The following is a 140,438-nucleotide window of genomic DNA, read 5'->3' on the forward strand; positions in this document are numbered from 1 at the left end:
ATTCCAGGCACTGAACAAGTTGCAGATGCTTCACCAAACAAGTATTTTCTGCAGTGTTTGACAAGTTTTTGAACAAACTCAGGTTGGCAATAAAGCCACAATGAGTTTGAGAGGGATGTTAGGAGAATCAAAATCAATTAGAAAAGTTTTTCTTAATAGAAGTAAGTTACAAGTTTGTTAGATGAATATTCATTCAGTTAGGGTTGGTGTTAAACTCTGCAGCACCAATATATATACTTGTATTTTTGTTACCAAAAATAATAACACAGAATTGATACATTTTCTCATTCTCTATTCTCTACATTCTACTTCTTTCTTTCAACTTCTCTCTATCATCTTCAATTCTCCAACACTGGTATCGAGAGCTCAACTGATCTATGGGTGACCATAATTCATCAAGCTCTTCATGTTCTGCTAGTATCATACTAGAAGATTCTCCTAACACTTAATCCCTATGGTTGTCAATCACTCACCTTTTTACTATTTCTTATTTGGGATGAGATTGATTTTTTTTAATTGATTTTATAAAAATATTGAATTTAGTTTGGATTTGGGTTTCATTATTTCTGGGTTAGTTTGAAGATAGTGGTGGTTTTTGATAATTCTAAAAGAAGAGTGAGAAAAGTAGAAGTGATAGTAATGGTACTCAAATGATGAGAGTAAAATTGATATTTCAGTATAGCAATGAATGATGTGTATGTCTTGTCTAATTTACTAAATAAAATATAAAATTAGTGTCTTTTTGTGTCTATGTATTCTTATATATTTATGTCTATGCCTCTCTTATTTTGAGACAAGCCAATTCCACAAAGAAAATGTGGCCATCGCCAGCAGTTTTATATTCAGGGCATGTGAGTTGATTAAAAGGATACTTGACACCGAAACAACTCTACCTTTATATGAGTTGATTGACGAAACAAAATAATATTGATAACATTTTTTTTTTTGAAAAAAAAAAGAGGATCCATGAATAACTTCTATGACACCTATTTCTTTACGAGTGAAAACTTAGGTACAGTTAACTTAATGTGAAACTGATAACTGAGAGTCGTTAAATGATTTGACAGATTTAACTAAATTTTCATCTAACGACTCTCAGCTATCAACTTCATATAAATTAACGACACTTGAGTTTTCACGTTCTTAACGTCAAAAGATCTTTTTGCTCTTACTAAACCAAACATTCCAAACTATATTTATTAATGTATTAAATATAGAAGATTTTTATTAAAAATTTAAATTTTCTAGTGTTTTTTAGAAAAAAGTTATCATTTTTACCCACAAAATTTTAGAATGCTAACAAGACTACTCATAAAAAAACGAAACTAATTTTATAGTTTATATTCATTAAAAATAAATTTCGTATGACAAAAGTATCTAAATGTTAAATTTTGGTTAACTTTATTAAAAAATTATCTAAATTTTCAAAATTACTTTCATCATCTCTCTCCATCACATCCTATTCCTAATCCATACCCACTCCAAACCCCAACTCCCACCAACCACTAGGTAATTTTCAACCATTGTCACCACCCTCTTACTATGTCACCACTCACCGCCATTGAATCTTGTTTTGCTTGCCCCACTCTCACCGTTACTCTCACTCTAAATCACCACAGCCAACTAAAAAAAAAATAGAAACAGGTTTAATAACAATAACAATCATTACAACATGTTTTGCCTAAAATAACCATTATTCAAAACGACGTTTAACAAAAGTTATCTTAGATAGATAAAGATAACATTTTTGTTTGGTTACCTTTAAATAGGGCAAAGATATAAAATCTTTTGTAACCCATAAAAATAGTTATCTTTGATATCTAAAAATATATTTACAAAATATTGCAATATAAAAAATTTAAGACAACCTTTTTAAATAAAAAATACAACATTTTACAAGAGTTGCTAAAAAATTTTAACAAATAACACTTATAAAATGTTACCTAAAATTATTCATAGCTAAAAATTTTAAAAGAAAATTTGTGATCATGTTCCCACTCATTTTATTTTTTTACCTCCAAATAACTTAAGAAAAAAAAAGACAAAAGAGTTTGAAATAGGTTTCTGGAACCAAAACCCATTGAAATCCCTAAGTCTATTCAAAATTTTAAAATTCCAAAACTCCAACCCCTTTGTCTAGTAAAGCGAGCAGCTCAAAGACGATGGTCTTCCACGACGCTGCGCTTCTCAACGACGCTGGTCCTCCACGGTGCTGAGCTTCTCGACGACGCTGTTCCACCTCCACCTCCACAGCAGTTGACAAGCTCCACCTCCACAGCAACTGACAAGGCCTGAGAAGTTGCCACCTTAGAGAAAAATAACACCAAGGATGGACCCAATGCAAGGAGCAAGTTCTGGGACAGCTGTTCGCTTGGTAGAGTTTATGAAATTCATTCCCACCCAGGCTTCAAACAACCAAGGAAAAAATAGTTTATAACTTAGGGTGTTATTTGAAATATGTTGTGTTTCTAATATTTTGTACAAAACCTTTTCAAACTATGTTATTTTGAGACTATGTTATGAGGTGCTGTGTCTTGGTTTGGAGAAACTTAATTATTATTGATGATACTCTAGACATCACTTTTGATATATTATAGCAGTTAATGCTGTTGCTGTTTGAATACTATAATTAACTATTATGACTTTTAGTTAATATGTTTAAAGTTTGTTTCAGTTTAATTAATTTGGTATATTACAACAGTTAATCTATTGCAATGATTAATATGTATAGCCAATGAGTTAACATATTTTGTAATATGCATATTTCATTTTCTATTTTAGAAACACAGCTTCCACAATAGACATGGTTCATCGTTTCATTGCAAATAAATATATTTCACTTTACATGTTATCTCATACTTTAATCAATACTTTCTCTTCCATAGACCATAACCTACAGATACAAACCCAAACAGAACAACAATAATAGACAGAACAATCTTTCACATTCTTAAAGTTCTAATTTCAGCTTCAATCCCAGATTGATCTTCTAATGCTCTTCGTTGATTTGAGTTTCATTTTTTTTCAATCATGCCATCATCTTTACTTACATCTTTCCATACAAATAAACTACACCATCTCTTCCCAATGGTTTGAAGCACAAAAAATAAAAAAAATCAAAAAAAAATTGAGAGGAAGAACAATAAAAAATTAAAGGAAGAACAATAAAAATTAAGAATGGACATTCAACCAACTCACATTATAATTAGGACATCCATAAAATAGTATTTCTGAGTTTGCGTTTGTACCAGACCAACAAAGAATGGGTTGCATCCCATAACCACACCAATGCGGAACCTTCCCTCCTCTGTCATGATGTGCGTTCCTCACCCAGCTGCCATGTGAACGAGATCTACTAGTGCTTTGGAAAGCTTCGTTGCTGCTCCTCAACATTCTCCTTAACTCACCAAAAACGGGTTCAATTTGGGGCACTTCTAGGTTTTAAAGTTCAAATCCGAAATTTCTAGAGGGCTAAATTGATGCCTATAAGAATTTTGCCACATCATATAATAGTTAAAAGTGCCAGGTGTCAATTAAACATGACACATCAGCGCTTCGGTGCCGGAGATTGACAAAATGATCAACTTGAGCCCCGCGTTAAAATTTCAGGGTGTAATTTGTGTCAATTAAAAATTTGATGACTAAATTGTATCGAGAGTCTAATTTCAGAGACCATTTTAAGTATTAACCGTACTTTTATCACATAAAACTCATTTTTTTATGGGTATAAGTTAATTTCGTTCTTTTATAGATAATTTTGTCAATTTTCTAAATTTTTGTAGATAAAAATGGTAAGATTTTTCAAATAGTGCATTTATTAAAAAAATTTAAAAAATATTTATTCTAATTGAATAAATAAATAATTTTTGAGTAAACAATTATTTTTCATCATGAATGTTCAGAATGCTAATAAATTTATAAAAGAAATTGACTTTTTATACTCACTAAAAAATAACTTCGGTTGATAAAATTATTCAAATTCTAAAAGATTATACAAAACTTTTAAATTATCCCTCTTAACTTTTGCATCCCCAATTTTCAAACCCCTACCACCACCTCAACCCTCAACCTTTTACTATCATCCAAATCTGTCTTCTTCTAACTCCCGTTCCCAACCACCGTCACCACCATCTTCACTACTGTTGCCTCCTTCTCTTTACTACTGCCACCATCACACTCTCCTGCATTATTTGGGCCACATCCAGGTGCAGCGCTGCTAGTGAATTATATTTCTCTATAGCTCACTGTTTATTGAATTGCCTTCTAGGTAATTGTAAGCAATTGTGAATAAATTAATGAAAATAGAGCTTCCTGTATTTTGTATTTTCCTCTTGTCCTATTGTAATTTGTATATAACGTACGTTTCCACATCTCTTCCTCCAGGGAAATAAATATTGCTATTTTTCTGGCTGAGATACCTGCCCCAAGCTATTACTCTTCCACTCCATTAGGCAAGCACTCACCAACTGTTGGTGGAGGCTCATCGCAATGCCAACGTTCATAATCTGAGAAGAGAGGATCAGAGAGGATTTTGGAGTATGATGGTGGTGGTGACGGTAGCAATGATGGCGACGGTGGTGGTGGTGATAGATGGGGATGAAAGTTGGATGATAAACAATTTGGGTAATGGTGGCAAAAGGTCGGACATTGTAGTGAAGAGTTGAGAATTAGAAATGTGATAAGTTAGATGAGGAAGAATAGTTTAGAAATTTTGAATAATCTTTTAAGATTTAGATAACTTTGTTGACCAAAATCTATTTTAGGGTTATAAAGTTAATTTTGTTTTTTGTTTTTTTAAAGTAGATTTATAAGTATATTTGTCAATATTCTGAATATTTGTGAATAAAAATAGTTGTTTTTTTATAAAATTGGATAAATGGGGCTGATTTTTTTTAGTATGAAAAAAATATTGGTGTTTTTGTTAAAAATGGGATTATTTGGTGTAATTACAGGTAGGTGGATTTTGCATAGGAAGTCAACACCTGGGGGCATGTTGCAACACGTAGAGGGCGTGTTGGACAGGTGGCAACATCTTGACCAACACGTGGAAGGTGTGTTGGACATGTGGCAACATCTTGACCAATACGTGGGGACCGTGTTGAATGACTTCCACAATACTGTAATACACTTCAAATATCAATATTTAACCAAAACACCATCTCTATTTCCATATCAAAAATAATTAAGTGAATACCCCATCCGGCCCCTAACAATTATCTCGAAAGGACAACGAGATCCCCAAGAAAAAAAAAACACCCAATCCGGTCCCTGATCTTTTATTTTTGGGACTGATTAGCCCCTGTGCCAAAAAAAACAACATTGACTTTTTTTTGGCACAGAAGCCTCGTTGTCCTTTCGAGGTAATTGTCAGGAGTCGAATTAGGATTTTTTTGTCAAGGGCCTCGTTGTCTTTTAAGGTAATTGTCAGAGCTGTTTTGGATTTTTCTCAAAATAATTTCCGGATAAATGGATAACGTGATTCATGAGTAGATTTTTTTAATTTTGGTAACCATCGTTGACTACTAGTCGCTACCTAATTTTTTTCCCCTCCCTGTTTTGGGGTCATGTCCTTACCTCTAAATTCAATAAATACCGAGTCACAATTAACACAAAACTAACAATATCAATAAATTCATGCAGGTCCAAAAATCAATTACGCTAACTAACCTTGCACTCCTAGGATAGGGACATTTTTCTCCCAACAACCATCATCAACACTCCTTTTCTTTTTCTTGACCCAGAAAGGGTTTAAAAAAAAGACCACTATTTTCACGAGATTATTACATAAGTATTGTTTCTAAATGCCAGTAGTCTCACCGCAGATGGCATATGAACACCTAATTTATTAGACTCCTATTCCCTATAGTTAATAAAAAAGTATCAAATTGCTGCAGAAATGTTAAACAAGAAACATTCAAAAGGATTAAAAAGATCAATAGTATGTATACCTGAAACCTTGTTGGCTCTGTACCGGAATCACTGGCATGGCATGAAGTGAAGACAACAGGCCAATTTATAAGTGCAGACTACAGACAATTAATAATATAGAGAGATAGAGATGAAGAGACGACACCCTCAAGGCCTCAACAGATAATCCAATTGTAATCCGTAACTAAGCACGGTTAAAAGGTATTACTACTTAGTATTTACCAGCTAGATGGCAGTTACACAGACATAACTGCTATCCAATCTCAACTTTAGCTGTTAAGTTTCTTTTCCTTAGTTTTCTACTTGCCAAAATATGACCTCAGTTTTTAACATAGAGATAGAATTAGTGGAATTTGTTGGAATTATATTCAAAGATGAAACTGCATTACAATTACAACTAACTGGGCAGGGTTTAATCATCAGACTAAGCAGGCAATACAAGGGTACTGCCACCCAAAATATGCAAGTAAAAAGCAAGGAACAATGTAAACATAACTGATGACTTAGCTCCAACATATCTAACAACTTCAGACCCTTTGTGCACAGCTTCATCATGGACGTTCTTGAGACTTCTGTTCAATGCATCTGATATTCTCCATAAGAACAACGCCACAAATGATCTCAATGCTTCCATTGTCACCTTCCCCGTCACATCAAGAACAAATCTCCGGTTGGCCGGAACCGCCATCGTCGATTTGATCTGGCCAAGCAATCCTGCATCCTGAACACCACCACCAACCAAGCCTCCAACTTTGAAATGCTGAACAACTTCTCCAATTGGCTCAACGCACCCATTTCCAGTTACAATTGAACCACTAAGAACAAGAGAATTCACATTTGAACCTGAACTCGAGCTCGCACTCAAATTTGATTTTTGAGTTCTCGAATTCGTCAAGACTTGGTGAGATGTTCTAACCAAAGTTTCCACGGCACCATTGCACACAGAAACCAGAATCCCCTTAACTTGTTCCTGGTGTTTTGGATTGGTCATTCCAGCAAACATCTCATCGAAGTTATTAACATCCATTGTTTTGTCGAGAAAAACTGCAACGGCGGTGCTCACAAACACTTGTACAACGTCCCCTATAACCTTCCCACACCTCTCATCACTAATCACATTCAACCAAGCAGGCGAATCCGAAGACGCAACACCAAATTCAGCACTCTGAAGACCCAAAACCAAATTCCTCGCAAAGCTTCCAACTACCACCGAGGCAAAACCGGTTCCAGCCTTCGAGAAAAGCTTCTCCAACACCCTATCGGTGGCGCTATTAGGGTTTGTGATGAATTCGGGACTCTTATCGTTGCTCTGTTGGGTTTTAAGACCTAGCAAAAGTCCAATCGTTACGGCCTCGGAAACCTTATTGACCGAGGCGGAGCATTCCTTGGATGTGACAATTTTGGATAACTGCTTCAAGCTGTTGGGGATCTCGTCGGAATCAGAATTCAGGAATCGGTTGAGGTCCTTGGACACGGTGGCAATGGTTTCTGAGGATTCCGCAACCAATTCGGAAAGGGAAACGAAGGCTTTCACGAGCTTCATAAGGCGCTCTCTCTTGCGAGCCACGGAGGGAGAGTGGTAAGCCTTGTATGCGCCATAGCCAGAAGCTCCGAAGAGAGCAACGAGGAGAAGCCACTTCTTGTTCCTTCGAGAGAAATCCAAACCCTTCTTGATAAGTTGACCTTCCATAGGTAAGATCAACAAACCCTAGAGTTTACCAATCAGGAACCCTAGGAGCGCGAAATTGAAAATCTAGGGTTTCAGAATTTGGCAATATGGTTGGATGGTTAATTGAAACGGGGAGGGGAAATGAATGCAGAGGATTGAATTTGAAGACGAAGAGAGACGAATTGGGGGGAAATAAATGCAGTTAGGTGAATTTGTTGTTGGAGGGAAATAGATTGAATACGTCTTTTGTTGTAATTGGGAAATTAAGAGAGAGGAAAAGAAGGTAGTTGTTCGTTCCTCTCTATTTTCCAAGGTACGAATTTTCCAAGATGGTGATGGTTTTAACGAACTTTGTGTGAAGTGGATTTTGGAGGCAGTGAATTAAGGAGAGTGAATGGCAATGTTGAAGAAAAAACCAGCAAGTTTCGGTCAAGACCAAAGGCCAGAGTACCCGCCAAATAAGGGCTTCTTTGCTTTGTTTTGCTAAGTGTCAAGTTATCAACTATGCAAGTCTGGTCAATCCCCGCACCACAAGGAAACAATCATACAAAGCAGAGCACAACATAATAACACAGAGAACATGACTTTTTAGTCTTAAATGGTTATAAATATATGAGTAAAGTATTAAATTAGTTTTTAATGTTTGGGCGTAATTCTATTTAGGTCTTTCAGGTGTAAAATGTTTTATTTGAATCCAAAAAAATTTTATTTAGCTTCAATTTAGTCCTACCGTAAGGTCAAAGATAAATAATTAACGAAATATCATACAGTATAAGAACAAGGTCAATAATTTGGAGAATAAGTACAAGTTCTAGCGGCATAAAATCAACCGTGGATGCATCAATATATGTATTTAACATTTTTTTAGTTTTATAGAAAATATTTCATTTTAATTATAAGAAAAATAATAAATAAATGTATTGATTTATCCACGTTGATTTTATGCCTTTGGAACTTGTACTTATTCTTTAGATTATCGACCTTATTCTTATACTGCTGTCATATAGGAAATTTCGCTAATTATTTATCTTTGACCTCCGGTGGGACTAAATTGAAGTTAAATGAAACTTTTTTGGATTCAAATAGGACACCTTAAACCTTAAGGACCAAAATAGAAATACGCCCAAATGTAGGGGACCAATTTAGTACTTTGCCCTAAATATATTTGTTATTAGGAGTGTTCGTGGTGCGGTTTGGTTCGATTTTTTAATGAAAAATTATCCGATTCAATGTTATATTAATAGTGTGATTCGATTTAGTTCGATTTTTTTTTTATTAAGCCTATCCGAATCAAACCGAATTTAACCAAACTAATTAAATTCGGTTTGATTCGGTTCAGTTTGTTCATTTTTTAAATTGTTTTGAAAACCTTTCCTATTCTAATCATCAAATCATATTTAGGGTACTAAAATAATTAACAATTTCGCAAAATCAGGAGATGCAGATGGAACAATGATCAACTTATAAATCACTAACAAATTAGCAGAAGCACAACAAATTAAAATCATTAACAATTTTGTTACAAAAACAGCAGAAACAGATAGAACAATAATCAACCTGCACTGAATCAAGAAAATCAAGAAATATAACCAAATTAATTCCAAAAATTTTGCAAAAATGGTGCACCAATTCCAAACTAAATCAAGAAATAGAACCAAACTAAGTAAAAAATACAACCACACTAATTTCAAAAATGTTCATGTGGTGCACCAATTTCACAAATTCTTCCTCTTTCACCTTCCCTTTTTTTTTTGAAGTAAAGGAACTCAACACAACAAGGTGGAGCAACAAAAGAGCTAAGAACTAAATAATAATAATAAATAATCCATAGTCATCTCCGGCATTGCCATCAACAACCATTTGGATCAACTCTACTCTAATCCTTACAACTCGTAAGCGACCTATTAATAATTTCCGCAATTCCTACTTCTTGACTCCTGAAGATTCTGTCGTTCCTTTCCATCCATATATGCCAAACAATAGCAAAAAATCCAATTAGCCACCTATTACGTTCCTCCTTCCTTACAGTCACTCCCGTCCATCTTTCAAAATGCTGCTTAATTGTCCCTGGAACAACCCACAATCTGCCATAGTCAAACAACCATGCACACCACACCTGCCAAGTAAACTGACAACGAAGAAACAAGTGGTAGAAGTCCTCAACATCCTTTCTGCATAAAACACACATGCTATCCAACTGATCAATAACGCCTAGCCTTCGTAATCTTTCCTTAGTATTGACTCTACCAACTAGCACAAACCAGGTGAATAACTCAATACGTAGAGGTACTAAACCTCTCCAAATGGAACTAGTGAAACTATAGGTCGTAATTTCTTCCGGAAGTGTTTCCGCCTGTAGAGTTAGTAGTATAAACGCCAGATTTATCAAATTTCCACACCAGTTGGTCCTTTCTCTCAGTTGTTAACTTGACTGATCGTAGAATTTCATGAAGTTGGTTAACTAGTTTCAACTCCCATTGGAATAGTTCCCGTCTCCACTGAAAGTTCCATATCCATTCTAACCCATCCCAAAAATCACAATCCCCTACAACAGATCCGTTCTGATTTGAAACCGAGAAAAGTCTTGGAAAAGTGTTCTTTAACATACCAGTCGGCAACCAACTGTCCTCCCAAAAACGCACTTGTCTACCATTATCTACTTCCAGAAATAAAAAAAAAAGTTCAGAATCAACCCTAAATCAGAATTTTCCTAAATCAAAATAGAACAAAAATTTCAAAATTTAAAAAACTAAATCAGAATCAACAACTCAACCATAGAATCAAGAATAAGTCAACCAAGTGTTCATTACGAATTAAAATCAATAAGAAGACTAAACCAGAATTGATAAAAATAGAATCAGAACAAAAAAACAACCAAAGACTTAGGCATCATGTATTATAAGGTGATGACTCATCAAGATTTAATTATAAAATATAATTCTGGAGATAATTTACTAAAATTAGATACATTAGATTACAATACTAAAGGATAAGCATGAGTTTTACTAGTATAAATGATATTAGTAACATGATAATAATGAGAATAGAATATATATGATGAGACATTAGCATTGTTAAAATTATCCGGGAGTGCTAATGTTAACCTGCACCAATAGACTGTGAGTCCGGTTTAACTTATCTCTTATTTTTAACTAAAGCAGATCAAATAATATTATATTACTTAAGCAGCTCTAATATTAATATAATAATAATATTATATTATTATTTCTCTTTTCTCGCGAATTGAGTTTGCCTTGTCAAACTGAGACTAACTACGAAAACTAGAATATAAAACTCTCAACCGATGCAGCTCAAAAGCTAGGTTCTTCGCGACTGTGTCATCAAGCTTAACTCAGTAGAAGTGCTGGCTTAGTGATGACATAATGATGATATAGATTGAGGTGTTTGATAATGCAGCAAAAATACTTCTTTTATTGAACTTCCGAAAATTTTCTTATCTTTAGAAAAAGTCTCGTATATTCGAAAACTAGGTTGTTACAACCAAAGTTCTTTTTATAGTTGGTTTTATATTTATTTTTATTTATGCCAATACAAAACGTCATCGATATTTTCATTTTTTTATAAGCGTCACTGTCGTTTTGACCAACTTTAACTTTTAAATTCGTATAATAAGCAAAACATCGCTGTCGTTTTCTATTTTTTAGTTTTAAAAACAAACACGAATCACAAAACGGCATTGTCGTTTTCTAATTATAAAATGTTAATATAATTGTTTTATTACAAAACAGTACTGGGCTTATTTTTTTAGTTATGGAAGTTTAAAATGTGTTATGCTTAATTATGGAAAAATGATGTATTTTTTATGGATATGGAGATTAGTTTTTTTTAAATTGAAATTCACAAATCAGAGGCTCAGTTTTGTTTTAGAAACAAAACTTAGGGTCCGATTTGGGATAATAGAGAAATCCGAGCCTCAGATTTGTGTGGGCTAAAGATTTTTTTTAATGGATAAGCAAATCGGTGGGTCAGTTTTGTGAAAAAAAATTATATTATGGTATCAACAAAAAAAAATTAAACACCACAAATCTGACCCTCGGATTTGTGATATCCATACAAATAAAAAACGCACCAATTTTCCACTTTATTAAAAAAACGCCACCATCAACCCCCATATTAAAAATACAAAGCGAACAGTGCTGCCGTTTTTATATTACATAATTAAAAATATTTAACACACACAAAAAGGCGCTTTGTATTTTTAATATGGGAGTAAAAGATGGTGTTTTTAAATAAGGTGAAAAGTTGGTGTATTTTTTATTTATATGGATACTACTGGTGTTTTAATTTTTTTTTTTTTTTTGTTGATAACCACAAATTTGAGGGTCAAATTTGTGGTTTTAATTTTTTTTAAAAAAAATACAAATCTGAGGGTCAGATTTGAGTTTTTTTATTTTAAATTTTTTTGAATATATAAATCTGACCCTCAGATTTGTAATCCTATAAAATCTGACCTTTAGATTTCTCTACTTCCCCAAATTTGAGGGTCTAATTTGTTACTTAACATTAAAAAAAATTAATCGATATCTAAGAAAAACACATCAATTATCTATGATAATAAATTACACACAATTTTTTTTCATATAAAAAAAAAATTAGCCACAAAAAGGCGTTGACATTTTGGGTGTTCTGACGGATAATTTTTTTTTCTATAAAACTGTTAAACTCACCTATAAAAAAATAACCAAGAAAATCACCCATCTCCCTGCCATAATAAAAAAACTCGGCCGATGAAGATATGCTTAGCCTTTTTCCCTATTATTTTCATTTTAAGGTATTGGTATTATAACTCTAAAAATTCCTTTCTACAAACAATAATGGCACAAGGTAAAGCAGAAATTAGACACTTTTATTTTTGATATTGAAATGGTGATGGTGTTTTTTTGAAATGTGGACAGTTGGAGTTTTATTCTCAAATGTGGAACTGTTTAATTAGAGAAATAGAAATCGGATCGTCCGATTTGTATAGGTACAGAAAGCGGGCTGTTCAGATTTGTGAGAAGTACACAAATCGGACTGTACGATTTGTGTTAAAAAAATTAAAAAATTAAGGTATAGAAATCAGACGGTCCGATTTGTGTGCCCCAAATTTTTTTTAATTTTTTTAACACAAATCGGACGATCCGATTTATGTAAAAAATACCAAAAATTACCATGTTAAGGTATATCACTCATACCACTTCCATATCTAAATCTTTTAGCCGAAACTAGAGACACGTCAACTTTATTTCTTCTATCATATTTATATCACAAATTTATTCATCAAAAGTTTCTTTTCTCGTTACATAGTAGGTTAAACGATTACTGAAAGAACACAAATGTAATTATTCTGCCATTTTTGAAATCAAGTTTCTTAAGTTCTATTATTTTCCAGTTTTCAACTATCCAAGAAAAAGGATGTAATATAATGAACTAACAAATAACAGAATGGAAAAAACGTCCATCGTCTATTACAGAGATAATTGTTAGTTAGATTGAAGGAGGAGATTGAGGCAAAACAGAAGTCTTACTATTTCTGATTCAATAGAATGAGAGATCTCAAAAAGCTGTATTTACAATTGATGATATACATAGCTAGCTAATTAACTTAGTGAACTAATAAGTAACTAACCACTGAACGAATCTCTAACTAACTATGTCAGATGGCAGTAGATTATTCACCATCTTTAACTAACAGTGCCAACTGCCAACTTGCCACAGATATCTAGCAACCAACTGCACTAATACTCAATAACAATAACCAAATAAAATAATTTGCAAATCCGTTTAAATGTAAAACAAACCTTCATGAATTAAAAATGTCGGTCATTATAGAGTATTTCTTTCAAGATTTAAAATGACAAGTGATAAATCTACTTTTATTATTAAAATTCTAAATTGAAACCGTTGCGGCTAGAAGAAAATCATGAGGCGCCATGTCAGAAGACAAATATCATATCATTTGATCACTTAAGTAATCACATTATTGGTTTCCTTTCCAACACAGTTGACAGCAAGGCAATGACGGGGAGGCCAACACAAACAAAAAATAACAAGACTGAACACCCCAATCAGTCAATCACCACTAAAACCGCCATAAAATAATTAAAAAGTATATAAAAGAAATCAACTAAACTATATTTAACAACAAACAAGACGAGTCATGTACACTTCTTGTGCCTATATGATGTATACCTTCTGAAACAGCTCTCCCTCGAATTGGTGCGTATATTCATCCCCATTCTCAGTTTGGACCTCTATAAAACAGAGATCAAACATCAACCGAGCACGCACTTGGTTCCAGTCTTTCCATTTTCATTTGAGTTGTATCCCGAACACCACATTTAGCCTTGCGGCAAACAAATGCATAGTAATAGATGTTACAAGTTCGATTCAAAACCTCAAATAATATCAAGTAACATATCTTGACACTTCCAAACCTTGTTGACCATTCAACTATGTACAAAAGAAGCTCAAGAAAGACACAGGTAGTCAAGTTTTTCTGAACATCAGCCACCTGTCCTTCATGCTCTTACTTCTAAGTGAGGATCAAGTAGCCCTGAATGACCACAATCATGTTCTCTGGCTTGAAGCTTTATGCCACCTTTGAACCTGTATTACAAGTAATAGGCTTAATGCCATAATCGTCATCTTCAAGATCACTAAAAGATATGTCTTCTTCATTCACGATGGAAATAATTGGTTCTCCTAAATCAGAATCTTCCTCTGGCCAATCAATATCATCATCATCATTAACATAGTCCTGAGTAATAATTTGAGTGGAATGGCCACATTTTAGATCCTTGTTCTCATTTTTAATGATTGTATTTTCCTGAATTACAGACTTGTCAATGAAATGTGTTTCAGAACTTTCAACTGCAATCGTGTGCTTCTCTATCTCTTTATCTGCTAGCATGGATAAAGATGTTGTTTCATATCCATATGTTTGATGAGAAAGGTCATCAGAATAGGCATCATCTACTAAGCTGCAGGCAAAATCATCATGCCGAACAGGGCCTTTTGAGTACATAGTTCTTATTCTGGAAAACTCAAATTCAGGCTTTGTTTGTTTGTGCAGCTCCTGCATCCACATTGCCCTGGCTTCCATCACCTGAAAATATCAAAACCCACCTCAACTGACTATTACAGAGAACCAAAGCCTTGTCCCACTAGGTTGGTTCAGCTACATGGATCAAATGAAAGTTGAGCACATGAAAGGCATACATGGATGCATCACAATATTGGTAAAAGTTGAGCACACAAGAAACTGACATGTGCTTATTGAAATCCAAAGACAGAAAAGAAAGAAAAAGACGGACTGCTGAATAAGAACTTCAACTAAAAGCCCAAATAAATCTTCTAATTAACATCAAAATTTAACATTCACTTAAATAACCATTGACAAAATCAAAATCTTAAAGAAACTCAAGTGAACTCATCTCATAAAAGTTACAGTCCAGCTTCCTCCTAGAAGCCAAAAAGACAAACAGCCTAAAGTTACAGAATTTTGAAATTCTATAAACAGAATCATAGAGAACAATATTGAAACTCTAGAATGAATTCCAAAGTACAAGCCTGAGTACTAAGTAACATAAACTAAAAAAATTCGACCTCAACACAACAGTAAGGTAACATTCACACCTCCATATCAGTCTTCCAGTTTTATTGTTTACACTGATTATGCAAAGATGAAGTTAAAAAACCACTTCCATCAAAGTTTGAGCCAACTCTTATGAAAAAATAAAGGGACAATTCTATGATGAAGAGGATTTTGTATAGAGAGAATGTAAGAGGAGTGTATAATCTACTTTAAAAAATTAATAAAAATAAAATAACACATTAACCTAGATAAGTATCTAACTATCTATCAAAGAGAATCTTCATCACTTCACCATTTTCCCTCTTAACCATAGTTATATAAGTAATTGTGGTAAGGAATTATAAAAATCATCGATATCTTTCAAGACAGGAGACTGCAATCTATGGTCCTCGGAAGAGAGACACCAAAGCAAAAGTCCCAGTTACTGACCTGCGGTGTAGACAAAATGGAAGCATCTTCTTTATTAAGCCTTGAATGCAAAAGCACAAAATAGACTTTCCAGAAGTAACTTTCACTCATATGGCAAGGACACAGTTCAATTCTGAGTGCATTCAATCTAGGAATAAGTCTCTCAATTGCCACCGCATGCTCTTGTTGTGCATCGGACATGTCAAAATCTACAGGTACAATGAGCCAAGAGATGCAATCAGAAATCCCAAAATTCACCATTATAAAACACTGAAGCTTGTATGATGACCAGCAGAATTGAATTTAATTAAAATGAATTGAATTGAAACACTTATCACCTAAGATTAAGATTCACAACAAAAATGACTATAAGCAAGAACAAAATTGAAAAACGAAATGATGAACCAGCGATCTAATGCATTTCTTCGTTTTTTTTTTTTATTTAATTTCAAAAAGGAGGTTACCTTGAGGATCGTCTTCCTCATCAATAGGAAAATCGAGCCAGGTCTCGGGATGCATAGCGATATTGAAGGCGAAGGACAAAACCTCGTCGGTGATCCCAACGGCGCGTTCAGGAGCGTATTCCTCCAATTCAGGTTGGTGGTTCCCTCCGAAATCGGATCCGATGGGTTCAGGATCAGGTTGGTCGACGTCGGAATAATCGGGCCGAGAATGATCGGGAATAGAGTCTTGGTAGAGGTCGTGAGAAGGGGGAGATGAAGGGTTGGAATTGGAAGGTGGAGGAGGAGCGAGGAAACTAGCCATTCCCCAGAATTGACGAGTTAGGGTTTGTTTGATTTCATCAAGATCCTCTTTGACTCCACGGCCTTGGCCTTGATCCTCTTCGTCTTCGTCGTCTTCTGGTTCCGATCCATGCGCATTATCATGATGTTCATGTGGTTGGCTTGTGGGAGAAACAGCTGGAGGGTCCGCTACGACGTCGTTGTCATCGATTCGGAGGGAGTTTGTTAGGGACCGAGCTAGCCACGATGACATGCTGCTGCTTCTTATTGTAATTTGAATTTTGTGATTGTGATTGTGAGTTTGCTTTCGGTTTGATGCGTAAAACAGAATGTGAGTGAAAAGGTTTGGGGGAGAGAGGGGAATATTATGGTGGTTTTATTCACTAACGTCTAAGATGGTCGTCTCTACTTTTAGACGCATCTGACATCGCTGATTGGCTGTAAATGTTTATTTATTCTCTCACTTGGCACCACTTACCTCGCTAAACGGGAGAATCAAACTTACACAAACATTAAATCCATGCACAGTAACTGGTCTTCCCGTTTTGTCGCTTTTGCTCTTGGACCCCAATAAGGACAAAATAATTATGCTCCAACCACACGTGAATCTTCCCATTGGGCTATGCTTTCAAACCGGACTGAAATTAATTGGATTTGGGCTTTTTGAGTTATACTGTAAAGCTTTAGACAAAAAAGATAAATAAACTGACTAACTGAGAGAACTTGGTAAATCCTCCGTCAGATGGGGGAAAAACCCACATTTTTACTTAGAAAAATATTAATTCCTGAATTATATAGATGGATTCATATTTGTGCAAAATTCATACCTATAATCAGTTCTACATGTATAAACTAAATTATTCTTTTACTATGTGTTACCAGTTCGATATGGTGGTTGATGTTGAGAAAAAATTCAGAAATAAGAATAACTTGGACGTGCTCGAGAGGTGGTTGTCAGGGTATGTGGGCGAAAGCTAGTGCACTCTAGGCAAAGTAGGGAGTGCAGCACTCTTTAAAAGTTAACCTGCTATCAAAAGTAATTAGGTAAATTAAATTTATTTATTATTATTTTTTTTTTGTCATGGGCTGAACAAACAAACCGGCACTAACAAAAAAAACTAAGTCGCTCGTTTAACACAGGACTATCTTTACACCAGAAGAGTACTCAGAAAAATTTGATCAATTTCCTCCGTTATTCTGTTATTGTTGATGTGATGTCTTCAAGCATCTTCACGGTTTTGTTTGCTAGCAGGTGCTTCCACTATTGTTCTGTCTAGCCACATATTTTGACGCTCTTAAATCCACCCCATTCCACATCTACCATAAATGGACCTTCAAAGCCCGAAAAATTGCTGCCATAGAAAAGGAAGACGCTGTCTGTCGCCGCTGCTGGTTGGCTAACTCCAAACGTAAAACTAATTCTGTAGAAGAACCGGTCTCCATGAAGGCGCCATAATTCTCAGATGACAACGCAATCAAAGCACAAAATACATGACAGTTACAACAAGTCCATTATCTTTTATTTCAAATTATCCTCAACTAGAATGAAAAATTAAAATACAATTATATTTAAACAATTATTTGTATTATTTTTATTAATTTATTCAAAAAATAATTAAATTTTGAAGCTAATTGGTATAAAATATTACATATATAAAACTAAGAAAAATTTTTATTTGTATAAGAATGAGCCTAATAAATAATTATTTTATTTAATATATAATTAAGAGTATTTCTTTCTTTGCCAACGAGTTATAGTTCAAATGACATAGTCTCTATATTCACCTAAGAGTTGGTAAAAAAAAAAAGAATACTTTTTTTATTAACTTTTTTAAATATTAATTATTTATTTTACATACAATATAGAAATAAATGAATATAATATTTATTGAGTAGACGCAGTTACGTAAAAAAAATTTATTGTCATAGTATTTAAACCAAAGAAAAAAAAATATTATTTTAAGAAAAACTAATAATATATTTTTAATAATATTCTTAATACAAAATAATAAATTTTAAATATTTTTTAAATAATATATATTAACTAAAATAATATAATTATCCCAAATAATATATTATAAATATAGTAAAATGACACATTTCAATAAAAAAATGGTTAATAAAAACTTATATGAATTTTTGTTTCGCACAAAATAAAATTATTATATGTTTGTTTGCTTTTTACGTTGTATATATATTTTTTTAATTAAATTAGTATAATACAAAATCTTTTATCATTCTGTTCATATTTAATGTTTTAATTTTGTTTCTTACAAAATAAAATTATATATATATAACACAAAATTTTTTATCATTGTGTTATATATATATATATAGGGCAAAAAACCCTAATAAGCCAACGTTGGAAATGTGTAACGTAAATACGCCAAACTGAAAATCGTTTCAGCAATAAGCCAGAAGCTATTTTTATGTAATTCGAACCAGGTTGGTTCGAACTACAAACCTTAGTAATTCAAACCAGGGTGGTTCGAATTAGGAGGAGAGTAGCTTTGAATGGAATTCGAACCAATGTGGTTCGAACTCCCACCAAAATTTTCTTCATAAATCGAACCAGGTTGGTTCGAACCTTGGCTGCACATAGTTCGAACCAGGGAGGTTCGAATTATAGAGAGAGATCCGGCATGAGTAATTCGAACCGTGCTGGTTCGAATTACACAAACCATAATTTGAACCGGGCCGGTTCGAATTAGTGGGAGATAGACCTCTATATAACCGTGCTAAGCGTGAGTTGGTCTCATTAGACCAGTAAGATGGCTAGTGAGGAGAGTTTTGTTGTTCTGGTTCACCACAGAGGATCCATTAAGAGGAAAACTCGTTCCGGAGTGAAGTTCACAGATAAGGATCCTCTCTGTATTGTCGTGAATCCAACGACAAGCTATGATGACCTTGTTAGATCTGTGCTGATGAAACTTGGCCTGGAAGGTGCGAAGCGGGTTAAGAAGTTTTTCTATCGCATTCCAGTCACGATCCTGCACGATACGGTGAAGTATGATTGTCTCACGATTGGTAGTGATGAGGACCTGCAAGTCATGTTTCTTTGTCGGAGGCAGTTTCCGGAGGTGAGGACAGCAGAGTTGCTCGCAAAGCTGATTGATGTGGTATCCAGCTCAGGGGGTTCCAACCGGAATACCACCAATGTAGCCACGGCAGCTGGCTCCAGTTCCAGGGCTGCCGTGGCTTCTTCCTCCGTCCCAGTGTACGAGCCAACGGTCCAACTTGTCGCCTCCCCGTCTTTTGCTGTTGATCTGAATGACGGCGTAGGCGACGATGCAGGATCCTTTGATATTATGCCGAACGCTTTAGAGGGCGTTCCACCGGTTGGCGTCGAAGACGGAGTCTTGGGTGATGCAGATGAGGACGACGTCGAGCCGGATACGATTGAGGATGACAGCGGTGACGAGGTTGGAGCGACTGGTCCTGCATTGGCGGGCGGTGGTTCTAGTTCTAGCACACAGCAGTATCCACCACATTTTTCCTCATCGGACTTGGACGCCATGAGGCATGAGGGGGTTTTAGGGCACGCTATTGGATTCGGAGCTAGAGATGCGAAAGGGACTGCTGGTCTGACAGAGTTCCAGGTTGGTCAGCAATTCCAGGATAAAGACGAGGCCCTGCTAAGTGTGAAGAGTTACAGCATCCGGCGAGGGGTACAGTACAAGGTGCTGGAGTCCGATCACCGCAGGCATGTGGGCAAGTGTTCCGAGTTTGGGAATGGGTGCACATGGTTGATTCGACTGAGTCTCCGGAAGCGCAAGGGTCTTTGGGAGGTCAAACGGTACAACGGACCTCACACTTGCCTGGCCACATCCATCTCTAGCGACCACAGGAGTTTGGATTATCATGTGATTTCGGCGTTCATTATGCCAATGGTTAGGGCTGACGCATCCGTGAGTATAAAGGTGCTCCTAAACGCCACGGCAGCGCACTTTGGTTTTAGGCCGACTTACAGGAGGGTATGGATGGCAAAGCAGAAGGCTATTGCCCTCATCTACGGTGACTAGGATGAGTCATACAACGACATCCCTAGGTGGGTGTTGGGTGTCCAGCTGACGATGCCTGGAAGTGTTGCGGTCCTCAGAACGAGCCCGGTTCGAGTTGGAGGACAGGTGGACGAGTCTCAAGCGTATTTCCACAGACTTTTCTGGACTTTCCCTCCGTGCATCGAGGCATTCCGTCATTACAAGCCGCTAGTCAGCATTGACGGCACACATCTGTATGGGAAGTATGGGGGAACGTTGCTCATCGCGATTGCACAGGACGGGAACTCCAACATTCTACCAGTCGCATTCGCCCTGGTGGAGGGTGAGAATGCAGAGTCCTGGACATTCTTTCTCTCGCACCTTCGAGAGCACGTGACCCCGCAGCCCGGTCTGCTGATTATATCGGACAGGCACAACGGTATCAAGGCTGCGCTTGAGGCCCCTGACGGAGGTTGGTTACCGCCATCTGCGTACCGTGCATTCTGCGTACGACACGTAGCGGCTAATTTTGCCCTTACCTTCAAGGGCAAAGATGCTAGGAGGCTACTAGTCAATGCGGCGTATGCGAAGACCGAGGTTGAATTTGATTACTGGTTTGATATTCTTCGGTCTGAAGACCCGGCGATGTGTGACTGGGCGAACCGGATTGACTACTCCTTGTGGACTCAGCATCGTGATGAGGGTCGGAGATTTGGTCACATGACGACGAACATCTCCGAGTGTGTGAATTCAATCCTCAAGGGGGTCAGAAATCTCCCTGTAGCATCCCTGGTGAAGGCAACATATTGTAGGCTTGCGGAACTCTTTGTTCGCAAGGGGAGGGAGGCTGAGGCGCAGATGGGAACCGGACAACAATTCAGTCAGCATTTGGTGAAGTGTATTGAGGCCAACTTGAAGACGGCCAGGTGCTTCACGGTGACGTTGTATGACCGGGATAACTCCGAGTTCACCGTAGCAGAGACCACTCCGACTGGTTCTTTCTCCTTGGGTACCTACAGAGTATCGCTTGCATCGCGGACATGTGACTGCGGGTACTTCCAGGCGCTTCATTTCCCGTGTCAGCACGCACTTGCATGCTGTGCCTACTCACGGCTCACCTGGACCTCTTACGTTCACAGCGTCTATCAGATTAGCTCGGTGTTCAGTGTGTATCGGATGGGATTCACACCTCCGATCTCGGAGGGCTTCTGGCCACCTTACGACGGGCCCACGGTGATTCCGGACCCTGACAGGAGGCGTGCGAGAGAGGGTCGTCCTAGATCCACAAGGATACGGATGAATATGGACGAGGCAGATCCGAATCGGCCAAAGAGGTGCGGCCTATGTCGCCAACCCGGACACACACGACGTTGTTGCCCACAGGTTGGAGGATCGTCTCAGGCAGGACGCCATTAGTGGGAATGTAGTTAGTGTTAGTATTATTTACATTTTAGTTTTCCTGTTAGATGCAATGTCTTAGCACGTATGTAACTGTTTGATCTTTATACATTGTACTTTGATTGTTGTGAGTAGTAATGAATATATTGTCTTTCATTATGAATACTGCTACAAGTTCCGTCGATACAAATTTTAATATGCAAAGGTAAACACTAAACTGTTTCATGATTCGATGATTATAAATAGTCAATGTCCCACAACACAAATAACAAATAACATAGGTAAATAGACTACAACATAACAAGGAAAGTACATATCGTTATCATACACGATTGAACCATAGGAAAAAAATACATGAAACGTGCATCATCTAAACAGATGCGATCCAGTACCACAGCGACGGGCTACCCGTGCCCTCTGACCTCGGCGGATAAACGGCTCCTCATCCTCGATGTCATCCCCATCCTCCTGCGGGGCAGGCTGTGCAGGTGGCGCAACATGCAGGGGTGCCGCAGCCACCCCTGCGACAGACTGTGATGCAGCGGTGAAGGCGGATGGAGGGGTACCTCCGAGACAGAACTGCTGACCACCGGATGACGATGGAGGCTCATTCAGATCAACATCTAACGGGGCCTGTGTGCCTGAGCTCTGACCACCACTGCGGGGAGTGACGTCCCCCTGCATGATGGCGCTGATATCCTCTAGGAAGCGTGGACTCCCGAAGTCCCCAACAAGCGTCTCGAACCCAATAAAGTCTGACCATTGTGATCCCGGGATAACCCAAGGTGTACCCCCCTGCTCAGGCTGGTCATCGGCTGGCACACCAACGAAGTAATGTCCAAGAGGGCCCGATCCAAGTCCAGCGTCACCCGTGTCAGCCCCGTCACCCATCCCTGTACCATACCACTCACCCCCATGACCGCCATCGTGTGTACTAGTACCCGCAGCTGCAACAGCCCCTGAACCACCCCCGCCAACGGGCCCATGCTGATGATCGTCGTCGTCCCCACGGTCAGCATGCCCCCTCGCCCAACCTCCCTGGGCTCGTCGTCCGCCTCTAACTGGACCGGCGTCGTGATCATCGTCCATACCATGATCAGGCCACCTAAACTCACGCTGGCTCCGCCGTGTCCCCACACCCATCCTCCTCTCAACCCTACGCCTGTCCAGCACGTCCTCAGGACGATCCATGTCAGGAACTCGCCCCGGACCTCGCTGTGACGCCTCAACTGGAACCGGAACTGCTCTAGGATCCCCCAGCTGCGTGTCCGGAGACAAGAACCTCTTCCCATGCTGACTCCACCAATCAAGGAACTCATGCGATGGTCCGGGGTCGGCAACAACGTCGAACCTCAGCACACTCTCCTGACGAGAGTCCCAGTAGAGATGCCACTTCTCCAAATAACACGGGAACCACCGATCGCCACCTCTACCGTCCTTGGACATCAGAAAGTCGATGTTCAGGGCGGAAAGCGGAGGGGGCTGAACCCCTCCAAACTGCGGAAGAACACGATCTATCTGATGCCACTCTATGACAGCAAAGTAGATCAGCGCGGTCACAGAGCGCCACAACGCCATATGCCGAGGCTCCAAAACCTCCGGATGCAAAACCTGAAGTACGTCGGGGCTACTGTACGGCATCCATATGAACTGCACAACACAAGGAAGCCATTCTTGTTAGGGCAACTGTTGGAACCAAATAGAAAAGCTTGCTTATAATACGACACTTGTTAACTTGCATACTCACCTCCCTGTCCTGTAACCGGTCTATCCTGAGCCTCCACATCGCCACTCTAGGACCCTTTTCGCTCCCGGAAGGGTTGTAACCTGACCATCTGCAACATACACATGTGTTACATCAACTGAAATATGTGTTTAGAGTATGCAATAGACTATTAATGAAATGCAGTGATGTGTGTAAAATTGAAACAGATAAGGCCGTTTCGAGTACCTCGAGGCCAACGGCCAGCTGAACGTCTCATATCCTGCAGGCCTAAACCGAGGAAAGCGCCAAAAGATCCAAGACTGAAGTAGCTGAAGCGGGCCGGCTAACTTGACGACATGTCTGTTCGCCACTCGGCACATGCAACGGTACAACCAAGCCAGTGCTGCAGAACCCCAGCTGTAGGTACCCAGCTCCTCCAGCCTCGCTATGTACGGAAGCCATCTGATGTGAATCCGGTTCCCGGACTTGTCCGCAAACAGCTGCGTGCCCAACAACATCATGATGTACGCACGGGCATATCGGCGCACAGTCTCCTCATCTGCATCCTCCGGGCACTCGCCAAAAGTCTCCTGAAACCAGCTGCAGTTCACGGCGTACTTCTGAACCTGACTAGGAGGAGGTATAACTCCGAGCAACTCCTGGAACCAGACCCAGGCTGGACGGCCACCCTCGATGTATATATGGAACTCTGACAGGCACCCGCTCACGTAACGGCCGTCCACTGGCAAACCTAGCTGGTATGCCACGTCCTGGAGTGTGATAGTGCACTCTCCGAACGGCATATGAAACGTGTGCGTCTCGGGACGCCATCGCTCCACGAATGCACTGACAAGGGCCTCGTCTAGGCGGAACCATCGGTTGTTCAACCTTGCAAGATGGTATAGACCTGCCATCTGCAAGTACGGAACGTATCTATCATCAAGTCGCATGCCCTGCTGCCGCCGCATGCTCCTAATGCATCGCTGGGGCTGCGAGTAGTAATGAACCGCATAGTTAAAACCAGCTTAAAAACCAACCACAACCGTAAGCAACGCGATAAATCATCAACAAACCATTCTGCTAAATAAAACCGCATAACATTACATGAAAGATAAGCAACTGGAAAACAAACCCATATACCGCACAACTAAGCCGTTAACATAAACCGGCTTAACGAGATCCACTAACAAGAAAAACCTTAACTAAACCGGTTTACATAAAATATCTAGCGTAAAACAACTACAATCAAACAAGTCAAACAAATCACCAACATAAAACCACTAACGAAAACCACCTACCCTAAACCACTCAAATAAACCGCTTGCATAAACCACTCACAAAAACCGGTAACATAAACCACCAAAATAAACCACTAACAAAAACCACTAACTTAAACCACTAACTTAAACCACAAACATAAACCACTACCCTAAACCACCAACCTAAACCACTAACATAAACCACTAACTTAAACCGCTAACTTAAACCACTAACATAAACCACCTACATAAACCACTAACATATACCACCATCTAACCCACATGCAAAACTACTAAGTCACAAATACCGCTATAATCAAAAATATTTCCGTACTAACCTCGTCGTTGATGACCCCGGCTATATGAGCGACTCCGTCCAAGCGATATAACCGTGCCGGATCGTCCCCCATCAGCAGAGTATTCCGTTCAGGTCTTCCTCGGAGAGAATCTGGGTCGTTTTCTCTGAGATTTGGTGGGGTAGGGGGAAGGAATAATAGTTCGAATGAGGGTGATTCGAACTCCTTATATAGCCGAATCACTCCTAATTCGAACCAGCCTGGTTCGAATTACATACGTTGCACAATTGGCTATAGTTCGAACTAGAGGAGTTCGAATTACTTGGGTTAGTAGTTCGAACCACATTGGTTCGAATTACACACAAAGCTCCTCTTCACCTAATTCGAACCACCCTGGTTCGAATTACATAAAATTCACGTTTGGCTTATTGCTGAAACGATTTTCACTTTGGCGTATTTATGTTACACATTTCTTGCCTTGGCTTATTCTAGTTTTTTGCCCCATATATATATATACAAATTTTTTAGCATTGTGTTTATATTTAATATTATAATTTTATTTCACACAAAACAAAATTATATATATATATATATATACAAATTTTTTAGCATTGTGTTTATATTTAATATTATAATTTTATTTCACACAAAACAAAATTTATTTAAATTTTAATATTATATACATAATATATATTTAATATTATTTTTTTATGTATTATTTATTTTAATTCTAAAATTCAATAATTTTTTTTACAGGCATGTTATTTTTAATATTTATATACTATTTTTTTATTTTGAACTTCAGCCCAATACCTGAGACTTACAAAAAAAAATCTAAAACTTATCAAAAATGATTAACCTGATTAACAGGTTACCTTTTTAAATCCAGACCATTCAAATAAAATATAATAAATGAAGAGTTCAGATTTACGAATTTACAAGGTGTGCAGCACTCCATACTTAGCAAGGAGCGTTTAAGGATGAGCCGGGTATGTGCGTCGAAATGTCCAAGAGTACTTAATCGAAAGGCATGCAATATGAGAAAAGATTAGGCGCGAATAGTTATATTTTGATAACTGTTCGAATGACAACGTGTTATCAAACAATTGATCCTGTTGGTTTATAAATTAAGGAAAAATTTATTTTAAAAAAGGTGAAAATTAGGTGTAGTCGACTTTAGGTGAAGTTGATAGTTGAGAGTCTTTAAATAAAAATTTAATCAAATAAATCAAATTATCTAATGGCTCTCAGTTATTAACTTTACGTGAAATCAACTGCACCTGAGTTTTCACTTTTAAAAAGACACTCACACAAATCTTACATCTCCAACTACTTTTCGAGATTTAGTTTTGAATTAGTTTTTTGTAAATTTTTTTCTATTTTATTTTATTGTTCTTTATAATTCTGTACTTTATATTTATACAATTTTTATTCGTTTCAGTTTCATTTGTTTTATTTATACAATTTCTTTTATTGTTAAAATTTATTTGTTCAGACTCGAATCTTCGAACTTTTAGTAAAGTTAAAAGATAAATCACAATACCTAAGCATTTGATTCAATTAAAAATTATCTTACAAATAGATGCTTTTGTTATGGCAACGTTTCAACCATTAGAACATCTGAAATTATATATTGCAGCTTCAACAACTACAATCAGGTACATGCTACCACAAGATGATGAAGCAGATAATGAACAATCGATATATTATTTAAGTAGGGTTTTATTTGATATCGAATTTTGATATTCACCTGTCGAAAAATTGTATGTCGTTTTATTTTGCTTGCACTAAATTTATGTGCTATATAGTTGCCAACATTGTTAAAGTCATTTCAAAAACAGACCTTGTGAAATATATACTGTCTTATCAAATTATGCGTGGTCGAATTGGTAAATAAATACTTGCTTTGACTGAATATGGTTTGCATTTGCAATATGTCCTTGCCAAAGATGTTAAAAGGCAAGTGATGGTAGATTTTTTGGTCAATCAAGTAGATAACCTAAATAACCATGAGGCAAATATATTTAGGTTAAGTTATGAAAGTTATATTTTGATGGGTCAAAATATAAGTATTAAACTACTCTTCCATCTTATCTCATGACAACAATAAAGAAGTCTCGTAGTTTACAAATTCAGCCCAACAGAATACATAAATTCAATTACAATTTTAGTCTTTATTATCTTATCTTATCTTTTCTTTATCTTATCTTTAGTTGTTTTTATCTTATTTTTATTTGCTTTTATCTTTCATAGGACAATGCTCTATATATATTTAGTTTTACCCTCATGGTTTACTATATACAATTCAATTCAAATTCAATCAATCAAAAAATATAAAGTATAATATTCTTCCTCTCTTCTTTTCCTATTCTTTCACAATTTTATCAATAAGGATGGTGATGGTGTGAGTGTTTTGATTATATCACCAAATGATATCCCATCGAGATTTTTATTCTTATTAAAGTACACTTGTTCTAATAATGTGGCTGAATATGAATTTCATATTAGATTTAGAAATACTAATTAACAAGGAAATACAAGATGTCAAAATATTGGAAGACTCCCAATTGGTACCGAAGCAATTGTCAAAGGAATTTAAATGTGCTAGTGAAGTATTGCAAAAGTATTTATGACAGCATGGAAGTATTGGTATCATTTCAACATGTGTCTTTAATTCATATACTAAGGATTTTAAATGAAGAGACAAATGAGTTAGACCAAATTATTTCAAAATATAAATTTCTCCTTATACCGTAAAAAAATTGGCAAAGATACAACAAATCCTACTGCTAATTGGGAAAAGAAAAGTGATGATTATAGATGATTGGGATGATAATGATTGGAGAAAACCAATTACTTCATATTTAAAGAACCCTGATACACAAATTGATCAAAGGTTAAAGTTGCAGTCGATGAATTTTGTGATGTTGGGAGATGATTTACATAAGAGTATTGATGGGAATATTATGAGATGCCAAAGTAAATTCGAGGCTATGATTGCCCATGGTGAGGTTCATGAGGGGATATATAGAGCACATCAATTTGGAGAGAGAGAATGAAATGAGTCCTTTACGTGATCAAGTGTTTTGACCAATTATGGTGAAAGATTGCATTGAATATGTCAAAACTTGTTTGGAATTTCAAAAACGTAGGATAATACAGCATGTGCCAACGTTAGACTTGTATTCGACTATCAAGCCATGGCCATTTTAATGATGGGCTTTTGACTTAATTGATTTGATCCATCCATCATCGTCAAAAAGTCAAAGATACATTTTGGTACCAATTGGTTATTTTACCAAATGGGTGGAGGCCATTGCTTTAGTCGATGTGACACAAAGTGTTGTTATCAACTTTATTGGCGAAAATATAATTTATCGATTTGGTATTTCTCAAACGATAAGTATTGATCAAGGAATTATGTTTGTTGGTCAACAGATAACTAATTTTGCAGCTTCTAGGGATATAAAATTGGTTATGATGACACCTTATTATGCACAAGTAAATGGTCAAGTAGAGGCAGCAAATAAAATCATAATAAATTTTTAAAAAAGCATGTTGGTTGCAAATATCGTAATTGGCATGAAACTTTAAGTCAAGTATTGTGAGTTTATCAAAATTTGCCGCGGGGGTAATACATTCTCTTGCGAGTTAGTTTATGGTCACGATGTTGTATTACCATTAGAAATTAACTTAAATACTATAAGGATGATGAAACAAGAGGATTTACCTGTCGAAGAGAATTTACGCAATGTTTGATGAATTAAATGAATTAGACAATGAGCGTTTAATTGCATTACATAATATTATTTGATAGAAAGAAAGTATATCTAATAGTTATAATAGACGCGTGAAGAATAAGGTTTTCCAAATTGGTGAATTGGTAATAAAGGTTGTTTTACCTTTTGAAAAGAAATCGAAGACGTTTGGTAAATGGTCATCAAGTTGGGAAGGTCTTTACCAAATAGTCAAAGATGCTGATACAGGAAAAGAGATGAAGTCGATTAATGGCAAGTATTTAAAGTGTTTTAAAACATTAGAACAAAACATTTAATGAAAATGAAAGTACTAAAAATAACTAGAATATAAAAGAGGACCAAATTACAAAGGTTTACTTGGCATTCCAAGCCTCAGCTAAATTTAGATCTTCAAAGCTTTCTTACTTACCTCAGCTAAATTGAAGTTGTGGATGATGCTTTTGACACTTTAATTCTTTTCTTGGAAGGTTTAGAAGTATCTGCTTTGCACTTTGAAGTTGCTTTGATAGCAGGCTTCTCAATCATCTCAGAGGAGACTTTCATTATTCCTCGCAAAATTTGTTCTAGATTTTGATCATATCGTGAGTAATATTTTTGCCACCAAATGAGGAAAGATTTGGTCATATAATAGCTTGAGACAAAGTCGACAGGATCATAGTCAGCTCATGGAATGGTAAATCTGTCTGCCAAGTTAACTAGATTTTTTTACCCAAAGAGAGCTGTTAAAGCCTGAGAAAATCCTATTTTTCGAGAAACCAAGTGAGGTTCATGGAGAATTACTCGATATTCATCTTTCTTATATACTGGAAAGTCAGTAACAAGTACTTGAATATCCACATAATTAACCCAAGTGTTATTGACATGTCGCTGAATTCTATCATTTGTAAATCTAGAGATCCTCGAAGCTGAAACCAAGTCGGGCCACATTTATGCTCAATAAAAGGAATAAAATGGATATCCTCATTTTGAAAATATTTGGAATTGTGAAATTTAGTGAAAACTTTCCAAAACAAATCTCTTATAGTAGTACCAGAGAATTTGGTTTAAGTATCGACAACCTATTGCCCTCAATCCTCTGTTTTGTGGCAAGGGGTACTCCTTCGACAATCATGAACTTTTCAAAGACAATATTTAATCATAGTTGAAAAAACTCAAAGAGGACCTCCTGAGTGGAGCTCGATTACGTGGCCTCTTGACCATTTGGCCTAATTCATTATATAAGTCTCCTAAGAGAAGTTTGGCCAGGCAATAGCTTGATGCGTTTTCATAAATAAGCGTAGCCAAAGGTTGGTAAAGTTTTTGCATAGTCACACTGCATGAACAAAAACTACACTGTTTAACCAAAAACATAGGAAAGCTACATGTTCTTCATTAGTGACAGGTTCATCATCTTGTTCCATATTGTTTTTAACGAGCTCCCCACGAGATGGTTTCTTCCAATTAATTTCATATTCCTTCTGTGGCTTCAACCCAAAGGTAATATTGGTCCTAATCAGAGAGAATCCAGAATAGCAGCTACATTAAATAATGTCAGACAAACCATTCCATAGGGAAGATGCAAATTGTTAGTGGTTTGATTCTAGAAATAGAGTGTCTCACCAATCAATGATGGGTAGTAAGGTGATATTGGGACAATGGAAGGAGGTCATATATTCCCTTAAGAGACTAGAAATCTTTTTTGTATGATTCAATCCGGTTAAATCATTTGAGGAAACTTGCATTTTTTGAAAGACATCTTGGGATTATCTAGAAACTAATGGGTGTCATCATCAAATGGGGACATATATATGTTATCTTTGATAAAAAGATCCTAATCTGGCAAAGATGGGAAAAGGGCAGGACTTTATCGATCGAGCGGGAGGTTATAAAGGACCAAGAAAGTAGTGTATCTGATCTTCGATAGCAAAAGGAATTAGGACTTTATCCTTATTAGTGAGGTTGACAGGTTCTTCGATGATGGTATCCAAATACCTCGACAAAACTCTAAGATTAGTACTAGGAGTATCTCCAAGTATTTCTTTTTCTTTCTTGGATGCTTAAGTTCCTGTTTTATATGCATGTCTATATAAAAGAAAATAGTTGAAGTTGTTTACTTGAGGAGTTGATCTAAAAGTAAAAGAGAAGCAAAGATTCTTGAATATCATACTAGCTAGTTTGAAATTAAATTTTTTATTTTTAGATAATGATTAGGGCAGTAGAGAAGATACATTGTCAACAAGTGAATCTTTTAATTCGATTTTTGAACAGTAGAATACAAATATGAATACATTGGACTTCGAAATAAAATGAATGTAAACAAATATGAATACAGTAATGTTGCTTTACTGTTTAAATGGTGGTGGCGGTTCTCAAAGGAGGAATGTCCTCTATGGAAGAAGATTGTGTGCTCCTGTAACAACTTGAATCCAAATCACCTTCTGTTATCGTAGAAATTGCCAAAAAGAGGTGGTCCATGGAGAGACATATGTCAACTACAAATAGGGGAGCAACATGTAAGTAAAAAGATGATTGATGGCCTTGCTATCCAAGTAGGGGATGGTAGATCCACCAGATTTTGGGAGGATACATGGCTCCAAGTGGGAAAGCTGAAAGACTCCTTTCCGAGACTCTTCTTGATTTCAAACAAAAAAGGATCAGTAATTGGGGACTGTGGGTTCTGGAATGGGTTAGAGTGGGTGTGGCACTTCCAATGGAGAAGAGGATTACGCCAATGGGAAACAGAGACACTAGACCAGATGCTTCAAGTATTGCAATCTATTAGATTGATAGCAGAAGTGCAAGATAGAGTGGTGTGGAAATTTGACAAGGAAGGCGTTTTTACTAACTCATTTGTGCAGACTTTGCAGGGGGAGTCTTTGGACGAGGAGCTACTGAGATATAGGTTCACTAAGAAAATTTGGAAAGACCTAGTTCCGCCACAAGTGGAATTTTTCTCTTGGTTCGTTTTGGTAGGCAGAGTCAATACTAAAGATCGGCTGAATAGATTGGGGATCCTACAGCAGAATGACACTATGTGCATGTTATGTAAGAAAGATACTGAAAATATACAACATCTGTTTATTACCTGTGAGTACTCTTGGCAGGTGTGGTGTGCTTGGGCCTCGGCGTTTGGACAGGAGTGGATTATCCCCAGAATTGTGAAAGAGCAATTTGAGAGTTGGAGATCTGTGTTAATGAGGAAAGAGGTACGCAAGTATTGGCTAGTTGGTTTTTTCTCAGTGATATGGACTATATGGTTACGCAGAAATGATGTCATTTTTCACAACAAGACAACAGGAATTAGAGACTGCGTGGAACAATCCTTTTCATATGCCACAGAATGGTGTTATAAATAACTCGTGTTGTTGATGGTAATGCCGGAGATGACATAGGAGTTGTACGACTGTTATGTTTGTTTGTCTGTAATGTTCCACATGTGTGTTGAGCTCTTTCTTTAAAAAAAAAATGAAATATGAGATTTTATGAGTTACTTGGGTTTTCATAAAGAGAAGCGGTAGCTTGAAAGCTACAGTAATAGCATCCGTGTTACAGTGCTGGAAAAGTTTGGGTTTTGAGAAGATTAGTTTTTGCAATTTAAAGTGAAAAGGAAAAAGGGATATGCGGATGCAGGGGTTAGAGAAAAGAATCTAAAGAATTTGTGCAATAAGTTGAATGTAGGAAATGCAAGTCAAAAGAGTATTTATAGACAGTAAAAGTGAAAGTTGAAACATTTGAAGAGAGAAAAAAGCACAAAGAGAAGGGAGAACGAGAATAATATGACACGCATTCAATGGACATGATCAAGATATGCAAGTTCATTACTTGATTAAACTAAACTATTGATTCAAGGGGGAATTTTGTTACCAGATCAAATATGGTTGTTGATGTCGAAAAAAATAAAAAATAAGAATAACTTGGACGTGATCGAGAGGTGGTTGTCAAGGAATGTACGTCGAAGAATATTTAATCGAAAGGCATGCAATATGAGAAAAGATTAGGCGCAAACAGTTATATTTTGATAACCATTCGAGTGATGATGTGTTGTCAAACAATTGGCCTTGTTGGTCTAAATTAAGGTTTCACGAAGAGAAAAAGGTTAAAAATTTATTTCAAAAATATACTCACACAAATCTCACATTTTCAGCGATTTTCTGAAACTCAGTTTTCTATAAATTTCCTTCTATTTCCTTTTGCTGTTCTTTACAATTCTATACTTTACATTTATGCAATTTTTATTCATTCAATTTCATTTATTGTAACTTGCATTTTGTCAAACTTTGTTTTTAGTTATTCCCAAATTTTTCAAAATTCTGTGAAAGGTTTTTTTTGTATGTCTAGACATTTTGAAATTCTGTAAAATATTCTTTATATTAAAATTTATTCAAGTAAAATTAGTTTATTTTTTTATTTTATTTCTACAAAATTCTTTTTTTATTATTGACAAAATAGAGATTTTGATGCACATAAAACTTGTACTTACAAGAGGAGTAAATTTGGCCGCCAAATACTAACCTTTGCAAATGTTCAAAGTTCATCTTTGCGTTAATTATTAAATAATCTGCATAACACTATGTTATAACCGTAAGGCTGCAAGCAGATCGATAATTATAGCTAAAGATTCAGCATTAGCGCCATAATCTCTATTGTATATTTGTATTCCTTTTCTATTCGGTTTTCCAAAACCAATCAAGAGCGCGAGACTTTTTGGATTGTTGAATGAGCCCGCCCATAGCATGTAAAGACAAATGTTGAATAAATATGCTATCAATTATGTCTGCATGACTACAGTACCTTTTAAAATTTAAATATGGACACACTATATTCTAAACTATAGCCTTATAGTCTTCAGATCTTGACCAACATTAAACCCACCCAATTCTTTCTCGTTGACCAAACCAAAAACACATAGCTTTAACAAAACAAAATAAAAATACTGAAAGGACAAACTACACAATTATATTATCACTTTCTGTGATCTCCAAACTTCACAACGTTATCTAGCTTTAGTGGGTTGGCCAGCTTCCACACTAGCATCAAATCAAAGACAGCAAAGATCTGATTTGAAAGGCCAACCAGTAATCCACCCTAACTTATTACCGTTTTTTAATTTTCATATGGCGCTGTTGGTGGAATAGGCCACACGTATGGGATGCATGTAAGTTTTATTGGAGTGTGATGTTAGGTCAACTGAAATCGAATGGTGCGATAAGAGAAGGGAAAACGGACAGTTCGATTTGTAGTTTTCCACCGACTAATATTAGCCAAATTAAAAAACAAGCAATTCGGACCCTCCAAATTCATTTTCAAAAAAAAAAAAAATACTAATCGGACCTTCCAATTGGTTTTTAACAAAGGAATCGGACGATTCGATTTTTTCCTGTCATTGTTTAGAAACTTCTATCTCACACATGTGTCTAACACCATTGTATCCCATAATCAAGCACAACTCACACTCTGGTGGCATATAGAAAAAAATGAGCCACTTATTACCACTTAATTTCTTTCTTTCTTTCTTTTTTTAATTAAAAAATAAAAAGTAATTTATACAAAGCCATGAACAGATTTTGTAGGAAAAATTCATTGTATTGTTGTGGTAAGCATACACTTAGAGATGAAGATACTAGCAGAGTAATTCAAACTGCACAATTTCAAGAACTCAGCAGACATGTGCTTCAAAACAGGGTTGCAACCGCTCTGAATCACCAGAAGCAGCTTCGCCGCCAACCCAGCCTCCACGGCCTCGGAGGCACATTGTTCCGGCGCAAGCTTGTAAATAGCCCACAATATCGAAAGCGCAAATAGCTTGCACCTCTCAGAGACTCTCATCAACAACTTCACCACATTAAGCACAGCATTGGGACAATCTTTCAACGCCATTCTTCCTTCTGGAATCGTCGACACCACCTCGAGAATAAACAGCGCTATTTCCAAGCACTCATCGTTTAGTGTTGGCAATAGATCCACCAGTTGCGGCACCGCTCCGATTCTCACAATGGAAGTTCTAACTGATTCTTGGGAACTGCACATCATCTTGATCAGTATGAGGCCGTTCAAGACCACCCCAGTTGGGTGTTTCTTGTCTCTAACTAACCTCAACAAACCAACCAACAGACTCAGGCTTGACACGTGTCCTTCTAACAACAATATCTCAATCAACTTTGCACAGTTCATCTTTGTTTCAATGGTTCCCTCGTTCATGATATCCACCAATAACGATACTTTTGATGGATGCATCAGATTCTTCTTAACCTCTGAACTCAAGTCCAGCTTCACGAGTATCCCAACGGCTTCTGACCCAACAGCATGGGAAGTGAAAGGACCTAACAAGGAAGAAACCAAGGCAAGTCCGTTGTGTTCCACAACTGTCTTCCTTATTGAAGCGTGAGAATCAAGGAGGTGGCGAAGTTCCTTGAGGGATTTAACTCTTGCTTGACCCTTAACCTTGTTGAGTGATTCCAAGAGGTGAAAGGCTGTGCCTTGAACGTCTTGGAGGCTTTTGTTGATGGAGAAATAGTTGTGAGAGAACCATGTGAGGATGAAGCGGTGGAGGGTGGTGTTGGGGGTGAGGGAAAGGTCCCAAAGGTCTTGCATGGTGGTAGGACAAGTGTTGTGGCCGAGGGACAACCATTTGAGGATGTTGGACCTGTCGTAGGTTTGGCCGGTGCAGAGTGTGACTGGGTCTCTCATTGGCTCCAGCGAGATGGGACAGATGAAAACCGAAGGAACATCTTCCATTGATGACTCCATCTCTTCAATCAGCACCTTCAGAGGAGGAGGAGTAGGCATTGTTTCTTGCATGGTCATAAATTTCTTCAAGAATATTAGATGCTGAAATGAATAAGCTTCGGCTTGGAAAAGATAAGAAGCAAGCGTGTGGGAGAGGATTTATAGAAATAGAAAGAAAAGAATAAGGAGAAGAAGCAATAAGCCAATAATAGAGAAAAGAGAGAGAGAGAAGGACTACTTTATTTGGGTTTTCTTTTTCCTCTTTAAGCAAATTTGCTTTGTCTCATTTTTTATTTTTTATTTTATTTTCTTGTGCATCTGTAACTGTGATATGTCTTTTTGTGGTCAAAAAGTAAAGGCAATGCCTATACATCATGACCAACATGATTGAGTCTTAATTTTCCATCACTAATACCGATGCTCTCTTCCTCTTTCAAACCCAATCCACTTAGGTGTGTTTGACAAACTCATTTGAGAGGATAAAAGTGGGTTGAAGTTCTTTGAACGCTGTTTTTTAATGTTTGGCAATCTTTTTTTCTAAATGCAGAAATAATTTTGCAACTTAAAAGTGTGTTTACTGAAAGCAAAAAATTGTTGCTTCTGCGTTCACTTCAACGTGAGTTCATCTTTGATGATCATTATTGGTTTTTTACAAAAGAATTTTCATATTTCCAAACATAAATCATGTTGGTACAAACTCACTTCTATCCAAAATCAATTTTACAAAATCACTTTCATTCAAACTTCACTTTAACCAACTCTAATCCAAACACACTATATATTAGTTAATTACTGCACCTTCACCTCACCTCACCAAAATAGAAATGTTAAAAAATACAACTACTTGCATATTTTTAAAAGTAAAATAGTTTATATTTCAGATATTTTTTCAGAAAAACAAATGTTTAATTTGCACTAACTCATTCACATAGTGATTGGGTTTTGGGCTTTTGGCGACAATTCACCACACGTGTAGTCAGTCATGCATATAGTTCAAAGTTCACTCTTTCGAGTCAGTAGCAGTGTAATAACTAATAACTAATACGGTCATGTTTGCTTTTCTTCTTTAATGTGGTAAAAATTTAAAGTTTGATTCTCTTTGCGTGAGTTGTGGACCTGGGAGGGGACACCAATCTTAAAACTAAAGAGAGGCTGCGACACATAGTCAAAAAGGTTAAATAGATGCCACCAATCGAATCATAATATCCACATATTCTTCTCCATTGGTCCCAATAAGTTCAAACTCTGCCAAACTTTCACAATGTAATGGTTAAACGTATAGTATTTGGGTCAATAAAAAAATGTATTCACTATTTCGCATGGTCATAGAGTAGTCACTCTGTTTAAGAACAGGCACGATATCTTAGGTAGTAGGAGAGGCAATAGTTCAAACATTCAATATCGTAATGCACATAAAAAAAAAAACAAAAAAGATAATGTTCATGTTCAATACCATTTATGAACCCAAAAAATATTGCTTATTTATTTGAGCTATAAGTTTTCTCACATTGCTTATATGTATTGTAAGGCTCACATGATTCCTTGTTCTCGGTTGGTCTATCTAATCCACAGCACAAAATCAGAGGAGGACCATGACCAATTGACCATAGACATAGATACAAATAAAATACAGGGTTGAGAAGAAGTATTGAGCACTCACCCACAAAAAAGGCAAGTGCACGAGGGGTTGTTCCGCTTTCTTTTACTTAACTTCAAAAAGTAGTCAAAAGTCAAATGCTTCCATGAAAGCATTAGTTCCTATGCCAAAGGAAAGTGAATCTAGTCAAAAACTCAAGAGTGCCTTGTCTGAAGCCTTTGGAATTTGTACCCTCCACTTCCCTTCCCCCTACCGTTATGATGGAGTTCTCTTCAACCATTACTCAAATACATAATCTATTACTAATATTGCACATATGATCAATTATTCAATTACTCAAATACTATAAACTCCATAGGAGGCATTAATTTTTGCATACAAAAACATATATGACCATCATCTATCTACCTACAAAAATGTTGCCAAAACCAGTATGTGAGTGATGAGAATTAATTCTACTAATCTCACCAATTATTTGTTCAAGTGCAACTTCATCTTTTAGTATTGAAACATGAGACACACCATCAATCTTAATCACTTTGATGCTTTGGTTTTTATTGTCTTCTCCCACTAATGACTGAAGCGCCAGCAAGCTCACCATGTTCACCGTTCCATCACCATCCCCATACAAAATTTCTGGCCCTTCATCAAAATCACCATTCCTGTAAAACAAAATCTCCGGGGTTCTGACCCCACTCCCTATAACACAAGTAATAGGAACTTGTTCCGGTGCTTTAAGGTTCTCTATTAACGGCAAAATGCGTGTTTTATAAGGATAAACCCCTTCCAGAAAACCAATATCTATGAGAAAATCAGGCATGTCATGTGCTGAATAGCTTCTATTTTCAGTGATGAGCAACTTTTGATGATGACCATATACTTTGGGATTAGGCAAAAGCCATAAGTTACTCTCGGAGCTTCTCTGCTGAGGTCTAACTATCAATGGATCCACCAAGGGAACACCAAGAGTGTTGCCAGATGCAAAAGTGAGCATTTCGTCCATTGCACCACCCCATGGTGCAGAAAGTGCCACCAAGTGTTTGATGAATTTCCTGCTCCATGAAGGGTCGTTTCGGTTAAGGAGTTCCAAGGCGAATAGACCCCCTAAGCTGTGGGACACAAGAATCACTTCCTTCCCACCGTTTGAAGCGCTTGCTTCTTCTATCAAGTTCTTGAGATCTTCAAGGAACTTTGATCCCACTTCACATGGGTGCCCTTCGCCTGCAAGACCATAACGAAAATCATAGGGTGCTCCGAACAGTGTTTCACCTTCAATGTAACCAAGCTTTTCTAATGAATTTACCAGGGAAGCCATATATTCCGTCACATACCTGTAAAAAACTAAAGAGGTTAATGTTCAATGCTAAATAACCAAACTAAATCCCCAAAGTGGTTGTGAGATTCCACATTTAACATGCACACTGTAGGTACAAAGTAGGATTCGAACTTCTAACACTTATGTAAGCTGATTAGTAAACCAACCACTAGACGAACGCAATTTAGTTTGTATGCACACACGAGTTAAATCTCAATTTGATCCCTGAAATTTAGTCTGATGTTCAGAATGACCCCCACAATTTCGTTGGCCTCAATTAGAACCCCAAATTTGTAATTGTGGCTTCGACTTGCCCCTGCGATCATCTCCGTCACCAGAATGCTGATCTGATGCAATTGCATGACATGGCGGACACTACTTAAACGACAGCGCATTGGTTTCGCCTCCAAATCCTTTGGAAACCACGTCGTTTTAGTTTTTTGTAAGTTAAAATTCTCTTTCTTTCCACTACGACGATCATAAATTGCAAAACATCAAGAAAACCCTTACACTACGTGGTTTTCAAAGGGTTTGGGTACAAAATTAATGCGTCGTTGTTGAAATAGTGTCCACCATGTCATACAGTTGTGCTAGATCAGCATTTCGGTGACGGAGATGATCGCAGGGACAAGTTAGAGCCGCAATTGTAAATTTGAGGGTTCTAATTGAGACCAACGAAATTGTAGAGATCATTCTGAGTATCATGCCAAATTTCAGGGACCAAATTGATATTTAACTCATGCACACACACTTTAATTAAGTGTTTCTATTTTGATTGATCGAGGAGCACTGTGGTACCCAATGCTCCATTTTGGAATGACAATAGTGTAATTAAAACTTCAAAGATAAAATTAGTGTGCATGTGAGAGACCCATATGCGTAAAGAAGAATGAGCACTTACTTAAGACGAGGATTGAGATAAAGAAGGGAGGAGGTGGAACCAAAGTGAGGGACACGGGTGAGAACTCCAGGGGTATTAAAGTAATCATCTCGGTCTTGATTATAGTGAAGCATCATGCGGTCAGCGAAGCATTTGGTGAAAGGAGAAAGGAGGACAGAGGAATCGAACCAGAGTCTGAACCAACCATTCTTTTTCTTGAAAAGAGGGTACCAGGAGTTGCAAACGAAGCTAGAGGCTTTGTAGTCTTGGGTCAACTTAGCTTCTAGTTGGTTCCCTCCGGCGCCAGGTATTAGGATCAACGGGTGAAGATTGCTGTTACCGTTAGCGCTGGGGGTTAGTGTTATTGCTCCACATGTGCACAGCAACGATAACATCGCAACTGCCACTGTAACCGTGGCATCATCACTTCCAATGTTTAGGACATGCTGCTTCATCACAAGAATCAATCAATGAATGATCACCAATGGATATGTGGATATGAGTGTAGTAGTAGTAGTAAGATATCTGAATTCTGAAGCATGTGATTTTTAACTAGATTAGGTGACACGTGTAATTTATGCTACGGTGGATATTACTTGGCCACGGCGATGCCCCGTTATCACTCAACAAGACTCTAGCTGCGGGTTACAATAAAATACACAACTATTATATAACTTCATGATAATTTAAAATAAAATTGACTTTTATGTAAAAAAAATATTACATTATCAATTAATAATTTTTTTTAGTAATTAAGGATCTTTTATATTTAGTGAGAAATTTTCGATTCCATATTCATTTAAAACATATTTTTATATGAATATATAACATATACATATATAGGGTGCGGGTTGGTGGGGGTAGGATTCGGGTTGACCACAACCCTACCCGACCCGCACGAGAATACAACTCGTACCTTACGTTACTCGTTGCGGATCGGGTTGACAACCCTACCCGATCAGGTGGGGTCAGATTGGGTACCCACAGCCCGCGGGTAGAATTCATGTTGCCACCTCAATGAGATATGAGATTTCCGGCACATAAATTTAAAATTTTTATAAGATACGAAGAGACAATATATATAAAATATAAAATAATTTTAAGATAAATTATAATGATAGTTTGATCTTTTATATTAAAATATAAATTTATTTTTAATGTATTTTTTAAAATATTTTTATTTTAGTAAATAGTGTTGTTATTTCTAAATTTATTTTAGGGTAAAGTACTAAATTGGTCCCCTATGTTTAGGAGTAATCCTGTTTTGGTTCTTAAAGTTTAGAGTGTCCTATTTGAATTTAAGAAACTTTCATTTAGCTTCAATATAGTCCCACCTAGAGGTCAAAGTTAAATAATTAATGAAATATCCTACATGATAGCAGTACAAAAACAAGGTCGATAATCTGGAGAATAAGTACAAGCTCTAGAGGCACAAAATCAACCGTAGATACATCAATACAGTTATTTATCATTTTTCTTACAATTTAAATGAAATATTTTCTATAAAACTAAGAAGAATGATAAATAAATATATTGATGCATCCACGTTGATTTTGTGCCTCCAGAGCTTGTACTTATTCTCCAGATTATCGACCTTGTTCTTATATTGCTGTCATGTAGCACATTTCGTTAATTATTTAACTTTGATCTCACGGTGGAACTACATTGAAGTTCTTAAGGACCAAAACAGGATTATACCTAAACGTAAGGGATCAATTTAGTACTTTATCCTTTATTTTAATAATATATTTTTTTTAAATAATAGTAATATTTTATTTAATAAAAAAATAAATACAATATCTAAAAGTTAGGATAAGAAAAATAAAAAAAATTTTAAATATTAACGAACAAGTGAAATTGTAAGAAGAAAAATAACAAAAAAGTAGATAGGAAAAAAAATCTTAGGACACTGTACATAAGGCAAAATAGATAGCTCCTAGTTTAACTTAAGCGATATTGTTAGTATTTTTTTTGGAGGCTCCTGGACATGTTCGAATATTCGCGACACATCTCCTTCCAAATATTCCAAGAGCTCTTTGAGGGCTTGTTCCTTGAAATCCAGTTTGTAACACAGAATCTCTTCACCAATTGAAGAACAAGGAACATCTATGGTCTAGAATAAGCTAAGCCAAAGAACTCTTCTTCCCCACTAGATTATTAGCGTCTCCACAGAAAAATAGACAGTGCATGAGTGATTCTGGAGCTGACTTGTAGATTGGACAAGTTGTCGGAGTGGATAGAAACTGCTGATGGATGAAAAGCAGAACAGGAAGTTTACCATGGAGGATTTTTCACGCAAAGGATAAAATCTTGTTAGGGATTCTCAGCTTTCATAAATGGCTCCAAACTGGCCTCTGTTGCATGAAGTTCGAACAAAATTCAATAAAGGTATGGTAAAATTGGTAAGCAATCCTGTATGCTTATGTAATATCATATGTTTTTGCTCTGTTCATTACCCATTGAATTGTGTTTTCACCTTCTCATGGGGTTATGGAAAAGATTCGCTGAGAAATTTTTGGAGGAAAAATATTTGAGATTAATACTTGATTCCACTGTTTATTTGACAAAAAGTAGGTCTTTCACCCATAACAGATGGTAACTATCTGATAGTAGTGTTGCAGATGGTGGAACAGTGAAGGGGTAAGAAGGAGGAAGCCATGGTTCACTGAAGATTCGAATATCACCAGAACTTACTTTTCAACTAATGTCTTTCTCTACAATTCGCCTCTCTTCAAGAATATTTTGCCAACCCAAAAAGGCAAGGTTCTCACTTCTATTGTAAAGATAGAATTAAATTTGAAGTATTTACCTTCAAGTATTTTAGAAAGAAGAGAGTTAGGTTGAGTCACGATTTTCCAGCACTGTTTACTCAAAAGAGCCAGATTTTGAGCCCTGAGATATTTAAAACCAAGTCCGCCTTCTTTCTTAGGCCTAGTTATCTTATCCCAATTAATCCACACTATTCACTTTTCAGAATCTTGCTGTTCCCATCAGAACTAGGTTAGAATATTATGAATTTCATTTAGCAAACTGTTTGGAAGTTTAAAACATTACAATGTGTATATTGGTATGCTTTACCAACTGTTCGGAGTAATATCTGTTTTTTTTTTTTCATTAGATAACAAGCATATTTTTCATCCTTGTATCCTTTTGAGAACCTTATCTTTGATTGAGTTGAAGGTAGCTTTCTTAGAGCGATTGACAAAAAAAAATAAACTCAAATATTTATTCTATGCACTTATATGATAAATATTTAGCTGGCTGCTAAGGAGGTTCTAATAATCTCTGGAGTGTTATTATTAAAGAACATGGCTAATTTATTAATAAGATTAACTCTTTGTCTATTGAAACTCTCGTAAAATTCCAATAATTCTATAATAGAGGCACAACTATTTTTTGAGATTTTACTGAATAGAATAGAATCATCCGCAAATAGTAAGTGATTAGCATGTTAATATGTGTTAAGAATAATATCAAGCCACGTCAGTGCGTTGTTAATAGAAAACGAATTAAAAATTAATATGATACAATTTTTTTAATATCAGAAATATAATTAATGTAATTAAAATTTTAAAAATAATTATAGTGTACAGCAATAATATCAAAAACTATTTTAGAGATTTAGTCTCTGTTTTTGACATGACATTATAACTTACAAAATCATAAGTAATTTTCTTTTCTCTTAGTCAATATTCCAATTAAGATCCTTTTAAAAAATTAAGATTCATACTTGCAATCCTTCTTATTGTATGTAATTATGTATTCTTCGTAGGGCGAAATACTTGCCCTCTGGCGGTGTTAAAATAAGGACTATAATTACATAAGTGAGATGAGGACCATCTTTACTAGCTTATTATCAATAATACCATATCAAAAGTATTAATGTTGAATTTGAAGCGTCTTATGATTATTTTTCTTTGGTACAAGTCTCTTATTATGATTTAGTTAATAATAATGGGCATGTCTAACAACACTCATGAGCCTTTTCAACATTTCATGGAAGGAGAAGTTTGGATATATCATTAGAAATTGACATTATGGATTGTTGATTTTTTCCCTATTCAAACAAGTATTGATTCTTAAAATCAGATAAGGTTTTTTTATTTTTAAATATAAATCTTCGTCCGTGTTAGACCACAAAAGTGACGTAATTTACGTTTTATGCTCAATAATAATGTAATAATAATAACAATAACACATACAACTTGATCAACACAAGGAACTATATGAATAGATAAAAGCATACTCGTAAAAATGAATATAAATTTTAATCAATGGATTTAACTAAAGAATTTTCTAAAAATATTGGTTAAGACTTAAAGAGAATAAAACTACCGTAAAATTTTTTAGTTCTTTCAATATATTTTTTATATAAAAATATTTAAAAACTTTCATTTAATTTATAATTTCTATTTAAATTTTTGTGATTGCATTGTCTTTAAAATGTGCATGAATTGCACTTATTAGCAAAAATTTAATTAAGTAATAGCAAAAATTTACATACAACAGGTTGTTTTTATTTGAAGTTGATAGTTAAGAATTTTTAGATGACAATTTATTCAAATATATCAAATCATCTAATGATTCTCAGTTATAAATTTCACATAAAAATAAATACACATGAATTTTCACTTTAAGCAATTCTACACTACTCATTCATCTCCTTAAAGTTAAAAGAAGGGTAAATGAAAAAAAATTTTAATTAATAAAAAATATTATCTATATCTCCAAATTAATCATTAAAATCAATCATTATGTATTTTTGTACAAATATATATAGTTTAATTTATTTTTAATATATATTTTATATTTTAGTGTATATTTTATACTAGTGATTGAAGCTCTTATATATTTACTTATTTAGTATGATTGTTAATTAATAATATCTAAATACAACAATATTATTTATACACTAAAATTAATTTATTTTTAATGAATATTTTATATTTTAATATATATTTTATATTAGTGACTGATTTTAATGTATAATTTTAGTGTATATCTAATATAGTTCGTTGAGCTAAATATTATTAGTATAATTGAACAAAAATATTTTAAATATTAGAAAATGCAAATTTTGAAACTGATGATAGAATAGTTACTTATGTTTTGTACTTATTTATTCCATAGTTACTGATACAGTAATTTGAAATTTTATTTGGGTACTCATTATTATTGATGAAAAAGTTTAGGGACTAACAACTTTTTCAAATTCTGGCCAGTATGTAACGAATAAAAAAAAGTGAGCCATTTGATGAAATCTCACACCAATCTCATACTATTAAAATTATCATTGATAACTATTTGATGACTACAAATCACAAAAATTACTGTCCCCTAGCACTCCTCATTATTGATTAGGGACAGCTGCAATTATTGACATGTGCTCATTCTTGATTTCGGTTGTTGGTTGGAAAGTGGTGGTGACAAATCAAACATACATTTGTTGGTTAACAAAATAGTCCATCTTCTTATCTTAGTTGCCAAAATGAGAATGCGTTTAAATTCTACCATTTACTTGATGAGTCAAGCCTCCCGTTTACAGTTTTCAAATGCCACACTTTAATTTTCAATCATAGAGGCGTGCTCTAATTCTTCCTCTCACATTCTTTCGTTAATTGCCATGTTAGTTAAGTAAGACTTAAGCAAGACATATATGATATATATCAAAATTCAAGATCTTCATTATTATTACACACAAACGTCTTTGCAACTTTATCCATATCAGATCCCTGCTTACGCTAATTTTCTTCTTTTAATTAACTTGTTCATCACCTGACAATAAAGCTATCTCGATCAATAACTCCATAGAAAAAAAAAAAAAAAAACAAATAAACGAAAAGCTAGAACCAGAGAAGGAACTGTTCTTCAATTGAGAACACGTTTATTAATATTAAAAAAAAGAGCCACTCATAAGATTTTAAAAACGTCTTTTTTTAAATGTTTTTTAATAATTAAAATTTAACATGTATAATCAATTAAATCGTGTTAATTTTTGTCAAAATTAGACCAGACAAATTAATTTGACTAAAAAAAATGGTAAATTAAATTTTGAATTAGTCTAAATTAATATTATTTTTTATAAAAAATGACTATAATACTCCTATTATAAAAAATAATTAAAATACTCTTATTATATATATTAATTTTGAGAATTCTAAATTTTAGTCTTTTTTTCTGTCGTCATAGGATTAAGATTTAGAATTTTTAAAATTTATATTTATAATAGAGGTATTTTATTTATTTTTTATAATAAAAATATTATAATTATTTTTTATAAAAAATATTAAATTAGATCGGTTTAAAATTAATTTATTAATTTTTCAACAAAACTGATTTGTCTTGTCCTATGAAGCATGGACACTTCGTTGAGTTGTCGTGTCCGCGTGTCGGACACATTTGGGACACGACACTCACCGACACTCGTCCGACACGCGTGTCTGCTGTGTCCGACCGTGTCTTAATAAAAAATAAAAAATTCTTTTCCGGACACACCTGGACACATACACCTAAATACCATCACGTGTCAGCGTGTCCTGTTTTATTCTTAACATATATTTTTAAAATAAATTTAGATATAGTATATATTATTATTTATTAAAACAAAAATATTTTAAATACTTGATATAATTAAAATAAGACATTAAAAATAATTAAAAATTTTAATTTATATTTTAATATCAATAAAATATCAAAATATCATTATGATTTATCTAAAAAATACTTTATATTTTATATGAATGCGTGTTCTCGTGTCATGTAAGATTTTAAAATTCGCGTGTCGACGTATCCCGTGTCGTGTCGTGTCCCGTGTCCGTGTCAGTGTCTATGCATCATAGGTCTTGTCTAATTTTAATAAAAATAATACAATTTAATTAATTATATGTATTAAATTTTAATTATTAAAAAATATCTAAAAAAAAATACGTTTTTGATATGAGTAGCTCCCAAAACAACAACAACAAAAAAAAGTCAAATAAAAGATGTTGAAATAGTAGCGGTCCTTCGCTCTAATCTAAGCCACCTTTCGCTGTAATTGAAAATACAAAGTATTGAACGTAGAACCTCTACATGTCTTCATCAACAAATGCTATAACTATATCATTAATATATAATAATAATAATACGCCAACACGTTATTATCTGCGTAATTTTCTTGACCCAGCTTGCTCTGAAAAAGTCCATGGTAGCGTTCCCAGTTTCATATATAAATCCCATTTATTAGTGTCATTTTTCCACACTACTCGATCTTAGCTTGCTTTTGATTTTTGAAATTCTCATTCATTAAACTTCTTCAAAAAGGATAAAGCCATCAAAAACTGAAAAGAATTGAAAAATGAGAAACAAAGGTGCGCAGAACAAGTTGGTGAGGATCATAACCACACCTATAAGAGTTCTTGGAAAGGCGAAGGACATGTACGTTCGAAGCATAACACAGTGCGGTTACAGCGTCAGCTACGGCAACACCGGAGACGCGGCGGGGAGATTCCAGGCGGGGCTGCCGCGAAGCTACAGCGCCGCCACGTCAATGTCCGGTGCAGGTTCGGAGGATTACGCGGAGCTTGTGAGGGCAGCGTCGGCGAGGACCATGGGGAACCGAATCGACGTGGATTTGGTCCTGAAACTGCAACAAGAAGCTCGAGGTCGAGGTCAAAGTCAAAGTCAAAGTCAACCAGTGGGGTTGCCAAAGTCGGTGAGTGTTGGTATGGGTCGAATTGATGAGGATAAACCTTTTGATTTGAATGAAGGGGGTGAAGCTGTTGTGCCTAATTCTTACCCTAGAAGTAGAAGCTATGCTGTTGGAATTAGAAAACCCAGCCTTGTTCAAGGAATAATAATGGCTAATTAGTAGTTTTTTTTTTTTTTTTATCAAAGATATGAGACTCGAATCTGCAACCTCTTAATTGAGTATGAGGAGATTATGCCATTTGAGCTATTACTCATTCGCTAATTTGGAAAGATATGTGATTCAAACCCGCAACCTCTTAATTGAGTATGAGGAGACTATGCCAATGAGTTATGGCATAGTCTCCTCATACTCAATTAAGAGGTTACAGGTTCGAATCTTCTATCTTTGGTAAAAAAAAAAAACTGGCTAATTAATAGTTTAGGGTTACGTAATGCTACATGTTTATGTGTAATTACTTGCAAGAGAAAGTGTTCTTTGCAGGTATTATATATTCTTAATTATTATTGTTCTTCATGAAAATCATCCTACCGCTTTTCATCTTGTATAAATTTTGATAATTATTTCTTGAATTTTTTAATGAAAATTTGTGTGTATGCCACTTGAAATTACTTATTTTGGATTACTTTTCGATGAATGCATAGTTCATTTTGGCAAGTAGATTATTGATTTGATTGTTTTGCAATTTTCATTTTCTTTTATTTAATTTTAGGTTGGTTGTTATTATAATGTATATAATATGAATAGATGCTTATTTCGTTGCGGGAGACCGGCGAAAGAGTGAACTTGTTATGAATGATTTAACTGAAACCAAACAAACAATAATACAAAGAATTTATAACATCTGCTTAGTGCTGGAAGTGAGTCGAGTTGTGTTGACTTGGACTAAATTTAAGATCGACTCATAAAAATTGAGTTTGACTCACGGCTCGACTCATTAATAATTGAGCTTATTTTTTAAACTCAAGTTCGGCTCACCAAAAGCTTACGAATTTGTTCAAATAATTGGAACATAATCTATAATTTTATATCAATAAATTATAACGAACTTATATATTTTAAAAAATATTTAAAAAGATTAATTTTATCTATCAATAAATTATAAATTTTTTATTTTTGTTCTATATTAAAATTATATATAAAAAATAAATATAAAATTTTAAATAATTAAGATTATATATATATATATATATATAGCTCAAATGGTATAGTTTCCCTGTACTCATCTAAGAGGTCGCGGGTTCGAGTCTATATATATATATATAGAGAGAGAGAGAGAGAGAGATTCGCGCGCTACACATCCATGTAACCAACGAGTGAAAACAAGCATTCGGCAAGGAACAACCAGAAACGAATGAAAACAGCAATAGAGATTCGCCTTCCTCCTCCTCCTTCTTTTTCGCGTTCCTTCTTCTTTACGTGTTTTCTCCTTATCTTCATTCTTTTGTTGTTATTGCTGCTGTATTTTTTTTTTTGTCTTTTCCTCTTTCTCTCTCCGGTGAAAAAGCAGTAGAAGGTAAGGAGGAAGAGTTTTAAATTGTACAGAACAGAAATGAACCAAAATGGTCAACTCCACTGAACCGAACATCATTCATGTGCTGAATAAAATGTCATAAACATTTAATCATCAAAGAAAAATATTTCTACATGCACAAGAACTCAATTGAACACACTAACAATCAAGTAAATCAAAATGAGCAACTCCACTGAACCGAGCAACATTCATGTGCTAAATAAAATGTCATAAATATTCAATCATCAAGAATAACATTTTTCCATGCAAAAGAAGTCAACTGAACACATAACAATCAGCTGAACCGAAATGACCAACACCACTGAACCGAACACCAATCATGTGTTGAATAAAACGTGATAAACATTCAATTCAATCAGTAAGAAAAACATTTCTGCATGCACAAGGACTCAACTGAATACATTAACAATCAAGTGAATCAAAATGAGCAACTCCACTTAACCGAGCAAAATGTTGGTGTTGTTGGTGATGATTATAACGAAAGAAGAAGGAGGAGGAGAAGAAGAAGAAGAAGAAGAAGAAGAAAGAAGAAGGAGGAAGAGGAAGAGAAGGAGAAATACTATTCTTATTGATTGAAAGTTGATCACCATTTATTCACTACATGAACATTGTTTGGTTCGGTGGCCTTTGTGATTTTGATTCACCAAATGAATGTTGTTCGGTTCGGTGGCCTCCTTTTACTTTGTTTAGTGTTTAAGATTATTGTGATAGCATGCAGCAATCATTTTCTAGCTGTCTCAACGTAATAACCTCATTCAACTGATTTGAAGTTGAATCATTCATTGTTTCCATTCAGAAGTGTAGATCGAAGAAGAAAACGAAGAAGAAGAAGAACGACGGAGCTTATTACGTTGAATTCAATGCAGATCAATAATAAAGAATGCGAGCAGAGAAGAAGAACGCGAATAGAGAAGAAGAAGAAGAAGAAGAACGAAAACGTGAGAAGAGAATAAGGTTTAAGTTATATGAGGTGTGTGTATAAGAAACGCGTAAAGGGGTTGGGGAAGCGCGTTTGATTGAAGTTACTTGGATAGCTTGGATGAAAAAATTACATGGATGTAGAACTTTTCTATATATATATATATATATATATAGGTGAAAACACAGGTGCAGTGGACTTCATGTGAAGTTGATAGTTGAGAGTCGTTAGATAATTTAGTCAAATCAGTCAAATCATTTAACCGCTCTCAGTAATCAACTTCACGTGAAGTCGATTGCATCTGAGTTTTCACCATATATATAATCGAGCCAGCTCACGAGCTAATAAGTTGAGTTTATTCAAATTCAAACTCAGCTCTTGACTCACTTCTAGTCCTACATGTGGTCCTATATTTATTGGGCTTATTTATTGGCAGATATTAGAATGAGCAACACAGCTCCTAGATCAAATTGATATAAAGGGAGAGAAATACAATATACAAGATCTAATTAAATTGGCGTACTCAATTGAAGCAAAAAAGAAAAGAAAAAAAAAACAAATAGCAACTCAAATAAAAAAAGCAAGATATATTTAATTATCTTATGTATATTACGTATAAAAATAATCCTCTAATTCGTTATTGAACACTCCAACCGGGAGTCTTCCGTTCATATCTGATACTACATGTTTAAGGGATAAGTGCTTTTTTCGTCCTCAAAATCTAGAGTCGAAATCAAAATCGTTCCGACCTTTTTTTCTTATTAAAATCATTCTTAACGTTACAAAAAATGTTATAAAATCGTCATTTTCTATTTTTTTGGACCAAATTACCTTTAACTATTAATAAAAATAATAAAACCCCACCCCACCCACACCCAGCATCTCTTCGTCTCCCCTCACCCCAAACCCACCTCTCACCCCACTCCCTCACCCTCTCACTCCCGAATTCAAATTTTCAGGCAAACTCATGCTAAATTATCAAAATACTAAGATGCCAATTCACTAGGAACGAAAATTATTGAAAAAAATCAAAAGCTGCAATACACAAAATTGTCATGAAAAAATGTTGCCGCTAACCATGATCAACCGAAATCAAAGAACCCTCTTTGGCAAAAAAAAAAAATCACAAAAAAAAGTAATCACTTACAACAGATCCTCATGGAAATTCAAAACCCAAGTACAAGTTCTTTTCCTCAATTGAATCCAAACCAACAATCAAAACCGACTTAAAGCCACAGAAAAATTATTGATCCCACCCTAAAAACCAAAAAAAAAAAAAAAACTGTTCATGGTCATCATCATCATCATCAACAGAAAATTCAAGCAACATGCACTTTGAATAATAATAAAAAAATTCAGCAATAACAATATTCCAAATTCAAATTTCAGCAACAACAATATTCCACAACAAATTTCATCAAAAATCCAGAAATTTCACAAAAAATCCAGTTCACAGAAGAAGAAGAAGAAGAAAAAGAAGAAGAAGAAGAAGCGGTGGTGCGGTGCGGTGGTGCGGCAGGACGGCAGGGCGGCGATGCGGTGCGGCGTAGCAGGACGGCAAAGCAGCAGGGCAAGGCGGCGGTCCCCCTTCTCTCCCCTTTCCTCCCCCCCTTTTTCTCGCGGCTTCCCCCCTTCCTTTCTCTCCCCAGTTCCCACCCCCTTTTCTTCTTTTTTATTTATTTATTTTATATTTATTTTATTTTATAATTTTTTAATAATGAAGGGTAATTTAGTAAAAAAAAAATTGAAGTAGAAAAGGACAATTTTATAACGTTTTTTAACTTTGAGAATGATTTTAATAAAAAAAAGAAGGTCGGAGACGATTTTGATTTTGACCCAAAATTTTGGGGACGAAAAAAGTACTTATCCCACATATTTAATAGTGTCATATGGATTTATATTTTGTCTTTTTGTTTATAAATTTTTAAATAATAAATATTTATTAGTAATAGTTCAAAAATAGGTCATACCAGATCATTTGTGAAAAAATAATTTGTAATTAGTTTGAAATGCTAGTGGGTTGCCAAAAATTTATACTTACATAGAAATTGGACAGAAACAATTAAAGTCCAGAGGAAATGGACAAGACTCATTAGAAGAAAAATGGTGACTATATCTCACCATATGACCATATCTCATTGGTAATTTATTGATCAACGACAAATTTTTAAATAGAATTCAGTGCTGCGTCGGATTAATCTTTGACCTGTTGGGCTGGAGGATACCGTGGAAAAAAAAATAGAGTGAATACCCCACCCGGTCCCTGACAATTACCTCGAAAGGACAACGAGGCCCCAAAAAAAAAAACACACAATCCGTCTCCTGATATTTTTTTTTGAATTGACGTGCCAAAAAAAATTAATTTTTGGCATAAGAGTTTCGTTGTCCTTTCGAAGCAATTGTCAAGGACCGAGTTTGAGTTTTTTTGTTAAGGGTCTCGTTGTCTTTCGAGTTAATTGTTAGAGATTATTTTGGATTTTATTAAAAAAATATGACCATACCTCACCATGTTAGTAATATCATGTATAACATTCCATAAAATAGTTGGTCCAAGAAGAAAAAGACACATTCCTTAAAAAGTTAGAATGGATAAGGAATATGGATATAGAGAAGTGTGGTGCCGGAGAGTTAGCATAGGAACTCAAAATGGCACAGCTTAGTTTGTGTAATTGTTGTAGTGGCGGCAGAAGCTCCTTGTCTCAAGTTTTAATTGTCTTTGCACTTGTGTTAGAGATCATTTGCTCTTTTCAGCTTTCAACATCTCACTCCATAGTGCAATCCCTTCCTGGATTCCAAGGACCCCTGCCTTTTGTTCTTGAAACTGGGTGGGTATATTATGATTCATTAATTCCTAAGTCATGTTATGGTTATTATTCAATAATGATTGAATTCAAACTATGAAAATATGCATTACGTTGACATGGCATGGCTATGGCAATAAGGTATGTGGGTGTGGGTGAAACTGAAGAGGAGCAAGATGGTGAAGTGTTCTACTATTTCATTCACTCAGAGAACAACCCCAAAGAGGACCCTCTCCTTCTTTGGCTTACGGGTGGCCCTGGTTGCTCTGCTTTTTCTGGCCTTGTCTTTGAAGTAGGTAGGTACATACCAAACACCAAAGGCTACGTTACAGAACAGGATACGAGACATAGAGGTACAAAATCGTATTTGATAGAGGAGACATGGATAGATACAATGTATTTAAAGACATTAAATTAATATATTTTGTGTTCAAAAAGAACACGGAAAAACTAACAAAAGATACAATTTATTTTTTATTTTTTTATTATTTTTTTAATTTTTTATTACTATATTTTTTGTCTTAAATTTTTTGAATAAAAAAAATTTAATTTTTATAATTTATTTTAGTTTATCACCAAACAGAATATAAAAACACAAAATTTTATGTTTCTCTCCTATGTCTTGTTTTCGATTTCTTGTCTTGTCATGTTCAGCGAAAGGTAGTGTATAATGGGTTTAATCATATTTTTTGCATATTATATATGCGTATTGTTACAGGTCCTTTATCATTTATAAACGAGGAATACAATGGGAGCTTGCCAAATCTGGTTTTGAAGCCACAGTCATGGACAAAGGTTTAGTATTAGGTGAATACTTATAGGAAGTAGGAAAATGTTTCATGTGAAGATAACAACAGAAAATGATAAATAATTTGACATATTTGACTAAATTGTATCAACATCTTAACTATAATCTTTAATAAAGACATCTTCACGTGATTAGAAAAGTATTATAGTAAATAGATGTTTTAACTTAAAGTTGACCAAGTCAAATTAAACAAGTTTAATCTTGCTTTGAGAAAATTGATCATGTTTGCATGGTTTGGGTGGTCGGGTAAGCAGTGTAATATTCGTAGATTTACCTGTGGGTGCTGGATTCTCTTATGCCAAAACAGAACGTGCTGTTCACCAAAGTACCCGGAAAGTAGTTCAAGATGCTCATCAATTTCTTAGGAAGTGGCTGGTTGATCATCCGGAATTTCTATCAAATGAAGTGTACATTGCGGGCGATTCAGTGTCTGGGCTTCCCATTCCAGCAATTGTTGAAGAAATTTCAAATGGTTAAACTCCTCTGATCTAAGCTTAAATAATAGGTAGCTAATGGCCTAATGCCCTCCAATTTCTGACTGTTCAATCTCTCTATTTTCGCAGGAAATGAAGGTGGCGTCCAGCCACATATAAATCTCCAGGTTTGTGCGTTTAAAAAAAAAACCTGCTACATATACAAGTCTTTTTGGCTTACAAGTCTTATAAGTCCAACAAAACACACGCCTTACACTCCCACATTCAAGAGTAAATAAACGTACGTTATTCAACCATTTCCTGTTTCTAAAGCGCGCTACTCACCATGCATTATGAACGACTCTTCTTCTTCTTCCTCCATGAAAACAAGTTTCTTGCCAAATTTGAAGATAATGGAACTTCAGAAATACACCCAAACGGTTACAGGAATTCACCCAAACGATTATAGAAATACACCCAAAGGATTACAAAACTACACCCAAAGGATTTAAGAAATACACCCAAAATTCGTTGAATTACACCTTATGCATAATTCAGAAATCTTTCTCTTTTTCCTCCTCATCTTCTGCTGCTTCTTCTTCTTCAAAAACGATTTCAGAGCTTGATGTCAAAAAATAATGGAAATCGAGAATAACGAAAAAAAACACAGAGAGAAAAGCACATAAATGAAGAAGGAGAAAGAGAATGCAAGAAACGAAAGTAAAGAAGAAAAAGAGGAAGAGGAAGAAGAATGTGCAGCAAGAAGAAGAAGAAGAAAGTGTAGTGAAAACGTGCAGTTCGAAGCGCGTTAATATAAATGACTTGTAAAGACTTGTATAAAAAAACGCTTGTATGTAGAGAATTATTCTTAAAAAAAAAAGGTAATAACAACCTGTCTTTTTATATGAACTTATAATTTCAAGTAGATTGAATAGAAATGTTATTTTGTACAGGGGTACCTGCTGGGGAATCCCTTTACAACATTTACCGAAGATAACTATGCAGTAGCATTCAATCATGGCATGGGACTCATTTCTGATGAATTATACGAGGTAAATCATTTACTAATCAATTCTCAATAGGTGTAATTAATAATATTTCTTATTTTTGTTTTAAAATGCTAACATACATATCCGAATTATTTTGGTGCAATAAAATAAGTCACTAAATAGGAACTGTAAAGGAGAGTTCATTAATGTAAACCCCGGAAACAAAGCTTGTGTAAGAGACATGGAATCATACAAGGAGGTAAGCCAGCAGCCATGTATTGTTATCATTGCTTTTGATGAAACATCTGAGTGTAAATTATAAAGGTTAGAAAACTCGTGGGTCCTCAGACTATTTCAGGAATTTATGTATGCCACATTTTGGAGCCTAACTGCGAGTTCGCCTTGCGTAAGGCATGGAGGAGGAGATCTCTGACTCTAACTGATCAGCTCCACAAGTTTCCGATCCTTGCAGTCCCACCCTTAAGCTGTCGGGTAACTTTTCACACCTTCAAATTTCATTAATGGAAGAGTTTACATTTAAATAAATTATTCCCGTGAAATTGTCTTCATACGATAATGATAGTTAAGTGTTAAGCTCCATTTTGGTCCCTGAAATTGGTGAGATGTACTGATTTAGTTCATAACTTTTCAATTGCTACAATTTAGTCTCTCAGGTTCAAAAAAGTACGCCAATATAGTCCCTCGTATTTTTTCAGTATCGGAACTCAACGCCGTTAGTGACGTGACTCAAGTCTTGCCACGTTAGATTATTAACGGCCCGCTGAGCTAGAGAAAAATTCCAATAGCACTGACTTAGTCCTTTTTCTTTTTTCTCTTTTATAACATAAAACAGAGAACGTTCTATCCAATCTTCTTTTTATTGTTCTTCTTCTTTGTTGTGCAAAGTTGCTAGTATGGGATGATGATTTCAGGTGGTAGCCAGAGTTTTATTCATTCAACCGCTAGGGTCCAAGTCAAAGCAGAGCACCAAGAGTACCAGGGTGGTGTGGCTGCAGATGTCGCCCTGTTCTCTGCTGGTCAATGACGGAATCGAATCCTAATAAGTCATTTTTTGGATGCCCGAACTACAATATAAAAAACCATAACTCAACCTTTGTGGGCAAACACAAAAACCTTAAATCCTTTCTCAACCTCTACAGACGCCGATACACACTTTGCGAAAACCAAAAGGTGGCCACAAACATTTTTTTTCTCTAGCAACCTTTAATTCTTTTCACCATTGGATGGGATAATTTTTTTTTTTTTGAAGTTCAGTGAAGAAAGAGAAGATGAAGTGATCAAAAGGGAGGAGTGTAATATTTTAGTATTGTTGAAACCCTCAAACAATGTCATTTAGTGCTTTCTTTAGTCTAAAACGCATACAACATCGTTTTAATATGTCTAGCATGGCAATGTTTGAGCCACATCACTAACAGTGTTGGGCTATTGCGATAGAAAATACACGAAGGACTATATTGGTGCACTTTTTTAAATCCGAGGGACCAAATTGTAGCAATTGAGAAGTCAGAGACTAAATCAATGCAACTCGCCAATCTCAGGACCAAAATGGAGCTTAACTCGATAGTTAAAGATCATTAGATTGTAATTCAGTTATATATGTCAAACTATCTAATGATTTTTGCAATATCATCTTCAAATGATAACAACTTCATGTAACTAATTACCTTAAATTTATTGCTAAAAATGTATCATTTTAAATTTGATGAATGCTACCCAACCCCCTCTAAAATAACATGTAAGTTACCCTTTATTATGTGTCACATTGTAATTGGTCCTTATCTTAACCATAGTTGGAGCGCCAACGTCATCACTATCTACTGCTCTTCCACACAACCTCTCTTCTTAGTATAGCCAGCGCCTCTTTTTGCCATGGATCACTTCTTACCCACATAATTAATGGTTAATTTGGTTATTAAATTTTTTTATTAAAAAAACATATTTTTATTTAATTACGTGATGGAACATATATATATATATATGTAAAATATAATATAATAAAATAAATCTATTCAAAGTATTTAAAAGTATAATTAAAATCATGAACATACAAATATAATAATAAAATTTGTACTCCAAACAAATAAACATATTTTTTTATCATACATATATTATTTAAAAAATAAATATATTATTAAAATTAATAACAGAAATTTAAAATGATAAAATTTAATTTTTTTACTGTATTTTTTATAGTATTTTTATTTTTTTAATTTTTAATTTATTAGTACTTTATTATTTAATTAATAATTAAACAAATTATTTTTATGAAAATTTATTTTTTGTATTATATTAGAGAAGAGACCAATATAACAGTTTAAAAAATAAATTGTATAAATATTTAAGAGATAAATATGAAATACATACTTAAGTAATGTTTAGTTTGGTTATTAAATTTTTTTATTAAAACAAATCTTTATTTAATTAAACGATAGAACATGTATTCATATGTAAAATATAATATAATAACTCTATTTAGAGTACTTAAAAGTATAATTAAAATCAGAAAAAATATATTTTTTATCGTACATAAATTATTTTAAAAAAAATAAATTGTTAAAATTAATAACACAAGTTTAAAATGATAAAATCTAACTTTCTTACAAGTATTTTTTATAGTATTTTTATTCTTTTAATTTTTAATTTTATTCGTACTTTATTATTTAATTATATTTTACATATAAATATATGTTCCATCACGTAATTAAATAAAGATATGTTTTTTTAATAAAAAAATTTAATAACCAAATTAACCATTAATTATGTGGGTAAGAAGCGATCCAAGGTAAAAAGAGGCGCTGGCTATACTGGGAAGAGAGGTTGTGTGAGAGGACAGTAGATGACAATGACGTTGGCGCCCCAACTATGGTTAAAATAAGGACCAATTACAATGTGACACATAATAAAGGGTAACTTACATGTTATTTTAGAGGGGTTGGGTAGCATTCACCTTTAAATTTACTATTTTCCACATCCCAGAGTCATGCATATCTACTATGTACCTATTGGGCCAACTTTGAAGAGGTTCGCAAGGCACTAAACGTTCGAAAGGTATAATTGATTCGTTATACACGACGGTAACTTTAAATGATGTATATATATAACATGAATGGCTAACTCTTTGCTTCAGGGTAGTATAGGAAAATGGCAGCGCTGTAACTATGACATACTTTACAAGCATGATATTCGAAACAGCGTCCAATATCATGAAAATCTAAGCAGTAAAGGCTATCGTTCATTAATATACAGGTCGATATCATTAATTACTTACTTTTGCTTCCATTTACCATTGGATGTGTATAATTAAATTGTAAATGTGTATTCTTTTTTTTTTTTTATAATAGTGGGGATCATGACATGATAGTTCCATTCTTGGCGACCCAAGCGTGGATTCGATCTTTAAACTACACCATCGTGGATGAGTGGAGGCAATGGTACGTCAATGGTCAAGTTGCAGGGTAAGTGATATGTGCTCAAACTCCAAACTTGTTATACCATTGTTGTATTTGCATAACTATCTCAGAAGCTAAATCAATCTCATAATTTGATAGATATACTAGGACTTATTCAAATCGGATGACGTTTGCAACTGTGAAAGTAAGACCCTTTTTAATTCCTGCAATAAATTGCCTCATGCAATGTTTATCTAATTAACTTCAATTTAACTGTCGTTTTGGAGAAATATTTTTAACCAGGGTGGAGGACATACAGCTACTGAGTACAAACCTGAAGAATGTTTAGGCATGTTCATTCGGTGGATATCTAAAAGGCCATTATAGGAATACCCAGCAGAGCCAAGGTGGTAGTGTACCTATGCTACGAAGAATAATCACTTTGTACAGTGAATCTGAACTTGTTTGGATAAACTTCTAAAAAAAGATCTTTTTTTGATTTATTTTTTTTTAAAAGATCTTATGAAAAAGTAAAAGTAATTTTATGTTTGAATATCTCATGTAAAGATCTTTTTATCTATTAATTATGTTTGGGTGTAACAATATAAAAATACTTTTTTCTTTATTTATTACATAAAAAAACATATTTTTTCTAAGAAAAAAAGATCTTTTAAAAAAAGATGTTAATTACGACTTCTCAAAAAAGATGTTAATCACTTAGAGAAGATATTTTTTTAACAAAATAATAGCGCCCAAACAAGCACTTAGAGACAATCTAAAATAAAATCATTTTTAACTTGGAATGATTAAGTGCTTTTTGTAAATAAATTAGCATATACAATGAGAGTGGGACAAGTGATTGAACATGAATGAAAACAATTTTTGCTGGTTGTTCTCTGGCTTTTGTCTTTAGTTCCCATATAATTGACACATAACGATGTATGAAGTGTTTAAGCGTTTCTGTAATTAGAATTAGCAGATGCAATGGAACAAGTGATTAAACACGAGTTTTGTTATCTGATTTTCTGTCTTTGGCTGCACTGCACTCAACAAGGCCCGGCAGGTAATTATGCTAGCAAAATTGATTAAATACAGTCGAAAATTAAAAAAAAAAAAAAAAATCGAGTAACGGCCTATATCCAACTACATTTGGAATTTTCATAATAATATAAATATTACAGAGAAATCAAATATTGTACAGCATATCTATTGAGGTACCTTGCCTAAACTCCTTGACTGCCATTGCATATGGAGATTGATGATTTGAATCCAACCAAGGATACCACTGTGTGGATGTCTGATTCGTTGCAAGTGAAGGATTTGATCGAATAGTACAGCACATCATCTTACTTATCACGCACTTCTCTTTTTGGAAGTAGGTCGGACCTCCTAAACCACAATCTGAACCTCAAACCTAAACATTGGAATAATCAACAAATCAGCAAAATGGAAAATAGTCCATATAGATGTGTTATCATATATCACTTGATTCAAGCGAAATGTATCCCATGATAAAACACTTTCAAAATGTACCCACTTCCCACTCAAACTTTTTCCAAGATAACACCAAAGTTCACCCACTGAATTTGTTTCCAAGTTTTCAAATGAAAATGAGACTACTAATCCTACAATTTGCCACCTTAAGCAAAAGCTACTCCCACACAGAATCTTAGCAACATAGATTTAGCTGAAAATTTAAGATGATGGAATGAAGATTACCAATGGGATTTCTGGAGAAGAACTTTAATACTTCATCAATAATTATAACCTGGAAAATGAAAAAAGAAAAGAAAAGAAAAGAAATAAGATTAAACCGTTGATGAGTAGCAGGACTCTCAATCTAGGCAAAACAGAGCCTAAGGAAGATCCCATCAATTGTATACAATAACATACATTTTCACAACTTATATATTGAACATTTTTTTGTTTTTGTTTTTTTTTTAAAAAAAGTGAATTTAATCACTAGTTATAATAAGTTTTCAATTTAAAGCCCATTGTTCCAAAATTCAGGACATATATTACATCTACTCTATTATGGTTCATCTGAGGAAACTGATCTACTTAGATATCAACAACAGGTGCATAAAGGTCAACAAAAATACTATTGACAAAGACGAAAAAACACTACATACAGGTATTGAAAGATAAAAGACAACCATCCAGTCATCCCAGGATAATGGTGTTACCTGCCAAAACAATTGTTAATAATAATAAATTAATAATTCAGATTGCTTATAAACAGGACAACTAAGCAGAGTTGTCACTCCAAGAAAAATTGTGGTACACCATTATAGAAAAATACTCACAGAGAAAAGAACTGACAGCGGGTGAACATATAAAATTAGTATGTGAAGAAGCATAGTTATGATTATAGAAGCAACAAGCCACATGTTACTCCAGGGAGGAACGACCCTGAAACAGAATTAATATTGTTACACTACAAATATAACAGAAGTTTATTCTCAGTTCCTAATTAAAGCTGAACTACAGCTCATGCAAGTTCCACTGTGCTCCACATGCAAAACCTCCCCTGGTTCCCACGAAAGGTTTTGTTTTGCATGACAAAGTTATCTTTTAACCGATATCATCATGATGATTTCATATATGCAATCATGCACCCTACTAGTTAGTGACATTAATATATTCTGCAGAGAACAACCCCCCAAGACGAAGTCAAATTAAAATAGATAAAAATATTACTCACAAAAGAGATTGATTTTCACTAAGGTTGTTTAAAGCATTGAACATCTCAACAACGACAAGCACAGTCATTGATACAGTAGATGGATGTCGATCATCAAATATACTGCATGGATAAGTTGTCTCCCTTGTTGGGCAAGTGTCAAAATTCATCTGTAAGAAGAAAACAAGTGAAACTATAAAATACCTTAATTAAATTTATTTATAGAAAATTGGAAGAAATTATTACCAGAAAAAGCAAACCTAATATATACTGCTAAAGATTATCGCATCTACACGAACAAAAATATGTTGCCCAGGCCTGAAGCAGTAGAATTCAACTATGTAATTCATTGTAAGTTCACAATGTATAATGTGCTTTCATAATAAACATTTTAGTAGGCGGTCTAACAGTGATTTTCAACTCCATTCCATTACGTATGTTAATGACTTCTCCTTGGTCATACAGCGGTTTCAAGACCTTTTTTAATTTTTAGTGAATCTTGATTAAAGAAACAAATCAGTTTTATTATATAGTTACACTATACATTATGTCCCTAAAATATATCTTGTTTACGTCCCTAAAGTTTCTTTTTTGTTAAAAACAATAACTAGTAGAAAATTTCCATCCTCTCGCCTTCAAGGGATATAATGTCGTAACTTGAAAACTCTTGCTTCTTATTGTTGCTCCGAATCTTCACTATATCATTAATAGGGAGAATACTCGGGACTCAATTGGATACCGTACATTCTTTGCATCTCAGTCATTGTCTCCAAATCACTCACAATAAATGAGGATAAATAATATCTTACCAGTTCAACATATGGTAGTTTGGGGCCACTATCAGCATAAACAAACCACCAAATAAAACCAGCAACGGTTGCAAGGCCAACATAAGCTGCATCAAGCATGCGAGGTTAAAAGGATACAACTACCAAAACAAATTATGTGAGATGAACAACATTAAAGCATAAAATGGCTAGTTATGATTCATTTATAAAGCATGATCAAAACAACTTTTTCACTAACATGTAAATTTGGAAACATAATTGCTGCTCACAATTTTCAACTAGAGTAATTTCTGTTACCTAAATCAAGTTATGTAATATACACACTTTTTGTGTAGCATGAACGCCATTCATTAACATGTTATGATTTGTGAGTTGCAACAAATGAACTTATATATATAATTACCCAAACCACGAAAAATGACAAAATCTTACACACATCTTCCATTGACTGAATACACTATTACACTTGAAAAATATTTTAATTTGATTAAGTCAAACCATTGTTGTTTTGTTTGATTTTGTTCTCATAACGTGGATGTCTTTTTTCTCCCACCTTGTATCATGTTTCTATTAATAATATTCTTCTTTTATCCCCCCCCCCCCCTCCACCTCCAAAAAAAAAAAAAACAACACTCGGCATGCACAAAGCCCCGTGAGAAGAAAAAGAAACAGACACACATAAACCAGGTTACAGTTACTATACAAAAACTTAAAAAGTGTTTCTTTCATTAATAAAGAAGAAAAGTTATTGGACAAAGGAACTGACCAAAGATGTCTATACTGAATAAGTCATGGTAAAGAGTTAAGTGTTTACCTCCAATTACTAGATAACGGAAGAAGAGCCAACCTGTCACAACTGCTTCATTCACCTAGGATTATAAGTTCAAAATAAATAAAAACTTGCCATCATTATAAGACATTGTGATACCCAAGTATTTAAAATCTTGATTATTGAATTGTCGAATCGAATACAAGCCTCACAACTAAGTATTGCCAGAGTACCTTTCGAGGCTTAGCCTTCATCACATCAGAGTCTTGCTTATTGAAGCCAATAGCAGTTGCAGGCAGTCCATCAGTAACCAAATTGACCCAAAGCAGCTGGACCTGGTAAAAGTTGAGGCAAACAAGAAAAAGATATATTAATTCAACGAAAAAATAGAAACAAATATTAATGATATATTTCTCATTGAAACAATGAAAATATCTACTGCAATCAACTTTAAACAAACGACAAGACACACTGTACGAGATAAACACTATTACCAACTACATCTACAAGCCAGGGCCCAGGGCAAGAATCATTGAAACATAAATTAAGGATTTACACAGGATTGAAGCATGTATCAATATGCATCAAAGAAAAAATCAGTAATTTGATATCATATGGAAAATATATGATAGAACTTTTAATTTTCTATCCTTAAGACTTCTGGAAAACAACTGGCCCAATAAGATAACACAAAGACAAGCATTGTAAACTCACAGGAGCGAGAGTATCAGGTATCCCAAGCACAGCAGCGACAAATATACAGACTACTTCACCAATATTGGATGATATCATGTATCTAATAAACTGTTTTGTATTGTTGTATATAGCTCTACCCTCTGCTACAGCCTGCTTCAAAACAATCAGGTTAAAAAGTTGCATAGGGAAATTGCTTTCTAATTGAAAAGGTATGAAGGAAAATAAAGAGAGAGACAGGATACTTGACTTTAGGGAATTGATATAAGCTAGCTTACCGCAACAATCGAAGCAAAGTTGTCATCAGCGAGCACCATGTCTGATGCACTCTGTAATAAAACAACACAATCCCATAGCCAAGGATTATTGGGGGAAGAAAACACAAACCTACTGAGGATTATAGAGTACAAAAGAGTGTAATGACAGTAGATAACACCTTGGCAACAGCTGTTCCAGAACCCATAGCAATTCCTATATCTGCCTTTTTCAGTGCGGGTGCATCATTGACTCCATCACCCGTCATTGCAACCTAAAATATATTGTGAATTTCAAGAAATTGGAAGAAAAAGTTTAAAATATTGTAAAACTGATTATTCCCATGATTACAAGGATACAACAAAGTATTAACATCCGGAGTGAAACTGTCAAAGAATGATAAGCACTTAGTCCTCATATCAAGCAACAAGAAAAAGTGTAATGCACCATACTATCTTTAGATGAGAACATAATGCTACATAAATATGACAAGAAAATTAGAATAGAAGATATCTATGGATGTAAAATAGCACCAACCCTAAAGAAAAACCTTTTGTACAAAGCAATTGCAGTTTAACATTTTGATAATGGAAGCATTTTTGTACCACTTCATTCTGATTTTGCAAAGCTTCAACCAGCATCCTTTTATGAGAAGGCTCAACTCTACATGAAACAAAGACATTCAACTTTTAACTATTGAGTTTTTCACGCAGAAAAATGTTGAACAAAGAGATAAAAGAACTTCTCTTCATGTAATGCCATATCTTTTTAATGAAATCAAATTTTAAAGTATACACATAATCCGGCATACCTGGTAAAAAGTGCCATGCGTTGCAATGCTAGAGTTTGTTGCAGTGGTGGAAGTTCTTCAAACTCAGAAGCAGTATAAGAGCGCTCGGAAAATTCTATCATATGGTCAAAAGCGCCTATCTTGCGGCAAAGGGACTCAGCGGTGGACTGATTCAGCATTAAGTAATTTTAGATAGAAAGACATCTGGAATGTTAAAGCAAAAAAAAAATGGAAGTTTACAGAACTCCAGGAACCTTGTTATCTCCAGTGACAACTATAACACGTATGCCAGCAGTCATACATGAAAGCATGGCATTTCTAACTTCATCTCTTGGTGGATCCAGCATCCCAACCTACAATGGGGAGAAGAGCCGCACAAAACAAAACCAAAAGAAGAAAAAAAAGGTGGAAAAAGTTGACAAAAGATTAGTAGCAGAAATAACAGTAAGAAAATCAAAATATTAAGAAAAAGGCAAAATATAAAAGAGGTCATTTTGGACCCTCTGCTTCATTCACTTGTGTTCACTAATCAGATATGTTAAGACATAAAATTTAAAATAAACAGACTCAAAAGCATATAACCCATTCGATGTCTCAGTATATGAATATAACCATTCAAAGCAAAAGTATATGTTAAGAACAAAGGCTAGATTTGTTTGACTTGAATTCAATATTTGAACTTTTGTATTTGCCATTGAAAAGAAAGCATACCAACCCAATAAATGTAAGATCTCTCTCATCATCAAAGGACAACATCTGTTGACCTGAGGGCATCCATTTCAAAGCCAAAGCTAGGCACCTCAATGTTTCTTTTCCTGCAAAACTGGCCAACAAAATCATGTTCACAATGTGAAATAAAACGAAGTTCACAAAAGTGTACAAGACCAAAAAAAGTTCACAACTAGGAATGTTCTCTGAATCATCTAAATGGAACAGGAAGTGTATGCAAAGTTAAGATACATTATGCTCCACTTCCTCTGCTTTTCTGAATGCACTTTCCTCAATTATCTAAAAGCTTTAAACCACAAAAAGATTCTTACTTTTGGACGTTAATTCTTCAATCTCTCATATTGATGTAATCTAATTTTCTTCTCAATGCTGGTAGGAATAATTACAAGAGTAGTAATTGAACCTGAATCTTTTTTCATGGAAGCTAAACTAATCTTTACATCATCTCCAGAAAAGGAGGCAATGATTCTCCTATTATGAACGGCAATGTCATCTTATCACTTCAAGTGGCAGGATTTTTTTCACTTAAAATACTGTAGTTAAAGGTCAGTTAACTGTTGGAGGATGGATCACTATGACAAATCATCATGGATATTATTTTTTAATGCCTAACAAGTATCCATCAGGTATGAAGCATATAGTTCACTCGACTGTCCCCTTTCCACTGCTAAAGTGCTAATACTGATAAGAACTAAGCTCTCGAAAATTTCAGTTTCATTTTCCTGTTTTTCTCCATGTGTTATCTATTCTGAATGAAGGACAAAAGGGAAGAAAATAAGCTAGATAAGAAAAAATTAGAGCGTATACACATGCTAATTTATAATAAAGAAACCAACCTATGGAACCTTGAAGCCAGCTCTGCTCGAATATCAGCAGTAAGTGGCACAATTGAGCCATCGTCATTACACAGAATTGTTGTACATCTAGCAATTATGCTTTCTGGAGCACCTTTAGAGAACAAAACATTCAATTGGTTTCTGCTGCAAAGCACACTCATCATTTTCCGATCTCGAGAAAATTCCAGCACATCCATCTGCAAAGTATCAGAGTCCAAATGATGAAACTAAATATCCACAGCAATATAACCCCAAAAGTAAAGAAAATCAATTAGTAAAAATATGCAATTATTTGATATTCATAGTTTCAACTCATATGTCAAAGGATTAAGAAAAATGTAAAAAAAAAAAAGGTGACAAACTTGCTGAATCATACCTTTCTAAATTGTTCCTCCCAATAATGGTTACAATAAGAAGCTCGTTCATGGTTACTCAACATGTTCAAGGCTGATGGCATAGAATTAAAACCAGGAAGACCAACCTAAAGATGAGCAAAGAAGCATACTTTGAGTCCAAAACAGGGAGCTTCACACACAAGATTAACATAAATAGGAGAGACAAAGAAACATACAAATCACAAATACAAACCTTTTCTGCAAAGACACGTAGTGCCACTTCAGTTGACTCACCAATTTTTTCATACTTTCCCTTATCAGGATTATACTGCAGGGTTGATTCATTGCAAAGAGCAGAACACATTGCTATGTGAAGAAGACACGGCAATTGAGCTGGAAAGTCAATCTGCAAAATAATCAGATGCTATTATTTGAACAATAAAAAAAGCTGGATCACCAACCATTATAAGTTTCTGTTTTGAATATAAACATCCGTATTCATGAAAGCGCTCAATTTCTTAGTCACCCAAAGGTTCAAATATCATGCAGCATTGGATGATGCCCATCAAAAAACCGAAAAAATACAGCATATTTGGCATTCTGTATCCTTGACGAATACTGTTTAGGGAAGGAAATTAACCTCCCCAACTTAAGAGGAGCAGACCCATTCCTCTCCTTGTATAAGTCAATTAATTAGCTTTCAAATGTGTTGAAAATTTTGCCTGTCCATTAACACAAAAGCATGACAAATAAAGAAAAATAGTACCTGCATCCCTGTATTGTCAAAAATTATGCCTTCAGGTGCATATGTTGTCCCACTGACACTGTATTCAGTAGCAGCAGGACTACGTTGTGCAGATTCAACAACGCACACCTGTGAATATAAAAGCATATAGAGGAGGAAACCAATTTAAAGAAAACAGTAAAAATACTGAAAATGGAAAAAGAAAAATATTATTTAGAAACGTTGAAGTACTACAAAAGCATGGAAGGTATGACAGAGTCAGTCGAAATAAGGGAGGAGTCAAGTAGCACAATATTCATACCTTTAACATGAAGAAAGAGAGTTTAGTTTTGAAATGATAATAGAGGGCTCTATTAATTTCAGGAAGAAGCCACATATTTAACATTCTTAATTGAAAAAAACATCATGGGCAGTGAGATTTATTTTATTGATAAAAAGAAGAATTTTATTAAGATGAAGAGAAGGATTATATAAGATGGAGGATAAGAGGACCTCTATACAAATGTAAAACAAAATAATAAAGCAGCGTGACCATCAATAAGTCAATACAAGATCCCCTGACAACGGTAAAGTTCTCTGGCATATGGCACTCGTGGCAATTAAAAAATCCACATAAAACAAATAGATGAATATAATGTTCATTGATCAATGACAAATAACACTCACCTTTGCAACTGACATCATATTAGTAGTTAGTGTTCCAGTTTTGTCGCTGCAAATTACAGTGGTGCAACCCAAGGTTTCAACAGAAGGCAAAGACCGAACGATGGCATTCAACCTAGCCATACGCTTTGTTCCAAGAGCCAAACACCTATTAATAAAAAAGTAATCAGTACAAGAAAGAGGGAGGAAAACCTAGATCAGATTAGTTTCTAATTGAAAAATATCTGAAGCATAGCATCTCAGATTAAGGATAGCCCTACAATTACCAAGTAATTCCACTAGTGCAAATATATAAGGAGAATTCTATGACACAACAGCCTTTTCCTTTTCTTTTTCTTTTTTCTGTTATTGCCCATACTCATGCTAGTTTTGTCTCTATTTGCTGACAACATGTAATACAAAGAAAATAAAACGAAAATATACTAATGCGAAAATTAGTAATAGCACTTAGACTAGCCCAATATATAGACTGAAACAAAATCAAGTGGGGTTCAATACTATCAGGAAAAAAATCAAGAGGTTACAGGTTATCAAGATAAATTAAATTCACAAAAACCTATCAAGAGCCATAAGTACTTAGAGAAGTTCCCTTCTAACTTTGACATTTTACAATAATAAAGAGTTGTTTCAAACAACTGTGGTTGTTAAATGACTCAAAGTATATGGTGCAAGCTGCCTGATCTTTTAGAGTATCTTTCTCAGAGTTGCAGAGAGACTGAAAAGCTTTGCACTACTGCTGTTTTTTTTTTTAAATCCTAATTTTTTTTGTATCCATTTCTTTTGCACATCCTTCTCTCTTTGTCAATAATGTATCATCTTTCATAAAAAAGAATCAAAAGACCGTGATGATGGTTGAAATTTGAATTGAATACAAACTCCACCTTCAGCTCACAAAAATAATAATACCTCAACGACAGTACTTGATACGAGGAATCTTAATAATATGTTGCCTTATTGTTTCCTTCATTGCAAATTTGAGATTTCTTTTACAAATTAATTACTAATGAATACTATGCAAAAAAAGACATTAATTTAACTTTGTCAATTAAACACCATAGTATGCTTCATTTACTTCACAATTTTTAGATTCAACACAAACAATAACAATTAAGCATTCTCCTACTAAATTTCATAAGAAATCCCATGAAAAATGTCTATAGAAATAAAAATTAAAACATCTGAAAGATAGCATTGCTAATAGAAATGATAAAGAAAAGACCTAGACTCACGTTGTAACAACAGCTGGGAGCCCTTCAGGAATCGCTGCAACTGCCAGGGCAACTGCAATCTAGCAGGAATGTGATTAGAAGTTAAAAGACTTTCATGCTAACAAGACAATATGGTTATTTATACACAAGACCAAAAGTTGAATTAAGCATAGAAGAATACATTAAATGGTACATGAAAAATAAGACTCCAGCATGATTGACTGCAAAACTTGAATATCAGAAAACAAGAGTATATAAATCTTGAGACAGAACAGTATAGCTAATGAAACTCCAAAAAGATAAAGTAAAAAAAGTGGAGTCCTCATATTTGATTACAAACCTTAAAATAATGAATAGCACCACGCAAGAAACCACCATGAGCAGGGTCACGAAAATGACCAATATTTACAATCCACACCAATACGCAAATCCCTGCAATAACCTGATAACATAAACATTGAAATAGCACCATCACAATTTAAAAATAAATGAGAAAAGTGGCCCGCCTTTACAGTTAACAGTTAAGCAATAAAAATATTTGTCACATGAATATTACTTTCATATATTTGATTATCCGTGGTATAATTTTTAGTTGAAACATCTAGGTTTGTAATACAAGTTTCATCATAAACCACGAGTTCATTTCAAGAGGTTTCAAGAATAATTTCATAATTTGTTGAAAACAAAACAATAAAGATAATGATAAAATAAACCAATCTAAATCTGAATCCTAGGATCATACAAGATACTGTTTAATATTGTAATATAGGATAATGACGTATAATATGATACTATGATATGGAGATGTAACTTAACACTTTTTTGTAAAACACATTTAATAATTAATAATTATTTGCCTGGCTTCAAATGAGCTTTCTCATTAAAAGCCACATGTATCTCAATAAAGCAAAGTGTTGCTATTGAAGACACTTCAAACTCAGTCCCAAATCCTAAGTTCAAACTTTTCAAATGCAGAATTGGATGTCTGACAGAACGGCATCAGCTAAATTTGCCAGGCAGGGAACATAGAAATGCAATGATGGTTGAGTAGCTTGTCAGAACAGTTGTTATAAAACAGCAACATGCCCTAATAGAACAAATTTTATGTTTGACAAAATCTAAAATAAGACAATCAGCAATCACCTTGGCTAAAAAGGTACCAAACTCATCCAGCTTCTTTTTCAATGGTGTCGCCTCCTGTAACCAATCATACAAAGAAAGAACAATGGACAAACACTGTTAACCTATGTCTAACAGTCCTTACTAAACTTTCCTTTCGATGTATCAGGGAAAATACACAATACACATGCACAAACATGGCATACATATTAGAAACCTTTTATCATTAAACAAGGTCTTTGGCTTTAATATCACCGATGACCAATTGCAGCATGACGATCTCCAATCATGTCAATTCTTACACTATTGTTATAAAATTTAAACTGAAAAATTAAAAGATTCAACTTTATCATTCCGTAGCTCTACACTCTAACTACTCACCCAAAAATACAATTAAGAAAAAAGGGAAACTTATAGCAGTATTTTATACTTGTACAGGCTCTCACCCAAGACATCTCTACCTTTAAATTCCATACACAACATTAGAACCAACTATCACTGAAGTAAATCCCAACAAGAAGAAGGTTATGTATATTATCTCAAAGTATGTCAGCATTACAATGTTACATAAGAGAGAAATGATGAAATGAATCTCTACCTTTTTCATTATGCTAGACAGTTCTAGTTTCCATTTTCCATTTCAAAAAAGTTGGTAAATAATGCCACGGTCCAATAGAAATACCTACTTATTCCTAACTTAAATGTGCAGGAGGGAGAAATTTTTTTATTATAGATATGTACACAACACGGTCATTTTACTCTTGATGACCATTAAAGACAGCTGCTAGTTTACATATTAAGATGAAAAAAAACTATTAACTGAAGGTCTTAGAAGAAAAAATGGCATGAAGCAAATATAGTAAAACCATCTATATGGCAATTGCGATACTTACATCCTCTGTGTGCATCATTGAATCACGAATGTTGCCCATGGCAGTGTTAGGACCAACTCCCACTACAACAGCTCTTGCCCTACCAGCAACCATAACCGTTCCCTGATTTTTTTTTTTTTTGTTGAAAAATTAATAAATCTCATCTGGTATAAGGCATCTCAGACTGCAAAAAATAGTGGCCTTTCTTTTTGGCCACTGAATATTCAAAACCAGGATATTTTGAAACAAAAAAGTAGCTATGCTAAAATGGGACCAACGAAGTTGCTATTATTACATTTATGTGGCAAAATTATTGAAACAATTTTCATTCGCATTGACAAATATATTTGATATAATAAATAGTTTAACAATTAACATCAGCAGAATGATTAAAATTATAAAATAGCATTGAACATGTTGGAAGCTCCCCCCCCCCCCCCCACCCAAAAAAACAACAAAAGAAAAAAAACCCAAAAAAAGGGCTGAACATATAATCCAGAAAATTATTCTTTAGAAACAAACTTAAAACTTATCAGCCACATAGTTCAACAAAGGATTGAACTTACATACCGAGAACAAAATATTTGTTTTGTCTTGGTATACAGCATTTGTTGTTGTGGTTGTTTTAAGCTCTTTCTCCACCGAGCTGCTCTCACCTGTGATAATTTAAAAAAAAAAAAAAAAAAAAGAAATTGATCACTCATTATATTGGCAAGGTGCCTCTTGATTATAGATACAACTGGTGCATGTGAGTGCAATAAACTGATACATAAATGTATCACTATCATAACAACTTAACATATAAGCATGTAAAAGAACTTGCAAGACATATATATGCATATTAGGGAGGAGAGAGACAGAGAATCACATATTTCATATAAGCCTGACTAAATTAATTATGTAATGCTCATTGCACAATACAGGTAGAGGTATCCTCTACTGCTTCTGTCAAACATATGTTCATATGAACAAATAATCATAGCAACATTGAGTACATTCTATTGTTAGCAAAGCTAAATCTCAAAGTTTCATCAAATTACTATGTTAGAAGTGGAATTCATCAATAGGATTACAATAGTAGTCAAATTGTCAAACCTGACAAGCTAAATTCTCGATTTGCCAACAAGTATAAACTAACAATATTACCCACAATATTAAGGATAAATGTCACCTATCATGCCCTCCTCTGATGAATCAGTAGAATGCATCGATTATGTTATATGTAACTACCAAACCATTATCTAAATGCCTGCTAATGTCAACCATAGGTATATTGGCACATGATAATTTTTCAAAATTTTCAGACATGTAAGAAGTAATTGTAGCTTTTTGTAGCAGGAAACATTCAATAGTTCCATTCACATTAAAATATACTACAGCAGGTATACCTGTAAGAATGGCTTGATCAACACGGACTTGACTACTTAGCATCTCAATCATCCTCATATCAGCAGGAATTTTGCACCCCACTATTTAATTTCAAACCAAAACAGTGTCAGCTTTCAGCTCTACAGGATTATGCAAACAAACCAGCTAGTTTGTAGGCATTTCATTTGCATAATCAGCTTACCAGAAACTTCCACAATATCACCAGGAACAAGTTCAGTGGCTGGAAGTATAGAAAAACAACCTGCAAGAAATAGACTATCCCATGCTTCAAAGCTGGTACTATCTAAACTTCAAGAAGACGAGCTTTGACCAATTCAATAACTTCCAATAATGTCATCATCACATATTACAAAAAATAAACAATTTGTACTACACTTCACTAGCATTTTAAGTTTCTGTTTTTTATTCTCTTTCTTCCACTAAACATGGAGGAACATTATTTTGATAGAAAATATGGAGATCAGTTTAGAAAAATGTAAAGGCACGCAACAATAATAAACTTAATTAAAATTACCAAGTTTGATTCTAACAAGATTGCTGGGATGAATGAAGACGTAGAAATATCACTTTCTCTACTTATTTATTTGTATAAAGAAAATTTATTTGAGCAAAGTAAAGGAAAAGAGAATAAGATGTACTCCAAGAAGAAATAAAATAAATAAATGATTCTTATTACCATTTCGCAAAACAGTTGCCACATCAGCTTGATAGGCACGCAGCTCCTAAGATAACACAAAAAGAAAGGAAAAGATGAAAGTGAAAGCAACTTGAAACAACCAGCTCTCTAGCATATGAAAAATCCAACCCGAAAATCATAATAAATAAGATGATTTTCATCATATAACAAGTTTAAATTAGGAACAAACAAAAAATTAGAAACAAGAAAGCTTTAGCCGCAAATTTAGGAAAGCTTCATCCAGAGCCTGTTAAAATTGCCATAACTAAATCATTATGAGTAAGATTGTATATGGAGGTCTACATTATTAGTCCTTTAAATTTACCTCGAGAGCTTTTTCAGCATTTGTTTCCGTAATCACCCCCACAGCTGCATTTGCAGCTAATATCAATAGAATAACCTGAACATGTAATGAATTAATGCATGAAAATATCACCTATTTGATAAACCAGATTCAAGTAAGAGCAATCATATAGCAATAGGAAATTTAGTACATTATCCAACTCAGAAACATTACTACAAAAGGAACTTTCTCAAGTCCTCCATTTCCAAATAGTTTATAATTCAGAACATGAAATATTTAAAACAATGATTCTTCACCAAATAAATTGTTCACAAAAAAGCAAATACAACATCTAAGATCAAATATCATACAGAAGGCTCCAGAAATGCCATTAAGCCCGTTTCTCCATTAACTAAAGCCAGAATAAATGATATCACTGCAGCTGCTATAAGTATCTTCACAAGCAAATCATCAAATTGCTTCAAAACCAATTTCCAAAACGGAGCTCCTACATACCAAATTTGACAGGAGTGAGTTAATTACAACCAGAATCAACTGATTTTATGTCATTAAACAAAATAGTTAAAGCAACACATGACAATGAACTAGAGTGAGAATGGAAAGCAAGAACTCAATGTCATATACTTACTTTTATCTTCAGGCAGCACTGGATACCGATTACCAAAGGATACCATGCAGTAAGAGAAGGGGAAATAAATGTTAATATACAACTACATTAGTAAAATATCAACTACTAACATGAAGCTGGTTAACTATATGCTACATGTAAATTTTCTTCTTGCTAGGTTCACCATAATGATTTTTTTATGTAATGTGCCATCAATGAACACAATGAGAACTCCACCATTTGCTTAGAATGCACCCAACATCCAATTTGTTTCAAGATAAAACCACAATTCTCTGATATCTATTTCTTTTCTGTAAAGCAAAAAATTACTAAAGAAATTAATTCATCGGTGCATGGCCATAGAGAAGACATACCGTTTATACCATACAATCGACCATGTTGAACTACCTGGAAAACAAGAGTTGTTTCTTTACTCTGATTGGGTATAAACGAAAAAGGGAAAAAGGAAAGGAAAATCCAGGCACTCCTAAACTTGATCAGACAAAAAAACAAAAGAAAAAATAGCAAAGAAAGGAAAATTGAAGTACCTGGGTATCTGATAGACCTTTAGTTGGGTCGACTCCAAAGTGATCAAGGACCTAACCACCCAAAAAAGATAGAACTCGCAAAGATTTATAAAGATTATAAATTGAGGGATTGCTAAGCAATGTTAAACAACTTAAGTTTCTCCAAGTGCAACCTAATCAGAATTATGCTAGATATATGCATATGTTTGAAGCTTTGCCGCTAAATACTAATGTAGCTGAGAATAGCTTTATCAACATCATCTATCACATTGCTACTCCCTATCGATATTCATACATCTAAATTCAGCTTCCGAGTAAGGAAAATTCGCATTCAATTTGTTTCGTAAATGTTTGCTACCAGATTCAATTATAAAAAAAAAAAAATGTTTGCTTCCAGATTTGGTGAAGAAATAATGCAATGAGATTTTTTGTTAGAAGGTGGAATAGAAAATAACCTCGGGAATAGATCTGGCAAATGCGTCCTCCATGGAAAGAGGATGAAGAATTTGGATCGAGAAAGGCTTTCCGTTACTTCACTTTACTTGAAGAAGGCTTCACACAGAAAGAGAAAGAAAAATGGAGCATGTGGATTTCATACCTCTAACAATTAATTAATTGATTAATCAATTAATTAATTAATTAATTAAAGATGGTAGTTTTCGTTTCACTTTCAGTGTGCACTCTTTCTCTGTGTTGATGCTGATATACTACGGTGATTGCTGAAGCTGAATTGGTTTGATGGTTTCCCTGAAACTCCAGAATCTCCAAATTCGACAGAGCAACACAGCCGTTACGTTCAAGCAACGTCGTATTGGGCCCATTAGTATTTGGATGAGCCTCCTAATTGGACTTGAGGATTTTCTAAGCCCAAACAAGTGGAATTATTTACTCTCAGAAAACAAAAATGTTGGGATTTGTTTCAATAAAGCACCACTTTTGAGTAGGGGTGTTATCGGTTCGGTTTGGTTCGGTTTTGGATTAAAAATTAACCGAACCGATATGTTCGGTTCTTACATATACACAACCATTCGATTTTCTGTTTTTACAACAACGAACCGAATCAACAGTGGTTTGGTTTGGTCGGTTTTTTTTGTTTTTAATTCCTAATGAGAAGAATATGAATCACAATAATTAAAGGTTCAAAATAGTCAATAAATTGAAATAATAAGAGTAAAACATTGAAATGGTTAGGAGTTGAAGATTTTTGTTGTTAGGTTAAAGGTTAAAATGGTTAAAACATTGAAATGTATGCATATATTCGGTTCGGTTTGGTTTGGTTCCGTTTTTATCGAACCAACCGAACCGAACCGATCGATTTTGTCAGAAAAAAACCGATTTTTTTGGTTTTTAAGTCGGTTGTTGTAATTTTCGGATCGATTTTGCGGTAATTTTCGATTCGGTTCGGTAACTTACACCCCCTACTTTTGAGTAAGCACCCAATGACCCAATCCGATCCTGTAAATCTCTTCAAAAAACGAGGTGATTTCTCTAAAAAAAAAATACATTTTAACCAACTTGAATTGATGAATGATCAACTCACTTGTTCGCTTAAATAAATGTCGAAGGTTTGAATCCCGTCTATCGAGTTGAGGGATACTGTGGGTAGCAAAAAATGGACATTTTGGCCTTTAACAAAATTATTTTGGGATAATACTGTTAACAAACTGTTAAATAATAACAAAAATTAGTATTGTAGGACTTGTATTTTTTATTTTTTATTTTTTTAGTATTAAAACGAGACACTTTTATTTATAATTTATGGGGTTTTAAACCCCACACAATTCTTTTCTATAATAGGACTAACTATCATCACCACTGTCAATGTCTTTCTCATTATCATCATTATAATTTTGACTTCTACTATTTCAATTATGCAATTATATCTTGTCATCATCATTATTTCTTTTACCACTGCCAATAACGACATCATCACCATTCTCTTATTTCAGATTCATAAGCCGTATTCATCTAAATTTGTTTGATCTCATTTTATTATCATTCTTATTTAGTCTTTGTTTACATATTTATATGGTCATTTCTTCAAGAATTTTTATTTACATTATTTACGGTCGATAAGTCCTGGTTCAAACTCACTTCTTTAAAGAAATGTGAAAACTCAGGTGAAGTTGACTTTACGTGAAGTCGACTTTACGTGAAGTTGATATCTGAGCATCGTTAGATGAAAATTTAGTCAAATCAATCAAATTATCTAACAGTTTTCAAGTATCATCTTCACGTAAAGTCAACTGCATTTTTACCTTAAAGAAATCATATCAACTCTGCGATTTGAGATTTTGAATACAAATTTTTGAACCGACACCTATGTCAAAGTATAACCAAAATCAAGCGAAATACTATTTATATGTCAAAGTATAACCAAAATCAAGCGAAATACTATTTATATGTCAAAGTACTATTTAATAGAGTTTTTAACACAAGAATGATATTATCATAAATAATTTTATTAGGGATCAAAATCGTTTTTTAGACAAAGATCGTTTTATCTTTAAAAGAACAGATAAGGACTGAATTACAAGTGTACTCACCGTTCTTTCTTTCTTTCTTTTTAAAAAATAAAAAATTGCATCCAAAAAAAATGTTTTCTATAATGATGTTATATTGTGATGGAGAATACATAGCTGTATGATGGCATGGCGCCGTATGTTTGTTTGAATCCTTTTCAAGTTTCTTCACTGTATACAAAAAGAAAATGATGTGTATAATATTATTTTTTGGAAAATTTTAGATGATCAATAAATCCGAGATATGACACTGAAGATTTGCTAGGATTTAATTTCTCAATATCTTATGTATCAAAGTTTAGCATTGATACATGCTTCTTTAATTCAAGAGAGAGAGAAAGAAAGAGAGAAAACTACAGAAAAGATTCACTGCCAAAGTAACCTAGCTAACAACCTTGGGAATCTCTCCATCTGAGGTAAACTAAGCCATCAAGATAGTGTGTGTAAGCTCCTGCCACAACCAATACATGGAATATTTGGTGACTGTGGCCAGCAATGTCAAACTTCCCTGGCATCCACCTTTCTGGTATTCTTGTTGCGTATACTAGAGCTCCCAAACCATAAAGAACTCCCATTAATATCTCATAGCTTGTCGTTTGCAATGCCTCTGGTTGATGCTTGTGGATTATCACCTTGTGCATTATTGGTGCTATCCCTGAAAACCCCATCAAGAAGAAGAGGGTGGCACGGTACTTCCTGAACTCCGATTTCTGGAAGAATGGGAGAAGAGAGAAAATAATGGTGGCTATGCCCATTACTGTTATGAATCCCAAGTACAGGTAGCAGAAGAATGGGTTGCACATGAATGAGTAGTAGACTGTAGGGTAGAATGAGGTTGCAATAAGTGCTGCAATGCCGGCATAGTCGATCCTCAGCATGATGTAGGAAAGGCGCTGTGAGTGGCAAGAAAGAAGGTGGCATGTGCTGCTTGCTAGCAAGCAGAACATTGCCCCTCCTAAGAATGCATAGAATGGCCACCTTGTTATCGGTTCCATCGATACCATGTCGCCTTTCATTGCATTCTGCAACAATTTAACTAGTCGTCAAGATCGAGTACAAATAATTGAAAACTCACGTGCAGGTGTCTTTTAATAGTTGAAATTGTTAGATGAATCATTTGATAGTACTCATCTAACTATTCTCGACTATCAAATTATTAACATGAAAGCAGCTACATGCGAGTCTCTACCCTTGATAACTAACATCAATCATTGTTCATGATTGCTTAATAACTAACAAAGCCTTTTCCACTTAGTGTAGTTAATTACTTCATCCTCATAAGTTTGATCTTTTAAAACATTCTTGAACAAAAATGTTATAGGAATAGGAACTTACAAAGGAATACTGCTCAGGCAAACAATTGGAGAGAACTTGCATGGCATTCCAACCTGATCCTAAAAAGTCCAATGGATAGAGAGATGCACTCAATTCATGTTTGAGTTTAAGGAGATCAGGCATATTAGGCAATTTTGGCAAGCAATCCAAGAGCTCTAGACGAATCTTGTTCAAATCAGATTTTCCCATCATCTCATGCAAGTTTATGGAATTTAAATCAACCATTGGAGCTTTCATGGCAGTGTAAATGGTTAGAAACAGGAAAAGGAAGAATCCAATCAAATGCCTGGAATTAAGCAATGACATCATTAGTAATAAGTTAATAAGGCTAAGCAAAGAAATGCACAAAGATTAGACACTTACAGAACTAACATTCCTAAAGTTGGGATACCTCAAGTATAGTATAGTGACATTTTTATTATCAAAACATAATTTAACTTCTATGCACGACAATGTAAAAAAGTTTTACAATGTTACAACATCATTAAAAGTAATTAATTTCAGAACCATATAAAATTTTACACTCTGAATATATCAAAATTGACACGGAACCTTTCATGTTAATTGATAGCAAAATGAATTTGTACTTTGTAGTTAGAGGGAAAAAAGTACTTACGTCCAAACGTTAAGTGTCTCATTATGAATAGCGAAAATGCTAAGGAAAATCTGTTTCAATGGCCACTCTGATCTATAATAACCCAAGATGTATTCATTGTCCCTTAAGTAAGTTGGCAGTGAATTGTATTCTACAAGCTGATATTTTAATCTTCTCCATAGTGCCAACACTCCCTTCTTTTCCTTTGAAGGTTCAATTACTTCTCCATAAATCATTTTAGGGGAAGAAACCAACCCTTCATATGCACCACCTATCATCTCTGCAACAATGTACGAAACAAATGCAAAAACATATACATATTCAAAATGCCAATTTCATGAAACCAGATCAGAATAGGATTTGCAAAAGCAATATTATTAGCAAAGATAAATAAGGGCTTGCCCACTAATATCTCTTAACAAAAGGATGCACATTTATATCAGTTTGTGACGAAGATCCAAGAAATTATATTATTCAATTCAAATTAAAGTGTCAGGTCCTTTTTAAGCTTCATATATAACAATGATTAACTTTACTCCATCCTTTAACGTTGCGTCAATTACATTATTCTCTATGGAAAAGTTTAGGGGCCAGCAACTTTGTTAAATTCTGACCAGCATATAACCAGCAAAGAAAAGTGAACCATTAGATAAAATCTCACGCCATTAAAACCATCATTGACTATTTGATGGCTACAAATCACAAAAATTACTGTCCCTTAGCATTCCTCGTTATTTATATATATTTCGAAAAATTAGAAAACAGGCCTTTGTTGCCCCAGATACAAATTGATCAAGGTTCTTGTAAAGAATTCATGATTCAGGTGTAATAATGTAAACAGAGTAGAATATCAAATCAAAGTTTATATAAATTAGAAGACACAGCAAGCTTAAGACAATGCATTGGTACCTGAGATAGATCTGAATTCTGAAACGTGGGGAATTTGTCTATTGGAGATGATAAGGTGGTGGCACCAGAGGATGGTGCCTGGGCATGAGTAAGCATACACCAGAAGAAGATCAGCGTTAGCAATTTAAAATAATGGCATTGCAGAACGATTATTGTGACACCTATTACCTATTCCTTAGGTTTCCTTGGATGCATTAAAACTGAATAGGATCTGTTATTTTCTATATAATGAAAAAATAAATGAATGGTATTAGCATGTGTAAGCATGCATGGACCCACTGTTTCCACGTGTCATGGTTGTTGAGCCTCGCCAACACGTACACATCGTACGGTTACAACTGTCACTTTCTCATCTCTCATATGTCACATTCCACACTCCTTTATAGTCCTCTCCCTGCATTCACACCACCACCACCACCACCATGATTAAGACCTTGAATCCTCGCCAAAATCCGGCGAAAACAATTGAGATCTTGTCAAGGTACAGGCCCATAGCACCAAAGCCCGAAACCGATCTTTCCCCAAAGATCAAGCAATCTTCTTACCTCAGAAGCCTCTGGGCTCAGCTCCAGGCCCGCCCCACCAGGACAAGAAAGAGAGGAAGACCACTCCCTTCTTTCAAGAGACAGAAAACTCACATCTTAGGATTTTGTCCCGCCACATGCCACCTCACTCCTCCTCCTCCTCCTCCTCCTCCTCCTCCTCCTCCCACTCCAAGATTAGTGACACTTTCACTTCTTCCATGTTCTTCTAATTCTCCTTCTCCTTCCCCTCCCATTCTCAATGAGCTTAACACAGCGGGTTTCAACGTGGCACAGAAGAAGAACATTCCAGAAGAGAAGGATCTTTTGAAGCAGTTGCAAGGAGGAGTAGTCAATGCGAGTAGCGTGAATTGCGTGATAGCGCCGCAGGCAGTTCGAGCAGTTGGATCATGCATAAGTGTGGGGTCCATATCCGTTAGCGAAAACGGAATTCTTGTTACGAAAACAGCAGAGCAAGTGGAGGAAGAGGTTGAGTCAGAGGCATTGCCAGCTGTCATAACAGACTCGAAGAACAGAGTGAGGATGGCCAACTCTGCCTACAGGGAGATGGTGGGTGAGCCCGTTTGTTCTTGGCTCCAGTCCGTGGTCACAGGAGCCACGTGCACCAGTAGGATCTGTGGTGACGTGGCGCTTCATCTTTGTGGTTCATCAAAGGTGCCTATTTCGTCCAATGGATTCTCATGCTGGGTGAGGATCGGGTGGAACAATCAAGGGAAGAAGATTGAAGTCAATTCTTTCTGTGATGTTAACAGATTATCGTGCCAATCCAGGGACTATCTTTTCAGCTGGAGATTCCACACAATCAACATGTAGCACTTCAAAATCAAATTAAATTAATATGTATATATGTAGGTAATAGTATTAGCTAGTGAATAGTGATCACATATATAAGCGTTCTGAGTTTAATGTTTACGTTTATGTTTAGATGTCATGTCACTATGGCAGCATGCTCCCTTACCGAAAATGTTTCTGTTAATAAAAGGAAATAATTTATCCAGGATAGTTGGTCTCAACACATGATCATCCTATCTATATTACTCTTAAATACGTAACTAGTATATATCCAAGCTCAAATTATTATGTTAGATTACATATATGATTAAGAAGACGATTAGGTTAGTATGTTAAAGATATAGTTTATGCATGATTGCTTTTGGGTTTAATTATTACGATAAAAGAACTAACAAATTGAAAAAGAATAACAGAATGAATCATATTATTTCATTCAAATACGTTTTGGAATATTTATCATTTTGTTTGGTTTTTCTTTGTTATTTAAGGTAGTCTTTTTTTTCAAAGATAGGAATCGGATTTAGTATTGGATGTAGTGGTTAGATATTAGAAGTAAAATTTTAGTTTTGGAATATAAATTTTTAGTTTTTTTAGTCAAAAAATAAAAATAGAATAGATTGAAATTTTAATAATATTTATTTTTAAAATATTTTTATCTAATTTTTTAAAGAATAAAATATTGTTTTTGTATCAAAGTAAGTTCTAAAATTGTTCTTAATATTTAAATCGTTCTATTTAAATTTCTAACATTTTAAAATTATCTCAATGTTATATTGCTGTTAGAAATTTATTAATAGAATTGATGTCCGGACAAAATTGAGATGATTTTAAAACGTTAAGAAGTTAAATAAGACGAAAATTTTTGAGACAAAAAAAATATACTAGTTAGCAGAGTTGTCAATTCGCCATAATGCGGGGTTGTGCTAGTTAGCGGGACGGGCCGTTTTATGGGGCAAAGCGAGATTGGGTGGGCCGGTCCGTTTTGTCACTCTTAATCTCTTTTTAAAAAATTAACACTTTTATTAAAATTTGACTTGTATATAACCAACAAAAGAAAAATAAGTAATTTTTTACTATTAGACATAACTCACATTATTAAAAAAATTACTAATAATGACTAATTAATGACTATAAATCACAAAATCTGCTAGCATATCGCTCCTCGGCAAAAATAAATAAATAAAACACTCCCACAATAAAGAACAAACACTAGTACACTTATACCACACCACACCAAACGGCTCCCTCTCGTGTCCTCTGGCTCTCATCCTCACTTCCTCAGCCACGAATCCCGCCGGCCAGGCGTCCGCTCCGAGCCTTCTCCAAAGACGACGTCAGTTTCTGCTCCAGACGCAAGCTCCATCGACGACGCAGCGATAACCTCCTATCCAGCCTCCAGCTCCATCAACGTCGCCGCCGCCAGACTCCCCTCCATCCGTCCTCTGTACGTCTCCTCTGCTTGGATCTGAGACTGCCCTCAGCTGGTAAGCCCTCCCATCCAACTTCCAGCTCCGTCAATGGCGGCGCCATCAGCCTCCCCTCCATCCCTCCTCTACTACGCCCCTTCTGTCTTCTGTGTTCTACTGTTATTGCTGGGACCTGTGTTGGATTAAATTTTAAAATCCACAACCATGTGATGATAATTGTAGATTTCAATTTGTTAGTGTCGTCTATATATATAGTAAAATTTTAGTTATGGATGTGGTGAATTAGAAATTTAGAACGCATTTTGGCAATTATTAGGGAAATTAACCATTTTTCTATCTGAGATCATATTTGCAAATCCCATGCATATAATCGGAAGCTTGTTTAATTGTTTTGGTGATTGATTGAATATTTGGTTGTGATTAATTAGCAGAATAATGGCGGAAGATCTGGTTCTAGATACTGCAATCAGAGACTGGGTGCTGATCCCTCTCTCTGTGGTTATGGTTCTAATTGGTGTGCTACGGTATTTTGTCTCTAAGCTTATGCGTTCTTCCCAAACCCCTGATGTCAAAATTGTCAAAGAAGGGTAATTCCCTCTCCCCATTCAACACTATTATGTAGCTGTTTTGCTTTTTTAATTATCTTTAGTGTAACATCAGAGTGATTTTCTGGTGATATTTATTCAGGCAAGTGATGCTTAGAGCTCGGAACCTGCGTGCCGGAGCGAATTTTATTCCAGCTAAAGCTTTCCGTGCTCGCAAGATTTACTTTTGTAACGAGGTTTGTTTACTCAAATTCCATATGGTTTAGATGTGTAATAATATCTTGATTGAGAGAAATTTAGGTTGCATTTACTGTCTGTTGTTGTGGGGGCAAGCAGTTAAAATCTCGATTTTACATAAAATCGAAGGATAACATTGAAAACGTAAAACATGAAATTGTAACATGATTTGAATTGTAAAATCATTTGATTTAATGGAAATTTTCAGAATCCATTGAGTTGATCAAAATAGTAATATAAAAAAAATGTAAGAGTTAAGTCAAGAATATAACCACTTATGTTGTGCGACTTTACGGCACGATCTTATTTGCTTTTGCTTGAACTTTGTTCCTCTGATCCGTTGCTGGATACTTGAGGAACAAATCTGAATTTTCATTTGACATCTTTACAACATTAGTCCAGAACTAAAATTCTTTACAAGTTAATAACCCTAAACTAGTTGTTACTTTTATATTTATTGAAGGAAAATGGGCTGTTGTTTGTTCCAAAGGGACAAGCGCAGAATCCGCAAGCTCAGATGTTCTCCGATCCAAACATGGCCATGGATATGATGAAGAAAAACCTTTCTATGATCATTCCTCAGGTGTAAAAATTAAACTTACATAGCATTTTTTTATAGGATATTGGATTGCACTCCTTACATGTTACAAATGTTATTTATAAGATGTTGTAATAACTTTGGTGTTTCCTCTTGTTCCACAGACTCTTACCTTTGCTTGGGTGAACTTTTTCTTTTCTGGTTTTGTAGCAGGTAACTTTTTACACTTTGCTCTCCTTCCTAATTTCATCCCCACTCGGCAATTCTTCATTGATTGGAATCTTTTTTCTGTCTGTGCTTCTATATGTTTCTCCAGTGTTTCTGTTCATATAAATTGTCTTAAGGTGTAATTTGAACTTTTTCATCATTGTTAATAACTATGCAACTGGCATTTTACATAGCACATACATTTCATTCCTTATGTTAGTGCCATAGAATCACTAATTTTGTTTTGTTAAATGTTTAACTCTCTTGCAGCCAAGATACCCTTTCCGTTGACACAGAGATTTAGGTCGATGTTACAGAATGGAATAGACCTAAGCACAGTAGATGTTAGCTATGTTAGCAGCCGCTCCTGGTAATTTTCATTTTAATGGAACTTGTGAATCCCCCCTCCCCCCCTTCTTTTTTTTTCTCCACTGGTATCCATCTACTTGTTTCACTCAAGTTTAACTGCTGTGATCACATTTTAGGTACTTCCTCAATTTGTTTGGATTACGAGGATTGTTTAGTCTCATCTTGGGGGAGGAAAATGGTTAGTTATGGTTTGAAAACCGGGTACTTTTATATATGTGCTTTTAGTTATATCCTCTATTTCATGAATTTGATTTTTTTTTAATAATATATTCTGCATGTTTTTCATTAGTTTTCCAAATCTTAGATAAGAATGATCACTAACTAGAATGCTGATGTGTTGTTGTTTTCGCTACAGCTGTGGATGATACACAACGTATGATGCAAATGGGTGGATTTGGAATGGACCCTTCGAAGGTACACACATATGAGTGACTTTATAGGTTTTCATAAATGAGAATATCAATATTTACTCTCTTGTCAAATATGAATTTTTTTTTTTCACTTTTTTATGTTTATGGCATTTCTAATTGAATTCTCCCTCCCCTTCTTTTGGATATTTCTAACAAAAAATGATAAAATCTGTCATATACATTTAGTGTTTTCTTCCTGGGGGAGGGGATGGAATTGTGTGTGCGCGGTGTCATCGTTGTGTAATTTGAACCATGTGTTGAGAGAAGGAAAAAAAACGTGGTCTATGCCCAAGGACTTGGGTAATCTGTGTTGTTATGGTTGTGCTTCAATGATGAAAATGGGAAAATAAATTGAATATAGTAAGGTGTAATTGGGAGTCGAATGAATATGCAATCTAAGTCTTTTTCCCCCTAAAAATTTTGTTTGCAGGGCTTGAGTGCTGAGAAAGACAATCTTGACATAACACAACATGATTGGGCCTTACCAAATTTCGAGCAACGCGCTGAAGCTGTGTTAAGGAAATTTGTCAATTGATCAATGTTATGCAATAGGGAGTTTAATTGCTTGCATTAACAGGAGGATACGAACCAAACGTATAACCACAGCGAAAGATGTTGCTGATCGTGTTGAAGCTATTAGTGTATTTTCAAAGCCAACACCTTTCATTATTATTAGAAAGCACTGATAACCAGAGTTTAAATTACACATTAGTTGCATTTTTTTTTTCTGAATGTCCATAATCATAAGAAACATGATTTTTTCCCATGAGACGTTCAACTTTGTACTGTGTTTTAAGTCATACTACTACTGTCTTTATCCATAACTTGCTGGCTTGATGCACCAACTTTATTTGTGGAAATTATTATTGTTCCTATTATTGTTCCTATTCAAGTATCTCGCTTGGCTGTGCTATGAATGTATATGTTACAGCCGTTTGAAATACACTCTCATTGCAGTGAACAGTGCCTCTTCCATTTAACAACCAACAACTGAGTAGGGATAAGGTATTTGTATTTCCCCTTCCCTCTTAATTTTGAGTCATTCTATTTGCTGCTGCACATATCGAAGTCTTGTAGACGTTTATTCCAAGCTCTATGAGCTCAAAACTTGTGCACAAATCGATTCTCAACACCCTACTTCTATCAGATCCTCTCGCTCTTGTGCATTAGGGATTGTATCAAGCTTGATGAAACATCATTGGATACCCTTTACTATTTTGAACTGTTTTGGGGTATGGTTTTCTCTTAGGATTCATTATTTTGTTTGTATTTTTATTTTTTCCTTCACAAAGGGAAAAACTTTTCAAGCAAATGAATCGTGTGAATTTGATGTTTTTATTCAAATCACTTTTCTATTGTGCTTATGGACGGTATTGTGCTGATTAGCTCTTCCTCACATCAGTACATAACATAAACATAGGCTATATCAACTCCTGCCATCGTGTGTCCCTTGGTTGTGTTGTTTTTTCTCCAAAATAAGCACATTGGATAAGAGTGTGTCCATTTTTTTTTGGGTCTCTTACAATATTACACAACACATTCACACACACTACAATATATAAGTTCTTTTTTCCATCAGTGAGATTTGAACTCGGATGTGGTTGTTTGGGAAGCATATAAGATGCCCACTTAAATCAAGCCTTCCAATCACAGAGTGTGTGTCTTTTAGCTATCTTTTCTGGATTTGATTTTTCTTAGAGGATGAGATTGGAATTTGTTTGAGAAGATTGTCCACTTTGTGTGCTTTTGCCATGCTTGAGGGATTAGTACAAAACAATTGCTATTCATCTTAGTACATAAATTTGAGTATAAAAATAAAAAGAAATAAATTTGCACTAATTTTCTTTATGAGATAAAAAATCCTAAATCGTCTTTCATTTATCGATCATTTTTAGTGTAAAATATACTTTTTATTCTTAACATTTGCGATATTTTTTAAAATATTTTTAATGTTTAGTTGCATTCAATTTTGTCTATAACATCTTCAGTTTGTGTCAAAAATATTTTAGACGTTAATTCCATGTAAAATATTAGGAATAAAATTGAAACTTCCAAAGATAGTTTTGACACAAATTTTAAACGTTAGAGATAAAATTGAATGAATCGAAAAGGTCGGAGACAAAATTAAATGAAATTAAATGTTAGAAATATTTAAAAAAAATTACAAATGGTAGAGATAAAAAGTATACTTTATCCAAATTTTAATATTAAAGTAAACTATGTAAAAAAAATACAAGTGATTTATATAACATTCATCTAAAATAAAAAATAGTTAGACTAAAATTTATGAAATCATTAAAATTTAGATTGGTGCTACAGTACAAGTGTTTTTGTAATCAAGTTCAACCAAGTCGGTGCAAAGTCCAACGAAAAAAAAAAAGCGCTCATTTTTCACGCTTTTCTCGGTAGACAATTTTTTGTTAAAAAGCACATAAACTTATTGATATAATACAAATTTCAAAGCATATCACACAATTTTACATATAACAAACTTATTGATATAGTACATAAATTTTTGCACATAGTGCACAAATTTTTGTTGCAAATGTATTTTGTTAGTTGGATGAGCCACTATTTTAGATATGTGGTCCTCCAAAAATTTCAATGTTGCACATCAAAATTTTTTATGCTATGCACTAAGATTTTTGTGTTGTACATCAAAATTTATGTATTGTGTGTATTTCATTAGTATGTATATAAATTTTTACATACATCATACAAATTTTTTTTTACATAACACACAACCTTTTGTTGCGAATGTATTTTGTTAGTTGGGTGAGTCAATATTCTGGGTATGTAGTCCTCCAAAAATTTATGTGTGGCTGAAAGAGTATTATCGTCAGTTAAGAATTTTTTTCTCGGTTAGAGGAAATAACTTCATTGCAACTATAGTTCCAAACCGACAAATAATACTCAATCAAAGTTTAATTTTGGTTGTTACAAGTCCAACCCAATAAAAATAACTGAGAGTATTAATCCCGGGTCGTTCTATCTAGGAAATGCAATCGAGTGCCTAATTATTGGTTACGAAGTTCAAGGGGGTTTAGGGTTGTTAAAAATGCAAGGAAATAATGATAAGAAAAGTAAAGCAAACAATTAAAGAAAGCAATTAATAAGGAGAGACATTCATGGCAAGGATTAAGAATATAGGCTTTCTATCCTAATTATCAATCATAATACAATAATTAACAAGAGTTAATCCTATTTAGTCATCTCTAACATTAGAAGAAGGTATAATATTATCTTTACATGAGAGAAAGTCAAATAAGACTAGTTAATCTCAATCCAAAAGTTCTAATCAACTTACTAATTAAATTAGCAAGAGATTAGAGTCAATGAAACAAAATTAACTAACAACTCTAGATCACCAACATGAGTTGGGTATTAATGACTCAAGATTGCATAGTTTCTCTTTCCAAGCCAAGAATGCTAAAAAAGCTACACTAACATCCAACCAAGCATTTTGTTAAACACTTGGAAGGCATAAAATAAAAGTATGGTAAAATTACAAGAATAATAAAATCTACCACTACCCAATGCAAAAAATTAACACTAATAACTCAAGAAAGCAATAAAAGACATGGAAATATAAATTACATTAAAGAAAATCCAAATCCAACAAGAGTTCATCAACGTAAAAAGAGGCATAAAAAGGGAAATTAACAAGAAAAACTAAGAGAATCAAAGCAATTGAACAAGGAAAAGTAAAGAGAATAAGATGAAAACAAGAAATTAAACCTAGATCTAAGAGAAATTAACCTAATTCTAAATAGAAGAGGGAGCTTCTCTCTCTAGAAACTACCTAAAGCATGTTTCCTACACTAACTAATTGCTCCCCCTTTGTCCAATCTTCAATTCTGCATGAAATAGCCTCAGAAATGAGTTGGATTTGGGCGTGGGAAGCTCAGAAATCGCCCCTAGCGAATTTACTTTAATGAGGTCACGTGATCAGCGTCACGCGTGTGCGTGGTCGACGCGTGCGCGTCGATGACAAATTTCCTCCTCACGCGTACGTGTGGGTGACGCGTGCGTGTGGCCATGAATGTCCTTCTCACGCGTACGCGTAGATGACACGTGCGCGTGACTCTCAATTCTCCAAATGCTCATTTCTTCATGAATTCTCCACTTTCCATGCTTTTCTCTTCACCTCTTCCATCCAATACTTGCCTTATGAATCTGAAATCACTTAACAAACATATTAAGGCATCGAATGGAATTAAAGTGAATTAAAATTGACAAATTTAAGGCCTAAAAAGCATGTTTTCACTCTTAAGCATAAAATTAGGGAGAATGACAAAAGCATAATATTTCATTGAATAAATGTGGGATAAGTTGATAAAATCCCCCTAAATTAAATACAAAATAAACCACAAAATTAGAGTTTATCAGCGGTACATCAAACTTTCTGTGCTATGCCCCAAAATTTGTGTTGCATATCAAAATTATGTACTATGCATATTTTATTGGTTGGAAGAAGAAGAAGATGAATACGACGAGGATGATGATGATGATAATAAAAAAGGCTGAAGAGGAAAAAAAGAGAAGAAGAAATTAAACAACAACAACATCAAGCAGTGGTGGTAGTGACGACGATGACGGCAGTGGCAACAGCGATGATGACGACGACAATAACGAAAGAAGAAGAAGAAGACCTATGTCCGAAAGAGAAGAGCGCATGAAGACTTGGGTTAAAAGTTTGGTTAAAAAAAGTGCTTGAATGTCTAGCATTTCTGTAAAATTTATAACATTAGGTACTTCAGCCAATTTGGTTGTTGTAAAAAACTGTCTGACAAAAAACTAATAAGAAAACTGGTTAAATTGATCGTTAATTGGTGAATTATGTAAATTGGTCTGGTTTTTAAGGTCACAGAAATTTAGTTAAACACTTTGTTCAAAAAATGCTTGGTAGCCTAACATTTCTGTGAAATTTATAATATTAGCTCCTTTGGCCAATTTGGTTGTGATAAGTCTAACAAAAAATTAATAAGAGAACTAGTTGAATTGATAGTTAATTGATGAAATGTGTAAATTGGTCCGGTTTTTAAGGTACAACGGATCAGAAGCCTATCCTATGAACTACGTTATTTAAATTTGATTTTTTTTTTGGTGACTTAAAAGAAAATAAACAAAAACTAAGAAAGAAAAAAAAACAAGAAACTGCTTAAGAAAGGCAGTCCCGCTGAATACTACTCTCAAACTTCTTCCAAGGCAATGAAAGCTCTACTTGGGGAGAAATAGTCCTCATTGCAGTCTTTGCCATGATGTCTGCTACTGTATTTGCATCTCTCAAGATCAACCGAAGATCAGCACGCCATTTCCAAGACATGATATCTCATTTGAGTTAATACTCATTTTGGTCTCTGAAATTGTAAGTGAGTTTTAATTTAGTCTCTGAAATTTCAATTGCCTCTATTTAGTCTCAAAATTTTGTAAACGTGACCCGCATTAGTCTTTGGATAATTTTTAGCACACAAATGTTAATGGAACGCTAACCTGAATAGGCATATACCACGTTGGAACTTATAAAATGACGTCGTTGTGGTTTTAGCGCTTAAATAGCCAAAAAGCGATGCCTGATCACTTATTTTGGGAAGAAAAGTTTCAATGAAACATCACTTATGATGTTTTTTGGCTATTTAAGTGCCAAAATAAAAATAACGTCATTTATAGAGTTCAACGTGATATTCGGATGTCAGTGTTTTGTTAACGTCTGTAAGCCAAAAATTATCTCAAGAACTAATATGAGTCACATTAGCAAAATTTAAAGATTAAATAGAGACAATTGAAACTTTAGGACTGAATTGAGGCTCAAATGCAAGTTGGGGATCAAATTAAATATTATCTCTTTAAATTTTTTAATTTTTTCTCTCACCTTAAACGGCTGAACCCACTCACCCTCAGTCCCTCATACATGATTCACTAGACCCCTTCACTTACCACCAGCAGCCCTAGCAGCCACCTTCTCCATCACCGAATTGCTCTCCTCGGCCAGAGGGTGCCGTTGCCGTCGGGATTGGGACAGACAGCGTGCCTTCGTCGCCAAAAATGGTCTCTGCAGTTCGGCTCTCTTCTCGACGTCGCGAAGGTCTGCTCGGGCCGGAACTCTTCTCCTTGCCGTCGCGTCTCTCTCTTCAAGCTCTCTCTCTTCGAGCTCATTCTGTGTCACTCTCACCGCGAACGCCTCTCCTCATGGTCACTTCTGTTCCACTGCTCGACCATCACCTCCTCGCGAACGCCTCTGCTAGTTGGCCGTCTTCCCTTCTCCGGTAAGCACTCCTCTAGACCTCCACTGCTTCTTCACTCTTCAGTGAGTTAATTTTTATGATTCTGACTTCTGAGTTAATTTTGTTGATTATTAATGGTATCTTGTTTTTATTTGTTTCAACATTATAGTTGTCAAAATCAGACCAAACCGGTAAATTAATTATGTAATCAGTTCGGGTGATGCATGCAACCGGATAAGAAAGAAAATCGGTTTGAACTAGCTGGTTTGGTGGAAAATCGGAGAACTCGGATCGGTTCAAATTGAAAAAATTAAAAAAAAGTAAAGTAACAATTAGGTCATTGAAGATTTTAACTTCGGACTAATTAGTCTCTAAAGATAAAAAAGTACCAATTTGATCCTCTAGGATAACAAACAGTGTTCATCAATTAAAACTTAACGGTGATACTTATATGTACTGTTAATTACTCTGACATATCTATTTATAAATGATAGTCATGTAGATAACAATTTTTGAAACAAAACTTCACTTATTTTAATAGAATTTGTGATAAATAGAAAACAATTGATAAAAGGCATATAAAAACTCAGAAGATAATAAATATTTCACTGTTCAAAACTATATGATTTTTCTACTCATGTGACATGAACGAGACATGCACCACTGTAAATAACAAAATATATGGACAATTCGATTTCATGTTACACTATTCATTGATATATACATGTCCAACATTTGTTCTAATCTAATTAATACTTTTTTTTTCGTCAAAAACTAATTAGTCCGAAGTCAACATCTTCAACTATCTAATTATCACTTTAATCTTACAAAAAATACCCCATCCCCAAACGAAACCCTAGCACTTACTCCCTCATTCTCCTTCCCTTCAGAGTTCAGAGAGACTGAGACTCTCCCCCATCCTTGTCTCCTTCAAGCTTCAGCTCCACCTTGCTACTCTCCCCCATTCTCTTTCGTGACTTCATCCTTCCTGGCCTCCTGAAGAACCGAACGGCTGAACCCACCTTCCAAAACGGCAGCCACCTCAGCTCTGTCTCTGTCACCTCGGTTCACCGCCACGCCGCCACCGCACGCTCACCTCCGTCGCAGCGCCTCTCGCCGGATCCACCAGCTCTCCTCCGCTCGCGTCTCCTCCTCCGGCCGCCTGCATCTTGCTCGCGTCTCTGTCTCTGTCTCGAGCTGTGCTTCCTGCAGCCTTGAGCTCTCTTCGTGGTGTGCTCCACTGCTCCACTGCTCCACTCTCTTTCCTGCCGTGAGCATTTACTTGTTTTTTCAGTTTTTTTTTTCCGTGAAATTTCTTGTGTTATTGCTGTGAATTTTATTGTTGATTGGTTGATGAGCTGATTAGAAATAAATATGGCAGGGTTGAATTGAAATGTTGAATTGGTTTTGAATTGCTGAATTAGTTGAATTGGTTTTGGATTGGGTTCTGACAACTATGTCCAGAATAGTTGGTTGTGCATTCTGGGAACTTTGATTTCTTTTATTTGAAAGGAAGAAACGATGGTTTTTGGGCAAGTAGTTGTTGGACCTCCTGGCTCAGGCAAAACAACTTACTGCAATGGCATGTCTCAGTTCCTCAATCTTATTGGAAGGTTAGCCTGACTCTTTATGGGGGAACAGGATTGAATACATTGTTTCGATAGTTGGATTAATTTTACGTTTTCTACTAATGTGGGTCTTGTATTAACCTTGTATATTTTCTTTGTGATTGCAGGAAGGTTGCTATTGTCAATTTGGATCCTGCTAATGATTCATTACCGTATCCTTCTCTACAATTTTTGTTATCCAGAATGTTCCATTTTAGTTGTATGTTCCAATTGATGTGTTTTCCCTTAATATAAAAATATAGCTATGAATGTGCTGTGAACATTGAGGAGCTTGTGAAACTCAGTGATGTAATGGTGGAACATTCTCTTGGTCCAAATGGGGGTAAGCCTAATACTTACATAGCTTTTCATGTTTAATGTGTATTTTTTTCTTCTTAAACTGAATTCTATCTGTTTTTTGTACTGCAAAGTGTAAACAATTGAATTGTGTGATGGACTGTTTGAAGTGTAGACATAGGACGAATGTTTTCTAGATTTTTTCTTTCTGGAAGCATGGATTCCAAGAAATCTAACTAGTTGCTTAGTGTGCAAGTTAATGGTTCTAATAAAATGTTCTGTGGATATGTTGCACTACCTAAACCCTAAACATAGGGTTCAGGTTTATATCATAGTCTCAGGCTGCACAGTTTGAAGTTTCTCGTCTTTTACAAGCAGGTCTCGTATATTGTATGGATTATATAGAGAAAAATATCGACTGGTTGGAAGCAAAATTGGAACCACTTCTAAAAGGTTGGTTTGCTATTATGCCATATTGTATAGATCTAAATGCTAAAAAATAAAAATTACTGGCATTATCCATAGCAGACTACAACCTGCTATTATCTTGCTTTGTATGGCTTTTTTTAACTCATGTGCCACCTTTTTCAAAACTTATTATCAAAATACCATCTTTTTATAACTATTACGCAAAGCCACCCTTTTACCACAGTGACAATTGATTTGCTATTTTTGTTTTAATTATGATTGTTTATAATAATATAGGAAGGGTGGCATGAGTAATTAATGTCAGAAGAGTGACATTTGGTTAATAAGTTTCTGAAAATGTGGTAAATTATGTTATCCATAGTGGGCTGACAATAGTATTAACATTTCAGATCACTACCTACTCTTTGATTTTCCTGGCCAAGTGGAACTCTTTTTTCTTCACTCAAATGCCAAGAGTGTTATCATGAAACTCATTAAGAAATTGAACCTAAGGGTATAGTTCTTTTCTTTGCTTCTTGTGATATCTAATTGTGTATCAGTTTGAGAACTTAATCTTATGTTCGCTCTATGCAGTTAACAGCAGTGCATCTGGTTGATGCCCATCTTTGCAGTGACCCTGGGAAGTATGTCAGTGCATTGCTTCTATCCTTATCAACAATGCTACATTTAGAACTCCCTCACATAAATGTCTTGTCAAAAATTGATTTAATTGAGAGCTATGGGAGGCTAGGTGCGGAAATTACTTTTAGAATTTACGGTTTAAATATATATTTGTTGATGCTGGTTATATTTGGCAAATTTCAGCACTAACTTTGTGATTTGACTGTTGCAGCCTTTAATCTTGATTTCTATACAGACGTAGAAGACTTGTCATATTTACAACACCATCTTGATCAGGATCCTCGCTCTGCGAAATACAGGTGGGATTTGTTCTTGGAGATTCTTTTACCTACTAGCATGTTTTGGATTCTAATATAATTTTGATGTTTTGTGACTATTGTTTAAAACTTTTAACTGTTTTCTTTCTGAAGTCATAGAATTCCACACTGTACTGTATTGTGTAATTGACTTGTCTACCATGAATCTATGATCATCTGCCATGCTAAATAACTGCTTAATGAAAATTTGGAAATGGTGGAAGTGGCTGTTTCAACTGGATCCATGGAATTTATTTTGTTGGTGTACTTCTGTAAACTATAATAATGAAGTACACTGACAAAATATATTTTTTTTATTTCATGAATTCTTTCTCCTGTGATAGGAATGGAGTGTCCTCTAACGGGTGTTTGCCAATTGGAGTTTTGGATGGAAAGGGAGAGAAGAGAATAGTTTAAAGCATAATGTATTTTTTACTCTTCAGACCCTTCCCATTCTACCCTTCCCCTTGAAAACTTCAACTCATAAATGCACTCTTAGGGTACAACCTATGAAATAGAACTGACTCAATAAGAAACCAATGACCAACAGATTGATGAAACATTTAGGATATGGAATTGAATGTTCTGATCCTTCCATCCTTGCATAGAATTTCTGGTTTATTATACACCGACTAGTTCTTTTTACGAGTAATCTATATTTTTGCAGAAAGCTCACAAAGGAATTGTGTGAAGTTATTGACAACTTCGGTCTTGTGAGTTTTACAACCTTAGATATTCAGGTACATAATATTTCTCTGGGTTCTTTGAATGTGTTCATGGCAGAGTTCACAATCCTAAACCTAGATTTCCTTTTCAGGACAAAGAGAGTGTAGGAAATTTAGTGAAGCTGATAGACAAAAGCAACGGGTACATATTTGCTGGCATAGAAGCAAGTGCAGTTGAATTTAGCAAGATTGCTATTGGTCACAATGATTGGGATTATTACAGATATCCTTGCTTTCTCGTGATATGCATATTTTGGATTCATTTACCTTTTACCTCATGGCTTACACTAGAAAATTTCATCACTTGCACATGTGCATTATGAAACTTTACTATCCAGCATTGCATTTTTCAGTGTGGTAAAGAACTTTTGAAAACCTTAATGAACTTAACCATATTTTATAAGTTCATACAAAAGGTTGTGATATTAATATTTGATATTAATTTAAATTGAACTGCATTGTGAATATAAATCTGATGTGAGAACATGACATTGCTACCAGCTACATTAGGAGAATTTTTTTTCTTTTTATTTATCGATTTACAATCTGGATCAAGTTTTCAACGTTAAATGATAATTCTAGTAAGGGTTAAGCGCTAGTGCTGTACTTTTATTTAGTGGCATGTCACAAATACATTGCATAATTTCCAGTAACTATATTACTGGAGGAGGCTTTACTTGAAATGTTTATTCCGAGTTTCCCTTGACTTAGCAATCTACAGTTGCAGCAGTGCAAGAGAAGTATATGAAGGATGATGAAATTGATTATGATGATTAATATGGAGGAACATTGGAGAGAAAATGACGCGTTGGTGAGTATTGTTACTTTCTTCATTACATATAAGTTTCTTTTATCTTGTGATTCCGTGGCTTATTAAACACTTGATACGCCGTACTGATAGTTTGCGACTATCACTGCAGATAGTGCGATGCCGATTTCTGTAGAGTTTGATTTTCTCTTGGGAAAATAATGAAAACAGGGAGAGTAGAGCATCTGCATTTTGGTTACATGGCTTGTTCAACACCAACAAAAGCAGCTATAAAAACTCTGTACATGTTTGTGGGAGGTAGGACCAATTTGTGAAAAAGAGATATCATATTGTTTTATGTCTCGTTGACATCAGATCTTAAGATTATAGAATCATTAAATATAACAAGGTTTTATGCCAGCAGCCAACACATCTAATTTTATTATATCTGATATCCAAATTACATTTTGAATGAACTCCACCAACGGTTGAGAGTGTTTATTTTAGCCTTTTATTTATTTACATTTTTTTATTCACTGAACGTAGTTTTTAGGAAGTATTCCACTTATATGCAGCAGGTTGGTATACTATAGTATATTATAGGTATATTATATAATATTGTAGAGATTCAAGTAAAGTCTTTATATTGATATATTACTACTAGTAAGAATGTTGTAGAATTGTAGGCTTATAACATATAACAGGACTTCAGGAGTTCAAAACAAAACTCTGAATGTTAAAGCCTAAGAAATTTCAGTGGACTGAAAAGCAGTGAGAATGACGAATTGAAGTTGAAAAACACAAATCATCCTTATTGATATAGGGATGATAATTAACGCAGATACAATATGATTATAAAAAAGTGAAAGACTTGTATATAGTTTTTATGTAAAGTTGACCGTTCTAAATTGTTCTAAATTATTTGATGATTTGACATTTAATTAAATTATTATTTAAACTATTATCTATTATCAATTTTATATAAAGATAATGTACATAAATTTCCACTTTATAAAAAATATTTTCCACAATTTCAGAGATATTATTACTGTTAAATATATTTATTTTTGCCAATAACGTCACGAATGTCGTGGCTACTAATAATTTAATTTAGTAAGAAGTTAAATGAGTTGACATAGTTGAAGCAGTCAGCCGATTATTTATTTATTTATTTATATTTTTTGGTTGAGCAAGTTTGCTATTAACTGTTGGTCACCGGGTGCTCTATATGACCAAGTCATTCAGAAAGCAATGCAAGTAACAGAAAAAAAAAATGATAATTGTTGTGTATCTAAAACTAGTGTACTAGTCTTGGCATATACCGAAAGTTGTGTATATAATAATAATAATAATAATAATAATAATAATAAAGAATAGACGAACTGTTTGGCTAATTGTAAATGCATCATATTAGTTTAAAAATATTATTTACACATTAAAATTAATTATTATATATATATATAATTTAATTTATTTTTAATATATATTTTATATTTTAATATATTTTATTTTAATAATTAATTTTAATACTACGTTTAATATATATTTACCATGATTGATATTAATTATTTTTCTCTTTTCTATTAGTTATAGCTAACTATTATTTCCGTGAAATATAAGTATGATCTCATAATTATTAAATTGTAATTATATATCTTTAATTAACAAGCAGATGATGGTTAATTTTTTTTGTTATGGAAGTTTAAAATATGTTATACTTAATTATGAAAAAATAGTGTGTTTTTTATGGATATAGAAATAATTTTTTTTTAAATTGAAATTCACAAAAGCTCAGTTTTATTTTTGGAAACAAAACTTAGGGTCAGATTTAGGGTAATAAAGAAATCTGAGCCTCAAATTTGTGTGGAGTGAAAATTATTTTTAAGAAATAAACAAATCGGTGGGTCAGTTTTGTGAAAAAAAAATTATAAATCACAAATCTAATCCTCATAATATCAAAAAAAAAAAAATCACAAAATTGTACCTCAAATTTGTGATTATCTATAAAAAAAAATACATTAACTATCTATATTATTTAAAAACAGCATCACAATCTCAATAATAAAAATAAAAAGTTCGCAGATGATAAAGGAAAATTAATGAAAAGTCTCAACAGTATCACGTTCCTTCTAGAAGACATGATCATGATTGATCCATGGCAAATATAAAAATGTTGGCTTGCAATAACTTGGAATACGTCCTCATATATATATACACTCAACAAAAGTCAAATCCCTCTTTTCCAAGGAACATGTTAACTAATTTCAATAATTTATGATACACAATCCCTTTTATATTTTTAAATACGAATTATTACTTGGTCTTGAAAAGAATAAACTACGTACTCTCCAAGAAGTCAAAGATCAAACAGAGCCACATTAGATTTATATTTTATATATGTGTGTGTGAAAGTTTCATAGGATTAAATTTCAAAACCTTACCCTTAATTTTGACTTTGAAGCCGTGTCTAGAAATTAGATCCAGTCACACTCTCCTCCAAATATATAAACTCTTAATAGTCTTCCCTCACGCAATAATCTTCCATTAACATACCTTCCTAGCTCCCAAAATTAAAGTTCCACAAAGCAACACAAACTTTCTTTTTTTTTTTTTCAAAAAATTAAGCTTTTTAATTAATTTCCACATGCTGAGTTCTTTAGTTTGCGGCTTCAATTTGAATCACGAAGAAGAAGATGGGGCATGTCAAAGTAGTTCTACTTCTACCCCAAAGAAGCACTCAAAAAGAAGGGATAATAACAGGGACAAGAATCCATACTCAACACGCGGATTAGACAAGTTTTCTGAACTTCTTGCTGAACTCGATGAGAGAAGGAAGAAGGTTTATTCCAAGATGAACCCTCACGACATATCCTTCGTTCGATTCGCGTATTCCGACAACGATGATTTTGTCCCCATCGTCGTCAAGGTGAAGAACAAAGACCAAAATCATAAGAAGAACAGCAAGAGAGATGATCAAGAAGATGAAAAGCTCAAGGTGAGAGTAAGACACATGACATCTTTCTCGGAGCCAATGCAAAAAACCTCAATAACTAAGGAAAAAGAATCAAAGCAGCAGCAACAACAACAACCCAAGTTGTTGGAATCTGATAACAGGAGCTTGTTGTTCTCTTTGGACAGGATGAAGTATCCATCTTTCTATGTTCCGGCTGTTATGATATTGATTTTGGTGTTCTTGACGGTGTTTGGTAGATCGGTGGCGACACTTTGCACGTGTGTTTTGTGGTATGTAATTCCAGTATTGAGTGATACCTCTTTTTCTTCTTTTTCTTCTTCTTCAAGTTCAAAACCAATAAGAAAAACTGTAAGGAATACAAATAAGAAGGAATATGTGAGAGAGTTGAGTGAAAAAAAGATGGTGGTGAAGGACAATGATTCTCCGAAACATGGCCACCAAAACAGCTGGTGATGTTGAAGAAATGGAGGTCTTGTTACAAGGTTTTTTGGGTTCTCATTCAAAGTTATTAATTAATTTTTTCCATTATTTCTAGGAAGGAAATTGGACTTTGCTTTTGCTTTTATTGTGTAAATATGTTCTAATTATGTTTTTTGTTGTTGAGACTGGTTAATTAAGAATTCATGCCTTCTCTTGATGGCATTTTCTTAGTGTAAATTGTTGTACATTTAGAGCTAATGATATGTGCAGTAATTAATCCACGCCATGTTTGGCTTGTACATGGATTCGAATGGCTTATAGTTGTTTAATCGAGCAATGCTACGTGTCCAATAAATATTATTATTTTTACACAATATTTGGTCAATAATAATTTATACCAATATTTATAAGATTTTGTATACAAAAAATATATAATTTATATATACATTTATTAGAATTTATACATAAATCAATATAATTTGAACCTATATTTTTTAGAATTTATTTATATAAATTAATAAAATTTATTTATCAAAGATAATTTAATGTTTGTGCTAGTTAAATAATAATAAAAAAAAACTAAGTTGCTAACGAACCCATATGAGATACCGAGGAATAAGCTATTCTTTTCTTTAAATTACGTTGACCAAAAGATGTTGAAGCTGCATAGATTATTTGAATTGAACCTAATAACATTAATCAGGAGGAAAATATGGAATGAGCGTGAGGTAATAATTCCATATTAATTTGAACCAATCCATATGCGCCCATTTTTAATAAGATTCCGGCTAAAAGCATATAAGTGCAATGTGCCTCTCCGTGGGTGTCCGGTAACCATGTATGTAAGGATATAATCGGCAATTTTACAGCAAAAATAAAAAGAAATCCCATATAAAATATTATTTCGAGCACCCAGGATATGATTGATTAGAACTCACAAAATTTCTTGTTGTGTAAGATTTCCATTCCATCAATGCCTTAAATGGCAGCTAATTAACTAAAAAATTGAAATTCGAAAGATGTATTACTAATACCTAGCACATATGAATAAGCAGAATTTGATAATTTTAACATCAATTTCGTTATGTAGACAATAGAAATTACAAATAACGTAAATAATGAGCTGCATTTTAAGTATATTGAACATAAAATACTTAATTACTCATCTTTATCTTTAATTATACCTTTCATTTTTCACCTTTTTTTATTATCCTATTTTCACCATAGCCACTCTACTCTCCCTCTCCTGTCACGCTGTCAATATTGCTGACAACGCTAAACCTCAGTACTGCAATAAAAAGAAACATTCATCAAACTTAAAAGAAATATCTAAAAAAATTTATACTGAAAAATATTCATGTATAATAAAAAGAAGAAAAAGTATATGGAACCAAGAAGTTATCAGGCAAAAACTAAACAAAACTACGTTAATTTATATTAATTATTAATTTTAAATTTTTAAAATTTTTAAATTCAAAATTGATTAAGTAAACCTAATTAAAACCTATAAAAACCTTCCTCTTCTCTATCACATTAACCTACCCACCTCCAACAATCACATACAGACCTCTCTCTCTCACCAATGCTGCTAGAAGCGCCGGCGACTTCCATGCTCTCCGCGACACCCTCAACAAGCACATCCAAGACAACTGCTTCAACACGAAGTCCACCTCCCGTTTGTTATTCTTGTTTTTTTTTTGGGTTAATTTTCAATCTTTTTTTCAATATTTTTTCTTCTGTTTCTTTTTTTTTTTTGCTTTTCCGAAGGGAATAGCAGTACTGCATCAGAAAATAGAAGCCTATTATTCCATACAAGATCCATGGAACTAGTTTTTATTATTATTAAGCGATAGCAACTGCCCTATGGTATGAAAGGAGTAGCCTCGTGCCTTGTTTGGGTAGCCAGATTGTGTTTGCTCCTTGTTCCTCAAAGCTTTCATGGAAGAAGAAATGTTCCTTACAGAAATATAAAAAAAACATTCATTTAATATGGAAAAAAAACATCCTAATACTTAACAAAAGAAATATTCAGTTATATTTTAGCAAAAATAATTAAATATCTATAAAATTTAAAAAAATTATAAAATTCTTAAAGAAAGAGAGACATTCACATTTGTAATACAAAAAAATTCGAAAAATATATAAAAGAATATCCATTTAGTATGAAAAAGAAACATTCTGATACTTCGCAGAAGAAACATCCATATATATTAACTCGTAGAGATTTTGAATTCACCCAGAGATATTTGGCTGATTTTTGGCTAATACCCTTTTAGTTCCCTAGCATTGTTCTAAAAAGAAACATCCATCAAAACAAAGGTAACACTCGAAAAAGAAAAAAGTTATTCATAGAGAAAAAACTACTTATTTAAAAGAAACATCTAAATTACAACGAAAAAAATCCAAATCACAAGAAGAAGAGAACGACAGAAGAGAGAGGGTCTGTGCGGTGTCCGACTTGTATGCACGGCGAGATGGAGGGTGGATGGCGCCTCGCATTGCGGAAAGAGGTGCCTTTGCGCCCTGATGATGCAGCATCAATGGTCCGTGAAGCTGCGCGATGCGAATGATGGAGGGTGGATGCTGCTGTGTGTTGCAGAAGGAGGTACCTCTGTGGTTGGAGCCGCGGTGCAATGGAGGATGGAGCATCAGCGATCGGCGGCGCTGCACGCGGCGGCAGTGGTCAGTCGGAACGTGGGGTGACCGCGAGGCAGCAACAACGGCACCTTCCGGGATTGCGAGGCATTAATGGTAACAACATAGGGATCGTGAGACAGCAGCAATGACGTCATGTGCGAATGGACGCACACCTCCCTCCGACGGCGACGGCACACTGTGAATGCGGAGCGATGGCGGTTTGAATGGCGGATGGTTAACGCGATGAGAGGGAACGAGACGTGGTGTGAGGGTGTGATGAGAGGGACGGAACATAGTGTGAGAGTGTGTTTAAAAAAGGTTATATTGTTAATCTTAATTATTCAAATTCAAAAATCTAATTATTCCTAATTAATTAAAAATGTGATTTTTAAATTAATTTAACACTTCTTTTTTAATCTGTTATTTACATTGTTATATAAATAATTTATTTAATAGACTGGTTTTTATATACAGGATAGTTAATATTATATTTAGATATAATTAGAAATAATAATAAACAAAGGTACTTCCTGAAGTAGTATATATAATAGTATTTCTCATCTAGCTATTTTCTTTAAAACACTATCCATTAGGGATGGCAATTTCCCATGATGCGGGAATTCCTGCGGAGACTACTCTGAATGGGGATCCGACTGTGAAAAATTTTTTCTGCAAAGATGGGGATGAGGGATGAAATTCTCACGAGGCAGGCGCGGAGACCCGAGCGGGAATCCCCGCCCCTTCTCTGCTATTCCCCGAAATTTATAAATTTACTAAATTATCCTTAATAGTTTATTTCTCATATATATTTTTTAGTCATACACACACACACACACACACACACAGATATATATATATATATAGAAACCCAAAACTCCTAATATTCATTTGCATAACCCTTCTTCAATTCAGAGATCTCTAACCCTGTCCATACTCTTTCCAACCTCTCTACAGCCACCCCCTCGCCACTCTCCCTTCTCACCGCATCGCCAAACCTTACCGTGCCATCACCCTCACCGCGTCGTGCTTTCTATTTGCGGCGTTCCATTTAATAACTCTGCCGTCGTGTCCATTCTCCTCTCTGTTGCTGCATCTCTCACCTCGTCCACTACTTTGTATTAGTAGGTCCCCAACCTCAAGTGGAGTCCACACAACTTAAATAAAAAAAAGGAAATAAATAAAAGAATGAAAGAAAGTGGCGTATAAGCCACAAGAGAGGATGAGAAGCTTTCTTTTAATTTTTGAAAAGAAAGAAACAAGGCCTTGTTTCGGCGCCGAAGAGAAGAAGGAAATTGGGGGGGGGGGGGAAAGGGCAAGCCATTTTGATCCAATTAAACGGGTAAATTCGCTCTATTTCTTATGAAATTTTAGTATGTTATTCCTGGTGTAGAAATAAACATTAGGATATAACTTGCTAGTTGTATTGTCTTCTCTTTTACCTGATTTGAGATACCCACTTTGTGGAGGATTTATGTTGATTCCACCAGTTTTGGTGATGTATTTTGTTGATTGTTTAAATGTCCTAGTTGTAGAACCTATGCACAATTACTCAAGAGGGGGGGGGGGTGAATTGAGTATTGCAACAACAATGAATCTTTTTGCGAAAGTTAAAGACAATATACAAAAGTGTTATTGTACTAGTATTTTTCCAAGAGCTTAACTCAATTGCTAAGCATTTATAAGGAGCTTTTACTTTCCAATAGACACCAACTCAAATAAATTGATCAAGCTTTTCACCAATCGGACTTAAGCCATTCATTAAGTACTTACGAAGCTACTTTTCGATCACAATTTATTTGCTCAAAGGTAAAAGACAATAATATTGAAGAGATGAGTTTGGAGATATGCAAACGCTATTTAGAGTGGTTCGGCACAATCCTTGTCCTACGTCCACTTTCTTTCTCAATCGCTATTGAGAAGTTCCACTATTGCCAAGCTTCAAGGTGCTCGCGCAAAACCTCTTACAATCCGAGTCCTTAGTTTCTAACACCTCACGGTATATGATCACCACTCGTATACTAACCCACTCCACTTAGAGATACCTCCTCTAAGATTTGCCTTGAGTACTTAGTATACTTCTTTGGTATCCTCACCGACTATAGTGTTTATAACTCTTGACTCAACCTTGGAGATCACACTCCAATTTACAAAGTGTTACAAGAAAACAATTCTCAAAGAATTGTTGAGACGAAATGAGTACTCTCTAGAAGAGTGTATGATTACAAGTTTAGCACTATTGAACCAATTGATATTGCTCTCTCAAATTGTGTATTATAACACCTTAAAAATGTGTAGAATGAAAGAATATGAACAAGATAGTTTGCAAATACTCACTTGTATGAAATAAGGCTTCAATCCATCTATTTATAGACTCCCCAAACCTTAGAAACGTTTGGGAGTTAATGGGATGGAGCCGTTTTGTTAAAACTAGCCGTTTTTTATGTTTTTGAATCATTTGCATCGATGCATAACACTTTGCATCGATGCAAATGTGTCTTTGAAGCTGAAATTTGAATTTTCAGCTAGGTTGCATCGATGCAAACATCTTTGCATCGATGCAACAAGTCGTTGCATGTTTTGCATCGATGCAAGATGAGTGTGCATCGATGCAAACCTTAAAGAAAGGCTTAAAATCACTTCAAAATGCTTAGGATTGATCTCAAACTTGTTGGAGTCAATTCCTATGCTTTTGTACCTTTGAAAACAAGTTTTTAAACCATTTGGCTAGCATCGAATTGCAAGATGTGCATCAAAACATTTTGTGAGTGTGTGTTGAGAGATTTAGCAATTGGTTCTTAACAAGAAGTTACCTAAGTCCTAAGACACTATACTTGTCTTCAAATGTTGTGGACTTGAGTTTCTTGTTGTTGTTGTGTTGCTTTCAACTCTTCATTCCTCAACGTTGAATGTTGGTTGATCTTTCAACATGCTTGTTCATTCAAGTTGTTTGTTGGTTTGTCTTTCATGTCATTTGTTGGTTTGTCATTCATCAAAACCTACGAATACAAACTTCGCATACAAGCAACATGATTTACAATTTCCCCCTTTTTGATAATGACAAACCAATTTTGAGGATATGCATTTATAAATGATTTTGAAAGCAACAATAATGCACTTTGTTTTATAGAAAGCTTTGGAGAAGACTTCACACAAAAATTTTGCAGGAGTTCCCCCTAAATATGTGTATTTGTTCCCTTAAAGGGCGTTTATCAAAGAAAACGATTTAGATATCAAAGTTTTTGCTTAGCGGAAGTCTTTTTGAAAACATTGTTTCGCAAACTTATTTCTTCTTTTCAAATCCTCAAACTTCTTCTTTTTCAAGAGTTCAAAATTTCAAATATCCTCAAACTTCTCTCTTCCCCCTTTTGACATTATCAAAAAGAAAGGAGCTTGAAATGTGTCATAGAAGCATGCATAAAACAATGTATTTTTTTAAGTTCAATTTCTCTATTAATTTCAAGGATGAGATATTCCCCCTTTCAAAAAGAATTTGATTTCCTCTTTTTATATATATAAAAAGCATGCATAATTCCCCCTAAATAAGTGAAATATATTAAAGCATGCTCATTAACTTAAAATAGGGGTACCAATCCTATTTTGAGTTATTCACCAAATAAGCATACAAGCATTAATCATGAAACAAAATTATGAAGGAAATATCAATTAAACCATTATAAAGTTCAATTTGTTGATCCTCCATTGTTTATAATCCTCAAATTTTTCAATCTACCTCAAGATCAGCTCATAAATCTACAAAACAATGGCTAATTGGATATCTCCAATGCTTAAGTTAGTAAGAGATACAAAAATAGTAATATCAATGCAATGAATTCAAACAAATCATATTAGATTAGAATCCAAGATACCAAGTTCATTTCGGATGTTAAAAAAACTTTCTTTACATAAAGGTTTAGTGAAGATGTCCGCTAGTTGTTTACTAGTTTCGACAAATTCAATAACCACATCACCCTTTTCAACATGGTCTCTTATGAAGTGATGTCTAATCTCAATATGCTTGGTTCTAGAGTGTTGAACCGGATTCTTGGTTAAATTTATTGCACTAGTATTATCACATTTGATAGGAATGTGATCAAGCATGAGTCCATAGTCCACAAGTTGTTGTTTCATCCATAAAATTTGGGCGCAACAACTACCGGCGGCTACATACTCGGCTTCGGTGGTAGACAAGGCTACACTTACTTGTTTCTTACTATGCCATGAAACAAGAGAGTTTCCTAGCAAGTGACAAGTGCCGCTAGTGCTTTTCCTATCCAATTTGCAACCGGCAAAATCGGAATCGGAATAACCAATCAAATCACAAGTGGATCCTTTCGGATACCACAATCCAACATTTAATGTTCCTATGAGATACTTCATAATCCTTTTCACCGCACTTAAGTGAGATTCCTTAGGATTAGCTTGGTATCTCGCACACATGCATACACTAAACATGATATCTGGCCTACTTGCCGTTAGATAAAGCAATGATCCTATCATGCCTCTATACTTCTTTACATCTATGTTTTTACCTTGTTCATTTTTGTCAAGGTAGCAAGTAGTGCTCATTGGTGTGTCCATTGCCTTAGCATTGTCCATTCCAAATCTTTTGAGCAATTCCTTGCAATATTTGGTTTGGCCAACGAAAGTTCCTTCTTTTCCTTGTTTGATTTGAAGACCAAGGAAGAAGTTGAGTTCGCCCATCATGGACATTTCAAATTCACTTTGCATGAGGTTTGAGAAAAACTTGCAAAGTGATTCGTTAGTTGAACCAAATATTATGTCATCGACGTAAACTTGTACCAAAAGGATATTTTTGTTTTCAATCATGATAAATAAAGTTGTATCAACCTTCCCTCTTCTAAAACCCTTTTCTATTAAAAACTTGCTCAAACGTTCATACCAAGCTCTTGGAGCTTGTTTAAGACCATAAAGAGCTTTCTTGAGTTTAAAAACATGATTAGGATTTTCATAATCCTCAAAACCGGGAGGTTGTTCAACATATACTTCTTCTTGAATGAAACCATTAAGAAAGGCACTCTTAACATCCATTTGATAAAGTTTGAAGTTATAAGAGGATGCAAAAGCAAGTAACATCCTAATAGCTTCTAATCTAGCTACGGGAGCATAAGTTTCGTCATAATCAATGCCTTCCTCTTGATTATAACCTTTAGCTACTAATCTAGCTTTGTTTCTAACAATTGTACCATTTTCATCGAGTTTATTTCTAAAAACCCATTTTGTTCCGACAATTGTTTGATTACTTGGTTTAGGCACCAATTCCCAAACGTCATTTCGTTTGAATTGGTTAAGCTCCTCTTGCATTGCCATAACCCAATGTTCATCATCAATTGCGGACTCAATGGTAGATGGTTCAATTTGAGAAACAAAAGCACTATATGTAAATAAATTTCTAAAAGAGGATCGAGTTGTTACCCCTTTCGAAACATTACCAATGACGTTGTCTAGAGGATGATCCTTTGAAGTACGCCAGTCCTTTGGAAGTGCATTTATTTGTGCTTGTGATGGTGCAATTTCTTCAACTTGAACATTATCCTTAGTTGTAGAGGCTTTATTTAAATCTTTTTCTTTGTCTTCATCATTCAAATTTAGTGAATCAAAGTTTTCTATATTTTCATCAAAAACTTTTCTAGCATAACAACGGTTAGTTTCATCAAAAGCGACATGAATACTTTCTTCCATAGTCATGATGCGTTTATTATATACTCTAAAAGCTTTGCTAGTTAAAGAGTAGCCTAAGAAGATTCCTTCATCAGCCTTAGCATCAAATTTGCCTAAGTTATCTTTTCCATTATTTAGAATAAAGCATTTACAACCAAAGACGTGAAGGTGGGAAATATTTGGCTTTCTTCCTTTGTACAATTCGTACGGTGTTTTCTTAAGAATAGGTCGAATGATAATCCTATTCATAACATAACACGCGGTACTAACCGCATCCGCCCAAAAGTACTTAGGAATATTAGCCTCATTGAGCATAGTTCTCGCCATTTCTTCTAAATGACGATTTTTCCTTTCAACCACACCATTTTGTTGTGGTGTTCTAGGAGAGGAAAAATTATGCTCAATGCCATTTTCTTCACAAAAAGTTTCAAAAAGATTGTTTTCAAATTCTCCACCATGATCACTTCTAATAGATGATATATGCAAATTCTTTTCATTTTGAATAACTTTGGCTAATCTTTTGAATGCTCGAAATGCATCACTCTTGTTTGCTAGAAACAAGGTCCATGTAAATCGAGAGTAATCATCAACAATAACTAAAGCATAGTAATTGCCACCAAAGCTCATAGTCCTGGAAGGACCAAATAAATCCATGTGCAAAAGTTGTAATGGCCTTGTTGTCGAAACAATGTTTTTAGATTTAAAAGAGGCCTTTACTTGTTTTCCCTTTTGACATGCGTCGCAAAGGATGTCTTTTTCAAAACGTAGCTTTGGTAAGCCAATTACTAACTCTTTAGAGACCAACTTGCTAAGATGGTCCATGTTAGCATGAGCTACTCTACGATGCCATAACCAAGTTTCATCATTTTTACTAACAAGGCATTTCACATCATTTGAGGAAACTTCATCTATATTAATCATGTATACATTGTCAACACGGTGCCCAATTAGCACAATTTCATTAGTGTCTTGCCTTTTTATCAAACAACATTTTGAATCAAAGGTGACTAAGTTTCCTTTGTCACAAAGTTGGCTAACACTAATGAGATTATGTTTGAGACCTTTGACAAGTATAACATTATCTATGGAGGTAGAAGAATTTTTACCAACTTTTCCAACGCCGATTACTTTGCCGGTGTTGTTGTCTCCATAGATCACATTTCCTCCGTTTGTAGGCTCTATTGCGGTGAACTTTGATTCATCGCCGGTCATGTGTTTGGAGCATCCACTATCAACATACCAATTTGTATCCTTAGCTCCAACACGTACCTACAAAACAATTAAAATTGGGATTTAGGTACCCAAGTGAATTTGGGTCCTTGATGGTTAGTATGAGCATAATGCCCATAAGGTGCCCATCTCGTATCTTGACTACGAAAGTTTATATGTTTAATTCTAGTAAAGCATACGGGTGCTATATGACCTACTTTATTACAATAATGACATATGACATTTGGATTATGCATCCTATGCATGTTTCTAAATGGTTGCCTAGGTTGTTTCTTAAATGCAACATCTTTTGATCTATATGCATTGTGATTATAATTTCTAAATGAAGCATGTTGAGGAGGATGTTTAAAGGCTTCATTCTTTTTAGGCATGCTTGCCTTTTGGGCTTGCGGTTGCCTAATAGGAGTTTTAGCATTTTTAAATTTTCCTTTTTCAAAACCTAAACCTTCCTTATTATGAACATGCTTTTGGTTTTTCAACATTTTATCTAAGTTCTTTGAAGATTCATTGAACTTAGCTAAAGTGTTCTTAAGATTTGTAATTTCATTTTCATGCATTTTACAAGATTTGTATGGATCACTACTTGTGCTACACTTATCTTTTCCAAGATTGATATTCTCGTTTTTCAACATCTCATTTTGTTTTAAAAGATCCATATTCTTTTTCTTTAGGAGAGAATAATCTTGGGTAAGTTTTGTGTACACCTCAAGTAAGGCATCATATTCATCTTGTAAATTAAAAGAAGTGGAGTTGTCATTACTAACCTTTTCTTCGCTTGCCATTAAGCAAAGATTTGCAACCTCGTCGTCATCGGAGTCGGATTCATCCTCATTCTCCCATGATATGTATGCTTTCTCCTTCTTCTTAAATTTCTTGTTTTTGTCCTCCTTTTGAAGTTTTGGACAATTGGGTTTAATGTGTCCAACTTCTCCACACTCATAGCATTTTGGTACCTTTGTTTTGCTCTTGAAGTTTTTCTTCATTGCAAACTTATTGAATCTTTTTAATAAGAGTGCAAATTCTTCATCTCCTTCTTCTTCATTATCATCACTCTCTTCTTGTAGTGATGTTGTTTTAAGGGCGAGACTTTTCTTCTTGCTTTCTTCACCTTTTTGTCTATTTAGCATAGTCATCTCATAGGTGAGAAGATTACCTCGTAGTTGATCAAATGTAAGTTGATCATAGAGCCTTCCTTCCACAATGGCGTTCACTTTGGAGTTCCATTTTGGTGTAAGGCTTGTAAGCACCTTGGTCACAATTTGTTTATCATTGTATTTTGTGCCAAGCATGCTTAGGTTGTTGAAGATCTTGGAGAGTCTTTCAAGAGCTTCTTCAATGCTCTCTTCATCTTTCATTTTAAAATTTTCCCATTCATGAACCAACATAAATACCTTTGATTCTTTAACGTGGTCGGTTCCTTCGTAAGTGATTTGGAGTTTATCCCAAATCTCTTTAGCGGTTTCACATGTAGAGATCTTCATATAATCATGCTCGTTAAGTGCACAATGAATGAAGTTGATGGCTTTATCATTCATTGCCACTTTCTTCCAATCATCGTCATTATATTCACTTTCTCCTTTCGGTACTTGCTTTAAGACGGAGACTTCTCCTTCTTTAGCGCTTGTTGTCTTTGTTGGAATGTGATTTCCATTCTCAATCACTTTCCAAATTCTCACATCTTGAGAACGGATCCAAATTCTCATCTTATTTTTCCAATAAGAGTAATTTGTTCCGCTAAAAAGAGGAGGTCTAGCGGTTGAGTTACCTTCACTAGTGTTGTTGTTGTTAAAGCTTGTGCTTGCCATGATCTTTTCCCTTAAACGGTTAAGTCTTTCAAAGGGTTAAGCTCTGATGCCACTTGTAGAACCTATGCACAATTACTCAAGAGGGGGGGGGTGAATTGAGTATTGCAACAACAATGAATCTTTTTGCGAAAGTTAAAGACAATATACAAAAGTGTTATTGTACTAGTATTTTTCCAAGAGCTTAACTCAATTGCTAAGCATTTATAAGGAGCTTTTACTTTCCAATAGACACCAACTCAAATAAATTGATCAAGCTTTTCACCAATCGGACTTAAGCCATTCCTTAAGTACTTACGAAGCTACTTTTCGATCACAATTTATTTGCTCAAAGGTAAAAGACAATAATATTGAAGAGATGAGTTTGGAGATATGCAAACGCTATTTAGAGTGGTTCGGCACAATCCTTGTCCTACGTCCACTTTCTTTCTCAATCGCTATTGAGAAGTTCCACTATTGCCAAGCTTCAAGGTGCTCGCGCAAAACCTCTTACAATCCGAGTCCTTAGTTTCTAACACCTCACGGTATATGATCACCACTCGTATACTAACCCACTCCACTTAGAGATACCTCCTCTAAGATTTGCCTTGAGTACTTAGTATACTTCTTTGGTATCCTCACCGACTATAGTGTTTATAACTCTTGACTCAACCTTGGAGATCACACTCCAATTTACAAAGTGTTACAAGAAAACAATTCTCAAAGAATTGTTGAGACGAAATGAGTACTCTCTAGAAGAGTGTATGATTACAAGTTTAGCACTATTGAACCAATTGATATTGCTCTCTCAAATTGTGTATTATAACACCTTAAAAATGTGTAGAATGAAAGAATATGAACAAGATAGTTTGCAAATACTCACTTGTATGAAATAAGGCTTCAATCCATCTATTTATAGACTCCCCAAACCTTAGAAACGTTTGGGAGTTAATGGGATGGAGCCGTTTTGTTAAAACTAGCCGTTTTTTATGTTTTTGAATCATTTGCATCGATGCATAACACTTTGCATCGATGCAAATGTGTCTTTGAAGCTGAAATTTGAATTTTCAGCTAGGTTGCATCGATGCAAACATCTTTGCATCGATGCAACAAGTCGTTGCATGTTTTGCATCGATGCAAGATGAGTGTGCATCGATGCAAACCTTAAAGAAAGGCTTAAAATCACTTCAAAATGCTTAGGATTGATCTCAAACTTGTTGGAGTCAATTCCTATGCTTTTGTACCTTTGAAAACAAGTTTTTAAACCATTTGGCTAGCATCGAATTGCAAGATGTGCATCAAAACATTTTGTGAGTGTGTGTTGAGAGATTTAGCAATTGGTTCTTAACAAGAAGTTACCTAAGTCCTAAGACACTATACTTGTCTTCAAATGTTGTGGACTTGAGTTTCTTGTTGTTGTTGTGTTGCTTTCAACTCTTCATTCCTCAACGTTGAATGTTGGTTGATCTTTCAACATGCTTGTTCATTCAAGTTGTTTGTTGGTTTGTCTTTCATGTCATTTGTTGGTTTGTCATTCATCAAAACCTACGAATACAAACTTCGCATACAAGCAACATGATTTACACTAGTGTCACTAGGAAGACTGTTTGTGTACCCATTATTCTGATAGTGGAAGATTTTTCTGGACTAGGTCCCATGTGTTTTTTGTCCCTCTTTTGGGGGTTTTCCCACGTTAAAATTCTGGTGTCTGATTATTTAATTTCTGCCATTATATTTGCTGCTTGGAGTATCTTTGGTATTGCCTATTTAATCGCACAGGTTGTGGAAAAATTATTTTTGGTGCTTCCACTATTAGACAGGTTCTTGTTTGAACCTTTGTAGAGTTTTTCCAACAAAGTAGTATCTAGAGCTTTGGTTGTATATCTCTGTGCTAATTAAATGGAGGAAAATACTTATGGACCGAATATGGTCAAATTAAATTCCCAAAATTATTCGATTTAGAAGACTCTCATGGAAGATATATTGTATAGCAAGGACTTGTATGATCCTGTGGAGGGGGATAAATCCAAAGGTACTAAATCCGATGCTGAATGGAAGAAGCTGAATCGGAAGGCAGTAGCTTTGATTAGGCAATGGCTTGATCTTAGCGTGTATCCACATGTTGACACCGAAACGAATGCTGAGAAGATGTGGAACAAATTGAAGGAGTTATATGAGAGGAAGAATGTACAAAACAAAGCATTCTTGATTAGGAAGCTTGTCAATATGAAGTATATTGAAGGTAAATCTATGCTGGACTACTTGAGCATTTTTCAAGAGACGGTGAACCAACTAACAAATAATGAAATCACTTTGAATGATGAATTGCAAGCCTTGTTGTTGTTGAGCTCTTTGCCTGATAGTTGGGAAGTTCTGGTTATGACACTGACTAACTTAGCTACAAATGGGAAGTTGACGTTAGCAATGGTTAAAGAGAGCATGTTGAATGAAGAAGCCAGAAGAAGAGAGCGAGGTTTGACTAATGCCTCCTCGCAGTCAAAAGCACTTGTTTCAGAGTCACCGGGGAGAAGTCAAAGTAGAAAACCTCACAGTTCTGACAAGTCAGAGAGTCGAAGCAAGTCAAGAGGAAAGTACAAGCCAAGAAAGGAGTTTATTTGTCACCATTGTGGCAAGCCGGGGCATATCAAGAGGTATTGTAGGTTCTTGAAAAGAGAACAATCAAGGGGAAGAAACAAAGACAAAGGTAAAGATAGTGATAAAGAAACTGCCGCTATTGTTTATGAAGATGTTCTTATCACATATGATGAAAATTATGTGAATCTTGTCTGTGATGATTCCACTTGGATTATGGACTCTGGTGCCTCATGTCATGTCACTCCGAAGCGTGAAATTTTCACTTCCTATACTGTTGGAAATTTTGGCATGATCAAATTGGGAGATAAAGGAGTGTGTGATATCATTGGTATGGGTGATATATGGCTTGAAACTAACATGGGATGCAAGTTGCAGTTGAAAAATGTTAGGCTTGCGCCAGATATGTGGTTCAATCTCATTTTTGTGAAGGCATTGGATCAAGAGGGATATTGCACTTCCTTTGGTAGTGAAAAATTTAAGATTACCAAAGGGGATCTCATTGTTGCTAAAGAAGACAATAGTCTCACTACTCTCTACCGGTTGCAAGCAAAGTTGTGCAAAGAAGATATGAATGTAACTGATGATTCCTCTTCTAATTTGTGGCATATACGTCTTGGTCACTTGAGCGAGAAAGGACTAAGCGTCTTAGCCAAGAAGCACTCACTTCCCGTGAAAGGTACAACTTTAAATACTTGCACTCATTGTTTTGTTGGAAAGCATGCTAGAGTATCATTTCATAATTCTGGACCTCATAGGAGATCACATGTTCTAGATTTAGTTCACACTGATGTTTGCACTATAGATGCCAAGACACTAGGTGTTGCATCATATTTTGTTACTTTTATTGATGATTATTCTTGAAAAGTGTGAGCTTTTGTTTTGAAATCTAAAGATCAGGTGCTCGGTATCTTCAAACACTTTCATGCAAGTGTTGAAAGAGAAACAGGAAGGAAATTGAAATGTGTTCGAGCAGATAATGGTGGTGAATACAGGAGTCCGTTTGAAGAGTATTGTAAAGGACATGGGATCAAGCTTGAGAAGACGGTTCCTAAGACTCCTCAATATAATGGAGTTGCAGAGAGAATGAATCGCACTATCAATGATAGAGTCAGGTGTATGCTCTCTCATGCAAAGTTGCCTAAATCTTTTTGGGGTGAAGCGATGAAGACTGCAGTAGATCTAATCAACCTTTCTCCTTCAGTTCTACTAAATGGTGATGTTCCAAAGAAAGTTTGGAGAGGGAAAGATGTCTCCTATAGTCACTTGTGAGTGTTTGGCTGTAGGGCTTTTGTTCACATTCCAAGAGATGAAAGGTCCAAACTTGATGGAAAGTCAAAGCAGTGTATCTTCATGGGTTATGGTCACGAAGACTTTGGTTACAGATTATGGGATCCGGTGAGCAAAAAGATAATTAGAAGCCGAGATGTAATTTTTCTTGAAGACCAAACTATTGAAGATCTTGAGAAGACAGATAAGTCAATAACTGTTAGACGTTCTGCTAATGATGAACCTGGTCCTTCCACTAGACCTCCTGTTGATAGGGGAGATGTACAAGTTGATAATGATGGTGATGATTTTCATGATGAACTTACACATCAACCTGAGGTGCCAGATGCAGAAGTTCCACCAGATGTTGAAGTTCTACCTGAACCACCAGTTGAGCCTGAATTGAGAAGATCTACTAGAGAGCGTCATCCTTCTCAGAAATACTCTCCTTATGAGTATGTGATGAACACTGAGATTGGGGAGCCAGAAAGCTACCAGGAAGCTATGTCTGATGAGCATAAGGAAGATTGGTTGAAGGCCATGCAAGAAGAAATGAAATCCTTGCATGAGGATCATACGTTTGAATTGGTGAAGTTACTAAAGGGTAATAGAGCATTCAAGAATAAATGGGTGTTCAAATTGAAAGCGGATGAAAATATCTCACGGCCAAGGTACAAAGCTCGATTGGTTATGAAAGGCTTTGAGCAAAAGAAAAGTATTGATTTTGAGGAGATTTTCTCTCCAGTTGTGAAGATGTCCTCTATTCGAGTTGTGCTTGGGTTAGCGGCTAGCTTGAATTTAGAGGTTGAGCAGCTTGATGTAGATAAAGAAATTTATATGGAGCAACCAGAGGGTTTCGAGGTTAAAGGAAAGGAGCACCTCGTATGCAAGTTGAAGAAGAGCTTATATGGGTTTACACAAAGTTTGATTCCTTCATGGAAGGTCATGGGTATAGTAAGACTTCTTCTGTATGTCAAGAAATTCTCTGATGGTGATTTTATAATTCTCTTGCTTTATGTTGATGACATGTTGATTGTTCGTCATGATACTAAGAAGATTGAAAGTCTTAAGAAAGACTTGAATAGATCCTTTGCTATGAAGGATTTGGGTCCTGCAAAGAAAATCCTTGGCATGAGTATCACTCATGACAGGAAGAATGGAAAAATGTGGTTGTCGCAACAGAAGTACATTGAGAAGGTTTTAGAGAGGTTTAGCATGAGTAATTCCAAATCTGTTAGTACTCCACTTGCTAGTTACTTCAAGCTGAGTTCGCAGCAATGTCCTACAAGTGAGAAAGAGAAAGCAGAAATGAAGAAGATTCTATATGCATCTGCAGTTGGTAGTTTGATGCATGCTATGGTTTGCACCAGGCCGGATATTGCTCATGCCGTTGGAGTTGTTAGTCGGTTTCTCTCTAATCCTGGCAAGGAACACTGGCAAGCAGTGAAGTGGATTCTTAGATACCTTAATGGTACTTCCAGAGTTTGTTTATGTTTTGGGAGTAGCCAACCTGTGTTGGATGGTTACACAGATGCGGATATGGCTTAAGATCTTGATTCAAGGAAGTCTACTTCTGGTTATATGATGACTTTTGCAGGGGGAGCTGTGTCGTGGCAATCTCAACTTCATAAATGTGTTGCTTTGTCTACTATAGAGGCAGAATACATTGCTGTTGTTGAAGCTTCTAAAGAACTCTTGTGGGTGAAGAAATTTCTACAAGAGTTAGGCATTAATCAAGAGAAGTTTGTGTTATTTTGTGATAGTCAGAGTGCTATCCATCTCAGCAAGAATCCGATGTTTCATTTTAGATCGAAGCACATAGAGGTGAGGTATCATTGGATACGTCAAGCGCTTGAGATGAAGTCATATGCACTTGAGAAGATCCATACTGATGATAATGGTTCAGATATGATGACTAAGAGTTTACCTGCAGTGAAGTTTGATTCCTACAAAGAGAAGGTGGGCTTGGTGGAGTAGCCTATCCCCACTTGAATTGGTGAGGGAGAGATTTGTTGGTGGGTCCCCAACCTCAAGTTGGGCCCACACAACTTAAATAAAAAAAGGAAATAAATAAAAGAATGAAAGAAAGTGGCGTATAAGCCACGAGAGAGAATGAGAAGCTTTCTTTTAATTTTTGAAAAGAAAGAAACGAGGCCTTGTTTCGGAGCCGAAGAGAAGAAGGAAATTGGGGGAAAAAGAGCATGCCATTTTGATCCGATTAAACGGGTAAATTCGCTCAATTTCTTATGAAATTTTACTATATTTTTCCTGGTGTAGAGATGAACATAGGATATAACTTGCTAGTTGTATTGCTTTCTCTTTTGCCTGATTTGAGATACCCACTTTGTGGAGGATTTATGTTAATTCCACCAGTTTTGGTGATGTATTTTGTTGATTGTTGAGATGTTCTAGTGTCACTAGAAAGATTGTTTGTGTACCCATTATTCTGATAGTGGAATATTTTTCTGGACTAGGTCCCGTGGGTTTTTTGTCCCTCTTTTGGGGGTTTTCCCACGTTAAAATTCTGGTGTCTGATTATTTAATTTCTGCCATTATATTTGTTGCTTGGAGTATCTTTGGTATTACCTATTTAATTGCATAGGTTGTGAAAAAATTATTTTTGGTGCTTTCGCTGTTAGACAGGTTCTTGTTTGAATCTTTGTTGAGTTTTTCCAACACTTTGTCCTCTGACTCGTCGTTGCGTCCCCCACTGCGTCATTTCAAAAGAAGTCACCATTGTATCATTTAGACTTTTTGTATAAAATCTTGTTGTTTTTGAATAGGATGGATACTTGCAGTTCTATTCATATGGAAATTAATAATTAGTTATAACTATCAGATAGATGGGAAATGGGATCCCCGCGAGAAATGGGGCTATGTGGGAAATGGGGATGGAGAACAATATTCCTCCACGGTGAAAAATGGGGAGGGGACGGGGAGCAAATTTGAGGGCGGAAATGGGGAGCAGGGAGGCATCTCCCGCCCCCGCCCTACCCCGTTGACATCCCTACTATCCACCAATAACAAACTTAAGGAGCTACAACTATAGAGATTCGTAGTTTTTTAGTGCCACGTAAACAGATCTCATCCATGGAGGGGTCGGTCCAGGAACGGATCCACGCTTTACTTTGTTGGGGGTAAGTGCCGTCACCGACCTTTTGAACAAATATAAAAAAGTATATGAATAAATAAAGGTAATGTCCAAAATAGTCTTTGAAATTTTCAACTCGTTTCAGATTAGTCTCCCACTTTTTAAAATGATCAAATAAGTCTCTCACTCTCATAATCGTGAATCTCCATTAGTCCAAAGTTACCGTACTTTTTAACGGTGCTAAGGTGTACAGTTAACTGCATGCTGATGTGGACAGACAATGAGTTCAACTCAAATTGGTACCTCAAATTTGATTAGAACACCCAAATTGATCCAATTCTCACCTATAAAACCCTAATCCCCCAAATGTTCATTTTTATTCTTCGTCTCCACTCCTCTTCTCCTCCTTGATGTTGTTTATCTTGGCTCTAATCTAAAAGATATTCTAATTTCCAGTAACCCTTCGTTTTTACTTTCTAATCCAACCAAACAACGCCTCTAGTTTCTTTTGGTCTCTGTCATACCTTGATGTATTCTTTTCTTTGTTCCGAAAGTTTGATGATGCGACAATCCCAAAAATAATATGCTTCAATTCTATTTCAGTTGTTTGTGCCATTTGTTTCGGGATTAACCGAACCACCACATGGTAGTTATTTTCCACTTCTTTTTCTGACGACATAATCGCTTATACTTCGTCTTCATTTTTTTATCATTGGAAGCTTTTTGTTGTGTTGTTGTTTCTTTATTCTCATAATTGCCTTTGCTTGCTTGCTTCTTCTTCTTTGGTTGATGTGGTTATAGATGTGTTGTTGTCAGTACTAATTTGGAGGATTTGTCGTGTTGCGTGTCGTCGAGTCTGGTGGTGGTGATGGTGGTGATGGTGATGGGGGACAATCTTATTGGTTATTGTTGTTGAAGAGGAGAAGGTTGGAAGAATATAGAATGTAGAGTAAGATGGTGGTTAGGATCAATCAAAGGTGATGCTACTTTTGGATTCATTATTGTATTGATTGGAATAAAGGTGCATTTGATTTGCTTTTATTAATTATTAGTTTACTTTTTAAGATTTGATTTTTCTTTCTTTGAGGTTGTTGCTTTTTTATAAAAGTAGTATATGTGTGGGAAGAAACTTGAAAGTTCAGAATAGTTTAAATCATACGAAAATAGAAATTAAGAAATTATTTTAATATTTTTATTTTTGTCTAATTTACTTTCTTCTTTCTTTTTTTTGTTTTGTTGTTTGATCTGATATGTGAAGTTTGTTATGGCTAGAACAACATCAATGAGGAGGAGATGAGTGGAGACGAAGAACAAAGATGAATATTTGGAGGTTAGGATTTTATAGGTAAATATTGGATCAATTTGAGTGTTTTAATCAAATTTGGAGTACCAATTTGAGTTGAATTCATTGTGTGTCCACATCAGCGTGCAGTTAAGTGCCACTCTGTACACCTCAATGCCGTTAAAAAGTCTTGTAACTTTTGGACTAACGGAGATTCACGATTCTAAGAATAGGGGGCTTATTTGATCATTCTAAAAAGTGGGAGACTAATCTGAAGCGAGTTGAGAATTTCAAAGACCATTTTGGGCATTACCTTTGGATAAATATATATGTTTCATTGCAAAATTATATTTTTTCTCTGTTGATAAAAAATTTAATTTATGAAAAAATTCGATTACAATGCATCTAAATTTAGAAAAAGATTGACAGATCAGATCTTTAGCTATAGAGAAAAAACACTCTTAAATACGATAAAAAATAATGGTCGAAGTTGAGGGCTTTATGATGAGAAATGAGTTGAAACTATAGAAATTAAACCACGTAGTTAAATACAAACACGATTAAAAATGTGGGGATTGAAGAGCAAGGACGTGAGGGTATTCATTATGAAGATTTTTTAAGGTCAAAGTAAGGTCGTGACTTGAGAAATTAAGGTCGTGGTCAAGATTTTTCAGGAGCAGGTCTTCCTTTTAAGGTCTATAAATAGAAGAAGTTTAGGAGAGAAAAAATAACTTCAATAAAAAATACTAGATCATCACGAAAATTCTGCAAAAATTTTTAGTCTCAGACTTTCAATGATGCAACAAAATATCATAGAATGCAAGTATATGTAAATGTTAGGAGCTTATTTTATTTTATTATCTTTTGTTTTTCTTTCTTTTAATTTTTTTGTTTTAAATATTTCATTGTTATTTTTTTTCTTATAATTTTCATTTCACTTTTTTACATTTTTACTTATTCAAAGTTCTTCTATTTAATTCACGCATTTCAAATTTATTTGTTACAATTTGTCATTAATAGTTCGACACATTTTGTTTCGATACGAATACTAAGTAATTTTTGGGTCGAACTCACTCTTTTTAGAAGAGTTGTATCTGCTCCCCGAATTGAGATCTTGATATAAGTTCGATTCGACACCTTGTCGAAATTACTAAACATCGAGTGAAACACCCCCACATTAAAAAAATACCTAGTAAATTTTGTGTTAAAATATTTATTTTATATATATTTTTTAATTTTTAGAATTAAATTTTGATACATGGTTAGTATAAAATAGCTTTACACGTATATTTAATATTATATAACACCATATCATAAAAAATTACTACATTTTATATTAATTGTATTTGCGTAAATAATCATTCAAAAAAACGTAATTAGACAATTATATAAAAAATTTTACACTGTTAATATATCAAAATTAAACTCTAATTTATATCTAAAGTATAAGATAAAAATATATATTAAATTAATTTAATAAAAAACAAAATATTATTATAGTATTATTTAATTAATAAATTTATTTAGTAGCAGTTTATATCCTTGAATTTTTTTATTCAACTTTAATATTTACTAATAAACTAAAAAATTTTATACCCAATATATATTTTGATAATTAGTTCTCAAACATAAATTTAATTAAAAATTATTTAAAAATTAATTAAAATAATAACATATTTTAGTTTTTTATCTATCTAAGTAACTAACTTATTATTATTATTATTATTATTATTATTATTATTATTATTATTATTATTATTATTATTTGAAATCAATTTTTAAATTTTTTTATTAAATGATTGAATAAATATTAAATAATTTATAAAATATATAATAAGGATATGAGAGATTTGGTGTATAATTTTTTTTAAATGCTATTTATTGTACATAATTCATAAAAAATATACTTTATTTTTATTATTAATTAGAAGATAATCTGTTTATTATTTTGATTATCTTAATTAATTTCATTTATTATTATTATTATTTTATATATTTAATTTATAAAAAACTAAATTAATAACCACATTATTATTTATTAATATATTAATATTTATAATAAATAAATAAATAATTATTTAACATTTAGTATGTTCATATTATTTATTTTTATATGTTTTGATGTATTTATAATTTTTTTATTATTTTTATATCCTACATATTTACCTCTATTATTTAAAATTTTTAGATCTATCATTGGATTTGTTACTCTACTATGCAATGGAATGGTCCTCCTTATACAGCACCATCGCATGCCAACCGCAGAGTAATAAGTCTCCTACTCAATTGATATTTCACTTATTGATCCACGTATTGTTTTTTATAAAAAATAATATTTGTATTATGTTTATACATTTTTATGTATATTTTTTTTTCATCAATCACTTTTAATATTAAAAATATAAAAAATACATACAATTAATAAATATAATATTTTTATTGGTTATTTACATTTGCTTAAGCTTCACATGGAACCAAAATTCATGTTACTTATATCCTAGATTAGAGGCCACGAGCCGAGTTGGATGACGCCAACTTGTAAGTTGTAACCCAAGTGGGACATTAGAAAAAAAGATCAACTTAATTTAATCGAATTGTCAGTTTATTTGTCAGTTTAAGTAAATATTGTGAATTTAAATCTTATTTTATATATGTAATAATTTATTAGTTAACGACATATTCTTAAATTTAAATTTTTGACAAATTAATTTTTAATTTGTCGAAATAAAAAAAAAAAAAAAAAACCTAGAAACCACGTGAAAAATGCAAAATATCGAACCCAATAAATTCAACAAGGAACGTGTACCAGAAGAATCTAGTAGCCTAAAGTCGAGCTCAGCTATAAATGCGTCGACTATTAGCAGGCAAGCCACATCATTTATGCTTTTATTTCAAGAATCAACGTGGTGTATCCCTCCCTTTGACCAAGACTTTAATAAGATCGAATCGAATTAATCGTGTTCATGGTAATATGATGATGACTTAGCTGGTAGTTAATTCAGTTTGTGATTATGAGTGACAATTCGTTTATGGTGTTTTACTATACATCTTTAATTTTAACCTGCTCAGTGAACCAAAAAACAGCAAATCATACAAATGATTGAACAAAGAATTCTCATCAATAATAACATATCTATGCCATTGAAAAATCTCTCACCAAACTCACGAGCCTGTTTTCAAGGATGAAAAATAGATTTTTTTTTTTATTAACCACGAAAGATATAAACGCTGACAAATTTACCCATGAAAAAATAAAATTAATATTGTAACCACGAAAGATAGACTTCAATAGACAAAACTAACCAAAACTTAAAAAACTATTCAAATTCCAAAATTACCCATTCTTTATCAAATTCAATCCCACAACCTCTCTTTTTCTTCTTCTTCCTCTTCCTCTTCCACCACCTTCACCACCGCACTCAACTTCAACTTGATAAACTCACCTTCATCGTCCTACATCAACTCACCCACAAGAAATTCTCCTTTCTAAAATTTGCGATGATTCATATCTATTGTACCTATCCCCAATTCCTTTCAATCGATACGAAAAATTGAAGATCCCGTTAGGTTTTTTCTCGCCGGACCGAACCTGGTAGGCGGTAGCTAACAGACCGAACTGCATTCGCCGTCGTGGACAAGATTAGCAACGGGAACGCGGTATTCGCCGATGAGCTTGTTACCAAAGAGAGTACCGTCGTGGCGGAAATCGAAGCGAAAGAAGAGGCCCTTGAAACCTTCTAGAAGCGAGGGTGTGATTCACGCGAGGTCAAAGATTCCGTCGTGGTGCCACTCCGGATTAGCTCCATCGCCATCGACTTCTCTGTCAGTTCTAGTCCGTTGCTATTAACTCTGGCATGGTAAAGAGAGATCCATTGGTGGTGGTGTTGTTGATCTGCTTCCAGCCATCGTTGAAATCAGAAAGAGGTGCTTTTGACTTGTTGAGAAGCGGGTGATGGTAAAGGTGATGGTGATGAGTTGATTTCACCGCTGACTTTGATGTCGAAGCTCCTCCTTCATCAGGCCTCTTTGAACTATAATTGTTGCTCCAAATGAAATCGTTCAAAGACAGGTTCGGCAGATTCAAAACCTACACATGAAGTTGGTCTCTGAATTACCAAAATGACGATTCTTGATTTTTCTCCATCTTCACAAATCCAACACAAATTCCTTCAAATCTGAATGCACTTTTGAGTATATTTTAGCAATGAATGAATACATAGATAAATAAATTATTACTGCTATGCAGAGACAGAGAGATAGAAAGAGAAGAAAAAGTAGCATTCCATGTGTAGAGAGATCTGCAGGACAGAAATGGATTAGATTGAATTTGGAAAAGAATGGGTAATTTTGGAATTCTAAATAGTTTTTTAGATTTTGGTTAGTTTTGTCTACGGGAGTCTATCTTTTATGGTTACAGCGTTAGTTTTATTTTTTTATGGATAGATTTGTCAACATTTATATCTTTCATGGTTAGAAATGGTTATTTACTCTCAATAATAACATATCTATGCCATTGAAAAATCTCTCACCAAACTCACGAGCCTGTTTTCAAGGATGAAAAATAGCTAGATTTTTTTTATTAAACAGAAAAAAAAAAAAAGACAAAACCAAATTAATTGGATAGGTTTAAATCTAAATCTATTAGATGTTGAAGCTTATTTTATAATTGACTCCAATTCAAGTGAATGTCCGCGTCAGAAGTAGTTGCTTTAGTCATACAATTTGCAACACTATTCGCATTCCTCTTAATTAAAAGAATAGAGACTCTCCAATTTCAATTCATAACTTCTTATATATGTTTTGCCAAATCTCATTCCAAAATATCGTTACCAAGTATTTTTTGGTTTACTAAGACTCTAAATAGTCTGTTTCACAAATAACCTCACAAAATTCACTATTCCAAACTAGAAGTAAACCTCTCAAAATCGCATCAATTCAGCAAAAAGAATATTGCACACTTCGACTTAGCATCCATCAGAATTGCGAATAATACAACGAAAATTAGCATAGCCAAAAGGAGCAAAACAACTAGCATCACAATTCAATTTAACAGAATGAACGGGAGGTAGAACCCAATGCAAATAAAGTAAAGGAGGAGACAAAGATTGATGCATAGCAAAAATGGTGTGGAACTCCCTTACTGAACTACGAATCAAACTCACCACTTTACTAGCACTCCAAGAGTTCTCTGTATTAAATAAATCATGATTTCTACTTCTCCAAATCCAAATAAATCATGATTTCTACTTCTCCAAATCCACCAGATGATCGAGAAGAAAAGAAAAACATCTCCACTCCTTGCAACTCTATAGAGCCAATCACGTAAATCCGAATTATCTGAATACAGGCCTAAAAGGTTCCAGACTTCCTTGGCACTGGGACACTCGCGAGACAATGAAGCATGGATTCAGAACCACTCTGACACCAATGACAAGTGCTAGATAAAGCTAAGTCACGATCCAATCGAAACTCTGCCGTAGGAATATCGTTATGAAGATTGAGCCAAATCAAGAACTTATAATTCTCAAGAATAATATGCAGTCGCCGTACTCAACCAATTATCACGCTCATTCCAGTGAAACTTTCTTTTGGCTAGCCAACTATATCCACTCCTAATTTAGTTGAGTCTAGAAGATGTCACACCCCACGACAAATCCGAACTCTCCCCAACATTCAAATCCGGATTATAAGCATTCAAACGCTGTCTAACATCTTCTGAAATGTTAGAGAAAACATCATGGAGATTCCATTGGCCATTTTTCCAAACGTCTCTAATAGTTAAATTAGAATCAGATATATGAACAAAAGTAACATCTTGAGCAATTGGACTCTCAATATTCCATTTGTCAAATCAAAAAGATTGATCAAGTGATCCAACACACACCAAGAAAAGGCATCCTTAAGAGCACCAAAAGCCTTTGAGATATTCTTTTAAACATGAGAAGCATTGCAAGGAACAGAGCCATTTAAAACTCCCTCATTTCTCAGATACTCTGTCCTCAATAGAGCAATTCAAGATTTGTCCTGACAATGAAAAAATTGTCAAATCAATTTACCAAATAAAAATATATTAGCACACGTAGGGTTTAGGGTTTAGGATCTCTAGTACCTAGATCACTAAATTTTTTTAAAGTGACCATCGTCCTTCAATTAACAAAAAAAAGACCTCTTCTATCAACTAATCTTGAATTAAAAATAGATTAAGATTACTAACCTTAGATGTAGTACTATTATCTGTGTGTATCTAGATAAAAATTAAAAAAATGAAAATAAAGAAAGAAGTCAAAGAACCCCACAAACCATTATTATTTTAACTAATAATACAAAATTACACAAATGAACACGAAAGAGTGCAACAGATACGATATTAAATTAAATTAAAAAAAATAGAACATGAAAAAATATCCAAAATATGATTTAATTATTTTATTAATTTTTATAATTTTAATAAATTTTAATTAGAATTTTACAATTTAAAAATTTTTAATTAATATTTATATTAAATAAAAATTTATAATTAGATTCTTATTAGTTATTATTTTTCAGCAAAAGTTCATTAATCCTAAAACATTTTGCTTGTAGAATATTTTATAATTCATTTTACGAAAATAAATTTTTTAAAAAATTATATTTTTAACAAAAATAGTTTGAAAGAACATAATTAAAATTTTTTATCTAATATAAAAACTCATTACAAACTTTAAACTATAAGATTCTGATAAAACATTTAATAAACTATCAAACCAACAGAATAATATTAAAATTAGATATATTTCTACTTTTATATAATTTTTTAAAGATATTTTTTTAAATAAATAAAAAATATTATTTTAAAAAAAAGGTTTATTTATGAAAAACCAACTTTTTTTTGTCCTTAACATAGATTGCCTCTTGGTTTGGTGAACTATTTTTTTGTACTCAATTCTTTTCTGTATGCAATTGGCAAATTGTCCTCCTATCACCCAGTTCGCCTTTAAATTTGGCGATCTGATCTCACTCCTCAGTCGTGCCTTTTACCAATTTTTTTGTATGCAAAATTCCCACATGCTCACTCTCCTCTTTTCCTTTTAGAATTTTCACTGCGGATAAAAGTTTTTTTCTCTCCAAATAAGTTTCTTTTCTAAAAATAAATGTTTTGATAATATCAAATTAGATAATAATTATACAAAAAGTATATTTAGATTAGATCATATTATATTAAATAATAATAGATAATATTATATTTAAACAGTTTTTAGAATAGTATTTCATTTAAATTTTAGTTTATATTTAATATGTTCTAATTATTTTATTTTTTATTTAGATTTAATATGTTATAATTATATTCATTTAAGTTTAATTATTTTTATTATTATTATATTTATTTTAGTTAAATTTTAGTCATAATTATTTTTAATATTTTATTTTAGGTTAGCTTAATGAGCAAAACTTATTAAGAGGCTACGAAGATATGCTGTATAGATTAGATAGGATTAACCATATTGCTGGCAATGACGTGGTCCAATGAGCTTGTGAGGACATACCTCAACTCAAATAAGCAGACTTCAAACATATGGCCAATATGATTGAGTGGGACCATAATTTGGTGTTGATGTTCACTTTGATCGAGGGGTGGCGGCAGAGTCACACACATTTTATTTGCCCTATGAAGAGATGACCATTACCCTAAAGGATGTACCTTATTAGCTGGGGTTTAATATTAATGGAGATCCTATTAGTGGCTGAATGGGTGAAAGGAGCTTTTTTAACAGGAACGTTCGATGGTGGACATATGTCAGCAGTTGTTAGGAGTTGTACTAAGCCTCATTGATAGACAGGGTTAGAACAAGTAAGGCGACAAGTTATCATGGTTTAAAGAGATAGTATGTTGGGATTCAGAAGAATATGCGACGGACGAGCAATTGATGCATGCAGTACACCATATCATGCAAATTATAAGGGACATCAAACGTGTCTGACTGTTGAGTTCACATGAGGAGGCTGCACTTTTGGAGGATCTAAATTACTATGACCAGCTATCTTTGGGTTCAACTGTATTGGCTTTTTTATACCAACAGATGTGCCATGCCACTAATTACAGGCAACAGAACTTGGGTCGATACGGGGATTTGCTTCTCTTTTGGGCATTTCATTATTGTATCCTTGCCTGTCGACCCCACGTATTTGAGCATAAGTTTCCTTTGGTCTCGAGGTATTTATACATTTTTTTTATTTGTTTGATTGTATCCCTAAATTAATGTTTAAGGATGTGTAATTTTTGACAACCCATGAAATTGTATAGGTGGGTGAATTTCGAGCCGTACAATAATATTGTGGAAATCAGACTTATATTTGGAGACGGGTTCTCAACAACATTAGGATTTATAACTTACGTAATCATCACAATTTTTTTAAATATATTTGTGTTTGTTATTTTTTGGTTTGCAATTGTCTTGTTTTTTACTTTGTTGTGTGTGGATTGTGCGCAGGTCAACTGGATTCCAAATATGTTGACCTGCTTATCCAGCACATCATTCCATAGAGTATAGTTGAAGTTGAAGCCTCATGGCGTGTCGTGCGTCCACTCTTGTGCTTTCCGATCGTAGAGTTGGCATTAAGTGGATCGTGTTGTCAGGTAGTTCAATGGTTTGCAGCACTTTTCCTTACTGAACCATTGAACATTGACGAAATGCACGCTCATGATGGTCGATCTTATGCTAATGGTCAGATATGCTTTTAATCATTGTGTAGATAACTTGAGCTATCACTTTCGAATAATCCAACCTTCGATGGTCTATTGATGTTTGCATATAAGAATAAAAATCATTGTATATTCACACTTCAATTTTTCCTGCCTTGGGCCATAAAAAATGCATATGCTCTATTATTGACAACTCATTTCAAATTGAGTGTACTATACAATATATTTTAATGGTTACTCTTTAATATCTTATTTCTCCAGCCTAATGAATCGATAATAATGGGATTTGAGACATTTTAGAAATAGATAAATAAGAATTATAGAGATAAATTATAGAGTTGAAGGGAATGAAATTTTAATGCAACTAATACCTCAAACTCATTGAAATTTATAGGCTACATTTTTACCATTGGCTAGGGAATAGATCGCCCTTAAGAAGGGTGGACTAAGGAGGTGAAACGCAAATCATGTTTCACTTAGGCAAACTGTATAAAGAAAAACCCAGTTCGCCTCTCCCCTAGATGAACTGAAGCAAATCACCTCTCTTGAGCGAACTACTTCTTAACACAAAAAAAAAAAAAGCATATCTTAGTAAATAATCTTATTTTCTTTCTTTTTTAAAAAATAATAATTTTTTTATTTTATTTAAAAAAATCTATTTTTATTATAAACTTCTACTTTTGATGTTAAAAATAGGTAAAAACACATGCAAAAATTAATAATTAAAAATTATTAAAATATATTTTAGTTAAACATATTAAATAATTATTTAATAATTCTCAATTATTAATAATTCTATCTTAAAAGTGATTCATAAAATATAAAATAAGATAAAAAATATATATATATCTTTTATTTCAGAAAAAAAAATTGTAAACATACATCATTCTTGTATATACAATTGGTGCGTGTAGGTGTATATAAAATAATAAATAATATATAGGATAGATATTAATTGGTGATGGTGTCCTCCTCAATATAAGGGAATAGAAACTGGAACAGAAAAAGGGGGGAGGGTAAGGAAATTTTAGAAAAAAGGAAAAAAAGTACAGATTGTAGAAAGCGTACAGGGCAGCCAAATAAACATTAAATATATAAAAAAAAAGAAGGAAAAAAGAGAAAGAGGGAAGGAGAGGGAGAGAGGGTGGTCGGAGAAAAGATGGGGCTTTGCTTTGGTTGCTTCGACGGAGGCAACAGCAAGCGTATGACGAAGGAGGAAGAGCGATTGGCCGAAGAAGAAGCCCGTGCTAGAGCCGCTGAAGCCGCCCAAAAAAAGTACTTTCTTTCTCTCTCTCAAGGATTTATTGGATTTTTAATCGTTACATAATTATTTCCTGCAAAATTGATTATTTATTTCCTGCAAAATATAATATTTTTATGTATATCTAAATTATCCATTAATACATTTTTCTACGTACTTTCTCTGCATGCATGCAACATAAATGGTGAGAGGTGACATACGTACATTGATACATACATGAGCCTCTACACATGCATGCATGCATGCAATGGCCATCTTAATTATGTTATTATTATTGCATATAATCAATTAGGTTTGGGGGTTTGAATTTTATTATTATTGTGGTGATTTTATGTTTTATGCAGGCAAGAACAAGAAGGAGAGGCAAAAGAAGAGGGAAAGCAACCAGAAGCGGAAAAGCAATCTGATCAAAACTCAAACTCCAACTCCAAAAGCCACAGCGACAATGACAATGACGAACCATTTGTAAAAGTTTAGCGACTCAACACCCTACTTGATTTCTGGCAAGTATTATTATTCATTATATAATAATATCCTCTCATCGTTATAAAATTCAAACAAGAAACAACAATGCTAGAGAACCAAGAGGGTATGAGCAAAAAACCAGCCAAATATATCTGGGTGAATCCAAAACCTCTATGTGGATGGTACTTATGTTAGGCATTAGGATGTTTCTTCTACTAAGTATCAGAATATTTTTTTTTCATACTAAATGGATGTTTTTTTATATATTTTATAAATTTTTTTATATACTAAAAATTGGAATTGTTGAAAGCAGAGTTCCATGATCCCCGCCTCTATTTCTCCAACGTATCATTCAGAAGTTTAATTTGGATTAAAAAGCAATTAATATCAAATATTATAAATTAATTAAGTTGTTTACTTTTTGGCTGATCACCTCTTGGTTCCATATACTTTTCCAACAAGAAATCCTTAATTAGCTTGCATTAAGCTATTAATTGCATCTTGTTACCTCCTTTTCTTTACTATTTTTCTTCTAATTCCACCCCAATTTTATCATAAACAAAAAAAGTTATTTGTGGATGCAGTGGCAGATGGGTTGAGGCTAGTTAATTTGTCTGTCCGAGTCAACTGTTTCTTACATGTAAGGTATAGGGTAAATGATTTATGTATCTTCTAATTAACATAGGAAATTATGCTTTCTTTGGGGGCAAAATGGAAGTGTCTGTTCACAATTTATTAGAGCATCATTATTTGTTCATTAGATTTTCTTTTCTTGTGTGTTGTGTTATGGTGCAGTATTAAGTATAGGACCAGTCAAATTCTCTGCATGCACTGCCAGCTTCCCTTTGTAGATCCGAAGATAACAAACGCTCTCTCAAACAATTGTACAATCTGTCACATTTGTTGTCTTTCTGACCAAGACATATTTTGTTTTATTGCAAAGAATTTATGGTTTAAAGGAAACAAGGACAAGATGAGAATGTAGTTTGGTGTTTTCTTTAATTTGTTTTCCCCCCCTTCCTTGATATTGAATCAACTCCTTTATCTTATTGTCAAAAATGAACGCATCAATCACTTTACTTTCTTTATCTTTCTTTGCTGATATCAACCTACCGAAAATCAAAAGTGTGATCAAATTATATTCAAACATTATTATTATTATTATATATCAGTACTCTCACAGCAGACAATAATTTCTAAATTATAATCCAAAAAACAAACTGAAATCGTGTAGAGCTTCATGAACTTCACACCTTCAATACCTTAAATGGGCATCATTTGGAATAATGAAGAATATCAGAGTAGTTTCCTTTCAGAATACAGAAAAAATATCAGAAAGGTGCAAAAGAAAAAAGAAACAAGCATGGGCAAGTTCAACTGTATATATGGCACCTGTTATCATTTGCCAGGAAAATTGATTTGAACAGAATAAATGTAAATCTATAGAATTGAAAAAGGTGCTAGATTAGCTATACATTTGAACAAATCATTAACAAAGTAGTGGTTAACCGTAGGATGAGTATTTATTCCATTTGGTTGCTGCTGGTGTGTTTTCTATGTTGCTCTAAGTTGAGCTCAATTTTTGGTTCCAAATTTTCGTAGTCTAAATTACTCAAACTTTTGGATCGGAGCCGAAAGCTTCAGTTCATATGCAGCTTGAAAGAAATCTGCTGCTTGCTGCAAGGAACCTTCGTTTTTTGAAACTAATCCAAGGTTGAACCATGCATCATGGTTTGTGGGATCCAATCGCAAAGCATTCATTAAAAAGCTTCTTACAATTGGAAGTGACTGCATACCAAGTTTCAGAAACAATTCTGCAGTTGAAACAATACTGGGAATGTAATCTGGCTCGATTGATAATGAGATCGAGAAAGAAACAAAAGCTTCCTTGTATAATGATTGAGCTTCCAACAACCTCCCTGCAATATCGTGCAGACATAGAATTGGAGATTACTGATTTCTTAAGTGTTCATGCATGGTGATACGATCACCGTGAATATGTGTAGTAGTGAAACAAAATTAAAAACCAGAGCAGACAGAGTCCTTACCAGTAATATGCCAACTTCTTGGAGAAAAAAATTCTATTAATTGAGCTTTGTCAATACAAGACTTTGCATCAATCAATGAACCGATATCTGCATAAATAGTAGCCAAATCCTGCCAGGCTTCTGTTTCCAAATTCTTCTCTTTTATTGCCTGCAAAGAATGGTGAACAAGTTAAGGACATTCTTCTCAAGAATTCAGGAGATGAATATAATCATTACTCCACCAGTAATAATAATAAAAGCTGTCTCTGATCATTAATTCAATCTTCCATAGAATTTTTGATCATTGAAAATTTTTGCATAAAAAACTGGGTCAGGAGAGGATTGAGGGAGTTACTTTTAGCTGATATTTAAAAACATCATGACTCGTCAGTATTCACTAATATCGACATAACCATCTTATTTGTTTAGCAGCTTTCAATAGACAAGTGGCATCACTTCTTTTCAATCAACTTTAATGTTAGTGTATGCATGGGATGTTTCAAATTTTCCCATAAAAGTTATACACACCTCATGCCTGAATCCTATTGCTTGACCAAGTTTCTTATCTTCATGCCAATGCTCCTTTTTTCCATGAATTAATGCCAGCAAGATTCTGTAGGTCTCTACTGCTTGTTTCGGTTTCTGCTGAGCAATTTGAAGTACTGCTTTCAATCTTAGAAGTTCTAGCTGATCCATCCTCCCAGCCTCATCCAAAGCAAAATCAACTATAGTTTCAGCATCCTTAAACCGCTGCTGTGCGGATACTATAAGTGCTAACAGCTGCCAACCTCTCCCTGAGCTGCCAACTGTCATGTCTGAGTACATCATCATGTTGTCAAAAGCCACATCCAGATTCCTTTGCTTCGCATTTTCTAGTCCAAGGCTGAATATAGCTTCCGGGCCACCATTTCCATTCTCCACAGCACGATTTAAAAATTTCAGAGACTCTCCTTGAAATATACTTCTTTCAGAATCCAACACAGAAATTCTAGCTGCAGCCCCATAGCACATGCCTAGAAATTTATAGCCTTGATCCAAGAAATGCTCATTTCGATGCTTGGCTAGATCAATAACCTCGTGCGAAAAGTTAATGCCTTCATGAGCATGGCTAGGATCTTGTGAACACAGTTTTGCTCCAAACAAAAATGAAGGGAAGTGAGGTCTTTGCTTTGCTTCAGAACTACCACAAGCCTTCTTCAAAAGGTTCAATGCTACTTCATTCTGTCCTGCTGCACTATAACACAGAGCAAGAAGGTACCACCTCTCAGCTCGACTATAGATCCCTGGGAGGATCTGCTCTATGTGAACTGTCAATGACTCACACATTCCAGTAACGGAAAGAGCAAAAGTAAGGTGATCCATTATTTCAGCATCCCAGTCAATTTCCTGAATTCCCACCTTGCTCATGAGTATTAACAGCAAAAGTATTGCTTCTTCGATGTTACTCTTGGGTGTTGTTGGACCCCACACTTGCAACTGAGAGGGTAGACTTACTTCAACACCACTGTAGAGTAGGGTCTTAGCTAAGTCTTTTTGCACAGCAGCCAATCTCTGATGCTCCAAATTCCAAGGCTTGATTAGAGCACGACGATATGCAGTAACAGCTTCATCTAAAAATCCTGCCTTGATCCATAAGTTTGGAAGCAACTCTAATGCTCTGTGGAACATTTCTTGCAACTTGCAATCTTCACCAATACCCTCAGGCATTCCCTTAGGAAGTGCAGATTCAACTGTATCCACAATTATTCTGCACTCCTTTGCAGCCTCTGGTAAAAGAGAAAGCATAAAAGTCACTTGAGTTGGGACCATTGGAAGCCAAAACTCTATCTACATCTACATCTCTATAATCAACATAATATAGATACTTATATTCAATTCATTCGTATAGAAGAACGTTCAAGATCCACTTCGACGAAAAATGGAAGTTCCAATATTTTACATGCAAAATCCGCACCAATTAGCAAACAGATGTTTAGTCAAACAACATATGAAAATTATGAAGGTAGTAAAAAACAGTACCGATATATCGGCCAAGTTCCTCTAATGATTTTGCTTTAAGCAAAATTGCCTCAAGAAGGAGGCTTACTGAATGCAATGACATCACATTGGCAACCACAATGTCTGCCTTGGAACGTGGTTTCCTTTGCCTGGTTCTTTCAGCTATGGCTCTGACCATCCTAGGGGTCAAACCCTTGATGTCTATGCCTTGAAATACTTGAAGAGCAGCATCAAAGTTCCCTCTTTGATACTCAAGCCTCCCCAGCAAAGCCCTGGCTTCCTGAAATTCATTTGAAAATTGGAAAATCAAATTTTAATGGAAAAAGAAAACAGCCCCATATAATCTAATTAAATGCTCATTTGATCAAACTGAATTTCCATTGCTACCTCATAGTTTAAGGAAAGAGCTTCTTTAAGAGTGGACTCTACTTCGTCAACTTGGGTATCATCGATTTTGGGTTCCCAATCCGCAGTCCTGGAAGAAAGTCCACCGGCTGAGAAATCCCTTGTCGCCAGAGAATCCGGGGACTGTGGCGGCGCCTCCTCCAATTTGAATTGCTCCCCGGAGCAAGCGCACAACATCTTGAAAGTGAGTAACTCAAAAGAAGACCAACGCAGAGAAAAAGAACAAAAGCGTGGATCTTTTTATCCGTTGAAAAAGCGAGTCAACAACGATCAATTCTCAGCTCACGCCTTCATGATGGGGACACGCAAACCTTTAATTGAGAAACACATCTGTGCAAGCCAAAAACCAATCATCCAAATTTTGAAGCTGCCATTGTTAAACACAAAAACAACTGAACAGTGAACACTGATTATGACATAAACAATGCCACAAACTTGTCTCGTGAAACAGTCAATAAAAATATACACAAACAACAATGAGGGTTCGAGAGTAGGTTGGACTAGTAAGCATAGCACATCACAGCATTTTAATCAATACAACGGAAACGATCAAAAGTTGATCCAACAGAAAAACCAGACCCCAAGCAAGGTTAGTTGTGGGTAGATAGAAGAAAAGGGGAGAGAGAGAGATGAGAACATGACAGGTGCCTGAAAAACAACGAGAGAGGTCAGAGTAGGAAGGGAAAAAAACAAAAAAAAAAGGTGAAGAAGAGAAAAAGGGTTATGATGTGCAGAAGAACACGGACGAGGTGTGAAAAGGGCGAGACAAACAATGAGAACAAAACTTTGGACTTACCAGAGAGAAAGAGAGAGAGAGAGCCCATATCCCAAAGAGCTGAACTTTAGCGGTATTCGACGCCATGAAAGCTACCTTTCTCTCCCGTTTACATTGCTTACCTGCAACAAAACAGGGACCAATGCCAACCCTTATTATATATATATATATATATATTCCTATAATCTGCACTCAACTTGTTCAAACAGATATAAATTTTACACTCTTTTTTTTTTTCATTTAAATTGTTGAGCTCCTTGCTTAAGGCTCAGAAGTTGAAGTGTGCGTTGATATTGGATTGGGGATTTTCATTTTCAAAGGAATTAGCGCGTAAAGAGAGTGAACGAGTTACGAGTTTGTTTGTTAGCTTTTTTTTTATGGTTTCTTACCGTATTTTCAAATCCGACGGTAACAATGAGTTGTTGCATGTACAAGATAAAATTTGAACTCTCGACGCTTGTTTAAACGGACGAATGAGTTGACTACTCAACCAATCCAAATTCAACAATGCTAGGGAACCAAGAGGATAACAGCCAAAAACTAGCCAAATGTCTGTGGGTAAATCTAAAATTTTTACGTGGATGATACTTATACTAGACATTAGGATGTTTCTTCTACTAAATATCAGAATATTTCTTTTTCATATTAAATGGATGTTCTTTATATATTTTATAAATTTTTTTATATATTAAGAATCGGGATTGTTGGAAGTTCCATGATCTCCACCCCCTATTTCTCCAACGTATTATTCAGAATTTTAATTTGAGGATAAAAATCAATTAATATCAAATATTATAAATTAACAACAAATAAAATTAATTAAATATAATTATAAATTAATTAAATTATTTATTTTTTAGCTGATAATCTCTTAATTCCATATACTTTTCCATCCAAATTTATTTGTTAGCTTTGGTTGGTTGTTTTAAATGAGGAAAGTGAAACCAAATTTGGGGAAAGTGCTTTGCCACCAAAAGCCAACCTAGCAAAGCAGCTGAATAAGAAATTAGATTCATTCTTAAATAAACTTCATACTTTTAAAGTAACCTACTCAAATCAAATCAAAACATATTTAGCTAAATGAACTTTGACCTATGAACTAACATCTACTAATTGAAGAAGGCATATATTTTGTAAAGGATAAATTCATTTTTTATTTCGAAAATAAATAAATTTTTAACTAATTAAAATATAGAGAGATTTAATTAATTAATTTATAGCAGAATATAACTGATGAGTTGGTCAGAGAGAATAGATAGAATTATAGAAATCACGTAGCAATTAAATATTGAAAGAGAAAGTATGGTTAATCTAACCCCACACTCCCACATCCCTCTACTTTTCAGTTTCTTCTTTATATTGACTTTGATAATGAGTACCACATGTCCACATAAGGTTGTTATCACCTTAGATAAATTTAGTTAGTTTAGGAACCAATTTCGTCAGCTAGGAAATTATATTTAAGAAATGTAATAAATAATAATCAATACTCAATATTCTCTCTATATAAATGTTAAGAAATATCGAAACAATTTTGGTAGTGATTATTACTAACTAAGGGAATTAAATAATAATGAGTGGTGTAGTGGTAGTAGGCGTTCTTTCTTTTTCTTGGTTTGTAGCAAGTAGGAGAGAATCGAATCTAGTGAAGGCTGAAAAGTGAAAAGCAGAGCGGAGGGAGTGGTCTCTTTTTGTCATCATCTGAGTCAGCGAGCGACTGAAGCTCACACTCCTCTACTCCACTGACCACTGCTTCTTTTTCCTTCCCCCTTCTCTAATTTTATGGGAAGAACACACCACCACGGTAGTCGGCACCACTAATGTATTTTTTTTTTTAAATTAAAAGAGAGATTTGAATCTGCAATCTTTAAGTGAATAGGAGGAGATTATGTCATTAATCCACTGATATTGTATTTAAACTTTAAAGAAAAAACAAAAAGATAAATTAAATATTCAAATTGATTGAAAAAACCACCACTATTCATGTTGTATTTGTTGAGAATGGTGTCATAGTAGCTAGAATCTCGATATAACTCTTAAAATTTTTTGATATTTTGATTTTACAAAATTTATACTAAGTTTGACAATTTTATGATTTAAATCTTATTAAAATTGTACGTTTTACATATTTAATTTATTTTTTCGATTTTACGTAAAATTTTGATTTTCTCTACCTTAATTACCGTATCAGATCTAAATTTTTTTTAGAATTAATTTGGATATTTATTAAAAGGAATACTATTTAGTCAAATTAATCTTTCTTCTAGTAAAATTAGTATATCTGTCCGTTTCTATATAGGATAATATATGAAAATATAGAAAGTGTTTTTTGAATTTTTTAAAACAAAAACATACATAATAATTATTGCTATACAAAATTTACAAAATCAATTATATCTAAAATTTAAATATTTTTAATATTAAAAATATTAAAACTAGTGAATAGTCATTTTATTTAACTTTAAAATAGAATAATTATTCATTGATAATAAGACATAGTTTATGATTAAATTAAAATATTTATATTAGGAACTTTTTTGTAAGATTTTTCTTTAAACAATATTAATGATTAAATTTGTAGATATTTTTTTCATATTTCATGAGTAAAAATGTTTTTATTCTTATGTTAAAATCGATCTAAGTAAATACAATTTAACATGTCTTAAAATTCACATTTAAAATTTTTTTATTATCATGATAGATATTATTATGTAGAACTATCTTATTAAAATCTACTTGAAATGCCAAGAAGCAATAGCTCAAATGGCATAGTCTCTCCATACTCAATTAAGAGGTTGCGGGTTCGAGTCTCTATATCTTCGGTAAAAAAAAAAAAAATCTACTTGAAATAGTTTTACTAAATTACTAATATGATCAATGTTATCATTGAAGCATATAAAATTATTTTGCCTTTTCTTGATTTAAAGTAATTGTATTTAGTTATTTACTCATACAAAGTTTCATATTTTTCTTTTGTTAGTTTGAATATCTGAAAAAATACTAAAAATAAGATGAATACACAACTAAATATATAATATCTTATCTTGATCAATAATAAAAAAGATTTCTCTGAAGTCTCTATTTAGTTCGATTTTTTTTCAAAAGGCAAATCTTTATTATATGTTAAGGAAAAAACACCATGATATTATTTAAGTATTTACCAAGTATTTTATAGTAAGGATGCCAATGGACAGATTCTTGTCCTACTCATCCCTCTCTACTCGACAATAACCTGGATATAATATGTCTTATTTTTATCTGTTTCTATAACTATTAAAATCCATAAATAAAATTAAATTTTAGAATTTATATAACTATAATCACATACATAATATAAAATAAACTAAAAACATAAGAATGATACAATATCAAACAATATTGTTAATCATTTTATTAATATTTTTTTACGTAATATATATATATAGACATACACAGACAAACACAAACACACACAGAGATAGATAGGCCATAGGGGTGAGTATTCCCTTAAACCCAACCTAGTCCTGTGTCTTGCCAAAAACTCGCTTGCACCGGGTCGAATAATTACCTGTCCCTGGTTGGTTAGAAGTAGATTGGGTGCTCACAGGTACGAATTATTTTGTCACCCCTACCTCATAGTAGTTTCTATTAACGATATGAGTCTCAACCCATATTATAATTTTAGTTCTCACCAAAAACATTATTTAGATGTCGTATATAAAATTCTCAACTATATTTAGTGGTATTTTGAACTTAAAGTGTACTCATTTTTATATTAGGAAGGAATAAAGATACAATGTCACTCGAAATAAAATTTAGTATAATGTCATCCTTTGAGAAGAATTTAACTAACATCAAGCTTCAAAGAAATATTTTTGTCACACCTTTGTAATCATAAAAAGATTATAAAAAGATTTGGTCATTTTTAATAATTTTGGTATTAAAGGTCATTTTTAATAATTAAATCTTTCTAACAGTCTTTTAGAATAATTTTTCCAAAATTTTAAGCATTCTCACCCACCACAAATGACAATACTAATGATGAGCATATTGCTGAATTTGCTTTTCTAAGTATAAATAGTAATGAATTCAAGATGAACAAGGGAGATGAGTGTGAGTTCATTGGGGATCAATTCAAAACTTAATTGATGAAAAACATGAACATGTGAATGATAATGATCTTATTGGACATGTCGAACCTGAACCTGAACTTGAAAGAAATAATGTTTCTGATGAAGATGGTAAAGATGATGATGTTAATGTTATGGAAGATGAAAATATTGAAAGATTTCAGTTTTAGATTTAATTTATTAGAACATTTAATTGTTGTTTTGTTTTTTTTTTTTTTCAGTTGTGTTATATGAATTATGAAGTTTTTTTGTGTGTATGTTTTATGTTGAATTAGATGCATTATCATGAAGAATTTGAATGTCTATTTTAATAGGTAAATTTGTACGAGTAGATCAGTTTCATGAGTTTATTTAGACTCACGAATTTGATAATCTTGTATGTATGTAGTAATATGATCTATTGTAAGTATATGAGTGATTATTGTTATTTTTTAAATTATATAGATTAATAATAATTTTTAAAATTAAAAGAGAGAAAAAAAGATAATTAAAAAAGTTTTTTTTAATTTGAATTAAAAAATTTCTTGTAAGAATATCCAATTTTCATATATACTAAATAGTTATAATATTTAATAGTATAGTATTTGTTATAACAATAACTCATAATATTAATCCAAGACCCTAGAGTCCCAAATCTGATAAGTGTTCATTACTCCAAGGTCCAATCTGGAACAAAATTCACACGTTCCCTCTCGAATCTGCTCAGATTCGTTGCTAGTTATAGATTGGGGTAATGGGACTTGTAGGGATGCGACACGTAACAAAAAAGCATAATAGAATCATCATAAATAATCAATTTAATATAATCCAACGCAATTTATAACATATTATTATAAAAAATAACATTTTAAAAATATCTTCCAATAGAATAACATAACGCAGGTACTTATGTTTCTGTCTGTGTCCCCATTTACTTACCAGGGTGAGTCTCAATCTCTGTGAAAATTTCACAGGTTCTCATTTAACCTAAAATTGCGAGTAATTATGTGAATATCTATTTCGGTGAATTTTTTTTATCATTTTTATTGCTAGTATTTGTTGGTTTGTAACGTAGAACTAATCCAACTATTTATAAAATTCTAATATAATTATATTCTATATTATATTATTTTTATAAAGTGACATGTATCTTTGTTATAATAATATTAATTGAACAATGAAAATTTATATGATTGAAGATAGTCATATTTATAAATATTGAAAATGAGATAGCATATTTATAAATATCAATAATGAAAATAGTTTCACTAATGTAAATGACTAATACAATAATTATACGAAAAAATAAATAATTATATAATTGCATAATTTTTAAGATTCTATATAGGACAAATTTAAAAATATCTATATAATAATATCTTAATATTTTATCATACTATAAATTATACAATAACTTTATACTATACTATAACTTTAAGTCAACTCCTTAAGCACATTATAACATTTTTAAAGATACACCAAATAAATGAATACCACATGAATCACAATATACACTTCAAATTGTCATGGCATTTCAAATAAAAAAGAGTACCAATACGAAAAAATCAATGAATACAACTAAAATAAAGAATATAAAAGAGACACACAAAAATAGTAAAAACTATTATTTGTATATCAAAATCAACTACTAAAATCAGTCACCAATATATTTGTATATAAATATATACGTGATTGAATTTATTTTCAATATGTATTTATATTTTAATATGTATTCTATACTGATGGTTGACTTTCGTGACTAATTTTACTGTACATGTAATATAATTGAAAAATAATAATAAAGAGCATCAATAAAAACATTAACACATAAACTATATGCATGTGCAATGTACGTATTAATCGTAGATCACAAAATAAAAGACAATATATATGAGTTAAAGTACACATAATAAAAAAAATTATAAAATAAAATTAATAATAAAATTATTTAAAAATATAGTAAAAATGACATATTTTTTGTTAATTAAAAGTTAGAAGGAAAAAATATGTGCTTAATAATAAATAATTAAAATAGATAAAAATCTTTAAAATATATATAGAAAAATAAAGTGTATAAAAAGTAGTGATAAAAAAAATAAATTACAAAAGTTGTGCTCTAATCTCTAAAACACGAGGGAAAGAGAGAAAAAAATACATTTTGATTTTATATAAATAGATAATAATATAATATTTAAAAAATTAAATTAATTCATACATTTTGTTGTCATATTTATTATTAGATAGATAGATTTTTTTTAGAATTTAATTTTGATACACTATCAATGTAAAGTAATTTTACACGTGCATCCAATTATGTAATGTTACATAAAAAAAATAACTATTTTTTATTTTAACCACGTAAATAATCATCTAAAAAATAAATATAATTGTATGATTTTGTAAAACTCCTTATACTATAAGTGCTCAAAATTACCTTTTTTTTAATTTCAAAAAGAAAAAGATGTAAAGGGTAAACTATTTATAGTTTTATACTCAAGTGTTTTTTCTAGGGGTGTCCGCGGATCGGATCGGATCGGATATGGCCGAAAATTCGATCCGATCCGCACAATTTTCATCGGATCGGATCGTATATGATATCCGCACTTTTTAGTGCCGGATCGG

The 140,438-nt window shown here is 34.2% G+C and overlaps 15 protein-coding genes across 25 annotated transcripts; 7 read left to right on the forward strand and 8 right to left on the reverse strand.

The window, feature by feature from the left end:
* Positions 1-6,271: 6,271 nt before the first annotated feature.
* On the reverse strand, positions 6,272-8,135 carry LOC148554370 (protein PHLOEM PROTEIN 2-LIKE A10-like). The gene has a single exon (XM_088495171.1). It carries the CDS (start codon positions 7,616-7,618, stop codon positions 6,353-6,355), a length of 1,266 nt encoding a protein of 421 aa, XP_088351297.1. The 5' UTR covers positions 7,619-8,135; the 3' UTR covers positions 6,272-6,352.
* Positions 8,136-13,536: 5,401 nt separating this feature from the next.
* Positions 13,537-16,691, reverse strand: LOC107606352 (uncharacterized). The gene is made up of 3 exons (XM_016308405.3): positions 16,067-16,691; positions 15,624-15,811; positions 13,537-14,705 (listed from the first exon to the last, which is right to left on the reverse strand). Exons 1-3 carry the CDS (start codon positions 16,596-16,598, stop codon positions 14,190-14,192), a joined length of 1,236 nt encoding a protein of 411 aa, XP_016163891.1. The 5' UTR covers positions 16,599-16,691; the 3' UTR covers positions 13,537-14,189.
* A 2,704-nt stretch (positions 16,692-19,395) lies between these two features.
* Positions 19,396-21,919, forward strand: LOC148554371 (uncharacterized). The gene is made up of 5 exons (XM_088495133.1): positions 19,396-19,875; positions 19,963-20,052; positions 20,623-20,939; positions 21,465-21,659; positions 21,859-21,919. The coding sequence occupies exons 1-5, from the start codon at positions 19,396-19,398 to the stop codon at positions 21,917-21,919; spliced, it is 1,143 nt and encodes a 380-aa protein (XP_088351259.1).
* A 170-nt stretch (positions 21,920-22,089) lies between these two features.
* LOC148554372 (protein MAINTENANCE OF MERISTEMS-like) lies at positions 22,090-24,342 on the reverse strand. The gene is made up of 3 exons (XM_088495134.1): positions 23,675-24,342; positions 23,471-23,558; positions 22,090-23,373 (listed from the first exon to the last, which is right to left on the reverse strand). Exons 1-3 carry the CDS (start codon positions 24,340-24,342, stop codon positions 22,090-22,092), a joined length of 2,040 nt encoding a protein of 679 aa, XP_088351260.1.
* Positions 24,343-34,210: 9,868 nt separating this feature from the next.
* On the reverse strand, positions 34,211-35,657 carry LOC107608514 (U-box domain-containing protein 30-like). The gene has a single exon (XM_016310283.3). The coding sequence runs from the start codon at positions 35,522-35,524 to the stop codon at positions 34,298-34,300; it is 1,227 nt and encodes a 408-aa protein (XP_016165769.1). The 5' UTR covers positions 35,525-35,657; the 3' UTR covers positions 34,211-34,297.
* A 1,710-nt stretch (positions 35,658-37,367) lies between these two features.
* LOC107606353 (lecithin-cholesterol acyltransferase-like 1) lies at positions 37,368-39,764 on the reverse strand. The gene is made up of 2 exons (XM_016308407.3): positions 39,260-39,764; positions 37,368-38,374 (listed from the first exon to the last, which is right to left on the reverse strand). Exons 1-2 carry the CDS (start codon positions 39,691-39,693, stop codon positions 37,444-37,446), a joined length of 1,365 nt encoding a protein of 454 aa, XP_016163893.1. The 5' UTR covers positions 39,694-39,764; the 3' UTR covers positions 37,368-37,443.
* A 6,699-nt stretch (positions 39,765-46,463) lies between these two features.
* Positions 46,464-47,164, forward strand: LOC148554373 (uncharacterized). The gene has a single exon (XM_088492687.1). It carries the CDS (start codon positions 46,575-46,577, stop codon positions 47,085-47,087), a length of 513 nt encoding a protein of 170 aa, XP_088348813.1. The 5' UTR covers positions 46,464-46,574; the 3' UTR covers positions 47,088-47,164.
* A 4,762-nt stretch (positions 47,165-51,926) lies between these two features.
* LOC107606354 (serine carboxypeptidase-like 17) lies at positions 51,927-58,422 on the forward strand. Of its 9 annotated transcripts, none has more exons than XM_088492680.1 (13): positions 51,927-52,203; positions 52,321-52,532; positions 52,898-52,979; positions 53,239-53,459; positions 53,551-53,588; positions 54,354-54,452; positions 54,562-54,648; positions 54,738-54,881; positions 57,387-57,458; positions 57,538-57,656; positions 57,752-57,865; positions 57,959-58,004; positions 58,103-58,422. In XM_088492680.1, exons 1-13 carry the CDS (start codon positions 52,025-52,027, stop codon positions 58,184-58,186), a joined length of 1,497 nt encoding a protein of 498 aa, XP_088348806.1. In that variant the 5' UTR covers positions 51,927-52,024; the 3' UTR covers positions 58,187-58,422. The 9 variants fall into 9 exon arrangements, with proteins under 9 accessions (XP_088348806.1, XP_088348807.1, XP_088348812.1 ...); XM_088492681.1 differs by having other exon boundaries at positions 52,321-52,475; XM_088492686.1 differs by having other exon boundaries at positions 52,321-52,479; positions 52,898-52,986; positions 53,295-53,459; positions 58,103-58,315.
* A 371-nt stretch (positions 58,423-58,793) lies between these two features.
* LOC107607959 (calcium-transporting ATPase 3, endoplasmic reticulum-type) lies at positions 58,794-74,581 on the reverse strand. Its single transcript, XM_088492679.1, has 34 exons — positions 74,243-74,581; positions 73,809-73,859; positions 73,635-73,668; positions 73,282-73,299; positions 73,004-73,140; positions 72,675-72,749; positions 72,350-72,395; positions 71,855-71,914; positions 71,673-71,753; positions 70,855-70,940; positions 70,306-70,407; positions 69,437-69,490; positions 68,634-68,735; positions 68,315-68,373; positions 67,089-67,233; positions 66,444-66,551; positions 65,931-66,083; positions 65,719-65,823; positions 65,343-65,539; positions 64,489-64,600; positions 64,032-64,130; positions 63,799-63,944; positions 63,593-63,650; positions 63,169-63,261; positions 63,011-63,061; positions 62,754-62,885; positions 62,273-62,374; positions 62,085-62,139; positions 61,292-61,377; positions 60,504-60,652; positions 60,106-60,211; positions 59,932-59,985; positions 59,519-59,567; positions 58,794-59,213 (listed from the first exon to the last, which is right to left on the reverse strand). The coding sequence occupies exons 1-34, from the start codon at positions 74,273-74,275 to the stop codon at positions 59,146-59,148; spliced, it is 3,006 nt and encodes a 1,001-aa protein (XP_088348805.1). The 5' UTR covers positions 74,276-74,581; the 3' UTR covers positions 58,794-59,145.
* Positions 74,582-76,581: 2,000 nt separating this feature from the next.
* On the reverse strand, positions 76,582-79,345 carry LOC148554374 (heptahelical transmembrane protein 4-like). Its single transcript, XM_088493163.1, has 4 exons — positions 79,149-79,345; positions 78,261-78,519; positions 77,645-77,930; positions 76,582-77,331 (listed from the first exon to the last, which is right to left on the reverse strand). Exons 2-4 carry the CDS (start codon positions 78,515-78,517, stop codon positions 76,696-76,698), a joined length of 1,179 nt encoding a protein of 392 aa, XP_088349289.1. The 5' UTR covers positions 78,518-78,519; positions 79,149-79,345; the 3' UTR covers positions 76,582-76,695.
* A 213-nt stretch (positions 79,346-79,558) lies between these two features.
* On the forward strand, positions 79,559-80,703 carry LOC107608516 (uncharacterized). Its single transcript, XM_016310286.3, has one exon. It carries the CDS (start codon positions 79,571-79,573, stop codon positions 80,501-80,503), a length of 933 nt encoding a protein of 310 aa, XP_016165772.2. The 5' UTR covers positions 79,559-79,570; the 3' UTR covers positions 80,504-80,703.
* A 945-nt stretch (positions 80,704-81,648) lies between these two features.
* On the forward strand, positions 81,649-85,090 carry LOC148554375 (uncharacterized). 2 transcript variants are annotated; one of them, XM_088493521.1, is made up of 9 exons: positions 81,649-81,966; positions 82,338-82,496; positions 82,597-82,690; positions 83,155-83,274; positions 83,394-83,442; positions 83,707-83,806; positions 83,922-83,983; positions 84,161-84,219; positions 84,646-85,090. In XM_088493521.1, the coding sequence occupies exons 2-9, from the start codon at positions 82,345-82,347 to the stop codon at positions 84,748-84,750; spliced, it is 741 nt and encodes a 246-aa protein (XP_088349647.1). In that variant the 5' UTR covers positions 81,649-81,966; positions 82,338-82,344; the 3' UTR covers positions 84,751-85,090. The 2 variants fall into 2 exon arrangements, with proteins under 2 accessions (XP_088349647.1, XP_088349648.1); XM_088493522.1 differs by having other exon boundaries at positions 81,665-81,966; positions 82,341-82,496.
* Positions 85,091-91,258: 6,168 nt separating this feature from the next.
* Positions 91,259-95,684, forward strand: LOC107606358 (GPN-loop GTPase QQT1). Its single transcript, XM_016308416.3, has 12 exons — positions 91,259-91,709; positions 91,821-92,052; positions 92,175-92,219; positions 92,310-92,389; positions 92,722-92,796; positions 93,162-93,265; positions 93,346-93,502; positions 93,605-93,692; positions 94,357-94,429; positions 94,507-94,637; positions 95,134-95,225; positions 95,335-95,684. Exons 2-11 carry the CDS (start codon positions 91,961-91,963, stop codon positions 95,189-95,191), a joined length of 903 nt encoding a protein of 300 aa, XP_016163902.1. The 5' UTR covers positions 91,259-91,709; positions 91,821-91,960; the 3' UTR covers positions 95,192-95,225; positions 95,335-95,684.
* A 1,980-nt stretch (positions 95,685-97,664) lies between these two features.
* On the forward strand, positions 97,665-98,861 carry LOC148554376 (uncharacterized). Its single transcript, XM_088493785.1, has one exon. It carries the CDS (start codon positions 97,807-97,809, stop codon positions 98,587-98,589), a length of 783 nt encoding a protein of 260 aa, XP_088349911.1. The 5' UTR covers positions 97,665-97,806; the 3' UTR covers positions 98,590-98,861.
* A 30,924-nt stretch (positions 98,862-129,785) lies between these two features.
* LOC107606360 (protein NPGR1-like) lies at positions 129,786-134,105 on the reverse strand. Of its 2 annotated transcripts, none has more exons than XM_016308420.3 (6): positions 133,750-134,105; positions 132,936-133,283; positions 132,570-132,828; positions 131,079-132,316; positions 130,572-130,719; positions 129,786-130,442 (listed from the first exon to the last, which is right to left on the reverse strand). In XM_016308420.3, exons 2-6 carry the CDS (start codon positions 133,128-133,130, stop codon positions 130,132-130,134), a joined length of 2,151 nt encoding a protein of 716 aa, XP_016163906.1. In that variant the 5' UTR covers positions 133,131-133,283; positions 133,750-134,105; the 3' UTR covers positions 129,786-130,131. The 2 variants fall into 2 exon arrangements, with proteins under 2 accessions (XP_016163906.1, XP_088348746.1); XM_088492620.1 differs by having other exon boundaries at positions 132,936-133,320; positions 133,750-134,034.
* Positions 134,106-140,438: the final 6,333 nt, after the last annotated feature.

The sequence above is a fragment of the Arachis ipaensis genome, chromosome B7, assembly GCF_059453495.1.
Source record: "Arachis ipaensis isolate K30076 ecotype BB chromosome B7, ASM5945349v1, whole genome shotgun sequence".
In the NCBI taxonomy this organism is placed as follows: Eukaryota; Viridiplantae; Streptophyta; class Magnoliopsida; order Fabales; family Fabaceae; genus Arachis; species Arachis ipaensis.

Coding starts and splice junctions, on each gene's coding strand:
- LOC148554371 (XM_088495133.1), top strand. CDS start 19,396: ATGTTTCTTTGTCGGAGGCAGTTTCCGGAGGTGAGGACAGCAGAGTTG. Junction 20,053..20,622: donor AGTCCGATCACCGCAGGCAT/GTGGGCAAGTGT, acceptor GCGATTGCACAG/GACGGGAACTCCAACATTCT. Junction 21,660..21,858: donor GATCCGAATCGGCCAAAGAG/GTGCGGCCTATG, acceptor TGTTGTGAGTAG/TAATGAATATATTGTCTTTC.
- LOC107606358 (XM_016308416.3), top strand. CDS start 91,961: ATGGTTTTTGGGCAAGTAGTTGTTGGACCTCCTGGCTCAGGCAAAACA. Junction 92,797..93,161: donor ATTGGAACCACTTCTAAAAG/GTTGGTTTGCTA, acceptor TTAACATTTCAG/ATCACTACCTACTCTTTGAT. Junction 94,638..95,133: donor AATGATTGGGATTATTACAG/ATATCCTTGCTT, acceptor TTAGCAATCTAC/AGTTGCAGCAGTGCAAGAGA.
- LOC107607959 (XM_088492679.1), bottom strand. CDS start 74,275: ATGGAGGACGCATTTGCCAGATCTATTCCCGAG. Junction 69,491..70,305: donor CAATGATGCACACAGAGGAT/GTAAGTATCGCA, acceptor GATTGGTTACAG/GAGGCGACACCATTGAAAAA. Junction 68,736..69,436: donor TTGGTACCTTTTTAGCCAAG/GTGATTGCTGAT, acceptor TTATGTTATCAG/GTTATTGCAGGGATTTGCGT.
- LOC107606352 (XM_016308405.3), bottom strand. CDS start 16,598: ATGTCATCGTGGCTAGCTCGGTCCCTAACAAACTCCCTCCGAATCGAT. Junction 15,812..16,066: donor TGAGGAAGACGATCCTCAAG/GTAACCTCCTTT, acceptor TTGTACCTGTAG/ATTTTGACATGTCCGATGCA. Junction 14,706..15,623: donor CCATTTTGTCTACACCGCAG/GTCAGTAACTGG, acceptor TGATATTTTCAG/GTGATGGAAGCCAGGGCAAT.
- LOC107608516 (XM_016310286.3), top strand. CDS start 79,571: ATGATTAAGACCTTGAATCCTCGCCAAAATCCGGCGAAAACAATTGAG.
- LOC148554373 (XM_088492687.1), top strand. CDS start 46,575: ATGAGAAACAAAGGTGCGCAGAACAAGTTGGTGAGGATCATAACCACA.
- LOC148554372 (XM_088495134.1), bottom strand. CDS start 24,342: ATGGCAGGTCTATACCATCTTGCAAGGTTGAACAACCGATGGTTCCGC. Junction 23,559..23,674: donor AGCTGGCCGTTGGCCTCGAG/GTACTCGAAACG, acceptor TGTATGTTGCAG/ATGGTCAGGTTACAACCCTT. Junction 23,374..23,470: donor ACCGGTTACAGGACAGGGAG/GTGAGTATGCAA, acceptor TGTGTTGTGCAG/TTCATATGGATGCCGTACAG.
- LOC148554370 (XM_088495171.1), bottom strand. CDS start 7,618: ATGGAAGGTCAACTTATCAAGAAGGGTTTGGATTTCTCTCGAAGGAAC.
- LOC148554375 (XM_088493521.1), top strand. CDS start 82,345: ATGGCGGAAGATCTGGTTCTAGATACTGCAATCAGAGACTGGGTGCTG. Junction 83,443..83,706: donor CTTTTCTGGTTTTGTAGCAG/GTAACTTTTTAC, acceptor ACTCTCTTGCAG/CCAAGATACCCTTTCCGTTG. Junction 84,220..84,645: donor TTGGAATGGACCCTTCGAAG/GTACACACATAT, acceptor TTTTGTTTGCAG/GGCTTGAGTGCTGAGAAAGA.
- LOC107608514 (XM_016310283.3), bottom strand. CDS start 35,524: ATGACCATGCAAGAAACAATGCCTACTCCTCCTCCTCTGAAGGTGCTG.
- LOC148554376 (XM_088493785.1), top strand. CDS start 97,807: ATGCTGAGTTCTTTAGTTTGCGGCTTCAATTTGAATCACGAAGAAGAA.
- LOC107606353 (XM_016308407.3), bottom strand. CDS start 39,693: ATGAAGCAGCATGTCCTAAACATTGGAAGTGATGATGCCACGGTTACA. Junction 38,375..39,259: donor TATCTCAATCCTCGTCTTAA/GTAAGTGCTCAT, acceptor AGTTTTTTACAG/GTATGTGACGGAATATATGG.
- LOC107606354 (XM_088492680.1), top strand. CDS start 52,025: ATGGCACAGCTTAGTTTGTGTAATTGTTGTAGTGGCGGCAGAAGCTCC. Junction 52,204..52,320: donor CCTTTTGTTCTTGAAACTGG/GTGGGTATATTA, acceptor TATGGCAATAAG/GTATGTGGGTGTGGGTGAAA. Junction 57,657..57,751: donor TATCGTTCATTAATATACAG/GTCGATATCATT, acceptor TTTTTATAATAG/TGGGGATCATGACATGATAG.
- LOC148554374 (XM_088493163.1), bottom strand. CDS start 78,517: ATGATAGGTGGTGCATATGAAGGGTTGGTTTCTTCCCCTAAAATGATT. Junction 77,931..78,260: donor GAGACACTTAACGTTTGGAC/GTAAGTACTTTT, acceptor GCTTAATTCCAG/GCATTTGATTGGATTCTTCC. Junction 77,332..77,644: donor TGCCTGAGCAGTATTCCTTT/GTAAGTTCCTAT, acceptor AAATTGTTGCAG/AATGCAATGAAAGGCGACAT.
- LOC107606360 (XM_016308420.3), bottom strand. CDS start 133,130: ATGTTGTGCGCTTGCTCCGGGGAGCAATTCAAATTGGAGGAGGCGCCG. Junction 132,317..132,569: donor GGAACTTGGCCGATATATCG/GTACTGTTTTTT, acceptor CTCTTTTACCAG/AGGCTGCAAAGGAGTGCAGA. Junction 130,720..131,078: donor CAATAGGATTCAGGCATGAG/GTGTGTATAACT, acceptor CATTCTTTGCAG/GCAATAAAAGAGAAGAATTT.